Below are 144,179 nucleotides of genomic sequence, written 5' to 3'. Positions count from 1 at the left end.
TTTCTATACCTAGTAAACCTTTGTTAAAGTTTTGAGGTGACAGAAGAGGAGGAATGGCTAGAGATCTAGATCACAGCTGTGCAAATGACTTCCTAACAGCCATCCCTACTTTTGTAACTCCTTCACTCCCAATCATCGGGGAGTTTTTCAGTGGCCAAGTCACTGCACATAGCTAGCATCCAACCATTTCCTGTGCTCTTCCCCTGCTGTTATCCCACCCAAGGGAACTGCAGTTCAGTTCTCACCAACTCCTGGTCTCACGCTCAGATCCAAGAGGTCTATCGTCAGCACTCCTAAATCTATCAAGGTGTTCAGAAGACCTTTTTGGTAAGATTTATGCTTCTTGGAAAGCAGTCCCCCATTTCAGACATATAGCAATAAGCCTCATAATTTGGGGGCTGAGGTGGGAGAATCACATGGCAGGCCAACTTCTGATCACTCCGTGAAAAGCCCCACGTGGTGTCAGGACACAGTTACCTCTAACATGTGCTTCCTGGCTGCTTGGTTAAGTTCAAAATGCTACTAGGGCAAGTCTAGGGGAAGACTTCCAGGGACGCAGGGGAACGTGAAGGCCCTGGGTACCTAGAGGGAGGTGGGGAGAGCGAACTAGTCTGTGATCTGAGCCAAGAGTAAGCACTAAGAAAAGATTTTTCTGGCCCTTCTCTCTGCCCAGTCTCTTGACATCTTACCCCTTGGTGGTGGCTATCTGTTACTTTCTACTCAGCGGCTCTAACTTCAGGGGCACTCACATACACCTGCTGAGGCTGCCAATCACATAGCCCCACCTCCCTGGCTGTGGCGGTGGGCATGTGGCTCAAGCTGGCCAATCAGCACACTCTTTTTCTGTGCACAGTGATTGCTCGTTAGATGCATGTTAAGTCTCCCACTAGAGCTTGGGGAAGAAGTGTGCTCTTGTCTCTGAGCTCTAGCTAAAAAGTTGATGTAAATAAATTGGATTTTGTCTTTACCTGTCGGAGATGGGGGCAGGTGTCTGAGTGTATATATAGGTGTCAGGGCAGCAAAGTGGCTCGATTGGGGCACTCACGCATCTTTAGACTTATAGCCCAGGATTTCTGCCCTCACTGCCACAAGTCACAAGGTCAAACAGTGTCATGCTGTCCATGGTTCCTCTCTTCTCTCCCAGGCTGGATTCCTCAACTCTTTTTCCTCTCACCTCATCCTTCTGTGCACTTCCTCTGACCTGTCCCTGTTGGTCATCTGGGTTTAATGCTTGACTCCAGTAATCCTGAGTCTCCCAAACTTCAGACATACCTATATCACCTTCACATTTTTTTTTTTTTTGCTATAACCACTTACCATCTAGGCTACTAATTACTCAATATATTTCTTTAAACAGATTCACTACTTTTACTTAAGCAGTTTATTTTAAAAGAAAATTTTGTGTCATAATTATAAACTGAAAACCAGAGGCACTTGGCATAAATGCAATGTAAATAAAGACAGACAAGAATACTGTTATGAAGGTTGTGCCTAGGGTTGTACCTTAAAGCCTGCTCTTTTCTTATTAAAAGGGAAGCTGGGAAGAGTTAGCAAAGTATTAAAGACATAATAGCAACCAAACTTAGAGATTCTCTTGTTGGTATGGAGAGATTGAGAAGAGATTGAAATGAGTTAATTTTCTCATTAACTCATTAATGCTGTGTCCATGTACACCTAAAATCACTTGAACTTTGGGAAATGCTAAACTAATCAATAATCAATATTTGTGCCCTTATATTCCATTTCCTTTTGTCCTATGCTCACCTTTCTCCCCCAACTAGACTGTAAGTCCCTCTAATGCAGAGGCCAGACTTGTACTTCTAATAATTCTACCTGAGAATCTATAATCATGGAGCCCTTTATAGGCGCTCCATAAATGCTTGCTGCCCCGGTCAAATCTAGCTGCATCTTCGGCTTGGAACTCTTGGGAGGCAGGGCTCTATGTCTCTGAAGTCTTCAGGAGTACTCCCATGTTCCTGAGAATCTCTAGATGACAGTGACTCAGAGTCTCATAAAACTCCCAGAGAAGAGATGCTTGGAGCTTGCATCTCTGTTAGTTCCTGCTCAGTTCCCCGTGTGCTCAGGCTGTATTCTCCATGTATGTTGCCCTTTAGGACTGTCGTGAGACAGACCTGCTCTGCGGTACTGAGCTCACCGGACACGATCAGACAACCCAGTTTTTTTCCTGGGATGAAACTGATCTGTAGTATGGCTCTTGCACACATGATGACAAATACTGGAATTCAGAATTAGATCTTGAGGTCAATTATCTTTTCCATGAGTATTTCATGGTGAGATCCAAGTTTCAGAGGAGGAGGTATACAAAGACTCCGGAGTCATTTTGTCTCATTAACAGCCTGCAGAAGTCCCAAGTCTCTCCTCACTGTCCTGGCTGGTTTGTTTAGCGGCTGGATTGGGGGTGGGGGAGGGGAGAAAATCGGTCATGAAAACTATCCTTGAGAACACAAATCCTTTTTGTGAAGCAAGAGGACAGAGTGTTGATTTGTCACAGGAACAGGTTTCTAGCCTTCTTGGTCTAGGAATCTAGTTTTGGGGGGTTTGTTTGTTTGTTTAATTAGCTGGATATTTAAGAACAGTGCCCTATATAGCAATAGTTAAGGCCTGTGTAGAATCTCAATGAATCCCCCAACAGAAGTGATTTGTTAGCGGGCACTTGAGATCACCAGCGACAATTCATTTCTGTAGAGTAATGTAAACTAATTATCTACAACGCGGAAGCAAGGACTGTGCCTGCATGATAAATTGCAGAATATTGCATTATAAGAAGAAATATTAATTCACATAACATAACATTAAAATTGATGACAAACTTTTCCCTTTTTTAATTGTTTAATATTTTAATTACTATTGTCTTACAGCAGCTGACATCACATACCTCCAGAGGCACACAAATGTATTTGCCTGAAAGCACATTCTTTGCAAGAAGAAAACAGGGTTATTCAGAAAACGAGTGTCTCTTAGTTCTTTCTTTCATTTCATGGAAATTTATTTTCTCTCCTGGGAAATAAATTTTAATATGGCGGGGGAGAGGATTTTTTCTTAGCATATTAGTATATTTTTAATCAGAGAAAGTCTTAAACTTTTAATAAAATTGAAGGCAGCATAACCATCAAGATAAACACAAAATTCTAAGAATTAACATTTTGACTGGAGGGTTGCACTTTATACTTTCTCTCGATCACAGAGTGTTATTTGCCACCATTTTCTGTCCCTGAGCGCTTAAGATAAAACTGGCAACTTGATGGAGAGATTCCTATCACTTAGTTCTCTCCATAGGTTTAGCAGAAAAATGCCTAATTGAATTATTTATTTCTTTGCTGTTCCAAATGAAATTAACAGTCTAGGTCCAGAATGAGTGGATCTTGACAAGAATGTCAATCAAGCAAGTGGCTCTCAGGTCATTACACTGAGATTGGATGGGGGCAGGGAGGCGGCAGAGGAGGGGGGAGGGGGAGGGGCTTTGCAAGGCACCATGTTGTCAGTTCAAGGGCTGGTTCAACTCATCCCTGGATTTCTCTACAGCTTACAACTTCTGTGGCATCCAAGAACCTTTGGGGATTTGGGCATGAAGACCCATAGCCCCAGATGAGTGGACATGTACTGTAGGACCTTACTCCCTTCCCTCCTAGCCACAGCTTATTGGGACAGAGGTTCTGACCCAAAGGTAATAAATCTCTAGACAGTTCTATGGCATAGTCTGGTGCCAAGAACTCTGGCTAAATTGAGGTGACCAGAGTCCTCTCCTGCGACTATAGGCTGAGAGGCTGATAGTTAGGGTTGTGCAGACAGGTTGAGTAGTGTTATGGGCTGGTGGCCACCTTGGAAGTCAAAGAAGAGAGAGAGAGAGAGAGAGAGAGAGAGAGAAATAGATAAGGCAAGAAAAAGTGGAGATAAGAAACTATGTAGCCCATGGGGGAGGGTTGAAAAGTATTGACTGTTTGGCCCCTGGTAATAAGTTCCCTGAAACCTGGCTGTATTGTCTTTGGACTCCAGGAGCCCTCAGGATACTTGTGATAACCCCATATTTTTATTTGCACTAGCTTGAGTGTCTTGCTGTGCCTTGCTACCAAAATCACCCTGACTAGTACATCCTTGGAGGAAGCACATCGGCTGTTTCTCGACAGTCATCTTCTTTCACCTCTGGATCTTTGCACACACAGCTCTCTCTGCCCGGAGCATCTTTTCTCTGCCTTCCTTTGCTGAATCAACTATTGCCCTTCCCTGTGTCTCACCCAGGAATCCCCCTCTTCCAGAAGGCTTTCTATTTTTAATTTTTTAACATCTTTATTAAAGTATAATTGCTTTACAATGGTGTGTCAGTTTCTGCTTTATAACAAAGTGAATCAGTTATACATATACATATGTCCCCATATCTCTTCCCTCTTGCATCTCCCTCCCTCCCACCCTCCCTATCCCACCCCTCTATGTGGTCACAAAGCACGGAGCTGATCTCCCTGTGCTATGTGGCTGCTTCCCACTAGCTATCTATTTTACGTTTGGTAGTGTATGTATGTCCATGCCACTCTCTCACCCTGTCCCAGCTTACCCTTCCCCCTCCCCGTATCCTCAAGTCCATTCTCTAGTAGGTCTGCATCTTTATTCCCGTCTTGCCCCTAGGTTCTTCTGACCATTTTCTTTTTTTTTTTTTAGATTCCATAGATATGTGTTAGCATATGGTATTTGTTTTTCTCTTTCTGACTTACTTCACTCTGTATGACAGTCTCTAGGTCTATCAACCTCACTACAAATAACTCAGTTTCATTCCTTTTTATGGCTGAGTAATATTCCACTGTATACATGTGCCACATCTTCTTTATCTGACCCACCATGAGCTAGGTGCCTTTCTCCTCTGTTCCCACAGTCCCTCTGCTGTGACCTTCACCACACTGTGCGGTTAACCATCTTACATGTCTGACTGTGAACTCTGTAACATCCATCTCTTAATTTTAAGACCTGAGATGCTGAAAAGGCTCTCTACCATTTTACTTCAAGATTGAAAGTAAAAAAATCAACTCATAATCTTGCATACTCATTCTTTGGCTTGCCCTCCAAAACTCTTGATAATTTGACCCAAATCATATTTCCTGATCTATTTCTCACAATGGAGGCCATATTCTATTCAATAAAACAAACACATCAAGAGCCTGCTTACAATGTGCAAAGCACATGGCTGCTAAGCTAGATGTCTGCTGCGTTTGAATCCTATTCGGTAATGTCCTCACTTTAAGTCTTTTTTACTTGCAGAATTCTCTCTATCATAAATGACTCCTCTCACCCATCTCCAGTTCTCAACAACCTACTTTTCCCTCCAAATCCAGCTCAGAAATGAGTCCCTTACCCAGGTGATCTCTGGTCTGTCCAACTTACTCTCTATCTCCGGCAGAAAGGGAAAGTGCGTTTCAGGGACTCCCTCTGCACCCCAGGCCCACCAGGCGTAAGGCAGTCAGAAGAGTCTGAGCCGGATCTTGCCTCACTCTCCTCATTATAATCATAATCTCTTCAAGGGTCAGAGCCATGCCTCATCCTGGGCACCCTCTCTCCACAACACACACACACACACACACACACACACACACACACACACACACACACACACACAGATTAAAGGCAGGATTTTTACCACTTAAAGCATCCTTGGGCTAGGAGAACCTTAACCTTCCAGGGCATTTTCTTCATCTTATCAGAAAGAAACAAATGATAATAAAATAGCACTTTGTAGTGTAGATTAAGGACAAATCCTCTAAAATTAGTGCCTGGGATGTTCAACCTAATACCCATTCTTTGTTTTTTGTTTCTTTTTTTTCGGTACGCGGGCCTCTCACTGCTGTGGCCTCTCCCGTTGCGGAGCACAGACTCCGGACGCGCAGGCTCAGCGGCCATGGCTCACGGGCCCAGCCGCTCTGCGGCATGTGGGATCCTCCCGGACCGGGGCACGAACCCGCGTCCCCTGCACCGGCAGGCGGACTCTCAACCACTGCGCTACCAGGGAAGCCCCTAATACCCATTCTTGATCCGCAGGCTAGAAGGGTAAGTCCACATCTTCGGAACCATGAGTCTCAGCTCCCTCAGGCTTTTGGTCTCCAAGAGAAGGTTCAGCTGTATTCACTACTGTGTTCACTAGGTGATCTAAGTGGACTGGCCCATCTTAGAAAATATTGGGGTGGCCAAAACGTTTGTTCGGCTTTAAGTACCAATAAAAAACACATTTTTCATTTTCACGAAGAACTTTATGGAAAGCAGATCCACTAACCGAACGAACTTCTTGGCCAACCCAATATTTCGACAGATATTAGAATAAAAAGGGAGTTCTGATCTCCTTGATTACCCAAGGTCTCAGTTACTGGTGTATCACGCCTTCTGACCTATTAAGGTTTTACTGCAGTTAAGAAATACTGGGGAGGAAAGATCCTTTCTTATTCAATTATTATTGAATAATTGCATTAGTGCTATTACTTATGCCCCAAAGAAAGAAGGGGTATCATTATCATCTGCAAAATGAAACCAAAACAACTGCATTAGTGCTATTACTTATGCCCCAAAGAAAGAAGGGGTATCATTATCATCTGCAAAATGAAACCAAAACAATTACAACAACGTTGCTACAAAACACTTATTGAACACTTACTACGTGCCCGATGTTGTTCAGAGAACTTTATCTGTATTAACCGACTTAATCCTTAGAGCGTCCCTAAGAAGTAGGAACTGTCATGGTCCCATTTTGTAGATGAATAAAATGAGACACAGAAAGATTAAATAACTCGCTCAATAACAGACGGCTGATACATGATGGAGCTGGGACTTGAAACCCAGCAAGGTGGGTCCCTAAGCTATTCTTCTCAACTGCTGTGCTCGCTTTACAAAGCAAGTGGGTGAGCTAGGCTGCCCTCCTGCAGTGGCTTTCAACTAAACATTCATCTGCTAATAACTTATCACTTGGCTCTGTTCTCTTGCAAGGTAAGAGTTTCAGAGGTGGATTTTGTTCATCTTATCTGTCCACTCATGATATAAATAATGAAATAAAGCAGGTCAAGGATATTTGACTGGTGGAGAATACAGGGTAGGATCGCAAAAGTCAGTTCCCTTTCCCCCCATCACCATTTGCCCCTTCCCTAGACAGCACAGCTGAATGTCCCAAATTCAGTCACTTCAGCACCACTGTTCTGGCTTTTCTCCATTTGCCGGCCCCCATTCCTTCCGTCTCCACCCTGCTCTGTGCCCTAGGAGGCTGACCTCCGAGGACTGCATCTCCCAGCCTCTCCCTTGACCTTGGCTTCTGGTTGGGTTGGGCTGATATAGGTCACCAGCAGCATGTTGGAAGGTGGAAGCAGGGAGAGGTCAGGGTGTCTATTTCCCTGCTTCCCAATGGGGCAACTCTTTCCCACCTCCTAAGTCCCAGGTCTCATGTAGCTCTGGGGAAACCCCTCCTTTCCCTCACACTCAGCCCTCAGAGGCTAATGGCTTCCCATAGTTGCTCGTTCTGAGTGTTCACCAGAGTCTTTGGTCCCCCTCACCCTGCTCAAGTGTCTGTAACTAGTCATTTCATTAACCTCTTTCCAGTTAATTCTTTGAGCATGCCGTTTATGCCTCTTAGAACAATCTTCTTGATTCTGCCTTATCCAAGTCCTTGTCTTATCCAAGGACTACTTACTGATATTTACCTAATATTTTTTCTTAAAATCAGTTAAATTATTTTATGTTTCAATTATTTTAAAGTAGACACTCAACCCCTATCATAAGTGAAAAACAATGTCCATTTATCCTAAATCAACCACAGCCATCAAAAAAAGCAGGGCAAACAAACCAACATCATTAATCTCTAGCTAGCTACTATTGTAGCTACTAGCTACACAGCTTTGAGCCTGAGCCCTCTCCAATCTTTGGTAAAACTGGAGGTAAACAAGAGTTTAAAAGGTGTTAAAGACATCCTACCACTAAACTGAGATGTCCTGGTTGATACAACCAGAAGGATCGTGAGAGGATTGTTAAGGGAACAACTTTCTCGTGGTGTGAATCTATGGTATTTGATACTCCATCCCAAAGGCAGCTTGTGTCCCAACTTTTGGATAATCCTGCCCCACAGCAACCAGTACCAAGTAGCCACGGACACAGTTTATAACCTCAAATTACGTCTTTGAGGTGAAACTAGAAGATACTAGATGCTACTAGAAGATACTAGAAGATGATACTAGCAGAAGGAAGCGTCATAGCCATTCACACATTTGCATGAAATAATTCCCTCCCTCCACAACCGTGAGGCAGTGCTGACAGCAACCACACGCGTCCAAGAGAAGTTGGGTCTTTCTCTACTCATACTCTTCGCAATGCAAACTGGACAAACAGGAACAAGCAGGTAGGATAAGTGTCAACGTCAGCATGTATGTGTGCGTTCCTGTTAGGTTAGAGGTGCGTCAGGAAGTTAAACCTTACCAAGGCAAACGGTTTAAGGTATGCACACGGTGACGCTTCTTATTGGCTGGTGTGAGTGATACAAACAACATCAATACGTTTCTTTTTCACAGTCTGATAGCCATGAACTATTAATTCCACAGCGTCAGCAGGACAGCGTTCATCAGATATACTCATTCCTCGTCGGTGTTCCAGCTAGGTTGAAAACACTTGTTTCAAGCATGTCCAAGGGCTTTCTTTTGTTACATTCACCCTACCCTGTCGCTCCTGCTGTGTTTTATTAGGCAAATATAAAATTAACAGCACAGCAATAATTATTTCCTAAACTGGTTCCAACACAAATTTCCAATTTGAGGTCAGATGTATTGCCTAATAAAATTTTTACAGCTGCAGTCAAATTGTGGTAGTTAATTCCTGGAAAATACAATTCTTAATTCACCAGAATTAGTTTTAAGTCTTGATTCATCCTCTAAAGACGAATGTGTATTACTGCCGTTTATACAAAATGTTCAAACAGTAATATCCAATATAACAGCTTGCATAATTTCAGCTAATTCTGTTAGAAGTATCTGACCTACTTATACTTTCACTGAACCATACATCATGGTTTTAAGATCATTGGGTCTGATCTTTCTAAATTGCCCTTTCCCGACTGTGTAAGTATTGCTTAATGTTACGCAGCTAAACACGGAATCATGTCAAAGAGGAAAGAATAATTAGAATATCTATGAAGCAGTATTCTATTTATACTCCTACGGCTACTAGTCATTTGTTACTTCCAGACCTATGCCTTAATCACAGACTCTAAGCTACTGTTCTGAACTGCAAAATTCACACACATGTACCTGCAGAATTCAAAACATTTCATCTGCTCAGTTTCTTCCAAACCTTAAAATGTAATTTAAAAATTTAAATAATAAGTTAAGGAAAAATATTAATAACAAACACAGCACCTATTATGTGCTAGGCTCTGTTCTAAGTGTCTTAGATCTGTTAACTTTTTAATCCTTACAACAATCCTGGGAGACATGAGCTTTTATTATTATACGCATTTAACAGATGAGAAAACAGAGTCACAGAGATAGTAAGTAACTTATCACATACCACAAAGTTGCACAACAAGTGGCAGAGCTGGGATTCAAGTGTAGGAAATCTGGCTCTGGAGTCTCTGCTTTTGATCACTTTGTAATATTGCGTGAGGTAAAGAGTCAGACCTAAAACAAACAAATGATCAATATTCACCATAGCTGGTAGGTCCCTATTCTTTTCTTTTGAACTATGTAGTGAAGGCAGCACAAGAGGAATGGGACAAACATGAAACATTTGGAGATATGAAAGATAAATAGGAGAATACTGCATGATTTATTCCATCTAAACATTGTTTCCTAAGTGTCTAAGACACGCCATTTTGGCACCTGGCTGTAGAGTGGTGGAAAGGACCAAATTCTGTACCCTGACAGACCTGAGTTAATTCCTGTTTGGCCACTTTCTAGCTATGTGGGCTGAAGCAAAGCACTGAGTGTTTCTGTAACTTCATCTCCCTCATTTGTAAACGGGGATACATCTGTTTCCTGCCCAGTCCATTGCACCCTACTTTTCATGCACTGATTTCTCTGTTAGTTAGGGTTCTTAAGTTGCAAGCAACAGAAAGCATCCCTGGCTAACTTAAGCAAAACAAATTAGTGGGAGAGTTGTGGAGTAGCCACATTATGAAATGAAAAGCCAAAGAATCAGCTGGAGGAGGACAGAGAGTAGAGTCACTCAGGGTTACAGCGACAACTAAAAGAGATAAAGCATGCCAAGCCCATGGTACTTTGAAGGCGCTCAGTAAAGCTTCATTCTTTCCCTTTCTGTCCTGGGCTTCTTTTCACCACGTTCTTCATCCATTCCAACACATACTGTGCGCCTGCTCTACGCAAAGCACCATGATGAGTATAAAGAATGGGAAAGGGAATAACTCAGTCCCTGCCAAAAAGTCAGCAATGCCCTCACCCACAGTATTATTTTATGATGTTGAGAAATACCCAAATGAATCATTCATCTCTGAAATAAATGGCTAATGTCAAAACATTTACTAATGCAGACAGAGCTGACTGAAATAAATGACTGAATAACCCATTGTTTGAAAATCTACGAGAGTAATATATATTACAATCAGATAAATCAAAATTACAAAAGATTTTCTGCTGCTTTTCAAAATGCTTGCCAGAAGTTGGTCAAATGACAGTAAGAAGGATAATCAGTTTAACAAGTGGTTGCCAGTTACCTCTAGGGAATGAAACTGGGGCGGGGGTGGGGGGGTGGGGAAGGGGGCAGTGGGGAAGGCGGAGGGAGGAGTGGGGGACAGGCAGGAAGACCACTTTTCATTTGATAATCTCCTGGAGGGTTTGCATTTTTTGACTAAATGTATGTGCTTATTTTATAATAACCAAATAACGCGTTTAAAAATAGACTCAGCAGGGCACGTTTGGTTGCTTTAAAAATACCCAGCTTGAGTTAGCCTAGGCAGAAAGGGGGGATTTAGTGGCTCAGGACTGGAGGGAAGGGAGGGAGTGGAGCTAGAACTGGCCCTTCTCTCTTTACCTCTGTATCTCCATCACTACTTCTTGTCTCTGCATTTCTCTTCCTGTGGCTGTTGCCATGAGGCTAGAACTTCTGCTGCTGGCTCTTCCCAGCTCACATCCTCACAGCTTTGTGATTAGAAAGGAAAACAGTTTTTCTCTCTCGTTTCAGTTGGAAAATCCCTAGGGGAGGGCCTAGCGGGCCTGACTAAGGGCTGCTGGCCACCCGTGGCAAGGGGTTGAAGGAGACTCATGGGCTCAGCTTGGGTGAGGTGCTCACTCTTTAACCAATCAGAGACGAGGCAGAGAGGATGCCCCATGTAGCTCTCATTGGACCCACAGAGAGGGAGGTGGAGAGAAGTGGTATCACCAATCCAGTCACTGTGAGTCACTGGGAGCTGGGTGGCCCTCCCGGTATGTGTCCAGCCCTGAAGTCTCTGACCTGGCTCTCTGGACCTGGTCTTTACATCTCTCCCACCAAAACTTCTGGCCTCAAGGGTACCTTAGAAACCAGATCTTCCACCTTGGGCACGTCTTCTTACGAAAAAGAACTTGGGTGTCCGAGTCTTTCATACGCAGTCACAAAGTAAACATTGTGTTCTTATTCTTTGCTTCCCTTCTAAGCCAAGTCCCAGGAGATAAAGGGCAGGACTCTAAGTTCCTTGATTTTTTTCTCATCTTTGCATTCATCCCATAAATATCTATTGAACAACCATTGTGGGCCAGGTTCTGTTGAGCACCCACTGAATGTCAAGTACCAGGGGCATAGAGACAAGGGTGAAATGCGCCTCACAGAGCATGTATTTTGGTGGGGAAGACAAGCAATACACACAGACACACACACACACTCACACATATCTTCAACAATTTCAGATTATGATGAGGGCTGTGGAGAACCTTAAAGCAAGGCGAGAAGTTAAAGGTACGGGGTGGTTGTAAAGAGTATAGTCAAGGGCAACCTTCTGCAGGAAGTGACATTTGAACGCAGACCTGAGTGGATGAAAGAGGGTGTCCTCCAGGCAGATTCAACAGCATGTAAAAAGGCTTTAAGGTGCAATGAGGTTGACATGTTTGGGGAGCAGCAAGGAGGGTGCCCCGGTTGGGGCAGAGGAGGGAAGGGGGCAATGGAGGGGAATGAGGATGGGGACCCTTCGGGGCCAGGTCTCTCTTATGAACGTTATTCTGCATGTAATGAGGAGCCCTGGAGTGGTTCAAGTCAGGGAGTGACACAATTCAATTTATTGTTCTAAAGCGCCTGGTCAGTGGTAGGCGCTTGATAAATATTTGTTAACAATTAAAAAAAAAAAAAAACTCAGACCAAAAAAAAATTTTTAATAGTCTCCTTGGCAGAAGAGGGACTGTCCTACTAATGATGAAAACGCACTGACGTTGGTCCAGTGCTTTATAGCTTACAAAGCTCTTTCACCCTGATGATCTCATCCGACCTCTCGTTTGGACGCATAATATATGACCGTGCGACACCACGGCCCGCAAGCGCTGTGGAGACCAGTCTGCGGCTCTGCGCCAGGTGACACTCACAGCTGTCACTGGCAGGCGTGGGCTGAGGTCTCCGAAGATCTCGCAGGGACACCCACTCCTTAGAATGCTCTCCCAAACCCAAGTGGGGACATTCCCACACCCATCTTCCCGGAACCATCATGAAGGCTGACCTTTGCAAGCCAGAGGCCCGGGGAGACCAGATCAAGAGGAGATTATCTATGCTCTGGGAGATTTCCTTTTTTTTTTCCTTTCTCTTCTACTAAAACATGAGGGTTTCTTTAGTGGTTAAAAAAGAAAAATTATTGAACCTGACCCTCAGGCCTGGGATTAAGGCCATTAGAAACAATGGCAGTGGGGCGCCCCTAAAGGAGCCCCTGATTTAAAGAGCTGGTGTCAAAGCCCTCCGTTACATCATGGGGCCCCTCTCTGAGGCAGGGCTGGACAGTCACCACCCCCAGACTCATGGCGCCTCAGGCCACAGCCTCAGAAATCACCATGTCCTCCGGGTTTCTCAGCCTCAGTTACGGCCATCTTTCCTCTGCTATTCCCCACCCATATGGGGAAAAGAGGACTCTTAACCTTTCTTCCTGGGAGCACTGGGACTGAGGGAGGGAGGGGGAAAGGGGGGAAGGGAGGGAAGGAGAGAGAGGAAAGGGGATGGATACCCCAGGCTCCCTCCCACAATCCAGGCAGGTCAGGGTGCTGGTCTCACATCTCTTACTAACAATCCTTGTGACCTTGGGCAAAGGGTAAACCAGCTGCCCAGTGGGGCTTAGCCAAGTTTGAAGTTCAGAGGGTTCCTGGTTCAAAGGCAGTGGTAAAAGACTGAGGCATTTCGAGCTCAACCCCCTTAAAATGTGGGATGGGAGCCCCAGTCTTCCAAGTGATGATCTCAGAGGCTGCCCTGGCCTCAGAGGCTGGCCTTTACCACTGACATGCCCTTTTTACCCTGGCATTTCACGTTAGACATGGTGCTTAAAATGTCCTTAGTCTCAGTGTATTTTTAAACATTTCTTCGTGCCACTTTCCAGCTACTTCTTACAAGAGTCATAAGATAGGGCCTTTAGAATTTGCGGAATGAATGCCATTGTTGATGGGCTGTTGCAAAATCATCAGCAAAATACATGTGTGCATTCCGGACTCCAAAATACAGTCATAATAGAAAGAAATTAAATCTGCATTTTTCTGTTGTCAATCATGTTTATTAAATTGAAAAAAAAAAGTCTTCTCTCCCGGGCAGTATGAAATGTAGAGGGAAAATGAATTTATTCTCTGTTGGAGAACTGGGCAAAAAAATGTCATTAACAGGTGCAATTATGCATTCTGACGCAAAGTGCTTCAAGCTGACAGTCGGCAAACTTACAGTGGAGCCCCCAGACCACAGGCTGCAAATTCTCTAACAACTTTATTCATACATGCTGGCCTACAGTTCAATCCTACTTCCTTTGAGTATCTCCTGCAACTAAAAGGCCCCATTCTTTGGCTTCCCCTGGCTTTATTCGGAGTGAAAACACCACTTTGTGCCCACGTTGTGTTAAAATAACAGATTTGTGCTCGTTCCTGTAGGTTTCTGATGGGAGGACGGAGGCAGGCTATCTTCACTGCGGATGGTGAGCCGCCTTTTTGAGGAGGTTGGAGAGAAAGGGTCTCCAACAGGGAACCTTTGTCCTGCGATGCAAATGAGCCTCTGCAAATGGTGCAGACAATGCCAGCGCCGGCCCAGCCTCAAACCCATCCATCTGCAGCTATTTTGTTAACCCGATGTTTCGTACATTCTTTCTCTCACACACAATACTTGATGTTGACAGCTGTGAATTTTAAACAACCATTCTGTGTATGTTTTTCTAATTTTGTGTATGCAGATTGTTTCTCCATATTGGGGGGTTGGAAGCCTAGTACCTAAAGGACGTGTTCCTTCCCTTGGAGATTTCATGCTTTTCAAAAGTCTCAGCGATTCTGACTGCTAAACAAAGTAGAAATTCACTGTGCTCACCAGCAGCATTTGGAAGGACCCGGAGCGCAGAAGCACTGTTGAAATGGACAAGGTTGCAGGAGACTGCAAAGCAGAACAGCCTGGAGGCAGGTCTCCAGGGGGACACGCCACTCAGACAGGCTCCAGTGGCCCCTGGAAGCTCAGTCCTCCTTCGTGTCTGCCCTTGCTTATCTGTAAAATGGGCCACAAGAACATTCTCAAAAGGCTGAAAATAAAGACATCCCATATCCAGGCCATCAACTCAGTTTTATTTCTCCTTACATTGTTCTGGCAGCCAATCTCTTTTCTTAGATAGAGTCCAAAGCCATGGATGTGTTTTTAAGCATGAAGGAAAACAAAATGAGCTCCCAGACGGAGAACTGTGTTCACAAGGCACGAGATCGGCAGCATGACTTTTTAAATTTGTGTGTCTATTTATATTTTTGTCTCTTTGATGTGCGGCAGTTCGCAACCAAAACACATAGGCTAGAGACAGAAACTCTGGACATGAAAAAAGGAGGTTGCGAATAGGGCAGTCATAAGGCTCATTATGTCTGCTACCATTGAACTTTGGGATCTGACTCAGAGCTTCCTGGCAGCAAGAGTGAAAGGGGAATGATGACCAATGACAAAGGCTCACTTCACTTGAGCATACAGTTCTTCAGAGGGGAGAAACATTTTCCCAGGTACTTTGTTGTAAAATAAACTTTACCCTCAAGGCTCTTCATAAGGGGGCAATGAAAAAGAAGTTCAACGTCAACTTGAGAGCAGATGCAGTTGTTAAATTCCAGAGCAAGGGTAAAAAAGTAAGGCAAATGGGCACCTGTCTAGTGCCCACTCCAGCTGCCTGGTGGTTCACAGAGCCTGTTGTGAGAAGAATTCAAGGCCACATCGAGGCCGGGCAGAGAAGAGGGCAGATGATTGACCACGTGTGTGCTGTGGAACTCCTCACCTTGGGCTAAACAAATCCGGCACAAATGAGCAGGATTCTGGTGTCCAGCTTGATCCAAAGATAGAACTCTGGGGCCTCGAGGGGTGTATGGCTGTCATGATCCTTAGATGTCCCTGAATAACACTGTTCTCAGCTGGGCCTTCCAGGGGAGCTGGAAGGCTGCCTGGAGTTTCTATCAATGCTTGGAAGACAGAGGAAGCAGGTGGTGGGGTTGACAGCTTAAACTGTAGAAGCCCGACCTGTAATCACATCTAGATTCAAGGCCATACCACCTCCACATGGGCCCGGCCTGGGCCAGATGCTTCTTCTTTAATTATAAAATATTTCTGTAGGACTTTAGGGAACTTTCACTTTCTCTTACTTTTCTGTATTGTGTGAACGTATTATAACACATATTACTTTTACAATCTGAAAGGAGTAGGTCGATCATTTTAAATTAGCCATTTTTACCTTTTCCTTTTTCAGCCTCAGGTTATACCAACACTCAGTAAGGGCTGTCCTTCCACTGCACTAGAACACAAAATTGATGAACAGATCTCATCTAATTGGATGCCCAATATCTGCATCGGTCTAGCTCAGCCCACTCTTGGAGAAAAGCAGATAAGACGACAAACTTGGAGAGTCTGTGATAGCTACAGATGGTTCTCGGCTCCAACAGGGCCACCCAATCACACCCAGGTGCTAGGACCTCCACGTCGACAGGACAGTAGCCAACGTGGGATCCTGAAGGCCTGGGGGCTCCCACACCATCGAGCGAAAAACTAAAAAAAAACCTATTCACGGGACTTCACTAATAATTAAGGCAGGACATACAAGAAGGAAATATCCAAGAACAAAAATTGTTCAAAAACTGGGATGGCTTGGGCAGAAGATGGAAAGTCCAGGTAACTCAGCTAGATCCGTAGATGCCACCTTCTACCTCATAGGGATCTGGGCACACAGACGCCTGTTTCTCTTTCAGTTCTGAGACTCTGCTTTTCTGAAAGTGTCTGAACACATTCCAGAAGACTGTGTAGCAGGAGTGAATTTTTCAAAGCTGTTTTTTGGTTAGCCTTCAGTTAACCAGAAAATGAGATTAATTGTGCATGAACTTCTATTTCCAGGACTCCAACGGACCCAAGGAATATGCAAATCTGGGTAAAAATAAGTCAGGTTATAAGGGAGCTCTCTTGTATTTGTTTTAGAGCGTAGAAGAATGGAAAAACAAGACAGTGAGGGCCCGGGGCCAAAGAAAATGCTATATTTAGAGGCGGAGGGCTTTGTTTGGCCCTGATACCGGTGTAGACGCAGACAGTCAGGAACAAGGGGGCCATTCAATCAATCCACCTGACACCCTCTGTCGCCGGCCCGTGTGTTCTTGCAGGCACCAAGCTCAAAACCGTCCCGAAAGAGGCTGTCGACGGAAAAGAGGTAACAGCTGCTCTGTGGCAATTAACCAACAGTTTCTGTTGCTGAAGGAGATGATTTTGGATGGCGTAAAGAGATTCAAATAAAAATGTCAACATGCCCATTACAGATGAAAGTTTGGAAAACTTAAGTGGTCCTGAATTAATCACTATTTGACAGGAAGGTGCGTAAACGAGTACTAAAAATGGCCCACAAATCTGTTTTCCTGCCTTTTGGGTAATTGTAAAGATGCTGGTTGTGGGGTAGGGGTGGGCAAGGCATTTCTTGGCTGCAGCCTTAATTCATCTTGGAGCAAAGATTTAATGACAACGTTACAAGCCCTTAAAGTAGCATTTATTGAGGGGCTAATGAGAGTCCCTAAGAACTCTGGAAGAAAAAAAAAAAAAAAGCAGCCACCCACACAAGAGGCCTTTGGAAACACCGAAGAGAGGGGAGTTCATTAGGCTTTTTTTTTTTCTTCCCCTTTCTCAACAATGAATATTTCTGCTGCCAAACCTTTAGGAATAGGGTTGGTTTCCTTTCAAGTAATTGATGCACATTTTGCTTCTGCAGGAGTCCAGACGACCACTCCAGCAAGAAGCAGGAAATCACACCGTCGGAGGAAAACTGTGCATTCCTTCCTCCCTGGCTGGGTCGGCCCCTCACAAACATCGGATTTATGTTGCCCTTGCCAAAACGCCTCCGATTTCCATGCCCTCCCATGGCTAAGATAACGAACGCGGCTTGCGGCCTCTGAGAGCTGCACTTATTTAAAACTCTGGCTCCACTGGAACAAAAACGGCTGCTGTCACCCCAAATTGAGCAAATGAGACCCTGTCCCACAGCATAAAGAGTAAGAGAGTTATTGAACATCCCCCGTGGAGATGGCCCCATTCACCCTTGCCCTCTCTTGGCATCTCTCCTTCCCACCCCAATCCCTCCGGAATCTTCTAGGCCCTCTTGCCTCAACTCCTTCTGTCTCGGGGAGCACAGGAAGGGATAGCTGGGGCCAGTCTGCTCCAAATGGATCAAGTTTTCTTAAATCAGGTTTTATCTTTCTTTTTTTTTTTTTTTGGTTTTTTAAAGAAAGATTAGAAGCGGAAAGGAATGCTGTGAGGAAAATGGAAACTGGCAAAGTGTTTTAACTTCAAGTGGTCTTCTGGTCGGTGCTGACGCACAAACGTAAAGCTCTTTTGTAAACGTAAAGTCATAGGAAGTGGGGAAGGAAGGAGGGAAGCTGGAAACCCCCAAATGTAAAACAGGTCTGGTGACTTCTGATGGCTCAGGTCGGAGAGAAGCATTTTGCGGGAGCTCTTAGCCCCACGGAGGCTCAAAAACCATCTACAACATTCAATGAAACTGACACGCAGAAAACACACGTATTTAGAAAATATTTTCGCCGTGGCTTCTGCTTAACCAAAACGTTCTGTTTCTCTCAGGATGGAAAAGAAAGGCTTTTCCAGAAAAGTGCCCCCATTTGGAGAACACACTTATTAAAACGCTATTTCTCACAGCTGCATTAATCTGAGATCTGGGAGATGTTTTCTGTTTGTACAACCCTCCTTATCCATCCCCCCCCCCCCCACCGCCACTTGCGAAGGTTTATGCCCGTGGCACAATCCCAGTGGCTTCATAGCCAGATTGCTAATTCTGAAAGAGCTGTCTGCTTGACATCACCCGCGGAAGGACTCAGACTAATTTGCCCCTCATTGGGGCACGTGCGTATTTCTGAGAACATCTCTTGATACACAGTCACATCCTGAAGGAGACACATCATACACTTTCCCTCCTAAGGTTGACAAAATTCAACCGGCATAATTTAAATGGGTGTTTTTCAGTCGTATATAAGTAGTCTTCAGTTACAAGGGTAAAGCTAGAAGGGGGGCTATCAGCTAACGTCACAGGGGAGAAAACCCACATTGCTCTCTGTCTTCAGATGACTGTTGCTGGGACTGAGGGGTCCAAGGGTGACTACGAATAATCAGATTATTATTAATTAATTATAATTATTAACAGTAATTATATATAGGTGTTATTATCATAGTGGCTTTCACTTATGTACCAAATAACAGAGTAATGCTTTGTATCCATTTTCTCAGTTAAACCAGGCAACGTATTTTCAAGACAGGGATATGATCTTCATGGTATAGATGAGAATTCAAGAGCTCGGAGAGGCGCGATGAAGAGTGGCACCCGCTCACCGCAACTAGAGAAAGCCCACGCGCAGAAACGAAGACCCAACAAGCCAAAAATAAATAAATAAATAAATTTAAAAAAAAAAAGAACTCAGAGAGGTTAAGGAGTGTGCCAAGTCCACACACCTAGTATACAGAAGAGGCTGAATTCGAACCAGAGCTGGCTTGAATCCAAAGCGCGGTTCTTAATCACTATGCCAGTGTGCCCCTTACGCTGCTACCTGCATTCACACTAGCTGACTTTGTAGCCACCCTTTCTCCTTCTATTCACTCTGGCCTGCCCCACACAAACCCCTGTACTCCACAAGGGAGGAAGTTTTGCCTAATGATTAAGGGTACACGGCTTGGGTTTGAAATTGGACTCAGTCAACTGGGTGACCCTGTGCAGATTTTCTAGCCTGGTTTCATCTATAGAATGGGAATATTAAATGTGTCTACCTAATATGGTTGCTGCAAAAATGGAATGATGTATTTAAATGTATTTAAATGTAGGATAGTTTCTGGTGTATAGTAGCCACTCAGTTAATGTAAGGAAAGGAAGGAAGGGGGAGAGAGAGGAAGGAAGGAAGGGAGGGAGAGAGAGAGAGAGAGAAAGAAAGAAAGAGAAAAAGAAAGAAAGAAAGAAAGAAAGAAAGAAAGGAAGGAAGGAAGGAAGGAAGGAAGGAAGGAAGGAAGGAAGGAAGGAAGGAAGGAAGGAAGGAAGAAAGAAAAAGAAAAAGGCAGGAAGGAAGGAAAGAAGGAAGGGAGAAAGGGAAAAGAGAAATGAAAGCAGAAAACCAAAGGGGTGTTCTTCTGCAGAGAGACGCTCTTATCCACAGAGGATGCTGGAGTAGAGAGGAGAGCCTCTCAGGGCCTCAGACAAGCCCAGTGGGCAGCCTCAGGACTTCTCTCAAGTTCACTGACTCTACTTCCTGTGTGTTGGTGCTCTTCTCACCCAGACTCGCCTCCCTGTGATCTCACAAGCCGGCGCCACCAGCTTTCCAGCTTCCTAGCCTCCAGGTCCTGCAGCAATGAAGCCGTATTGTCAGTGCTTTCTCAGTGCTGATCGGGTCACATGACCACCCCTGAGCCAATCACCAAGACCTGAGGATCACCAGTACGGACTGGCTTTCTCTCAGCAAGAGCTTTGCTCCTGCTCAGGGATAGAGTGCCATAGACTGAAAGTGGGGGAAGGAATGACTCCCTAGAGGAAAATTGGGTGCAGTTGCCAGCAAGAGAACGAATGTAGGAGCAGCAAGCTGATGTCTACCGTAAGCAGAACCTGCCTGCTGAGTGCATATCCTCTTCTCGGCATTGCCTGTTTCAGTTTAGTTGGTAGAGTTAAGAACTAGTGTTCTAGGACTAACTGCTTGGCTTTGAATCCTGGCTTCATCATCTACTAGCTGTGTGACCCTCGCAGGTTAATCCACCTCTCTCTGCTTCAATTTCTTCACTTGTAAGTGTGGTTAATAATATTATCTTTCTCCTGGATTGCTAAGGATTATATGTGCACATGTAAAGTGTGCGGCATAATGAGTGCAGACTAAGCACCCAACGAATTTGAGCCATTCCGCACTCAACGGTTATTTACTGGGCACTACGACGTGCTGGACTCTATTTGAGGTACATGGGGTACGTGGGTGAGCAAAACAGAACAGCCACAACAGGGTCCCTGACCTTGTAGGACTGATACTCAAGTGTGGAAAAAGACAATAAATAATAAACAACAAGACAGTCATATGGAATTTAGGTGAAAACAGTATTGAAAAAAGAAAGGTCGGGGTAAAATAAGAACAGCTTAGGAGGGCACAGTATAGTCAGACTTGGAGGGGCTGAATGAGTTGGCCAATAGAATACGGTGGATGGGGTCATTCCAAGCATTGGGGCAGTGCAGAACCCTACGGTGAAAGCATGCCTGGAGTTTCTGAGGAGTGGCAAAGGGACCAGTGTGCCTGGAGAAAACAAGGGAGGGCAAGCGTGGTGGGAGATGACATCAGTGAGGTAAGAGAGGACCAGATCAGGAAAAGTGGGGGAGCCCTGGGAAGACTTTGGATATTTCTAGGAAATGGGAGCCCTCGGAAGGTTTGGGGAGCACAGGAGACCTGCTGTGACTCCCGCAATGCCAGGATGATGGAGTGTTGAAAATAGAGTAGCTCTTCTTCTTATTAAGAAGATGATTGCGGGGCTTCCCTGGTGGCACAGTGGTTGAGAGTCCGCCTGCCGATGCAGGGGACACCGGTTCGTGCCCCGGTCCGGGAAGATCCCACATGCCGTGGAGCGGCTGGGCCCGTGAGCCATGGCTGCTGAGTCTGTGCGTCTAGAGTCTGTGCTCCACAATGGGAGAGGCTACAACAGTGAGAGGCCCGCATACCGCAAAAAAAAAAAAAAAAAAAAGATGATTGCATTTCAGTTCACCAGTTGAAGAAGCAAGTACATTATAAAGCTTACTGGGGAATACTCCCAGAGCAAACACTCTGAGGGGGCTGTCTCGCTCTTTCCTGAAGGATAAGATGGACCTCTGATGCACTTTGGGTGCATTTTCTCTTCTGCGCCTTCCAAAGAAACAGGACCAAGAGATTTGCAGATTCTTGATGTTTCAGCCTCCTTGGATATTTGTAAATTACTCCTCTGAAGAGACCTCCTCCATGCAAGCAAAACATCTGTCAGGAATACTATCGGTGTCTGGGAAAACACAGTCTCCTGAATCAACAGCCGTAGTGAGAGCTTGTTGAAGATTTAAATGGCTTCTGATTTCAGCCTGATAATTCCATTTTAACATGGTGAGCTGGTGGTCCTGACAGCTTCCTGAGCATAGCTTCTGTTATCGGATCATAAGAATTGGCTGATGGAGCCTAAAAGATAAGTCCGAGGAAGCACTTTAAGAGCGTCTCTGGTGATCTTCAGCAGTGAATGGACTGGACTGCCAGAAGGGTGGGGCCGGATGGAAGGTAGATTATATGACAGGTTCTTTTAAGAGAATTGTGCGCAATCTCCTAGTAATCTCATTCTGTCCTTGGTGAGGTTTGGGCTTTCTCTGCTGAGATGAGATGGGAATGTGGCTTCTCTTAAACACCTAGTTAGAAGTGTGGGACAGAGGGATTATAACACATTAGACTTGCAGATGGTTCAGTCCACTGTGTATTTGGGATGGGAGACCTGTGGAGACCATTCAGAGTAGAAAGAAGAGAGAGTCTTATGCAGTTTTCACTCATCCCTTAGAAATGGTTAATAAAGGTCCCCAGCCTTGGGTGCTTAAATTTCTCAACACCACCGTGTGGGTAGAAGCCACAGCCTGAAACAGCCTGTAGGACCCTCCTCATGTCTCCACACCCTTCCCCATCTCTTCTCTGCACAGCAGCTGGAGTGACCTTTAAAAACGTAGTTCAGATCATGTTTACTTTGCTCAAGACACTCAAATGACTCCCATTTCACTAGGAATAAAATTATCACCATGGCCGACAAGGCCCTACGTGACTCCAGTCCTGCCCAGACCTCCAGTCACATCTTGTAGCCCTTGTTCACTCTGCTGTAACCACACCACCCCAGGCACCCTCCTGCCTCAGGACTTTGCACTGGCTGTTCCATCTTCCTGAAATGCTTTTCCTCCAAATATATGAGAGTTCACACCCAACTTCATTTCAGCTTTGCTCAATGGCATCTCCTCAGATGCTCTGAGGGCTCTCTCCTCACCACTCTGTCAAAAATAGAACCTTCTGTCACTCTCTAGTCCCTTGGTTTTTTTCCTTCATTTTATTTCTGACACTATTTTATATACTTATTTGTTGATTCGATTGCCGCCTATCTCCCCTACTACTCCTTAAGACCAAGGACTTTGCCCCCTGATCCGCAGGGTTCAGCACAACATAATAGATACTCAAGAAATATTTGCTGGATGGATGGATAGGTGGATGGATGAAAGGATGAACGGAGGATGGAAAGATCGGTGGATGGATGGATGGATGGAGGATGGATGGATGGGTACATGGGTGAATGGATGGATGAATGAAAGGATTACGCTGTCTCTTCACAGTGAAGGACTTGGTCATTGGTTCCTAAAATTGGACTATTTACAGATTTCCTTTATGAGTTTTGCCATATCTGTACACTGACCTTACTACAATGACTTAATGGCTTTCTTTAAATATGCACACTTTTATTTAAAAAGAAAAACTTTATGCAGTGCCATAAATGGAAAAGAAGGCAAATATGAAAATTAGATAAAAAGCAAGTAAAGCAATGTTATTAAATTCCAGAGAGATTCTGTTGCCTACTGAAGGGTTGAACCTTAGGCCACTGATCTTTGGGAAAGGAGCAGGTTAGCTAGTGTTGGAGGGATGTTAAGAGACATACTAGCACCCAGCTGAGACTTTCTTCCAGATGGAGGTAAAGGGATTAAAGACTAGAAAAGGGAGTCTTTATCGCTATGGAAGTCTCTGTTATTTAATGCTCCACCTAAAATCTTTTCACCCCCCTCCAGCGACATGTGTCCTACGCTTGGAAACACCAAGCCAGGTAACGCTTACTGACACTCTATCGTATCCTGTTTCTTTAACATCTTTTTAACTAAAGGTTTCCATTAATTTGCTTCCTGTTTCTTTGCTTCTTTCTTCTAAAAAGCAGGAGGAAACAAGAAAACACTGCAGCTACCTTACAATTCTGAGTGTAGCTCACCCTGAGTGGATCTTACAGTCTAAGGAGAAAAAAAAAGGATTCAGGCCTTGTATAACAGAAAGTCAGAACTCAGCCACACAGACATTCCCCACGCCCACATATTTGACAGCACAGACAAAACACCCAGATTATCGACCATTTCTTCTTTTCATCCTCATGATCTGAGCTCATGGAGCCGAAACTCAGTTAAAAGCAAGGCTGGGCTAACAGCAAGTGGGCCACGTTGGCTCAGGGGAGTGCTAGCTCAGAGAGCTGGCAAGTCTTTGCCTTACAGACCACTATTATTCCTTCCTGGGTTAGCTTTCAGCACATGCCTTGGTTTCCATGTAAGATGATAAGGCCTCTGTGTTCTTTCACATGTGGACTAAAGACTTCTGAATACTTAGATGAAGAAATCAGGCCCTAATGATGGCAAAATATTTACACACCGATTTAAGCTTGTTCATGAAATTGGGGCAAAGGAACATTTCTATCAGAGAGAGGGGGAAATCAAAGAGATCAGAGCCACGGTGGCATTCCGATGGTATTTATTTAGGTAGTGGAGGCTAAATACTCACCTCCCCCACTTTCCTTTTCTTTTCCCCTGGCTAATTTTGGGAAATCCTCTAGTTGGCAGTATGAAAACCACCAGCATTGTGTTGGGGAGGGTGTGTGTGTGTGTGTGTGTGTGTGTGTGTGTGTGTGTGTGCGCGCGCGCGCGCGTCACGGGGAGAGTCAGATAGTACAACAGCCATCTAAAAAATTTTACAACACACAGCATTTTTTTTAAATTAATTAATTTTTATTTATTTATTTTTGGCTGCGTTGGGTCTCTGTTGCTGCACACGGGCTTTCTCTAGTTGCGGTGAGCGGGGGCTACTCTTCGTTGTGGAGCGTGGGCTTCTCATTGCAGTGGCTTCTCTTGTTGCGGAGCACAGGCTCTAGGTGCGCGAGCTTCAGTAGTTGTGGCACATGGGCTCAGCAGTTGTGGCTCGCGGGCTCTAGAGCACAGGTCAGTAGTTGTGGTGCACGGGCTTAGTTGCTCCGCGGCATGTGGGATCCTCCCGGACCAGGGCTCAAACCTGTGCTCCCTGCATTGGCAGGTGTATTCTTAACCACTGCACCGCCAGGAAAGCCCAACACACAGCATCTTAAAAAGACTTACAAATGCTAAGAATGATATTCATGGAAGCATTTTCTGGGCTCTGGTGGGAGACATTATAGTCAGGCATTATAACAATTTACTATTTGTCAACATTAACTGAGCATGTATTCTGAGCCACCGTGGTCCTAAGTACTCTATACATATTAGCATATGTATTTCCAAAGCCCAGTAATAAATGTGTCATTATTTGCATTTTAAATACAAGTAGAAAACTGAGTCACGCAGTTGATAAGTGGTAGAACCAGAATTCAAATCCAGGTTGTCTGGTAGCCTCTAACTTTCCCAGTTTTAGCCCTGCATGTCCTTTATCCTGGGCACCCTCCCAGTCCCAGGAAAACTGGCACAGTTGGTCATCCCGCCTGTAATACTAACCACTATACTTGACTTCCTCCCATATACAACTTCTTAGACTTAGGACGTAGTCATGTTCTTGCAATTTCCAACACCACTGTCCAACTCAATAAACATTTTCAACCATCAACTGTGATCAGAGCTTTCTGCCAAGTGCAGCAGGGATCCGGAAATAAATAAATGTAAACCCTACTTTTCAGGCCGCTCATAAGTAACATAAGGGGAAGGAAATATATGTTATTTCCTCAAAAAGTCGTGCAATATCTTCTGGCACTGTACCGGTACGAATACCAGATTTCTGTGTTAATGTGTGTATAACACAGATACTGGTTTTCAGCTGGCAGCACAATTATTTCCTCTGACAGGACAACATCTTTGTGAGAACAGTGTGGGTCTGGGGTGCTTGGAGCTGCTCGTCCATGCAAAGAATTCTTGTCAAATATTTTAATGAGAAGAAAAGCATGGCAGTCAAGATGAAAAGCCAAGGTGACCTTGAGCTTGGCAACACACTGCCGATCACCTTGTGGTTTTTTAAGGTCTTTTTGTGACGACGATGATGATTTGTTTACAGAGTTCCTCTCCTGATGCAGGAAAGAAGGAGAAACAGGTTTAGAGACCACCTTACAGAAAGCATCTTTGTCCCGACATTAAACCTTCATTCTAGTGGACATTGGGTACATGGCATCCAAAGCCCTTTTCTCCTTGGAAGAATCCCCATTGGCTATGTCGTAGTAGGAAGTCACGTTGCCCTCGTCATTCCCTGGCAGGCAGGGGGCATGCCTACCCTCAGCCGGCCTGATGTTCCCATGCAGGACTTTGCATCCTGCATGAATGCCACAAAAATGCAGGCACAGTTAGGAATTCCCTCACAGCAGTGATGTGCAGAATCAGTGACAGTGGCCTCCCCAGAAGGTCTCGTTAGAGATACGGGAGGCATCATCCCTCCTATGTGGGTTTTTGAAGTTTTCTCCAGCCTGGTTCTCTTGGTCTCCCTCAGCCAGAGCTGATGCTCAGTGGATCTGCATTAGTGAACCCGTGCCAGAGGTGAAAATGTTGAAGTACTTCTTCTCCCATCAGTAAATAGCCATGGCTCCAAGCTCCCCAACTGTATCCACCTGCTGTCCTGGCTAAGGCCCCTTCCTTGTAACCTGCCCAGCTTTCCCCATCATCCGGAAACCTAGGGGTTAACGCTCAGAACAGCAGGAGGCCACCAGGAACCTGTTCCAGCCCCCTTCTGACTGGACAGTGCCAGACCCTATCGGCTACTATTTTGAGTATCAATTCTATACACCCCGATAAACTTTGACTAAATTCCCCTTTCTACTTAAGATAAGAGAATCCACCTCTGTGTTTGCAACCCCAAGCCCTCACTGATACACACACTTACACACATTTAATTTTATGCAGACTGCATCCAAGGAAAGAAAATCTGGGTTTTGGCAGGTATGGAAAAATGAGGTACAGAAATATACCTTCTGTGAGGGAGTTATGTGAGAGTACTATATGTTGGCATGAAAATGTTAAGAAATGAAATTGAAATTAACATGCATTTAATGCTTACCGGGATGCAAATGTCTTTCACATACTGTACCGCATTACAAAGCACTTTGCTATCCCCTCTGCATTTGAGATACAGGTTAAGGCATGCATGTTTTATATTATCTCTATTTACAGTAAGGAGTGACTCCGATCACGCAGCCAGGATAGGACAACAGGGGTTACCAGAGGAGCCTCCTGATCTCAAATACTTCCTGTTTCATCTGTACCGTGTTGCTTCTCTAGGTGGGCTGTTCCCCATGGCTGAAAAAGTACAGAAGTCCCCTGCCTGCCATGAGCAGAAATTCCACTACTTCTCTTCCCTCTTTGGATTAAGGTATAGTCTCTAAACACGTTTTTCAAGCTATGTTTAAACGACATTAATCCAGAGTACTGCAACAGGAATTACTTTTTAAATTACTTTAAAAAGTACTTTAAAAATTAGCTAGCTGCTATCTGAGAAAGCAGAGCATCGAGGGAATGGGAGCCTCAAAAGGGACACAGGGCCTTTGCACTTGCAATTTACTCTTCCTGGAAACCAAAAGTGGTTCATAAACTCTGATAAAGGTCAGTGGAATTCTACTGTTTTGACTTTTTCTTTTCCCACCTACCACCATCAGTAACACCAGCCCCCTAGCACGGTGGAAGGAAATGGAATAAAGATCAGGGCAAAATGTCAGGGAGAGAGAGAGAGTACAGGTGGAAAATTCTCTCCTGGTGATTTGCATATAAAACCTTTTCCTTCCTTTTTAACTGCAAAACTGTTCAGTCAACAGAACATTCTTGCAGGAGTTTTTGGTCAATTCCTAAAAGTTGGTTTCCTACGATGGACCTAACTAAAGCATAGTTATAGAAATTAACTTCATTTAATCAAGGTAGAGTAGGTGGGTGTGGGGTTATGGGGAGCAAATCATCTAACCTGAAGCAAACCTGATTAAGCTCTGTAGAAGCCCTAAACCCTGAAAATATTACGGTGCTCCCTTGACCTACCATATAGACTTCAAAACTTATAAAACCATAAAATGTGAAACTTATCCAAAACATGTCAGCTGATACAAAAAATAGCTCATTGGAAGAATTTCTTAATGCAAAATTCTGGCTAAGCTCATCAAAACAAAAATTTCTGTGGTGCCTCTGTTTTTCTGGTGCCACAAGCACACGTGTTGTTGGTCTCTCAAGCTCTCGGGCACTCACTGGGAGTCAGAACCCTGACTCCCCGCATACCCCATTTATGAACAGTGCGGTCCTGAGTTAGCCTCAGCTTCCTCAGACACAACATTCGTAATGTTTACCTGCCTCCTGCAGTGAGGTATGTCTATGGCAGCGCTTGCTACACAGTAAAGGGCTATACAATGTAGGCTGTTATTAGTTCTGAGACGTCAGTGAGAAATAGATTACAGGGTTATACTCAATGCTCCTAAGAGCTGGAAAAAGTCTACAACTACAGAAACATGTTGATGCCCTGGGAGCAGTAAAGCAGGGGAAACTGTAAGAGGTTTTTATGATGTTTTGAAATGGGGTCACTTGCAACCTTGACATTTGTTGGTGAGGTTAGGAAAAAGGCATTTTCAGTCTCAGAGAATGTGTGTGACATGAACCCACGATCAGAAGTTACTAGATGATGCCTACCAAAAGATAGGGACAGGAAACAAAGATCTAACCTAATAAGGAGACTAAAGGGGTCCCCTGGGATGATGGTGAAGAAAGACCAGGAAGGCAGTCTAGAGGGCAGCCAGTCCAGACTGAGCAGGAGAATGGAGTGGTGCTGGAGACCACAGGGACGCCTCCTAGAGGAATCCCAAAACTGATGAAATAACAGATGTGTTTAAAAATGTTGAGAAGACAGTCACAGTTTTGATAGCCTGCAGGTGAATTACTGAGAGGTACCTAGAAAACAAGGCTATAAGCAACTCCAGAGAAAACAAACAGTTATACAAGAACGAAATATAATCATAATATAATCGATGGCTCAATCGTGGGTTATGCTGACATTATCAAAATGAGGTAAATGCCAAATATTGAACTAAATACAAATTGTGACAACTCATTGGGAGGAAGGTGGCTGGAAGTGGGCCTGTGTTGCCAGGCGTGTGTGTGTACTGGGGGCAGTGGTAGGGAAATGCATTAAGAGCCAGAGCCTCATATTCTACAGTGGAAAGTTAACAGACAATACCTAGATTTCAAAATAAAGAAAAAGCTCTACAGACGTGATTTAGAAAACATGGAAATATGTGCACAGAGATACATCAGAAAGAAATGAGTCACTTGTAGAGAGTGGGATTGGGGTGAGTGAAAAGGGAACTTGGAGAGGCAAGGGGGAGCTTTATCGAATTTTTTTAGAACTAAGAACATGTATAACTTTAGGGGAAAGTTTTTAATTCAAAAAAAAAGAGGGGAATCTGGGCCAAGATGGCAACAGACAGGATGGAGGTTGGCAGCCCTGAGCCACAGACAAGGAGGAATTAAAGCAGAAAGTCCAGCGGAGGCATTAAGAGCTGCCAGCCCTCCATCTTGACTCTGTCTTTGCCTGGGAATTAATAGCTTACAATGAACATCTCTACCTGGGAAAGGCCTGGCCGGCGCGCAGGGTCGGCACTCCACGAACACGGACGACAGCAATAATGAAGCTGCCAATCCCAGGGGCACGCGGGGGACACATCTGCCACAGCTGGCCTCGCGAACTGTCAGCCCTCTGAAATGCACATCGCCGGGCCCGGGGAGGCTGTCACCTCTCCTCCCCAGTGTGCCCTTGCTGGCGACTGTAACTGCTCATTTCCATAAATTAGATCCCAGTATGTCCAAAATGGATTTTTTTTTTAAAGAAAAAGGTGCTACTCTGAGTTAGGATAAAATTCTTGGAGAGCCCACACACTTGTCAGGAAATGAGTTCTTAATCTGGAGTCTAGGGAAAGAAGTCTTGGCAGGTCCGATGACCTCCCTGAAAATCTATGTCAATTGGCATACGTATGCAGATGTGCATTTATTTTTGTGCAGGCTCCATACTTAACTGTGCCAACTAGACTAAAACTACTGGATACCAGGCCAGGATGAAGTGATGTCACCATTTTAGGGCGTCTCACCTATAGAGACTATGGGGAAAGAGGAAGCACTGCACGGTCTCTAGGCTTCTTGGTTATACCTAGCGTTGTTATTTCAGGTTTCTGTACCTTGCAGGAGTGGATCCGTGCAGCGGGGATGTCAGCCTAATGCAGCAAGAAAGGTGCAAGGCGCCATGGAGAGCTGAACAATGCTTCACTTTCCAACAGGACCCCGGGGTTCATGACACACTCCGCCCCCGCTGCCATGTTGCCTGGCGACCCTTCAGCAGCCTGGGAAAGAGGCAGCCTCTCAGAGCTCCATTTAGGGGTTATGGGTGGAGGCTGAGATTCACCAAGCACAGGAGGCTGTGAGGGGCACAATGGAGCCATTTGTAGTGAGGACCTCACCGCCCGGAACACACAGATGCGCTGAGGAGGCACTGCTGTCAGGGTCAGTCGGCTCTGAGTCCCATTTGTGCCATCTTAGCAAATTGACTTTGGGCTAGTGGTTTAACGCCTGAAGCCTCAGTTCCTGTTAAATAGGAAATCATTTCACCCAATTCTGAGGACCATATAATGATGTTCAAGCGTTCGATGCTGGGGAACTCACTAGCATTCAATAGACAGTTGCTAGTATTCCTGTTTTAAAAACGTGTAAATAAAACAATCAATAAATAAAATGTGTAAATAAACGTCATGGAATCTCACCTTTTACAGTATTTTAAGGAGAGAATAATTTAACATCATATATTTTTTAATTCCAACAGTAATATTTGTGCGTAACTCATGGTTACCTTTCTCGCCTTTAGCCCAGTGGTCCTCAGCTGGTGGGAGGAGAGGAGTTGTGCCGCAGGGGACATTTGGCAGCGTCTGAGATATTTTTGGTCATCACAACTGGGGGCGGATGCTACTGGCATCTAGTGCGTGGAGGCCAGAGATGCTGCTAAATATCTACAATGCCCAGGACGGCTCCCACAGCGAAGACTTTTTCTGCCCCAAATGCCAATAGTACTGAGGCTGGAAAAGTCTGCTCTAGCATTAAATATGAAACTTAAATCAGAAACATATAGTCCAAGGACCCTGCTGAGCATTCCGTTCTTGGAAGAGACAGTGCCTTGATTTTAAGAGCAGTGTTTCCCGCTGCCCAGCCTGTCATTTCTACTCTGATGACACTCAGTGAGAATGAATGACAGCGTCACCGCACCGGTGCAGGATGAGGCTGCCCGACACTGGTGGGTGCCCCATCAGATGGGCAAAAAGAGCCAGCTATTGTTTCGGATTGTTTGTAGAGGCAACAGTGCTTTATTAGTTTCCCTTTTGTCATGAATCTGAACGTTCTGTACTAAATCTATTTTCAAAGGTAAATTAATACCTAAGATATTTTTAAAGCACCAGAGTGCAGTTTTGCAAATATGACTTTTTTTTTTTTTTACCAAATATGACTTTTTAATACCCCACTCCCCCAAACCTCACAGACATCATTCTAGAATTAGGCTGGTTCTGACTGAGTCTGTTGACACTAGTATTAAACAATCATTTTCATATCATGGTTTTTGAACTGTTGACCATCCTTGCAAATTACCATCTTGGAAACCATTGTACACAGACCAAAAGTTCAGTTAAAGGGAGCTAGATTGTCTGTGCAACAAAAACCTGCTTGTTTCTGATGGGGTTTCCAAAATGGAAAGTCTAAATTATAAATATAATAACATTGCCCACACTTTCCTTTCTCTTCTATTATAAATGCATATTCAGATATGTTAATATAAAGATGTACAGTAATACAGAAAGGGCACCCAAAGTGACAGGAGGACTCCACTGGTGGAATGGTGGGTTTCTGTCCAGGCTCCCTGAGCCAGCCATCTTCCAAGCCCCTCATCAGTCTTCTGTGTGAAAGTCTTAGCTAAGAGTCAAGTCTCAACTGATAAGGCCTTGGAGACATAATCATTTTCCATTGACAGCACCTTGCCACCAATTCACAAACATTTTCATATTAATATTGAGCAATTTCCCTACATTCTAATCCATCAAAGTAGGCTATTAATCCTTCCTGTACCATTCTCTATTCAAATGCTAACAATTTTCTTCCCACAAGCTAAAACATTTGTCCGACAGCCTCTCACACAAAGCCCCTGCATTGTTAGCGATGATGGATCAGAGTGTTAATATGAAGGATGCAATGTAAATTATATCACTGATACTGTACATATGTAAAGGAAGAAAATCTTTTTAAAAGATCATTTGTATGCTAAAGATAATGAAAGTGATCCCCTGCTACAGCAACCTTAATTTTCCTTTCTAAGAGAAAAAAAGGTTCAGAGAATATGGAAATCCATCATGATTTATAATGGCACAAATGCCATCGTTTACTTCCCGAAAAAAATATACACCATTTCTTTTAAAGAACTTATTGAAATGACTCAAGAAAACTTGTTAAAATATATCTTAAGAATTGCACACTCCGTGGTTACCAGGAGAAGAATATGGATAGCAGAGCTCAACTTGGGATGGAAAACAGATCGATCCCTCCATTTTGGGGGGTGAGTGGATGGATGATTTATATTCATTATCAAAAGGCATTAAATGATATAGAAATTTGGGAGTGAATACACTTACGTCCCCAACAGGAGAGATGTGAAGTCTAGCATGTGTTAAGAAATGAGATATAAGGGCTTCCCTGGTGGCGCAGTGGTTGGGAATCCGCCTGTCAATGCAGGGGACACAGGTTCGCGCCCTGGTCCGGGAAGATCCCACATGCCGCGGAGCAACTAAGCCCGTGCACCACAACTACTGAGCCTGCGCTCTAGAGCCCGCAAGCCACAACTACTGAGCCCACGTGCCACAACTACTGAAGCCCGTGTGCCTAGAGCCCATGCTCCGCAACAAGAGAAGCCACTGCAATGAGAAGCACGCGCACTGCAACGAAGAGTAGCCCCCGCTTGACACAACTAGAGAAAAGCCCGCGCGCAGTAACGAAGACCCAATGCAGCCAAAAATAAAGAAAATAAATAAAAATTAAAAAAAGAAAAAAAAGAAATGGGATATCAGTGTTGATGCTGTGAAAACACCTGGGCTCCACATCATCGTAAACTTCTGAGGACAAGAGTGGACCATCTACATGGGGTCCTGTCTTCTACTCCCAGACTACCCAGAGAGTCAGAGGTCTTAAATACGAAGGAAAGAAATCATTGCGATGCTTCATTCCCTCATATTTCTCTTCCACCTCCAAGTTCGCTGTTCTTCAGGGTTTTCCTTCCGTGTAAATGGCTGCTTGAAGGCAGATATCCAGAATTCATCCTTGGTATCTTCCTCTCCCTCACCAGCCCCCACCTCCATCCAGTCTCGCCAAGGCTTGTCAATTTTTCCTGCAGAAACAGTCCTTTTCTGATCTGTCTCTCCATGAGCCATCTCCAGGACCTTCATCTGAGACACCGCCATCTTTCACGTGGACTCTGGCTCAGCTGGTCTCCCTACCACCTTCACCTCCTTCCTAACAATGCAGCCCAAAGGATCTTGAGATACAAATTTGATCATGTTACTTTACTGCTTTAAAAAAGGTAAATTAGGGCTTCCCTGGTGGCGCAGTGGTTGAGAGTCCGCCTGCCGATGCAGGGGACACGGGTTCGTGCCCCGGTCCGGGAAGATCCCACATGCCGTGGAGCGGCTGGGCCCGTGAGCCATGGCCGCTGAGCCTGCGCGTCCGGAGCCTGTGCTCCGCAACGGGAGAGGCCGCAACAGTGAGAGGCCCGCGTACCGCAAAACAAACAAACCAACAAAAAAAAACAAAAAAAAGAAATTACCATGTGAAATTTGAGCATCATTAAGAAAAATAACACAGCAGAAAATCTGAATCCCTGTGCTCTAATCTATTTGGAAACTTTTCTCCCCAGTTCTTTGTATGCCTTTTACTTCCTCTGGGATTTAGATAGTTTTGAATCTGAAAAGCTAATGTATGATGGTGGATCTCCTCTTTGTTGAACTCCATTAACCCTCATTATTACTTTTTGAGGATTAAGACTTGCCCCCGAAGGTATTATTATGCTGAGGTGCTATTTTTAAAAAAATTTTATTGGAGTACAGTTGATTTACAATGTTGTGTTAGTTTCAGGCATACAGCCAAGGGGTTCAGTTATACATATACATATATTCATTCTTTTTCAGATTCTTTACCCATATAGGTTATTACAGAATATTGAGTAGAGTTCCCTGTGCTATACAGTAGGTTCTTGTGCATTATCTATTTTATATATAATAGTGTGTGTATGTTAACCCCAATCTCCTAATTTATCCCTCCCGCCCATTTCCCCTTTGGTAACTATAAGTTTGTTTTTGAAATCTGTGAGTCTGTTTCTGTTTTGTAAATAAGTTCATTTGCATCATTTTTAAAAATTAGATTCCACATATAAGTGATATCATATGATATTTGTCTTTCTCTGTCTGACTGACTTCACTTTGTTTGATAATCTCTAGGTCCATCCATGTTGCTGCAAATGGCATTGTTTTGTTCTTTTTTATGGCTGAGTAATATTCCATTGTACCACATCTTCTTCATCATTTCCTCTGTTGTTAGACATTTATGTTGTTTCCATGTCCTGGCTATTGTAAATAGTGCTGCAATGAACATTGGGGTGCGTGTATCTTTTCAAATTATGGTTTTCTCTGGATATATGCCCAGGAGTGAGATTGCTAGATCATATGGAAGTTCTGTTTTTAGTTTTTGAAGGAACCTCCATACTGTTCTCCATAGTGGCTGTACCAATTTACATGCCCACCCACAGTGTAGAAGGGTTCCCTTTTCTCCACACCCTCTCCAGCATTCATTGTTTGTAGACTTTAAAAAAAAATTTTTATTTTATATTGGAGCATGGTTGATTAAAAATGTTGTATTAGTTTCACGTGTACAGCAAAGTGATTCAGTTATAAATATACATGTATCTATTCTTTTTCAAATTCTTTTCCCATTTAGGTTATTACAGAATATTGAGCAGTGTTCCCTGTGCTGTGCAGTAGATCCTTGTTGGTTATCTATTTTAAATATAGCAGTGTGTACACTGATGATGGCCATTCTGACTGGTGTGAGGTGATACCTCATTACAGTTTTGATTTGCATTTCTCTGAGATTATGCTGAGTGAAATAGACAGAGACAGACAAATACCATACGATTTCAATATGTGGAATATAAAAAGTGAATAAGCAAACAAACAAAACAAAAACAACACGTAGATACAGAGAACACTGGTGATGAGAGGGGAAGGGGGTGGAGGAGGGTGAAGTGGGTAAAGGGAGTCAGCGTATGGTAGTGGATGACAACTAAACTTTTAGTGGTGAGCATGCTGTAGTGTAGACAGAGTCAAATTATAATGCTGTCCACATGAAACATATAATGTTATAAATTAGTGTTACAAATCAAGTGGGCAAAAAGTGTAATTCATCTGTCATAATAGCTTTTAATTAATTAATTAATTAATTAATTAATCAGTTTTTGGCTGTGTTGGGTCTCTGTTGCTGTGTGTGGTCTTTCTTCAGTTGCAGCGAGCGGGGGGCTACTCTTCGTTGCAGTGCACGGGCTTCTCATTGTGGTGGCTTCTGTTGCTGCGGAGCACAGGCTCTAGGCGCACGGGCTTCAGTAGTTGTGGCACGTGGGCTCAGTAGTTGTGGCTCGCAGGCTCTAGAGCGCAGGCTCAGTAGTTGTGGCGCATGGGCTTAGTCGCTCCGCAGCCTGTGGGATCTTCCCGGACCAGGGCTCGAACCCATGTCCCCTGTATTGGCAGGCGGATTCTTAACCACTGCACCACCAGGGAAGCCCCTCTCATAATATTTTAATGAGGAAAATATCACCATTTACCCTGGGACACGATTTCAACTGCCGAGTCTAAGAATAAGTACAATATTAAATATCTCAACTTGTACTGTTGTAGTTCAACCTGATTTCAAGTTCTGTTGTTATTCCTAAATATTACTCAATTCTTATCTTAAAAATTCTTAAATTTTTTTTTTTTTCGCTACGTGGGCCTCTCACTGTTGTGGCCTCTCCCGCCGCGGAGCACAGGCTCCAGACGCGCAGGCTCAGCTGCCATGGCTCACGGGCCCAGCCGCCCCGCGGCATGTGGGATCTTCCCGGACCGGGGCACGAACCCGTGTCCCCTGCATCGGCAGGCGGACCCTCAACCACTGCGCCACCAGGGAAGCCCCATCAAAAATTGAGCAGAAGGGAGAGAGGGGAACAGAAGACCAGAGCAAGAGTGACACAGGGGAGGTTCCAAGGGAATGGCTTCTACATGCATGCTCAGAGGATGGGTGAGCCCCAGGTCACTGTTCTCTCTGCTGGCTTCCCAAAGCACCCTGTGACAGGGCATCGAGGAAAGGGCCTGATACAGAACCTAAAGAGCCCTGGGATGTACAGGGGCAGTAAGGAAACTATAATGGGGACTACTGCCTTCGAGGGCATCAGCAATCAGTGTGGGCCACGTTCCTCCATCAGAAGGACTGCCCTGGATCTCCACACACAGTCCACACAAGCAAGAGGAAAGGAAGTTGGCACTTTATCCCAGAGCATCTAGCAGGGGCCTCATGGAACGCCACTCTGAACAGTTCATCTGTCTGAGAGCAAACAGCTCCTCGCTTGTTAACTGCACTCGGGTTCAGCGGTGCTGTCCACACGCAACCAGACGGCGACCCGGAACCTTTCTTCTCCTGGTGCTGAAAGCCAGTGGGTAGATAATTATTCAAGGTCAGATTTTTCCGAGGTGGATGCCAGGGGAAAAAGAAGCCAACCTTAAGGGTGAGTCAATACTTTGCAAACACTTGTTTAAGGATTTCCTAATTACTCTAAGTGGTTCCTCCAGCTCTTGCACTTAAAAGGCTGCTGTTTTGTATGATGTCATCCTTTGCCCATTATCTCTGCAGTCAATTTGCAGTATTAGGAGAGGCAGCTAGAAAATATTTGCAAACATCAACATTCTCCGGTCTTAAAAGATAATCCCCCTTTCAACTCCCTATGAGCGTATCAACGGCACAGTTAGGTTTTCAGATGCCTCTAAACGGTAACACCACCAGCTGGATTGTACAGAAAATCTTTCTTCTGAGGAACTCAAAGAAATTTCTAAGTGGTATCACATCAATCACCGAGCAAGTCCTCAGAGGACTGGCCAGGCAGGTAGTTAGAGGGTAATTAGAAATGCAAAGTGATAAGCCCCTTTAAAATAGCTCCCAGAGGCAGCTCCCACCTGAATAAATCTGGTGTAAGATTTTAGTTTAAGGGTAGCTAGTGCCAGTAGGTTCTGACCCATTGGATGTGGCCTTACTTCACGAATTCTTCACAATAACAATAGTATCATTAGCATCTCCATACTGTAGGTGGGGAAACCGAGGCAGACAGAGGTCAAGCAGCTTATGCAAAGCCATGCAGCTGAAATGACAGCCCCAGAGCTGGAACTTAACCAGATCTGTCTGACTTTTAAAGTTGGCCCTCTCACCCACCACCTGGCTACATAATCTCCTTTCCCTTCCGCAGGACGAGAGATTGTGGGGGTTTTCACAAACACTGCACAGAGGAGCATTCCTCCATAGGCGGAAACCTTGCTAAAGTAGAGGCTTGCGAGGTGAAGAATGCTTTGAGGCCAGACTGCTTTTAAATCGCCGTTCCTCCACTTATTCGCTGGGTGACCCTGGCCAAATTGCTTAACTTCTCTGAGTCTCTGCTTCTTTATTTGTAAAATGGAGATTATAGTGGTTCTTACCTTGGAAGGTTGTTTTGGAGATTAAATAAGATAACACGTTAGATACTTAACATAGTGCCTGGACCCAGTAAGTGCTCCATAAGTATTTGGATAATAATAATGTTATTATTATTACAATATAAATCCTATATATTAGTATAATATATATATTTATTATTATATATTAGTTATATGTGAGTATAATAAAGAAAGATTATTATTAAATACTATTACTATTATTAGGAGATGTCTGGCCGGTGAAAAGAAAGAGGTCATTGTCCCTAAACTCACATTATGCTCTCAGAGGTGCCGCCCAATTAACCCCCAAACTGACACAAGAAGGCTTGGTGGGCACACTCCTGTCTGTCTTTGAGATCTGCTCACCTGATCCTTCACCTCTTCAAAGCTGGGAGAGAAACACTTCTGTACCGCACTTCCTTCAGCCTGGTTCTCCCTCTGCAATCTCTGGACAAGTGTTTACTAAGCAAATCCTCAACTGACTCTACTTTTCAAAGCAAGGAAGCTGTGGTTAATTTCATATGCAAAGAAAGAGCCCAGGGCTCCGCATTAGTATCCTAATATATGAAGAGTGAAATAAACTCCAGACTTGGCCAGCTGGTTCAGGTAAGGGGATAATAGAATAGCAAGCAACACCCAAGCAAAGTAGCTCAAATTGTATAAAGTAAAATTCAGCAATATTTAAAAGCAATTCAGCTCATCTGAAGCTGCTAAACATTCCCAAACTTAGTAATAACTAAAACACAGAGTGTCATGAATGAAATGAAAATGTGACCCAGGGATCTCACCATTTATTCAGAACTCAGAATGTGAAAATTGCCCTCTAACTGAGAGGCTTAAAGTTATTACTTCATTCACTTAAGCATTTTACATAAGGCAGTTCTCTGATGATAAATCACATTGAAATTGATTTCAGTTTAAAAACGAAAAAAAATTCCACATTAACATGTGAAAGCTTAAAGATCTGCAGATCTAAATTATTGGGGTGCTCGTGCTAAAAATGGATGACAAATTGAAAAATAAGCATGTACTCACTTTTGGAAAATAAATCTGGTCCTCAGAACCACCCATTAAGCAAGGAAAAATAAACTGCCTCTCATTTCATTAAGAAAACTCATTTGCATCAACATTTATACTTACATATGTAATAATGCATGGTCCCAGCCTGAATACAAGGTGGTAATTCAATCAAAAAGCTCCGTTGATATGCTATCATAAACAGCAAAAATGGAAACAGAGCCTTGGGAATAAATCACCCTCTTACTATTCAGCTGGGACCACACTGGCCTATTTTACACTACATGCATTGGTGCAGTATTTCACAAACATAAAAAACTGTCTTTTCCTTTTATTCACTGACATGCGGCTGTTTGAACTGGCAGCTTATGGAACTCCAGCAGGTGCAGGATGGATCCCAGTGGTGGAATCAGACAGCAAACGATGAAGACAATAAGGCAATTAAGATTTTTTACATTCAAATAATCCTAATCAAAATTTAAAACACTTGAAAATTTAATCCGAAGCATAAGGTTTGCACACATACATCTCCATTTGGACAGAAGAAATCCTACTGAAAATCAGCATCATTTTCAAAGCAGCAATATTTTCAGTTGCTAATTAGACATCTTCTCTTGGCTGATCCGATCATTCAGAAAATGTGTAAGTGGCATTTTCCAAGGCTTTACAAGGTTATTTCTTAGACAGAGCTGAGTAATCTTGGTGATGTACTTGCTGTTCCCTATGCCTGGAATCCCCCTCCCCTCTATCCCCATGTGGCTGGCTCATTGCCATTGAACTTCAGAGAGACTTCCCTGATTTCCCTCTCCATCACTAACCCTGCTCATTCTATTACATTATCCTGTTTATTTTTAAATTTATTATAGAAAATTTCAAGCATATATAGAAGTAGAGAGAATAATCAAATAAGTCTGCTGTTCTCAGCTTTAATGCCTACCAACACCTAGTCATTGTTTCAATCTTCTCTGCCCACTGTCCACCCCTTCCTCATGCCCGGTCACTTCAAAACATATGGAACAACCACAATGCTATGAGATTAGAAATCAATTACAGGAAAAAAACTATAAAAAACACAAACACATGGAGGCTAAACAATATTGCTACTAAATAACCCAGAGATCACTGAAGAAATCAAAGAGGAAACAAAAAAAAAATACCTAGAAACCAATGACAATGAACAAAACCTATGGGATGCAGCAAAAGCAGTTCTAAGAGGGAAGTTTATAGCAATACAATCCTACCTCAAGAAACAAGAAAAATCTCAAATAAACAACCTAATCTTATACCTAGAGCAACTAGAGAAAGAAGAACAAACAAAACCCAAAGTTAGTAAAGAAAGCATAAAGATCAGAGCAGAAATAAATGATATAGAAATGAAAAAAGAAAACAATAGCAAAGATCAATAAAACTAAAATCTGGTTCTTTGAGAAGATAAACAAAACAGATAAACCTTTAGGCAGACTCATCAAGAAAAAAAGGGAGAGGACTCAAATCAACAAACTTAGAAATGAAAAAGGAGAAGTTACAACTGACACCACAGAAATACAAAGGATCGTAAGAGACTACTACAGACAACTCTATGCCAATAAAATGGACAACCTGGAAGAAATGGACAAATTCTTAGAAGAGTATAAACTTCCAAGACTGAATCAGAAAGAAATAGAAAATATGAACAGACAAATCACAAGTAATGAAATTGAAACTGTGATTAAAAATCTTCCAACAAACAGAAGTCCAGGACCAGATGGCTTCACAGGTGAATTCTATCAAACATTTAGAGAAGAGCTAACACCCATCCTTCTCAAACTCTTCCAAAAAATTGCAGAGGGAGGAACACTCCCAAACTCATTCTATGGGGCCGCCATCATCCTGATACCAAAACCAGACAAAGATATCACAAAAAAAGAAAATTACAGACCAATATCACTGATGAACATAGACACAAAAATCCTCAACAAAATACTAGCAAACTCAATCCAACAACACATTAAAAAGATCACACACCTTGATCAAGTGGGATTTATCCCAGGAATGCAAGGATTCTTCAATATATGCAAATCAATCAATGTGATACACCATATTAACAAACTGAAGAATAAAAACCATATGATCATCTCAATAGATGCAGAAAAAGCTTTTGACAAAATTCAACACCCATTTATGATAAAAACTCTCCAGGAAGTGGGCATAGAGGGAACCTACCTCGACATAATAAAGGCAATATCTGACAAACCCACAGCAAACATTATTCTCAATGGTGAAAAACTGAAAGCATTTCCTCTAAAAGCAGGAACAAGACAAGGTTGCCCACTCTCACCACTATTATTCAACATAGTTTTGGAAGTCCTAGCCATAGCAATCAGAGAAGAAAAAGAAATAAAAGGAATCCAAATTGGCAAAGAAGTAAAACTATCACTGTTTGCAGATGACATGATACTATATATAGAAAATCCTAAAGATGTCACCAGAAAACTACTAGAGCTAACTGATGAATTTAGTAAAGTCACAGGATACAAAATTAATACACAGAAATCTCTTACATTCCTATACTCTAACAACAAAAGATCAGAAAGAGAAATTAATCCCATTCACCATTTCAGCCAGAAGAATGAAATACCTAGGAATAAACCAACCTAAGGAGGCAAAAGACATGTACACAGACAACTATAAGATACTGATGAAAGAAATCAAAGACAACAAAAACAGATGGAGAGATATACCATGTTCTTGGATTGGAAAAATCAATATTGTGAAAATGGTTATACTACCCAAAGTAAACTACATATTCAATGCAATCCCTATCAAATTACCAATGGCATTTTTCACAGAACTAGAACAAAAAGTTTTACAATTTTTATGGAAACACAAAAGACCTCGAATAGCAAAAGCAATCTTGAGGAGAAAAACGGAGCTGGAGGAATCAGGCTCCCTGACTTCAGACTATTCTATAAAGCTACAGTAATCAAGACAATATGGTACTGGCACAAAAACAGAAATATAGATCAATGGTACAGGATAGAAAGCCCAGAGATAAACCCATGCACCTATGGTCACCTAATCTATGACAAAGGAGGCCAGAATATATAATAGACTAAAGACAGCTACTTCAATAAGTGGAGCTGGGAAAACTGGACAGCTAAATGTAAAAGAATGAAATTAGAACACTCTCTAACACCATACACAAAAATAAACTCAAAATGGAATAAAGACCTAAATGTAAGGCCAGACACTATAAAACTCTTAGAGGAAAACGTAGGCAGAACACTCTTTGAACACATAAATCACAGCAAGATCTTTTTTACCCACCTCCTAGAGTAATGAGAATAAAAACAAAAATAAACAAATGGGACCTAATGAAACTTAAAAGCTTTTGCATAGCAAAGGAAACCATAAACAAGGCAAAAAGACATAAACAAGCCCTCAGAGTGGGAGAAAATATTTGCAAACGAAGCAACTGATAAAGGATTAATCTCCAAAATATACAAACAGCTCATGCAGCTCAGTATCAAAAAAAGAAACAACCCAATCAAAAAATGGGCGGAAGACCTAAACATGTCTTCTTTCTCCAAAGAGGACATACAGATGGCCAACAAACTCATGAAAAGATGAGCATTACTAATTATTAGAGAAATGCAAATCAAAACTACAATGAGGTGTCACCTCACACCAGTCAGAATGGCCATCATCAAAAAAATCTACAAACAATAAATGCTGGAGAGGGTGTGGAATAAAGGGAACCCTCTTGCACTGTTGGTGGGAAAGTAAATTGATACAACCACCATGGAGAACAGTATGGGGATTCCTTAAAAAACTAAAAACAGAACTACCATATGACCCAGCAATCCCACTACTGGGCATATACCCAGAGAAAACCATAATTCAAAAGACACATGCACCCCAATGTTCATTGCAGCATTATTTACAATAGCCAGGACATGGAAGCAACCTAAATGTCCATCAACAGAGGAATGGATAAAGCAGAAGTGGTACATATATACAATGGAATATTGCTCAGCCATAAAAAGGAACAAAATTGGGTCATCTGTAGAGACGTGGATGGACTCAGAGACTGTCATACAGAGTGAAGTAAGTCAGAAAGAGGAAAACAAATATCGTATATTAACGCATATATGTGGAATCTGAAAAAATTGGTATAGACGCTCTTATTTACAAAGCAGAAATAGAGACACAGACGTAGAGAACAAATGTATGGACACCAAGGGGGAAGGGGGGGGGTGGGATGAATTGGGAGATTGGGATTGACATATATACACTATTGATACTATGTATAAAACAGATAACTGATGAGAACCTACTGTATAGCACAGGGAACTCTACACAGTGCACTGTGGTAACCTAAATGGGAAGGAAATACAAAAAAGAGGGGATATATGTATACGTATAGCTGATTCACTTTGCTGCACAGTAGAAACTAACACAATATGGTAAATCAACTATACTCCAATAAAAATTAAAAAAAAAAAAAACAACACATGGTTGGGCTTCCCTGGTGGCGCAGTGGTTAAGAGTCCGCCTGCCGATGCAGGGGACATGTGTTCGTGCCCCGGTCCGGGAAGATCCCACATGCCGCGGAGCGGCTGGGCCCGTGAGCCATGGCCGCTGAGCCTGCGCTTCCGGAGCCTGTGCTCCGCAACGGGAGAGGCCACAACAGTGAGAGGCCCGAGTACCGCAAAAAAAAAAAAAAAAACAAAAAAACATGGATGACATCATGTCCTCTCATCTGAAAATATTTTGATGTGTTTCCCTACATAAGACTACGGTAAATAAGTTCCACTTTTATGATGACTCAATGTTAGACAGTTCTTTCTTTTACTGATCTGAAATCCATATTGGCTCAGCGGAGCCAAGCAAGGGCGCCAAGTTTAGAAAGTCCTGAGTTTGGTGCCCATTATCATTTAGGCCATGTCCTAGCCATGCTGTCTAGGGAGGTTACTTCCTCTTTCCTTTCCTCATTTCTAAAATGGGTACCCCCCCCCAATAAAATAAAATAAAATGGGTACCCCAGTCCAAATTAGCATGCAGAAACTCATCTTGAACTCAGTGGTGACAGACCCTCTCTGAGCCAGGCTCTTGCTAACTTTATACACAGCAGATACTCTTCAAGAAACTTTATAAATATTCCCTCACTTAATCTTCATAAAAGCTGTATGGTCGGGACTATTATTATCCCCATTCTATGGATGGAGAAATAAGGCAGAGAGAGTTTAAGTAATTCATCCAAGGTCACACAGCTGTAGAGCTGGGATTCAAACATGATTAGCTCATACTCTTAACTACTCTGCTATGCTACATTTTAGTAGAAATCTTATGATGTAGTGGGCTCCCAGCCACCAGAAATTTAAGCCAAGGCTGGCCATTTTACTAAATGAGACAGGACATGTGAAAACACAAAGTATGGCGTTTACTACATACCAGATGCCCAATCCATGGCAACCAACCTTTCAGCGGATTCCAGCATAGATGCTGGGAGCACTTGAAGTCCCCCAAGGCCCACTGAAACTGCTGCTGCTCTCAGCCTCCTGGAAAGGGGTGAGTATAGCCTTGCACGCTCGAGGTCTAGTCTTTCCAGGAGAAAGCCAACAGCTTGGACAAATACCACAGCACAGAAATGATAACTGCTTACATCGTGAAGCACCTGCCATGCACCAGGTCCTGGTCTAGGCATGTTGCATATATGAACTCGTTCAATCCTCCAACAACCTGACTCGGGTACTATTATCATTTGTGGTTTACAGATAAGAAGACAGAGACTTAAGAAGATTAAGCAACTTGCCCAAGTGACTAATTGGAGGAACTTGGACGAGACCCAATTTTTTATCCAATGAGGCTGAAGTTAACAGACTCAAATCCTAGTGCTGAAGCCACCATCTCATTTCAAATGGAAATAAAGTGGGCCAGGAGGTTATAGGGCTAACAGAGTGAGAAGGCGGAGGAAGTCAGAGACATTCAAGAACGGTGTGTTCTCCTGTCAGTGATGCAGGGAGGGGCCCCCTTGGCCAGGCCCTGAGCCAGCGGTCCTGGGGGCTGCAGCAGCAAAGAGGCCCCGTGCCTATTTTCAAGGAGCTCAGATCCAGACAGGGAGGAAGGAGACATGGCAAACTCTCTCAGAGAGAAGGAGGAAGCAGCTGGTGCCTTTACAGAGTGCAATGGGGCTTTCGTAGGGCACCACCTCTCGGCATTTCAGAGGTCTACTGCACCTCCAATCCACTTTCCTTCTTCTGACTCTATAAGCAGCAAAGAACAAAGTCAATTTTACAAGTGGAGTTCTGAGTGGCCTCAATATTTCGAAGAGGCTCTATTACCGTGGAGAACAAGAAACGCTCAGTTAATTAACTATATCTCCCGTAAACACAGGCACACGCATGCATGTACGCACGTGTGCACACACACACATGCAAGTTTCCATCTCAGGAAAAGGAATCATTAGCACCCATCTTTTTGAGGACCCTTGACGGGATGCTGATGGCCAAGCAGGATGAGCAGAGGTTTATGAGTCTGGACACTTCCACCATCCCCCTGTTTGAGTACCCATTGTGCGTCAAGCACTGGTATTAGGTCTGAAGCTAAAGGTTTAAACTGGAGGCGAGCCCAGGGAGAAGTGAGTGAATGTGTCTATAACCTGCAAGGTCAGTGGAGGCAGAAGTCTGTCCTATTCACTCTTCAGGCCCCCAGGGCCCGCTGTGTCTACTGCCCTGAGTCAGCCAACAGTAAGTGTCTCTTGAACAGATGCATGAAGAGGTACGTGACCTTGGCCAAGGTCAGTTTCTTCCTTGGTAGCGTGAAGCTCCTACAACCACCGAGAGGGATGCCTTGAAGAAGGATCCAGCATCCAATGTACACGAGAGGCCTCCAGGTTCTCAAGGCGGGATCCATTTCCTAGGGAAAGAATCCGCTTTCTGAAACCGTACATATTCACCAGAGCTTCTGCAGAAATAAAGGAATAAACTTCATGGTACGGTTTTTAATTTTTGTTTGTAATTTCTGTCTTGCTTCTAATAAGCAAAGCAAAGCTTCCTCCTTCTCCGACACCCTCCTCGTGGTCTCCCAGAGCATCCCTGAGTTTGTCCAGGGCTCCCCTCTCGCTGCAGCTCAGCCCATAGGCGCGCAGCACGGCTCTCCTTCCTCCTTTCACCTCTTCAGCAGATGCAATAAAAACCTTTCACTGGCTGACATCGAAATGGCAGCGCTGCCTCAACTGCTGGGTAATTCAGGAAGCCTCTTTCTCATTTTAATTGGTTCCCTAATTGGAATGTTTATGGGTTGTGCAACAGCCTGGGATAAAAAGGCCGGGTGAGCAATTACGTGCCTGGCATTCCTATCTGGCAGGAGTTAATAGTTTAATAACAAGAAGGAGAAACATCCCGAAGTTCAGTGGAATGCCATGGTTTTGTTCTCAAGAAATACCTCGATGCAAAACAATCCCCCAAGTCAGAAATGATGTCACGCAGTGCTTACCCAGTAGCAAGCTGGTGCTTTGCGAGTCTCCGGGTCCCTTTTTGATTTAGTGGGACCTGCAGAACGGGGGCTCGCTGGGGCCTGTCAGGTTTATAACTGTGCACTCCTTCACTGGCTGCAGATAAGGGGGAAAGCAGGGCCCCTGATGGGCCTGATTGATTCTCTGGAACGAAGGTTTGTCTTTCCTGGCGGGTTGGATGACTTCATTCTGGTAGATGAGGTCACCTGAGTCAAGGCAATAAAGCGTCTGATATTCACATGAAAGCCAGGGTTCAAAGCAACGTCTGAAGGAAAGTCTCGCGATGCCCCCATCCCCTCCACGCCATCAGGAAACAGCATCTGCGCTAAGACCCTTCTTTCCGTGGTACAATTTTTTCTGGAATGAAACTCGCCGCCCCCCGCCCCAAGCAAACTCTGAAGCCTAGTTGGATGGTTCTAATTTATAAAAATTTGGGAGTGGGTGGGTTGTGCAGAAAAATTGTCCGTAACGACTTGGGCATTTGGCTGAAATGCTGAGTGCCGTTTTCCCAAAGGAAATCATATTCTAATTGTTGCCACATCGTGGCAACTGGGTCCTTGGTTGTTTTAAACAAGCTCACTGGTCTCTTTCGGCTCTGAAAATCCCTGGTATCAATTTTCTGGTAGAGAAACAGCAGACTGGGAACACAGCTTTCATCTAATCCTGTAGATTACAAGTAACTTTTTCATGATGCTACTGTACTGAGATGGTATTATCTAAAGCAGCAACACTAACGGAAGGTTTGGATTTGGGAAAGGACAGAAGCAAATTTTTTTTTTTCAATACAGGAATAAGAAAATATGACCTCTGCCTACGATCACAAATTAGAAATCTTTCCCCAGAGGGCAAAGTCCATTTTTGATTTGAGTTTTGAACTGATCTAATTTGGCCCAGTTTTATGTGCTTTACACACATTGGTTCAGCACTTGGCACTTGGTGGTGGATTTGGGTAATTAGCTAACTTCCCCAAGCACTGGTTTCCTTAAATGTAACACAACACCAAGACGAACACTAAATAAGGAAATCTTGTATTTTGTAGAAATGGAGATGTCATCCATTGCAAGATGCAACGTTATTTTGTGTCTCTCCAAGAAACGAAAAACACTGGTGATGGAACCATATCCCAAAGCTTTCTTATCATTTGGAATTTTTGTTGAAAAAGTATTTTGAAGATTTATCTTGACGTAGACTTTCACCACGTATCACGCTTGGTATTCATACAAAATGGGAGTGGGATATATTGGTTAAGGGAATGACAACCAGGTCATGACCACTGTTTGGCTGGAAGCAGTTGTATGAAGTCATCAAAGGGAAGATGAAACCTGATTCCTGAGATGTTCAAATGGGAAATGATGTGCGTTAGAACTGAGGAGACCCAGGAGCTTGGCACATAGTAAATAGTCAATAAAACACAGTCATTGTAGTATTAATGATTATTCCGGAGAGGAACCGTAATGTAATTGCAAATTTTCTCTTTCCCCACTTTTTATCAGAACGGAGGTTTCAACGAGTTTGATGTCCCCGGACAAAGGCAGCCCTCTCCACGGCTCCACACTCCGCACCCCGCGACCAGCCAGGCTCTCTTCCCATGGTTCCACCCAGTCACCTCATTGAACCACTTAGGTCACATGTCCTTTTCTGAAGCAGGGAAATGGGATGTTTTGATTGGCCAGACCTGGGTCATGTGCCCAGTCTGTTGCCAGGGGTTACAGTTGGCCCTACCTAAGCTACAAAGCCAGGGAGTGGGAAGGAGCGGTTTCCCAAAGAAAGATCAAGGTGGTTTATTACCAGAAAAAGGAGACATAGCTGTGGGACAGTTAAAACCACTTTATTTGACTCAACTCAGGACCCAGGTATCCACAGGTATTTAAGTAGCCACCTTGAGCCCAGACCTCTCCAGGGATTCAGGAAGCCCCTGACACCCTCAAGTCTCTATGAGGAGCTAAACAAAAATTATGAGCAGCTTCACAGGGCTAAATAAGCAACAGAGCTTCTGTAATCAGGAGCCGGAAGCTCCCTACCAGAGATGGAGGTTCCTGACCGCAAAAGGAGCTTTGCATCTCTCCCTGAACATGCCTGCAAGGATGGCAGAACGAGTGCTGAGTTCTCACGAAAGGACACCCACTAAACTCAGCAAGATCACCACCCGCCATGAGAAACAGTAGATTTTTTTCGAACTCATTTGACACAAAACCCTCCTTTTATAGGATCTCATGAAGTTAAGCTTGCATACATCCCATATTGGAAAATGCTAGCCTAAAACAATTGCCCATTTTTCTAAGTTCCTCTGAGCCAACATTTATGGACTATAAATGCCTAGCACATTCCAGGAGCCCTGTTTATGGCTGGGAAAGGGCAGGATTACGGCTCTAGGGGAACCCACCATCCAAAAGACAAGGTGACAGACATTTTGGTGCTGTGATGGACCTGAGAATAACAGACTATGCGCAAGTAGAGAGGCAGGGGTATTCAACAATCCCTGGAAGCACCCTGAAATACTTCAAAGAGGAGATGTGCTTGAAGTGTGGGCATTAAAGGATGAGTAGAGTCTGTCAAGCACAGAGACATTGCAAGCAGAGGGCACAGCACAGCTACCTCTACTCCTGACATAGAGATGTTCCAGAAAATATTAAATGGCATTTGGAACGCTAGAGGAGGCCTCAGACTTGCTTAGGCACTTTTCCCTCAAAGCCCCTATAACCAAAAAAATGTCACTGCAGGAGATGCTACAAGTTCCTGTCCAGGTAGGAAGGTGGCTTGCCAAACGCCACTCCCTCGGTTGCTTCCAAAAGATGCTAATTGAGTTTTGAAAGGTCTCAGGCACCACCCAGAGTAGATCTCAACACCCATAGGGGCAAGTTTGCTCCCCACAATGAACCTATGTGGTGGTTTTAAAATAGGTCTGCACGTTCATTGACACTTTCAAACGGTGGAGTCTAATTTCCTTCTGCTTGAATGTGGGTCAGACTTAATCAAGCGACTTTATTTTAATGAACAGGAAGTGACAAGTGAGGCTAGGTCATAAAAAGCTTACGGCTTCTGCCTAGTTTTCTCTCTCCCCCGCTGCCCCTCTGTTTCTCTTTCTGTCTCTTTTTCTCTGTCCCTCTCTCCCTCCCTCTCTTCTCTCTTTCCCTCGTTATTCTTCTGTTTCTTTGTCTGTGTGTGTGTGTGTGTGTGTGTGTGTGTGTGTGTGTCTGTCTGTCTGCCCGTCTCTATTTGCCCCTCTCTTCCTATCCTTCTCTCCCACTCTGGACACTCACTTTTGGACCCCGCCAACACGTTGTGAGGACGCCCAGGCTACCTGGTGAGGCCATGTGGTGGTACTTTCCCAGAAAGCCCTAGCTCAGGTCTCAGCCAATGCAGTCGTATGTGGAATCACATTGTTTTGTGCATTTAAGCTACCCAGATGCAGCTATACAGCCTGGTAGGTGTGGTGGTCAGAGACGGCGGAGTACAGTATGCCGGATAATCCCCCTATCTTTTTTTTCAAAGCTTATTTGTGTGTTTCTCTTATTCTCTATGCCTCATGGGAAGAGAAACCACAGTAAATGCAAAGAACAGCACATTTCTTTGGCGGCTTTGGGGCCTAAGAGGACTCAGGTGGTAAAAGTTATAAGGTTTCACTTTACACAGAGATTAGAAAGTTTCTAGCAGGTACCATGCAAATTTCACCCATGCTCCAAACACAGCAGTGATTAAAAGTATTTAAAAAGGAGTTGGACACCTTCATGGCTCTCCCAGGCCCTCATCTGCATATTAAATCTGCTCTGCTGAATCTTCTCAACTGGAGGAAGTTTCTCTCTCTGCCAGCTCAGCCACTGCCTGGGAGGATTAATGACAAGGCAGCTCCAGTCTAGGCTGGAGAAATCCTGACCATGTCATCTGCCAGTTTCAGCACCTGGCTCCACACAATGCCAGGTGCTGGGTGAAGTCTGCACAAGGAGTGGGGAAACTATTCAAGACCTTCCAACCCAGCTGCCTTTCCACCGAGGGCCAGGTAAACAGTCCTGGAGGCCACTGCCTGGTGGGGACATGGCAAAGCTGTCAGTTTTCAAGTACAGGTTGGATCTTTCTCCTTGCAGGAGGGTAAACTGGGTATACCTTTTCTGAAGTGCGTTACCAGCCAGGGTTGAAATTAGGCCGGTTTTCTTTTTACCTATCAGTTAAGCAGAAAGCTGAACTAACTGGAAAGGTGATAGGCTAAAGCATTCTGGGAAAGGGAGGTTTTTGTCTTCATCGACGGAGGGTTTCTTGCTTCTCAGGCTCTGTGGAGCTACAGTCGTGAGCCAGGAGATGCAGCCCATTGCTGGACACAGCTTGTAAATAAGTCAACACTGAAATCATTCATTACTGCAGCAATAAGTGTTGCAGAGAAGTATGGGTATTCTAATGAAGGTGGCTAATAGGGGTCGAACCCACGTGGGGAGAGTCACGATTCCCAACCTTGTCTGAGCTTGGGCCAAAAGTCCCTCCCTGAGCTCCGTGGCAACCGTATGAGACTGCTCACTGCTTGGAAGAAAGAAGGTTGCAGCCAGCCAGCTCCCTTTCTTTAAACCAGCATCCCTATCATTCCCCACAGGGCGTCTTCAGCAAGTGCATGAATCCTCTCTCCCACCCGCACCGTGGTCCACACAAATAAAATCCTAAGAATGGCCAATATATTCTGCGCCAAGTCACAATAGCCTGCGAGAAGAAATGCATAAACTCATAGCTTCGAACCTAGGCTATTTAGCATCCCATTAAAAATATTCAAAATATAAATCAAAATTCATGGGAATAAGTAATATTCAATTTCGAATTTATGGCATTTTAAAATAGGATGATTTCCTCAAATGTGCAATAAATTTGGTTTTGTGGAATTGCACTTGCCACCTTATCATGACAGTTGCTTTATCTACACAGCCCACCAAAGCAGAGTCACTTTATAGAATCTAAATTCACAAATCAACTGTCGTCTTCACTTCACTGATTCATTGCTGATGGGCCTTTCACAAGGTAAAAAAAAAAAAAAATCCCTTCTGAGTTGACAAGAGTAATAAATGGGGAGCTGAGCACTGCCCATCCATCCACTGGCCTGCTGACCCGCCTGTAGTGATACATGGCAGAATAAACTCATAAACCAGCCGCATCTTTTGACCTCTCAGAATAAATGGAAACAGAAGAGCGTTTATGATTATCATTGTGTTTAAGGATCATGGTCCGACCAGAGGATGATACAAACTCAAGGAGCATCTTGAAAACAGGAACCCAGGCCAGGCCATTGAGAGTCAAAAATCCAGAAATTTTAGAGAAGTTTTCCCTTTGTCAGTTTTTATGGCCCCTGCTGTCCTGTTGTTTAATCAGGTGAGAGAGTGCTGGTGGAGGACATGTAACAGGGAAAGGGCATCTTTGAGTCTGCAGAGAAAACATTATAGAAACACTAGGAAGAAGGAAAGAAAATGAAGGAAACTGACCAAATTAAAGGATGTGGTCAGATACACTGCAGATATTTTTAGAGCGGCCTGTGTAACAGCTTTTCTGAATGCCAAATTTTAGCCTCAGATAAGCTAAGGAAAACCCCGACATTGCCAGTGTAAGAAATTAGTATGATTGGCAAATACGCAGTGATTAAGTTCTTTCTTAGAAATGTAAACTTGTTTTTTTGTTTTTTTTTTGCGGTACGCGGGCCTCTCACTGTTGTGGCCTCTCCCGTTGCGGAGCACAGGCTCCGGACGCGCAGGCTCAGCGGCCACGGCTCACGGGCCCAGCCGCTCCGCGGCATGTGGGATCTTCCCGGACCGGGGTACGAACCCCCGTCCCCTGCATCAGCAGGCGAACTCCCAACCACTGCGCCACCAGGGAAGCTCGTAAACTTGTTTTTTATGTAGCAAAAGCCAAATCTTTAAAAACATGTCCCCAGTTAATTTAAGCACGGCCCATGCTTTATAAACTGTTTTTTTCAAAAGCACAATTTGTAGAATGGAAATGCATTTTTCAGTTCCTAATTGACAATATTCAAAGCCAAACTCTTAATTGTGTTTGAGAGAAAAAACAAGAAACAGATTCGGGGCATCTCAGTCATGATCCAAGCACATGGATTTCAATTTTCTGAACTCAGCTCTGGGACAGAAATAACATGTATGGATTCAAAATGACTAACAAGATTTTGACTATCAGCATCCAGAAATGGATTTCTGCTTGCTAGAAGTATTCAACAGGAGGGACATATTTAAGCAAGTGCTAATTCTGACCTCATATTTAGCATCTGTACTCAGACATTCTATTGAGAAGTTGAATGTGTTTTAAGGGACTATTTTTAATAGTAAAAATAATGCAACATCGTTATAGAAAGGTTGGAAGAGGAAAAGGTCATCTCCAATGAAATCACCCTACTGCGACTATTATTATCTTGTGTATTCACTTTTACCTTTGCATATGTTCACAAGGACAGCATACATATAATTTTATATTTTTTAAATTTTAATAAGTTTTTGTACTGTTTGCTTTCAGGCTTTTTGTAATTATAATTTTAATGGCTACATAATTATCTATCAAATATATGCACTGTGGTTTAGTTGATCATCATTTATTTTATGATTGTTGGATATTTAGGCAGCTTCTAAATTATAAATAATTCTCTGATTAATAACTTCTTATTTGTGAATAATATACTCATGGACAGTTAAACTTCAAAGGACTAGTTAAATAGCAAATTAAATACAGCTGAGGAGAGAATTAGTGACTCAGAAGATAGATCTGAGAAAGTTTCTCAGAATGGAATGTGGAAGCAGAGAAACACGGATCATATGGAAGAGAGATGAAGAGACAGAAAGGAAGGAATCAGAAGATCCAAATACAACTAATTGGAGTTCCAGAGATGAGTATAGGAAGACTTGGAGAAAACATGATGTGTCAGTTGTACATGAAGGCTGAGGGTTTCCTAGAATTAGTCATGAGACTCCAAATAAAAGAAGCACATTAGGGCTTCCCTGGTGGCGCAGTGGTTGAGAGTCCGCCTGCCGATGCAGGGGACACGGGTTTGTGCCCCGGTCCGGGAAGATCCCACATGCCGCGGAGCGGCTGGGCCCGTGAACCATGGCCGCTGGGCCTGCGCGTCCGGAGCCTGTGCTCCGCAAAGGGAGAGGCCACAACAGTGAGAGGCCCACATACAGCAAAAAAAAAAAAAAAAAAAAAGAAAAGATTTCTGATAATAGATATATGGATGTAGTTAGATATAGACAAAAAAAAATACAAGGATCAATCCCTGTTGATTCATGACTATTTATTGACCTTCTACTATATGCCAGGCACTGCATTAAGACTTCAACATAAATTATCTTATTTAATTCACTAAAACAACTCAGCATGGGAAGTATAAACCAGTCCAATTTTACGGATGGAAAATGAGGACCCAGAGAAAAGAGGTGGCTTACTTGTCTCTACATCATTAACTGCTGGAGTTAATATTTAAACTTGACCTGGCTCCAAAGCCACATGCTCCTTTCACCATCCCACACTGTCTTGAACTGGTTGACAGACACCGTTATTTCTGACAGTGGATTCTGGTCGACTTCAGTGGAAGGCTTTTGTGGATGTGAAACTTCTCTGAGCTGTCATCTTGACTCCTCTTTACTCTTAAGCAAATTGTGTGGAACAAGAGTCAGTCAACTTTTTCCTAAAGGATCAGATAGTAAATAATTCAGGCTTTACAGCCATATAGTCTCTGTTGCAACTTCTCAGCTCTGTTTTTGTAGCATGAATGCAGCCCTAGACAATACCCAAACGAATGGGTGGGGCTGTGTTCCAAGGAAAGTTTCTTAATGAAAACAGGCTGGACTTGGCCTCTGGGCCATAGTTTGTGGACCTCTGATGTAGAGGCTGAAAGAATGGCTTAGGATCTAGGTTGACTGGGTCCAGTCCTGGTTCTACCACCAACTGAATGTGCAACCTTCAGGAAGTTATCTAATTTCACTACGTAAAATTGGGATAGAGTTGTTGTGAGGATCAAATAACTGAATATGGATGTTATTTAGAAACTCATGAAATGAAAAGTATTGTGTGCCTCCACCTTCAAGATTTTTAAAATTAAAACCAACCCAATCCAAAAAATGGGTGGAAGATGTAAATAGACATTTCTCCAAAGAAGACATACAGGTGGCCAAAAAAAGCACATGAAAAGATGCTCAACATCACTAATTATTAGACAAATGTAAATCAAAACTATAATGAGGTATCACCTCACACTGGTCAGAATGGCCATCATCAAAAAAATCTACAAACAATAAATGCTGGAGAGGGTGTGGAGAAAAGGGAACCCTCCTCCAATGTTTTTGGGAATGTAAATTGGTAGAGCCACTATGGAGAACAGTATGGAGGTTTCTTAAAAAACTAAAAATAGAGCTACCATATGATCCAGCAATCCCACTCCTAGGCATCTATCCTAAGAAAACCATAATTTGAAAAGATACATGCACCCCAATGTTCATTGCAGCACTATTTACAATAGCCAGGACATGGAAGCAACATAAATGTCTATCAACAGAGGAATGGATGAAGAAGATGTGGTACAATGGAATGTTACTCAGCCTGAAAAAAGAACAAACTAATGCCATCTGCAGCAACATGGATGGACCTAGAGATTGTCATACTGAGTGAAGTAAGTCAGACACAGAAAGACACATATCATATGATATTGCTTATATGTGGAATCTAAAAAAAGGGTACAAATGAACTTAGTTACAAAACAGAAGTAGAGGCGCAGATGTAGAAAACAAACTTATGGTTACCGGGGGTAAGGGGGGGGTAGGGATAAGTTGGGAGACTTGGATTGACATATACACACTACTATATATAAAATAGATAACTAATAAGGACCTACTGTATAGCACAGGGAACTCTACTTAATACTCTGTAGTGGCCTATATCGGAAAAGAATCTGAAAACAGAGTGCGTATACGTATAACTGATTCACTTTGCTGTACACCTGAAACTAACACAACATTGTAAATCAACTCTACTCCAATAAAAATTAAAAATAAAAAACAAACCAAGATTGAGTTTAGCACTGAATGAACTTCAGTCAAGGCAAGCCTGTGGACTTGAAGATCTCAAAGGAAAGAGCATATTGTTTTGGATCAGATCATACTGAGTTTCTGAAAACACTCTTTACGTACTTAACACAGTACATTTACTGGGTACCAGCTATGTGCCAGGCACGGGACAAGAATGGAAGATGCTAATACCCTGCCGTGCTCTGTGCTAACGTCTGAGATTGAGGGAGCACCCATTTTGGAGATCACTGAAAAAAAACTTTCAGACAAAACAATTATTTTAATTTAGTGCTTTTGTGTTTCAAAACCAATCCACTAAGAAGTGACTCTGAGGTCCTTAAGTACAATTCACGTCTGAATGTGATGCCAATTGAGTTTGGTCATTATAGTTTAACCACCAGGGTATTAATTGAAGCACTAGAAAATACCTCTGGTCAGTTTCATTATCTAATGGCACTTGCGTTTTCTAATGCATCTTAATAAGAGCTGTTGCATATGCATAGACCAGTCTAGATTTTACAAGGAACAGTTTATGCTGATTAAGAAAAATTAAAACTGGCCACGTTCTCCTTAGACTTCAAGTACGGTTATTTTTCCTATTAATTTTTCCAGATATGATGTGTGCTTTAAAATAATGGCTGGATTTCATTGAAAACTATTCATATTGTTTTGTTTATCTATAAAATTAATTGCTATAAAAATTCTCTGCTGGCTTAATTTATATATCTGAATTGAGTTCCCTAGTATTAGTGAGTACAAGAGAGGCATTCCCCTGAATGTTAAATAATTTCTCAAAAAATGGTAGCTTTATACTAGAAATAAGATTTTGTTTTCCTTAACTTGACTTACTTTAAGAATTAAGGGTACCATTTGCTAATTAAATTACTCAGTATTGACTCTAAAACTTTTGGTTTAAAACTTGATTTGATAAAAAGCCATTTGAAACATTAGCTCATGTTGTCCTCAGAGTGTGGGAACACTGATATTCCATGCCCGATACACGATCTGGATTCCACAAGATTTTATTTTTGTCTTAAAACCTACTGAAAGCATATTTTTAAATAAAAAGACTTTAAGCTGTAATCATACCAATGTATTAACTACTGACTGGGTTTGATTCAAATTTATGGGAGAAAAAAAAAAAAAGGAAACAAGAAATAACAAAGTCCTAACCTAATAGAAAGGAATTGTGAAAAGACCACTTTTCTCAAAGCTGGCCCTCGTTCAAGGTACATATGGTCACATAATCTTTTAAAAAGCACAGTTCAAGTCTCGATTTAATTTTGTAATAGCATAAATGGAATTACACTGCTGATGAAGTTCAGCGCTTAAGCTGAAGCGCACATCAGGCTGGATGAGTGACCCTGACTCAGTGTACTTGGCCAGCAAGACAGCCAGGGCACCTCTATGGGTTGCCTTCCCTGAACTGAATCGCAGTCACTGGGCTGGATGGGATCCTTCTTATTAATGGCATACCAGTCACCTTGTAAACACAATCATAATGCAAGGTTAATAACTACTTTACAGGAATGGATTATGTACTCTGTTTCCCCTCTTTGTATTTTTTGGGTACCAGGGATTAGCTAATGGAAAAGCATTGGCTCTCATAGAAGAGTTCCAGGGTGAACTCTGGGTGGAGACGGGGTAAATTTTCTAACGCTCAAATCTGCCTGAGTTCTGTAATTCTCTCAATGTCTATCTTGAAGGCCAGTCTCCATATGGCTACTAAGGAACACAAGGGACCTCCTGATGACCTTCCTTTCTTTTAGAGATGAGGCAACTAAAATATAAGTGCTTACCTTCGGCCATGGCTCATACCCTAGGCAGCTAGAGACTGTTTCTTCTGCTTTCAGCCATGGCCTTTGGGTCAACACCGTCCTTTGGTGTACAAATCACCAACCCAGACTCCCTCCTTCTCTGGCACTGTGAACACATGCTTCAGTAATAGCACGTGTCACAGTGTCTTGGTGTTTCCCCTGTAGACCTGGAACTCTTCAAGGGATTGTGTTTTATTGTCTCTGTATTCTCAACATCTAGAACAGGGTCGATCACATATTTAAAAATGGAACTACGACCAGAGGACTGTCTACACACAAGGACAGACCCTGATGCTTTACATTTATTAACTCACGGAGATTTGTATTTCAGATGAGAAAACTGACTCAACAAAGTTAGATCATCTACCCAGGATCTCATAACCAGTAAGTGGCAAAATGGGATTTGGACCCAAATCTGTCTCCCAGACCCAAGCCCTTTGTATCACACCCAGAAATAATGTAATGTAAGGCAGAAAATGACACATTCCTGCAGGATTTGTATCTGAAGTACCTTGAGACTTGGAAAAGGGATCAGCATCGGTCAGGAAAATTCCTTGGCGTATCTACCCTCCAGGAATTTCAAATAACAGCCGAGTCCAGGAGCTTTCTCCTTGCTGATTTTCCAGTGGGAGTTGGCCCATGGCAGTGCGCTGCACCTTTTTGCCATTAGACCTGAGAGCCATAGGAGATTAGCCCCGGGAGTTTCAGGGGAGGAGCAAGAGAACATTGTGGTCTGCTTAATCAGCAAGCGTGCCAAAGTCCTTTCAGTAAGCCCCAAATAGCTGCGCTAATGCAGGGCAGGCAGCAGCCCATGAGCCACTTAGTGACCGAGCTTTACCCTCACAGTAGTGGGGAAATCCAACCGTGGCTCATGCAGCAAGCTGACTGCCAGAAAGCCACTCGTTGGTCACAGTGCCGTCCCCTGCCTGCCGCCCCGTGCCCTGCTCTCTCCTCAGAAATCACTGAACTGCCCTTCAAAGTCATGAAGCCAATATTTGCTCATTCAACCCCATTTCGGCCAAGTGCATGCTGACTGGCCATGAGCCACGACACCAACTTACATTGTGAAAAAAACTAGATTTGTGGGGATATTTCTGGCCTTTGCGACTGATATCACAAGACGAATGGACACCTTCTCAAAACTTGCTGATGTGTTTTCATCCAGACAAAAGTCTTCTGGTCCAAATGAAGCAGGGTAATTTACAGAGGAACTATTTTTGTGTTTCTGACACTATTACCTTGCCTTTTGTTTTTACAATCAATGCTTGTGTTCACTTTCTTACTCTTGTTAAAAAAATATCCTCTTAGAAATTAAAAGTCATCTCTTTTCTACTTTAAATAAGATAATAAGAGGCAATCACTCACTATGCTTCCCTTGTTGCTTTGATTGCCAGGAAGCTCCAAATCAAAAAATATTTTTTAGTTGCAAACATTTGCCCTTAGCTTAGATTGAGCCACTGTAATCCTAACTCACCGCCCTCTTATTACTCAGCTTTGCTCTTTTTCTGTTCTGTTTACTGTTTCTGTCCTTTTTTTTGGGCGGGGAGGGGGGGGGGCGGAGAAGCTACCTATTTCCTTTTTGAAAGGCAGAGGGGTATAAATAATTGAATCATTCTTAACCGCAATACACACTGCAGATAAATGTAGCCTTTCAGAAATGATCCCTCTTTTCACCCTGCTGCTCTCAAATTCCCGATGGCACATGCTTCATCTGAGCAGAGAATCACTGGCTGATTCTGTACCTTGCATTTGGCCTCCAGCCTAGACCTCAGACACACAAGCTGAATTAGGGCCTTTCTTTGAGTACTCAGGAGGATCAATGTCATTGCCACTGGCAGTTCCCTGGCTCCTCCTGCAGCCTCCTTCCAACAGGTTATGGGATCAAGAAACTTTGATGGTTGTTATTACTTATTATGGTTGACATACAAGCATCTGAGAATAGCATCTATTTTAATGTCTGAATTATTTTTTTCTCAAATTAATGGGCAAGATCCTAAAACTCTCCCTATTACAAAAGACGATTTGATGAATCACAAATAAAACCCCTTTGAGCATAAATGAATAAGGTTTGAGCCACTTCGAGTTATTTTTCTTGTCTGATAAAACCATTATCACGTTTACAGCTTTGACAATGCTGAACCACATTCCTTTGATCATCTTATAAAATTAATTGATCTTGCTTATCTGTTGTTCTATTTTAAATCATTTAATTGAGGATATTAAGAGAAGTAATGGTAACAACTAAGGCATTTATTAAGCACTGATGTTCAAACTTGCAACGTGATTTTCATAATCTGAATTTCTCTATCACCAAATTCTTTTCTTGTGGGAATTTACATATAGAGCACCTCCAGCCACAGATAATTTTCTGTTGCTTAACATTCTAAAGGACAGACATACGCTGTGGCAAATCATTGCAGCTATACCTAATTTTAATTATTCTTTTAAATCAGATAGATACCCTGCAGTGAAATTCTTATAGTTAAATAGAAATTAAAAGTTTCTAAAAACCTTAATTTCAACTTCAAATTTAAATGCAAATGAATGCACGGGTATGGAAAGAATCTCCCTCCAAAATTAGGAGGGAATTCTCTAAAAGCCTAGGTTGATCACAAAACCTTATTTTGGTCCCCAAAAGGCCCTTGGGCCCCAAAGCCACTCCATTTTGCACTGCCTGGCCAATGACACCAACTAGATAAGCCGGAAGACTCAGTTTTCCCAAGTGACAGGTGCCCAAGAGAATTATTTTAGTGTGGGTTCCCCTGGAAATAGACCCTGAGACAAGAATTCACGTGTAAGTTGTAGGGAAGTGGTCTCAGGAAACAGGGCGGTAGAATGGAGGAGTGAGACAGGGGAAGGAAGGCAGCCAGCCAATAAAGGGTGTGTTACTAAGCCAGTCAAACTGGGGCTCCATCCTGCTGGAGAGTACGGAGAACCAGTATAGAACATCCACGGGTCTCAGAGTTACCCTGTCTGACGGGCGAGGGAGCTGAGGTATTTATCCACCACTCCCGTCAGTTATTAACGTGAGCTGCTTCTGAAAAGGGTCAACTCCCTGGCCCTGAAATCCTTGTGTGTGAACTGAGTGGATGCTTTGGCCTGAGAAAGACCCCAGGCAAAGGACATAGGGGCTGAGCATCTCTGAGGGCCCTGAAGTAATAAGCCCCCACAAGCGCCACTAGCATCCACTACAAAGAGCTAGCTTAGAAGTTTCAAACTAGCAGTCCACTGGCTGAACGCAGCCTGCAGGTATGTTTTAGTTGACCCATACTAAGTTTTTTTTAACATTGGAAAGTTTTACCTGAGAATTAGGATTTCTGCATTCTCTTGAAATTTTTGATCTAATTGATCTAGGACAAGAATGGAGACTTTGAAGTGAATTAACTAGCCAATATTTGGTGAGTAAATCATATATACCAAGTATTTACCCTGTGGCAGGCACAAAAGACCCTAAGACTAGGTCCTTATCTTCCAGGAAGTGACAGACCATACCGTGCAACAAAGCTGTATCAAGGCCTTATCTGCAGCTCAAAGAGAAGATGTAGCACAAGCAGGACCAATTCTCAGAGTCTTAGACGACTGCACCAAGCTTCATGCTCCCAGGGACAAGTCTGCCCTCAAGGCTTACCCACATTCTGACAACCGTAGCAAGCATTTATAGAGCACTAGCCGGGCACTCTTTTCAAGTGCAGTGTATGCACTTAGACTCACTGAACTCTCCTATGCGGTAGGAACCGCATTTCACATAAAGAAGTTGATGCTCAGCAAATTTAACTTGCCCAAGGTAGCACAGCAGGAAGCAATCTGAATGCAGTGGGATTTGAATGCAGAGGTTGGCCCTTAAGAATTCGACTGCACTGCCTCCCAAAGCTTACCAGATGCAGTACTAAATTCTCTCTCCTCTCTCAGGTTCCCATTGCTCCCCGCAACTAGAGCAGTCCTTTGTCATCCTGGCATTCTGGGAACCAGCTTCCTGGCTCCCTTGAAGCCTCCTCTGAAATACTGGTCCACTCCAATCTCAAAGCTTTGCTGAATTCCTTACAGCACTTTTAGTCTGAACCCCACAACCTGACCCTGAACCCCATGCGGTCACCTCCTGTTGCTGACAGGGGTTACAGTTCTAGGGGGGTAGGAGAAAAATACGTAACAGTTGTATGAAACCACAACTAGCAAGACTAAAGTCTCCTCCCAAAATAATAAAATACATTAATATATTTTATAGCACACATCCAAGTCAAAGTTTTAAAAGGCATCTGTTTCTGAAACAAATCAGCTTCTTTGCTATTAAAAACTACCCTGGAAGGAGACATTGGCTGTGACCTCAAAGTGCCCTGAGAAAGATATGCCCTCAATTTTTATGCCATAGATCCATAATGAAGTTTTCAAATTTGCTTTTACTGATTCAAAACATTTAATGGCATCTGTTCCTGAAGTCCTGCTGCTTTGTTTTCCTAATCAACAAAATGTTGCCTTTTCACAAATTATCAAGGTACTCAGGACACACTTTTCTGGACTGTCCTACACCCAAAATTCACAGGGACATAATTCTCTCTGCATAATACCCTAGGGCTCCCTGCAGCAAATTCAAAAGTCTTCAGGGGCAGGTAGGTAGTGAGAGCAAGGGAGGTGACCCAGGCACCTTCAGCAAATTGGATGTCACAGGATGGCTCCTCTCATGGGACCATCCACATCTCAGCGCCAGCCAAGTGTTACCCTGCAGGAAGGCGAGTGCCTTTCTACTACTGAGGGAAACCCAGCAATTCATATTGTAATGTAAAAGCTCCCAGATTTTAAACATTGCCAACTAGTTTAATTGTACTTTAAATGCAACACAGGCTGGATTCACACTAGTGTGAGCTGCAGGGACCCAGCCCACAGGCCACCAGAACATGGAGTGTTATCAGCAGACAATCATTATGCGGTTTAAGAGTGTGAACTTGTCGCATACCAGTGATGGCAGAGTTTCCAGTCTTGAAATCTACATGTAAAACAAAGGCTGTGATTGCAGAGGGACATTATCCTTCTCTCGGGGTATTTCATAATTAGCCCTTGTGCATTGTATTTTTCCTTCTCAATATGTAAACACCCAAAGGAGACTTGAGTCTGTCGACTGAGTGATTCTTTTCTTCAACAAAAATTTACAGGCACCTACCACATGCCAGGTACTGCTCCAGACACTGGGGAAACAACAGTTAACAAAAAGACCGAAATTCTCTGCCTTTGTGGGACTTACCTCTTAATTCAGAAGAGGAAGTCCACCACCCCCGGGGGAAAATAGGAGTCAGGGCAGGTCCTGGATACAGACACATTGAAAGGATTGATGTTCCTTGGTGCTGAGCTCATTGTGACCTGGCTTTACCAGCTGCCCAGTCTGCTATCCACTTCTGCATCAAAATCGGGAACCTCACAGTTATTTCTGGAGCCGCATTTTGCCTACACGTAGCTATAACCCAATCCAGATTGCATATCAACCCTAGCACTCTCCCTGCTTCGTCCCTGCCTGTACTTTGGAGCTGTACACAGTAGCTTTGATTGTTTCACTGAAAACAATTTAGCAGATGAAATATCTCCCCGCAAAGAATGATGGTCCCTTAACCTGTCCTTTCAGGCTGAAGTCACCGGGAGATGCTAAAGGAGCATGTGTTTTATTGGACAAGAGTCACATCTGCTACCACAGCGGAAACCCAACCTTAAAGCTCACTGCCTGGCGCCACTTTGAACTCGGTGTGCTGGTGAGATGGCACTGGGGGTAATAGTAAACCTGATAGCTCAGAGCTGAAACACAAGGCTGTACACACAGCAAAATAGCAAAGCGGTTATTTGCTGTGATTATGATCATAACCCAAACACGCGACTCAGACCTTCATTTTGCTCCACAGATGGGCGCATACAGTGTGGGAGTTTTTTAGCTGCTTTTTTGGCTGACAGCGCTAAGACATTTCAATGACACATAGCAAATCAAAGTGACTCTCTCCCCCACCCCAGTTACCATCTTTGCAGAAATAACACAGACTCATGGACACTGCAACAGAACAAGGAGTCAAGGAGTAGTGTATCTACTAAAAGGAATTTGAGAAATTGTTGGTTAAGGCATATCTTCTTTCCTCATGGAAAATACTGGATGTGGACATACTAAGATAAAAAAAATCAGAGTTCAATTTTTAGCTCCATCCGTGCTGCATAAACAGAAGGTCGTTTTACTTGTTTTGTGATGTTGATTTCTTCTCCTTGCCATGGGCTGTCCGTGCATCATTCCCACTGCAGAATACACAGCCTTAGCGAGCATCTCCATGGGGGGGTGGCATTTTATGGCACAAGGAAGCTAAGCTCTCTCCCCAAAGTCACACATGAAACATCTCCTCTGTGCCAAGCAGTGCCCTAAGTGCTGAAACTGAGACAGGACTAACACACGGGTCTAGTGAGGAAGCATGAAGCATCACTATGCCGTGGAGGAGAGACTGAACAAGGTGAGGGGAAGCCCACAGGTGAGTGACACTAACTTCAGGGATGCTGATGACACACCCAGTGCCCTCTGTCTGCAGCAACATCCCATTCTCCTTTTAAAAGAATTACTTATTTTTATTTAGGAGCCATTTAGTTTCACTAATCTAACATGGGTACTTGAAAGAATATTGGGTACTTGAAAGCACAGTGTGTATGTTCTGGGGATTTAGGACATATCAGTTAGGAGTTTTTCAGTTGTTGAGTGGCAGAAAACACAACTCAATCTACTGAACAAAAAATAATAATTTTTAAATACATTCTTATAGTTAAAAAATTGAGATTACTGCCTTCAGGCATGGCTTGATCCAGTGGTTCAAACAATGTCATTAAGACTCAGCTGATTCCACTTTCCTCTGTGCTGGCTTTATTCTCAGGCAGATTTTCACATGTGCTGGTCGTGGGCAACTCCAGGCTCACTCTTCAAAGCTCCAAGCCCTGCAGAAAGAGAGCTTCTTTTCTCCAAGCAGCTTAAAAAAAATTCCCAGGCCTGACTCTCATTGGCCCAAATTGAGTAACACGCCTATCTCTGAACCAGTCACTGGGGCTAGAGGAATGTGATTATTTGATTGGCCAGATCAAAACACAGGCTGAGGGTGGAGTCAACCCCACCCAGACTACCACTTGCTGAGGATACGGGAGGGACAGTTATCCTGGAGGAAAATTGAGATAGTTTGTCGGAGAGGTGATCCGATGAAAGAAACAAAAGACATCCACCAAACTTGGCTAGCTTTTGGAGAGGAAGCTGAGAATATAAGGAACCCTGGGATGGGTGGTAAGGCTGGGGAAAGGTGGGGAGGAAGTTTCCCTGAATTGTTTGTGGTTCTTTCAGGAAAACATGTGGGTCATTTTAATTCAAAAGAATTAACCAGAGTTAGCAATTTCCTGTACTGGTCCTCTGGAAAACGACACCAGCCCAACACCAGGCGCGAGGCATTCGATTCCTGCTGCTAGCACGCTGACAAATTGCCAATATACATGCAGCGAGTGTTGTTAAGTACTTCGCATATTTATGCTGACTTCACGGGAGCAATAGATTCCGTGGCGGAGACACTCTTGCATATTTATTGGAAAGGTGCTTTGCGTGGCGTGCTGTGCTTTGCCTTCTGACCTCTCCGTCTCTATTTCCAAGCTTCGTTTAAGTATTGATTTGAATAAAGTCATAATTGCAACAGAAGCCTTTGTAACTTAACTGGAAGTGATCCACTCCACAGTGTACAATGTACCATTTTATGTCATTCCAGATTGTTCTTAACTCTCTGTCGTCTCTGGGTAACTGATAATATTCTGGATTGCTTGGCTTTCTCCCTTTGCAGATGCCAGATGGAATGATGCAGATTAAGAGGGCAAGAATAATCAGGGTTTACAGCCGGGGAGACGGTGACCCCACACGCTGCACTGGACCCAGATTCGCCTGTGGAATTGCAAGCCCTTCCAAACAGCTCCCCCAGTTCAGTGAGAATGACCTTGGGATCGTTCTTGTCCTCAGTTTCTCCTGTTGGAGAGAAAAGGGGTGGAGGAGTGGATATAGGAGACAAGCCAGAGTCCAGCTGTGTGAAAACCTATGTCAGCTTCAGAGTTTCCCACAGGGCTTGAAATAAACAGCATTTGGACGTGAGTCACCAGCCAGCAGCCCCAGAGATGGGTCTCCTGATGGATTCATCCTCCACCAAACAAAGATGCTCACTGTTCTACGGTCTAAAGATGACGGGCCATTCGTGGGGCAAGAGTCTGGGCATGTGCCCCCAGGCCTGGAAAACCTGTTCCCCCCCCGGGCGTCGGCCCCCTCGTGACCAACCTCACGGGCTGTGAGAAGCCGGGCAGCATGGAATCTCAGTGTGAGGGTCACTGGCGTACAGAGACAGAAGCCACGATCCCGGTCCTCTTCAGAGGAATGGGAACCTGGGATCCTTCAGTATTCCCAGTGGGCAGGCGTGGATAGCAGGGGATGGCAGATAGGCCAGGAGTGACAAGCAGGACAATGAAGAAAGAAAAGAGGCTTGCTTACTGCTTGGAAGTATGCAGTGTTTCCTAGATAGTTCAAGCCACTAAAGGAACAAACAAACAAGATGGGTTTCTGTATAAACTTCTCCCCAGCCCCCCAAATGTTCACCTCTGAGGGTGTTTCCTTCTCTGAGCATTTCTGCTCTTCACGGGCTACATACTCATTTTGCCAGCAAACTGGGCTTCCCTGAGACCAGGTACGGATGCTGCTGGAATCTGCACCTCCTTCCTCCTCCCCCTGCCGCAAGATTCAAATTCTGAAGCTTGACAACCAGGAGTCAGGGTTACATGCCCTCCGGGGCGGGAGGGGCTCTTAGACCTGGCCTTGAACAAGAGTAGCAAATAAATATTCATTCAACCTGTTTTCAGGGAGGACACCCTCTTTGTTGGGACCTGGGTTAGGGCAGGGGATGCTCAGGTTTAGATGTCCTCAAAGTGCTCTTGCCTAGTAGAGAAAGTGACAGATGCGTCGAGTGCCATGAGAACTGTACACCTCAGTACTATTAGGGGTGCCATTTTTTCAGAAGAGGACAGTGGCAGCAGGGGTCCAAGGAAGAGGTGGGCCTGAGTCAGAAGTGCTGGCAGAACAGGTATGAACTAAGCCTTGAGCCACTTGACAAATGAAGATGCTGCGCCAGGAACTGGTCCCAGTGGTTTGCATCCATGAAATCATTTCATCTCTGTAAGCCTATGACCCAGGCCCAGTGATTATCCCAGATGAGGACACTGAGAGACAAGGCCAGTGTAACAGATCAGGACCCTATGGGGCCTTCCCAGGACAGGCCCTCCCCCATATTCTCTGCTTTAGCTCCTCTCTGAAGTATCAAGATAATAGTAATCTGATCCATATTTCCTGAGTTTTTTACAGACGCTAAAACCCCCACCAATAGGAAGATGTTTATTACTTGATGACCCCCAGGCCCCCAGGCCTCCTGGAGCCTAAGGATTGACAATGTTAACCCCTGTGACACTGCCCTGATACCTCACCATCAACCAATCAGAGAATCATGCAGGAGTTGATCACGTATGCAGCCTCAACTCCCTTCCCTCACCTGGTCTTTAAAAATGTTTTGCTGAAACCCATTGGAGAGTTCAGGTGTTTTGAGCACCAGCTGCCTGGACTCCTTGCTTGGCCCTGCAATAAACGCTGCACTTCCCTTCACCACAGCCCGGTGTCGGTAGACTGGCTTTACTGCACGCGGGTGAGCAGACCCAAGTTTGGTTCAGCAACACTAGGACGGGGAGGTCCTGCAGTGAGTACCTCTTTACATGTTACACCCCAGGCACCTTTCCCCACTCTAGTCCTAGCCCTGCACCAAGAGGTTAAATAACTTGCTGACACGGCTGGTAGGTGGCTGAGGCAGGATTTGGATCAAGGCAGTCTGACCTGAGTCTGAGCACACAACCAAGTCCCTGCCCCTCCACAAATGCTTACGAGCTCCTACTAGGAGCCAGGCACTGCTGTCAGCACTGGGTATAACGGTGGAAAAACAGATGCTGTTCCTGTCTACAATGTGGTGAGAGAAACTGTGTGTGTAAAACTATAGCTATGACACACACACTGCAAAGGAGAGGTCCATGGTGCTATGAGGATAATAAGGGGTATCTGAATCAGTCCAGGTAAGGGCAGGGGAAAACTGAGCTGAGAGCAAAGCCTGGGTAGGAATTAATTAGATGTAGAAAGGAGAAGAGTGTTTCAGGGAAAGGGAATAGCGTGTGCAAAGTCCCTGGGGCAGGATGGAGCATAAGCCACCCCCCCGCCAACCCTGGCTGGAATAAAGAGAGTGACCAAGTGGGTAGTTACCTGAAGAGGTGGGCCATGCAAGGCCTTGGAGTTTGGTGTTTATCCTGAGGGTGATGGGGATAGGCTAGCAGAATCTCCAGGAAACAAACAAACAAACAAATGGACACAGAGCCCATGTATTTGGGAATCTGTAAAGGTAGTTTGTCGTGTGTCTGGAACAGAGCAGGTTCCTGAGATAAGGCCAGAGGTGGAGGTTTTGGAGGGGCAAGGGTGCTAGGGGAGGGCGTACTCTACCTGTAGGCTTGGGGAACTCACCAAGAAAGTGGGACAGGGAGGGATTTGACCAAATTTGCAACAGAGTGAAGAAGAGTGGAAGAAGAGGGACCAGAGTCAGGGAGATGGGTAAGGAAGATGTTCCAAAAGTGAAAGGAAGAGTTGGGGAGAGACTGTCCTAAGGCAGAAACTAAGGCTGTGGGTCAGTCACTGGTGACATTAAGGGGGAACAACAGCCAAGATGTGGCCACCAGCTGGAGGTGGAAGGTAAGGATGACCACAGTGATAGTTCTCCAAGCTTTTCTAGCTGGGCCATCCTGCTGAGTATTGTTGGTATCCCATTGTGGCTTTAATCTGTATTTCCTGGATGAGTAATAATATTGAGCACCTTTTCATATGCTTACTGGTTATTCATATGTCTTCTCTTATGAAGTTCCAGCTCAAGTCTTTTGGCCACTTTTTGGTTTGTTTCTGTTTTGTTTTGCCAATTTAAAATTGTATTGTATTTTTCATTATTGTTTCATAGGAGTTCTTTATATATTGTGGATATGAATATATGTTTTGTGAATACTTTCTCCCAGTCTGTGTTTGTGTTTTAATTTTCACAACAGTTTCTTTCAATGAGAAGAGGTTTACATTTTGATTCAAGTTCAATTTATCAAATCTTCTGTTTTATGGTTAGTTCTTCTTGCATCCCATCTAACAAATCTTGGCCGACCCCAAGGTCATAAAGATAGTCTCCTATGTTTTCTTTAAGAAGCCTTATGGTTTCAACTTTCATATTGTGGGCATGGCCTGTGCTGATATCCTGGGAGCGGTGAGAGGGTAAGTGATATGAAAGCTTTGGGATGGTTTTTCTCTTGTAGAATGCCAGCTCATGTCCTGGTTCCATCCACCATAGAGCCAAGGACCTGGTTTCCACTTACTTTCAGATTCCTGCCACTAGTAATCCATTCAGCAATGATGTAAGCACCGTGCCCCTCCACTCCTGACTTCCGGAGGGAAGAAACAGACCCTGCTTCCCAGGGACAAAATGTGCATGCATTTTTGGTTTATGTTTAATCACTTCTGGCTCAGAGTGTGGTGCTGGTGAAATCTTACTTGCTTCATCTTTATAAAATATTTAGTCTTTTAATTATATGAACTGCCAAGATTCGGGGGCAGGCTTTAGTCATTTCCCAACTGAGCTCTCAGCACAATCTCTCTGATGGCCTCTTCCGAGCATCTATCACATGTTTGCAATATCTCCAAACTCATGAATCATATTTAAATGCTTTCCATATCCCATAATTCTCCTTTTACTGCTCTATTCAGTTAATTACACTTGCTCCCTATTCATCTGAGACATGCAGTTTGGGGCTGGGATTTGAAGAGAGAAAAAAAAATGAAAACAAACTTCATCATGAAAGTTCCTTCATATTTGGGAGGTTTAATCCAGGTTTGTGTTTCAGCTTGCACTTTGAATTCCTTCTCTAACTACTTCTAAGTAACTCCATCTGCCGCTGGGTTGCTTCCCATCTTTAAACCCACTGGTTGAAATCCCTTTGTACAAGGATCGCCTTCATATTTAATATGTTTCTCACATATCATCATCCTCTCACCCACTCATGTCAACCACTTTCAGGCCATATCGCTCAGTTTCTACAAAGAACTGAGTACATAAAAATGTGCACCAGCACAGCCAGCTGGTGAGTAACAATGCTACTTAAAACAACAACAACAACTCAAAATAAAAAGTATTTGCAAATGTGTGTGAATGTGTGTGTAATTGGGGAGAATAAAGGCATGAGTCTAATGCTATTAAAGCTGATGAGACAGAAGCAGAAATATTCACCCAATGCTGGTAATCAGCCCATAAACCTGATATTTCATTAAACAAATAATGAAATATTTAAATGGAGTATAATCTATAAAAATATTGAATCACTATGTTGTTCGCTTGAAACTAATGAAATATTGTAAATCAACTAAAATAAGCTGAATTTTAAAAGTAATACTAAAATTAAACTAAAGCGAAAGCTTTATCAGTTTATAGAAATTCCGAGTAGGGATACGAGGCAAAATAATGAAAGCTGATGTCCCCCATAGGGTCTCTGATGCTCAAGTGATCACTCCCTGCTCTCCCTCTGACTCATCTCCCACTACTTTCCCTGCACTCTGCTTTAACCACACTGAACTCCTTTCTTTTCTTCAGACACATTCCACATATTCCCACCACAGGGCCTTTGTACCTGCAGTTTCCTCTCCTTGGAATGCTCTTCCTGAAGCTAGCTCCCTTACTTCCTTCTGCCTGTATTCCAAAAATTGATGAGATCTTCTTGGGCTTTCTTATCTAAAATTTCAACAACCATTACTCCAATGCTTCATTCCCATTCCGCTGCCCTAATGCCTTTCTTTGCCTTAGCACTTGTGACCATTGAGCACAGTATCTTTTTAACATATTTTTTCTTATTTATCATCTTTTCTCTCACTAAAATGAAACTCTGTGAGCAGGGATTTTTGTTTCATTTTGTTCAGTGCCATAGCTATAAATGAGGCCACACAGTTGGTGCTCAATAGATATTAGTTAGACGAACAAGCAAATGGAATCGCAAAAATAGATAATTCTCAATGCAGGGAACAGACTAGCGTGCAGCTGTGGGAGAATCATGAAATGTAAATGTGGAAACCAAAGAATGTCAAAGAAAGCAAAGTTGGTAAGACAAACTGCTGGTTACCAACTCATTGTGTATCTCTTCTTCCTTTCCGTAGAAAATCTGAGGGGAAAGACAGCATAACAGCCAATGAAAATCTCCATTCCCCAGCCTCCCTTGCAGATAGGATCAGTCTCATGACTAAGTTCTAGAAACAAAAAGTAAGTGGATACTGTTGGGTGAAGTTTCTCAGATACTTCTTAAAAACTTACTGACTCAACTGGTAGGGGCTCTCTTGCCTTCCCCTCTTTCTCCTCCTTCTTTCATAAAACACAGATGTGATGGTTGGAGCAGCAGGGGCCATTATGTGATGCTGAGGCAACCTTGAGCATGGATATAGCATGCTAGAGATGGCCAAAGACATGGGGTAGAGAAGCTTGGGCATGAATTGTCACTGCTGCTTCAACACTGGGCTGTCTTCCTCAGGACTTCATTTTATGGGAGAAAAATGAATGCCTGTCTGGTCCAACTTATTGTATTTGAGGGTCTGTATTACTAGTAGTTGAATGATATTACTAAGTCAAACTATTGGGCAAAATCAAAATGCTTTGATTTTGTTGAACATTCTGTAGTCATCATGGAAAAATGTCTGTCTATGTTGGCCATGATTTAACAAACCACATTGTTACCTGATTATGAAGCATCTTCTACTCTGATGCCTGACTATTATAACATCCTCTTTCAAAGCCAACCTACTGCAATGGAGTTATACCTAATTCACCCTAGTTTCAAAAACAAGTTATCATACAAACTTGCACTTGTGTTGAAAATGGCAGCACCCTACAATCATCAGAGATGACTCTGAAGTAGCTCTCATTTCCCAAGGTAAGGACTTGATCAAAGGGAGCTTGAATCAAATCATACTAATAGCTCCTTAAGGTGGTTTGAATATTTGAAAGTTAGCCACTTTCTTCCAAATTCAGAAGTTTTGGACTATGCTTTTTTAGAGAAAACCAAACTTACTTGTTTAGTATCCACCTTTTACACATATTTCAGGGAACTGCTCTTTCCCCATCCACTACATATGCATTGTTAGGTGAATATCACAGTCTTAGTAAAATGTAACAGATGATTGGTCCAAGCTGGAGCATCTGACCCAGTGTGGGCCAGTCAGAGCTCTTCTCTAGGATTTTGGAAGTGGAACCAAGATTGGCAGAAACTGAACACGTGTAAACCTGGGAGCTCTTGTTAGTCATGTTTCACCACTCAGAATGAGAAACAGAGAAATCCACAATGCAGACAAAGAAGATATTGAAGCAGAAAGACATAAAGTGTGTGTGTGTGTGTGTGTGTGTGTGTGTATGTGTGTGTGTGTGTGTGTGAGAGCGACACAGAGAGAGAGACAGAGAGACAGAGAGACAGAGAGAGATTGGGTGGGGATGGGAGAAAGAAGGGAGGGAGAAGAAAACTAATAAACCAACAAACTTCCTTGGTCCCCCCCCAGGGCAATTTGATGCCCAGTCCCAGCCCATTCCCAGCTCTTGATTTTCTTGACTTTTACTAAATTCCTGAGGCTTCCTCTAATAATTCACTCTTTTTCACATAAACTCGCTGAAGTCCATTTCTGTAACTTGTAACCAAAACTTAACTACCGCATAAAGCTCCAAATACTCTTTCAGAATTTGAGGAACAGTTGGTGATTTGTGTGTAGTTTCTTAAATGACACTTTTAAGACTTGTATGGTTTAACTTTTATATTTAGGTGTTGATCCATTTTGAGTTAATTTTCCTATGTGGAATGAAGTGAGGGTTCAACTTCATTCTTTTGTAGGTAGATATCCAATTGTCTCAGCGTCATTTGTTGAAGAGACTACTCTTTCCCCATTGAATGGTCCTGGCCCCCTTGTCAAAGATCAGTTAGCTGTAGATGTAATTGAGACCCTTTCTTGTCTTGGCTCTGGTGACTTTAAGCTCACTCTGGTCTCTCTATCTCCTTTGCAGGCTCAACATCTCCCCAGCCATAAAGGCTCAGTCCTATGCATATTTCCCTTATCATGCCATGCTTGCTCCCTGCGTACGTCTGGCTTTAATTACCATCCGTTTGCAGGTGACTCATAAATGTGGATTTTTTTGCTCAGCCCTTCCCGCCGAGCTTCAAACCTGCACATCTGCTAACCTGCATGTGTCTACTTGGATGTCACAAAGTCATCCCAAAGTTCACACGTCCAGAACCAAAGTATGGATCTTTCTCCCCCAAAGCTGGTTTTCCTCTGACGTTCCTTGTCTCAGTGAATGGCACCATCTGTTCTCCTGTTATGAAAGCCAAGAACCTCCTCCCTAACCTCCCATGACTGATCTACCAGCAAAGCCTGTGAATCTTATCTCCCAAATCCATCTAGTTCTCTCCCTCTCCACAAGAACCACAGAATATTTGAGGCCTATGTGGAAAAAAAAAAAAAAACATTATTGAGGAACACAATTTTTTTAAACAAATGAAGTGACAAATCATGTCCATGGATGGGAAAGTTAATATTGCATAGATGTCAATACTTCCCAATTAGAGGTTTAATTCAGTTCCAATCAAATTAATTATTCATTTGCACAATCAAAAATGTTTATTTGTTAAGTACTAAGTGTTTATTGGTAAGCACCAAATGACAGGGGAATTTAAAAATTCATCTGCAAATTAAATGGGCAAGACTATGGAAGAAGTTGTGAAAAAGAAGAATAATAAACTGACAAATATGAAAACATATTATAAAACTACAATTATTAAACCAGTATGTTGTCAATGTAAGAATAGACAAAGAAATCAATGGAACAGGACACGGAATTTTAGAATTTCAAATTTTCAAGAAAAAGGAATGCAATCAGCAGTTTTAGAAAAATTGGTTTTCTAGTTAGAGAAATAAAATGTGTTTCCTATCTTATACTATATAAATTCTGAATCAATACAGAGTTACATAAAAAAATGAAAGGATAAGTATCTGAGTAGGATATGAAATAGGTATATTTTTAGGGTAGAAAAGACATTTCTAAGCATAAATGCAAATGAAAATACCACGAAGGACATGAGTGGTGAGCTTGAATGCATAAAAATGGAAAAAAAATAATGATATTTTAAATATAATTAAAATAAAAATGTAGATATCGAATTACATTAGAATACAAAATATATACAAAGGGTTAATATATTTAAACTCTAAAGATGATTTACAAGTCAGTAAGCAAAAATGAAAACCCTAGTAAACAAATGGATAAAAAATCCAAACAGCTGAGTCACAAGAGAAGAAATACCAACAACTGATAAACTAATGATAGGTGTTTAACATCACTAATAATTTTTAAAATACAAATCAAAACAATGACTACTCCCCTCATCAAATTCAAAGAGTCAGGTAAAAGGAAAAATTATAATAGACACATTACTACACTGCTGGTGATAATTTAAATGAATGCACTGTTACTGGAGTTTAATTTGGCAAAATGTATCAATAGTCTTGAATATGTTCTCTGCTTTGAACTAGTAACTCCACTTCTAGGAATTTTCTCCAGCCTAAGAAAATGATCTGAGATGTACCCAAATGTGTCTAGATAAAGCTGTTTATTACAGTGGTTCCTTTAATAGAGGCCACAAGTCGAAAACAGCAAGCAGGTTTTAAAATCTCTAAATGCATTAGGTATGCATATATGATGGAATACTCTGAAGGCACTGAATACACTGTTTTAAAAGAATATTTAATGAAATGGAGAAAAAGAGTTAGAAAAGTATACAGGATTAAAGTGTGGGAAGGAATACAACAAAATGTCATCAATATTTTTTCCTGGAAGGTAAGATTACAGGTGACTTGTATTTACCTGCTATCCATTTTAGCATGGTTTTAGTTTTCTAAAAATTTATTTTTGTTTATTAAAAAAACTTTTTTTAACATAAATGCCTTATCATTGTAAATTACTCTAGTAATGAGTTAATATATGGAGTCCTCTTTTCCCTACAATCCCTACGTGCTTCCCCAGGAGTAATTACTATTAAAGGTTGGTATATATACTTCCAGACATTTTTCTATATATTTACATATATAAAAGTACATGGTAACTAATTTTACAAAGAGAAAAATGAAGTTACTTAATACAAGCAAAACAAAACAAAAACAATTGGCTGGATATTTTAGTAAATTATCCAATAATTAAAACTTAAAGAATGAAGACTTCCTTGATTTCGGAGTAAAATCATTCACTTCAATTTTTAAATGCCCAGGGGGGAAAAAACAATGTCTGGGAACAATTTTAAAAGTTGGGGTGGTGGGCAAGTTCCGTTAACGAATAAATTAGCTTATATAAAACAGAAGCAAACTATCTCCTGTCCCTTCTTTTTTTTTTTATGTTAGAAAATGTTAAACCAGTCCCTGATCTTTCACTAACATTTTTAAGTGAGTGCATTTTTGGAGAGTAAAAGTCATGTGTGAAATACAAATAAATACAAGGGGAAAGACCCCCAGCACAATAGGAGGCAGAACAATCCACGTGGAATGTCCCTGTTGCCCAGCCAGCTCCCTTCTGCTCCCTCCATGCTGGCGGTGGGCAGCAAGGTGAGGGTGAGGATATTAAACGGTTCTAATCCCATTCTGCTTTATGACTAGCTCAAGAAATGACCTCTAGCGAGATCTGGCCCTTGTTCTATCCAGCAAGTAGATTTTTCTTACAGAAAATAAATTAAAAAGGTGTGACCTTGCTGAAGGCTGGCTGAGAAAATGAGGTACATCTTGTCACGGCCAGAGGAACCTATTTGTTCAATTTGAAAGGCTGCCGCTTTGCTCCGATTAGAAGTTAAGATAAAGGCTGGGGATGAAAAGAGGAGAAACATTTCTAAGCGAGGAAATTAAAGAGCTACATTGGAGACCCTTTCAGCACTACAGTTGGCTTTTTGTGTGGGGTTTATCAGGTCCTATCAGCCACACCTTGTCCCTGTGCTCCAAGCTGTCTCTCCTCCGAGCACACAAAAGCCTGCCATGTAGGGAGCCCCTGAGAAGCCCTCTCCCCGACAGGTATCCGCAGCACTAACGCCCTCCACTGCACGCCGCAGCAGCAGAAAGTGACCCACCTAAATCTTCTTCACTGAATGTAAAAAGACTCAAAGTCATTTCATTGCTTGCACTGAAGGGACCCAGTCAGGAAGCTTCTTACCTTCCCCGCCAATAAATGTATCACATCTAGGAGAATGTCCCCAAATTTACTCAAATAAATGGGCATCGAAATGCCGTTGTGCCCATAAAAGTCTCAAGCCAACGAAAATTTCCACCCAAAGCCCCTGAAGCGAAGAAACCTTCTTTCAACTTCTCTCTTCGTTTTATAGACATTTTTTATGCTCCAGAATCTCTTTCAACTTTTAAAGTAATAGCTCATACAGGAAAAGAAGCAGCAAGAAAAAATGCTGGGCTTTTCCACATGCTCTAAATTTACATCCAACATCTATTCCCTGGTTCTCTTGGCCTACTGAGGGTCCAAAGGATATCTGGAGAGGCCAGACTTCTCCACCTAGAATTCACTCACCTTGATCATATGAGACCAATTCACCTTTCTAGCTTTATCACCCTTTATTCCTTCCCGCATTCCAGTCTCAAATATATTTTCCTCTTCCTACCTCTGTATCTTTGCTGGAGCTCTTGCTGCTTCTGGAATTTCTTTCCTCGCTGTATATTTTTTTCCAGTGCCAGCTATCTACATGGTCGTGTGTCTTTATTTGCAGACCATCTACCTGTTTGGGGAGTGTGTCAGTTTGCCAAGCTTACCAAAACAAAGTACCACAGATCGGGTGGCTTACACAACAGAAATGTACTTCCTCACAGTTCTGGAGGTTGGAAGTCCAAGATCAAGGTATCAGGCCTGACGGGGACACCGGAAAAAACAAACACCAGACTGTCACCTTGATCCAACAAGTGCCCGGCATGTTGTAAAAATTCAAAAATGGAACAGTAGGGAGTTCCCGGTGGTCCAGTGGTTAGGACTCGCGCTTTCACTGCTGTGGCCCGGGTTCAATCCCTGGTCCAGAGACTGAGGTCCCGCCAGCCGAGTGGTATGGCCAAAAAAAAAAAAAAGAAAAAAAAAAAAAGGAAAATAAAGGAAACCATAGCATAAGAGGCCAGAGAACAAGAAAGGGCATTAAGAAGGATGAGAAGGATGTTACCCACATCAAGAAGCTAGAGGCTCACTCCCTGGTAAAACGGGGTGCAGGAGTGGCTCACCTACCCAGTCCTTATGATGACAATGTGGTGGCCGGGGTCCCTTGGGAGACCTGGTCGTCGGCTGAAGCTGGCCTCGAGCTCCCATCGAGGCAAACGCACCATGAAGCCCGTGAGTTGCCACGGCTCACTTCTCTACCTCCGTGACCCGTGGCTGCACGCACTGCTTCTCCACATCACCAAGAACAGGAGGCTAAGCCAGAGCCCTCACCAAGCCTTGTGGGAGTTTAGAAGTTCGAGGGGCTCAGGGGCAGAGATAGGGGGGTCAGTCATCACGTCACCCACAGCCTCTCACTAGCTCCACGGCTCTACTTCCCCCCAGCCCTCCTCAGGCTACACTTCCCCCCACCAGATCTTACCCAGAGCCCCTCCGCCTCCTTCAAGGGCCCTCCAGAGCCTCAATTTCTAGCCCAAGCACTTCAAGTGTTTTCACTACGAGGAAAATAGAGGTGAGATCTGGTGAACAACAACTTCTCCATTTCTTTATCTGGGGACTACGTGAGAATGCCTGGTCTACAGAGAACAAAGTGGGGGTGGGGCGGGTGTGCGTTATAAGGAATCTCTGAGTCAAGTCCTCTAGCTGGATTTGTCCTTCACTCTGTTTCTTTAGATGCCACCACACAGGAGGGAGACTTTGCTTTTTGGTTTGAGTCGGACCTTTTACTGCTGGGGTTTTGGGGTACCACGACCCAAAATGAGAGGTTCAGAAGGTAGATCCAACACTCTCTTGCTCCCCGCCCCCCGGCAAAACACCTCACCTATGACCCACTTCTCCCTTCAGGATCACGTCTCTAAGGTGACAGTGGGGTCACCCTGACCCACCCAGAGCTGACACTCATTCAACACGTGGTTGGGCCTTAAACAGAACATTTCAGGTACTTTCACAGTCTCTCTTGGCCCATCAAAATGTGAACCAGATTTATTCATCTCGATAATGGAGTCAATACGCTAACACTTCATCAGCTACACTCACACAGAGAACTTCTCTGAGCAAAGGAGGGAGATTTCTTTGCACTGATCTAAAGAGTGATTCAAAGGCAGCTGACTTCTGTTTTCCATTTTCAGTATCCCTTGTTGAAATCACGTTGTAAATGACCAAAAACCTTGCAGAGGGAAGAATGATGAAGTGAAAGAAGGGAAAAGTTAGGGAGACACAGGCAGGAAGCTCCCTCTTTTTGAGGACCTACTATGTGACAGGTACTAAGGTAACTGGTCCCTAGAATGAAAGAAGCTCCTAGAAAATGTGTTGACTGCCTTTTTCCATCTGAGTTTTCATTAAGTGATTTTTTCAGTTCTATAACTTTGGTTTGCTCTAAAAGGACCTTTGCAACAGTTTCTGTCACGCTTCTTCTTTCTTAAGCTTTCTTTTGAGACCCAATTTTGTATGTTCTAATTGCAAACTCCAGTTCAAGTTCCTAAAACACTCTCTTATAATTATCACCTAACAAATGCAGTGATTCCACAAAGCCCAAACGTGTCTCATTAATTCTCACAACTAAAATACTTTCATTTTTCTTGGACTCTAAGCAAAACGGACCATAAGCAAAGTGTTTGCTAAAATGACAGGTGGAATTCCATCCAATTAAGACATAAATATTTTTCCAGAGGCTAAGCTCACTGCAAAATAATAATCTTCACTCAACACATCTTTACATGTCTTTGGCAAAACACCTGTCTAAAACTGTTAACACTAAATATTTTGGGAGCTCTGTACTTCAAAGACGTCCCTGAAAACGTCAAGCATTGTTAAAATGTTGAAGTAATTTTGGTTAAATGCTTCTGTGACAACTGTCTGGCTTGATTTGTTTTAGCTGAATACATTCTGAATATTGCTTGGAAACTGTGAATTGGTCATTTGCCAAAAGATGAGACTTGGGCTGAAGTCAAAAGAATTACATGCATCAAAGAAATGAAAAAAATGGGGGGAATCTTTGGGTATCTTCAAAATGCAATTTATCTTCTGGGCTGGAAGCTTCAAAAGAACATTCTTACCTATTGATAGCATTTGCAGTAAAACTACTGCAAAACTAGTGTATACAGTAGAAGTCATTCTGATTCTTTTTTTAAATTAACTTTTATTGGAGTATAGTTGATTTACAATGTTGTTAGTTTCTGCTGTACAGCAAAGTGAATCAGATATGCATATACATATATCCATTCTTTTTTAGATTCTTTTCCCATATAGGTCATTACAGAGTACTGAGTAGAGTTCCCCGTGCTGTCCAGTAGGTCCCTTATTAGTTATCTATTTTATATATAGTAGTGTGTATATGGTTCTTGACCAAATTCATACATATAGAGTCACACCTGTAGCTCCTCATGCAGAGAACAAAAAGCATATTTTAAAGTACCTTGACAAAATCAGTGATTAAGCAATACAAAATTGAGATGTTTGCCTAGGAACTTTTAGTTTGTTGGTTACCATACTTAGAGTTCTTGGAATCACAGAAGAAATATTAAAAGTAGTAAAAACATCAGTGAACATCTAGTCCAACAATCTAGCCCTTCTGCCCCTACTCCCTCCATTTTTGGATAGGTAAATTGAGGCTCAAAGACCTAAAGCCAACCACAGCTGGTTAACAGAAGTGCTTACTGCAAAGAGCTTAAAAGTTTGAACTGATGGGTACGGGTAGTTAGGGAGACATTTATGAAACATATCAACATATGGTAAAAGTGGAATAAAAATGTTGAAAAGGTATACTGAGGTCAATAAGAAGAACTAAGGTTAACTGGGTAATTATTAATTAATTGGGCCAGGCATTGTGATAAGCACTTTACATACATCATCTCATTTAATTCTTGCATAAGAATGCCCACTTGTCACATGCCACCTCCCAGATGTGTGAAGATGTGGGCTCCTGTCTGGTCATATGAATTAAGAGTAGGACATGGGTAATTCCCATTGAGGAAAATCTGAGAGCTGGTACCGGAAGTGGGTGAAAATCAACGCCAAGCAGGCAAAATGAACACGTACACACACCACCCCCGATCTCTTAGACACTGGCCGTCAGGGAGAGAGAGCAGGGACTAGAGGGGGGACTAGAGAGGGTACCTCGAGCGAGTACACAGGAGCTGAAACAGTCAGGGGTGGGAAGCTGAGAGATGTAGGTTTCAAACTTCAGTTACTACAGAATTGCCAAAGGAGTTTTGTTAGAAAAGCAGATTCCTGTACTCCGCTCCCAGAAATTCAGCAGACCTGGGGTATGAGGATTCGCATTTTAAACTGCTCCCCTAAATGTAATGTAGGTCAAGACCTGTGAACTCTATGTCAAGAGACGTTGGTTTAGATCCTAGGAAGGTAGACCAATTATTAAGTATTAAACGAGTTTCACTAAATCCAAAATAATCGCCAGAGGGAGTCTTTAAAACAAGCAAAGCAGACCTTGGCAATTGCTCTCGTTTTCTCCTTCAGTAACCGCACCTCTCACTACCTCTTGGGCAGTGCCAGGTGCTTACTAAAGGCTCTGGGAGATGAGGCTCTTCATCAAGGCGACTTGCTGAAGGCTGGTTTGTCTGCCAGTAACACAAAGACAGATGGGATTTACAAACAGCTTTGAATGCCCGATCAGAAAACCCTGTAGCTTATTATCAAATGTATGAGTCTGATAATGGGAATATAGTATTTTAATGAAATAAGAGGGGTTCTAAAATCTTTTTTAAAAGAGAGAGAAGAAAAGGAAAAGAAAGAGAACACCGACACAATTAGGAAAATATTTAAAGAGTAGAAAAGTAGAAACAATGCACTGGAATTTGAATCCTTCCCTCTTCCCCCCTCTCCTCCTTCCCCCTCCCCCCTCCCCTTTCCTCCTCTTCTTTCTTTTCTCTTTTTGTCTTTCCTCTTTGTTAAATGCACCATTGGTAGATATCCAAGCACAGAGCCACAAATCTTTTTAAAGTGTTCCCCACAAGGGTGACAGGGCAGGAATCTCAGGGAAGGTCAACCCAACCTGAGTCCTAGGAGAGCCTACTCCTTGAAACTTGAAACTTGCCAAGTGCTATCACTTCAAGGCACACAGACCTAAGAGGATTAAGGTAAGTATCCCTCCTAAAAGCTTGAAAAAACAAAGATTAGTTTTTAGCATCACAAAGAAACATATATTTATATAGGTTCTGAATGAAAGGAAATATGTTAAGACTTTTGGAGTCGGGGTGGAGGTGAGGAGAAACACTGTGGATGGAAAAGATAAATCATCCCCAAGCAAGAGAGAGAACTTTGCTACATAATTATCCACGGTATATGAAGAAATAGATCGAAATTGAGATTTATGCAAAAGTATTATAATAAGACATGTACTGCAAAACCTTAGTTAGCTTAATTTACTAAGTGAGCATTTGTGATTCGACCAAACTGTGGACTTTTTGTTTCTTTCCACTGTATAAGAAGGGTGGTGAGGGTTATTAGGATAATTAATAGTTACGTCAACAGAGCAAGAAGGACTTGTTCACCTTCGAGAAAAAATACACTTCTTTTCATAACTTCAAAAATACCTTACTATATAATCATGATGGAGTAAATCACTTACATTCTTTTAATCCTCAGTTTCCAAAGTAGTTTGACTCAAACAGTAATTAAAAAAAAATTTGGGGGGAGGTTGCAAAGCCATTGAAAAGTCTAAAGGAATCCACAAACCTCAGGAAAATGCACATATATGCAAAATTGTGCATATCAGCCTTCTGCATTGGAAATAGGTTCCCTTCATATAGTCATCAATAAGATCAATTTTTGTCAAAATTTTGTCTTTCATTTTTTTCCCAGATGAAAATGAATGGCTGCTTCCCCCTCCTTCAGAAGGAAACAGATACAGATTACACAAATAAAACAAAAAGTAAACTTTAATTTTGCTTGAAAGTAAATTTCCACTGGAAGGTTCTTTTGTTTGGATTGACTGCGAGGGTAAATCTGTGGATGGGTCTTCGACACAGCCATTCATTGACATCTGACTCATTTCATTTCTTGTTCATTCTGTGAGGGACACAGGCTGACAATACCGAGGCACAGTCATGAACAGTGACAAACAGTGTCAGAATTCCTGTCGCTCCTGTGGCCGGGTAAGGGTGAGGCTAGTCAGAGAAACATCAGAATTCCCCAAGACTTAAAGTGGAATGCGTTTTACATCAGTCCCTTTGTCAAGTCAGAGAGGTCATCTGTGCCAGGACCTGCCTCGTTGACAATAGCTACAGCAGCAGAAGGTTACGTATTTCAATGTTAAGGCTCCCTGAGCATAAGAAAATTTCAAAAAGCCCTTATAGCCTTCCAGGTGTCCATCAATCTCCATCTGCCCCCAAACTGACGAGGATTTGCCACCATCAAGTGTACTCGTGAGGTCATTCCAACTAGCACTGACCAGGTGCTCCCTCATAAGTCCTCCATTCCCAGATCACATGTTAAAAGTTTCCCTCTTAGAGCTGATGAGTACATTGCATGTGGGCAATGTCCCCTCGCCCACTTGAACTGTGAGTAAAGTAACGGCATATTCTACAGCAGATTTCATCTTAAAATTGAAGAAACGGGTAAATTCTCCACCACCAGTCCTCTCACCCAGAGTAGAAGTATGACGCCTAAAGGGTTCAGAGCTTTTTTGCAACAGCTTCCGTAACAAGAATGGCAAGACCTTGAATTAAGAGATTTATCTTGTTCATTTGATCTTTTAAAAAAATCTGCCAAGGGGCTTCCCTGGTGGCGCAGTGGTTGAGAGTCCGCCTGCCGATGCAGGGGACGCGGGTTCGTGCCCCGGTCCAGGAAGATCCCACATGCCGCGGAGCAGCTGGGCCCGTGAGCCATGGCCGCTGAGCCTGCGCGTTCAGAGCCTGTGCTCCGCAACGGGAGAGGTCACAGTGAGAGGCCTGCGTACCGCAAAAAAAAAAAAAAAAAAAAAAAAAATCTGCCAAGAATGCCAAGACTTAAAGAAATTCTTCCAAATTGTTTTGAGAAAGGGCACGTTTCTTCTTCCCAATGGTAATCAAGTGCATGAAGATTTACCCCTGGAAACTAGGGAACTTCAGGATTTTGGAGAAAGCCTTCAGTCTGTTTCCACTTTCTGACGAGCCCCCTGGAAAGGTGGTGAACAGAATCTAGCTCTAATATCACGGAGACTCTTCCCTGTGGTCGACCAGATGCCTGTCAGCATTGTTGGCCGACTGTTTTGACACTAGTGGAATCCTGTGAAAAACAGCAGCAAGTTAGGATAAGGTACAGAACTTCTTTATTCACCAAGTAGCAAAACCAGATGAGACGTCAGCTTTGCAGGTGTACAGTGTCTTAGGTCAGATTTCCCCCTAAACCGTCCCTGGCACGGGGACATGAATGCAAGCAGTTTATTTTGGAGGTGATCCCAGGAAGCACCTGTAGGGGAGTGGGGAAAGGAGTCAGGGAATGGAAAGAAGACATTAAAGGGTGTATCATCAAGCTGGTTACTGCTGCGGGCCACTCGGGTGCGGTCCTGCTGGCAAATCCTGGGAGAGAGTGGAGAACTGCTTCAGAATTGTCCCCAGTGAGGGATATTTAAGCATCAACCCCCATTCATCACTGGTTGGGGGTTGTTCCCCTGGAGACACTAACTTCTCCAGCATTTTGATCCTGCCTGGTGCATGGGCTGAGCCTACTCCAGCATCCAGAAAATATTTTCAGCTTGAGAGTGGGAGGTGTTTACAGCAAGAAGCCATCAGAATTCAGGAGATGGTGAGTCATGATACGGGCCAAGGAGATATGAGAAGGGCATGGACAGGGTCTGCTACACACAGATACTGTGAGTTTTCTTCCAGGTGACATTTGCACCATTTCCAAGAGGCTGTTGCAATTTCTAGAAACAGGTTCACCAGCAATGAGTTTTCCTTGTTGACACCATCCTCTATATAATGGACAAAAACAAGACTGTAAAGAGGACATTGCTAATCTCCTCCAGTCGTTTGATGAAGGGACACAGAGTAGCTGGGAATTCCTCCATGTTCTGCTTCAAAATAGTGGAAAATGGATCAGTGATTCTGGAATGGGTGATGTCACTTGACTAAGGCAGTTCTACCATTTTATTCTTCCTCCCAAACCATACCCTAGCTCAACCATTTCCAAGACACGTGGCTTCAACAAGGTTGCCGCAATTATGTCGATTATTTCATTGATGCTGGAATAAGCAATCTCATAGGATGCTTTGAAACAAGGCAGGTTTTGGATGGAAATAATGCAAGTTTAGGTAAAGTTCCAGTATTTTCAGAACAAGTCTACTTTCCACTTCACACCATTCGGCCTAGAGAATTTTCAAGATGGACAGAGGGAAAATACTCCTTTAATTTGTTGGCTTCATGCTTCCAGTGGTCCAAACCTCACTGCACAAGAAGTACGGCTTTTTACTATGTCCTGTCACAACAAGTGCTGCAAGTAAACTGGTCTCATCATATTTTCTTTTCTTTAACATTTTCCAGTTTAGGTGTGGCCTGACTGCATCAGGCCACACCTAAACTGGAAACAATGTGTATGTATCAAAATGTTGGAAGATCTTAATTCCTATTGATGGGGGAATAATCTCAGGTTACTCTGATCATGTGAATGATTGTTTAGCACACATCTTCCATCCGCCTTATTGCATTCTGGGCAGAGCACACTCCCCTACCCCACTGATCTTGGGCTCGGCCATGTAACTCACTTTGGCAAATAGAAGTTCGGACGTGACACTAGCAGAAACCTTATGTGTCTTGTGTATCCTGGTTAGGCTCTTTTGTTTCTGCCATTCTCTGTAAGAAAAAGACATTCTGGGTAGCCACTGGTCCAAAGAGGATATATGGAGGACACCTGAGTCTGACCTTGGAACTTGGAGTCATGAGCCTGAAGTCCAGCCTAGTCCAATCAAGTTGCAACCAATGCCCAAAGAATGAAATAATGCTGTTTGCAGCAATACGGATGGACCTGGAGATTACCATACTAAGTGAAGTAAGTCAGATAAAGACAAATATCATATGATATCACTTATATGCAGAATCTAAAAAAAAAAATGATGCAAATGAACTAATTTACAAAACAGAAACAGACTCACAGACTTCGAAAACAAACTTATGGTTACCAAATGGGAAAGGTGGGAGGGGAATGACAAATTAGGAGTTTGGGATTGACATATAAACACTGCTATATTTAAAATAAATAACCAACAAGGGCCTACTATATAGCACAGGGAACTCTGCTCAATATTCTGTAATAACCTAAATGGGAAAAGAATCTGAAAAAGAATAGATATGTGTATAACTGAATCACTTTGCGGTACACCTGAAACTAACACAACATTGTCAATGAACCATAGTCCAATATAAAATAAAAATTAAAAAAAAATCACAGAGATAATGTCTATAAAAAAAGAAAGGCATTAATACAGCACGTGTGCAAAATCTTTTTACAGATTTGCAAAAAATGCACAGACCAATGGGTGACAAATAAATGCTTGTTATTTTAAGACACCGATTTTGGGAGTGGTTTGTTATGCAGCATTATTGAAGCAATAACTGACTCACATATTACTGTCTTGTATAAACTAGCATCCTTTAATCCCTCACACTTGCTCAGAGTGAAAAATATCTTGATACAGCTGGATTTAAAACTTTTTTTCCCCAAAAAGTCCATTTTTCAAAAGTAACAAGTGTACTCAAGAAAATATAGCATTTTTAGTGTGTTTTATTCTAACTTCAACCCCAAATTATATGATCTGTGAGAACGGGCCTGTCGTTCTACTCTTCATTTTGGTCATTGGCACTAATTAACAATCCATTACAGTGGCATTCCCCCAGCTGATGCCTTTTGATGTGAACTTTTTCAAGTTCCATTCCCTTGTCGTATAACCTTACAACTCCTCACTCTGCCACAGTTTAATTTGTAATCAAAATTATGAACTAATGAAATAACACGTCTTGTTTTAATAGGATGGTTTCCTTGTTTGTTTTCAAAATTACACCAATTTGCCATTTTACCAAATTCACATCTTTTTTTTTTTTTTCTAATGAAAGCTACATCTTCACTATCACAATTTGAAATGAGAGGCCTCCTGGACTTGTTGCCTACAATTAAACCACAACAAAAGGAAGCTGAAGTCATTTCACTTTTCATAAGGCTGTAATTATTCTTTAACTATTGGAATATGACATCCCTTAGGAGCTAATTATCGAAAAGCTCTCATCACACATAGGAGATACACAAACAAATCCTTCAAGCACAAAGTAAATGTTCAACATTAAAGAGCTGCATCCAGGAAGTCATACCAATCAGTTGGTCCAGCTAATTACTAATCTGATTTTTGGAGTAGTTGCATTAGATAATTATGACGACTATTCATAACATGAAAAGCGCAGCCTTTGACTGACTTTAATAAAGATCTAGCTGCAAGAAAAAATGTACTTAAGAACCATAACATAAAATTTGCATTGCAACGGAACCAAGTGTGGTAGACATTTTTTAATAGAAAACATTTCACTTATCGCATGATAGATATATTTGATATATCTTTTTGTGGATGTCACATTGAAAGGCAAAGCGAGCTATTATATTGATATGATTTCATATGAACCATGCAGTACTGCTTAAAGCCCAATTCATACTTTAAAATGTGTATTGTAAAATGCTTTTCTGAATCATTTAAGATTCACACTAGATAAATACAGCATATTAAAGGTTATGCTCTGGATCATATTCTAAAGGAATCAAAGTCAGAGTTATATACATAATGTGGTGACTCCTCCAATCAACCTTTTTTTTTTTAATTTTGTTTTTATTTTTGGCTGCATTGGGTCTTTGTTGCTGTGTGCAGGCTTTCTCTAGTTGCGGCGAGCAGGAGCTACTCTTCCATGTGGTGCGCGGGCTTCTCATTGCGGCAGCTTCTCTTGTTGCGGAGCACTGGCTCTAGGCGTGCGGGCTTCAGTAGTTGCAGCATGCGGGCTCAGTAGTTGTAGCACATGGGCCCTAGAGCACGCAGGCTTCAGTAGTTGCAGCGTGTAGGATCCGTAGTTGCGGCGCATGGGCTCTAGGGTGTGCGGGCTTCAGTAGTTGTGGCTTGCGGGCTCTAGAAGGCAGGCCCAGTAGTTGTGGCACACAGGCTTAGTTGCTCCGCAGCACGTGGGATCTTCCCGGGGCCAGGGACTGAACCTGCGGCCCCTGCATTGGCAGGTGGATTCTTAACCACTGCGCCACCAGGGAAGTCCCACTCCACTCATTCTTAAATGTATTTCTATATCAGGATATACAACTTCTTCTCAATTTTTAAATGGTTATAAAACAAACACTCTCATATGCTGTTGATGGAAATGCTTATTGGTACAACTTTTTCAGACAGAAATTGGTCAATAACTATTAAAACTAAAATGTCGGGGCTTCCCTGGTGGCGCAGTGGTTGAGAGTCTGCCTGCCGATGCGGGGGACACGGGTTCATGCCCCGGTCTGGGAGGATCCCACATGCCGCGGAGTGGCTGGGTCCGTGAGCCATGGCCGCTGAGCCTGCGCGTCCGGAGCCTGTGCTCCGCAACGGGAGAGGTCACAACAGTGAGAGGCCCGCGTACTGCAAAAAACAAAAACAATAACAAAACAACAACAAAAACTAAAATGTCTATACCCTTTTGACCTAGCCATGTACCTTCTAAGATTTTTATCTTGTAGACAGACTTGTATTAGCACTCAAAAATAATGTATAAGGATGTTCATTACAGCATTGGAAGAGTAAAAAAAAAAGAAAGAATAAATAAAATAATCTAAATGCCAATTAATAGAGGACTGCTTTCTGATAAATCCATACAACAGGATACTAGGCAGCTACTGAAGACACAGAGAGACAAGAGACCTATATGCACAGCTATACAAAGATGTTCAAGATCTATTAAAAATGCGTGAAAAGATATAATATATATGGTGTAATCCCATTTTTGTACCCTAACAAGGTAAGCATATACATCCCAGATAAATGTCCATACAAATATTTTCCATCACTATGTTTGTTTATGCATGTGTATGTGTGAGTAAGAGTAGATAGATGGAGAGATAGAGAGATCTCTGCTTCCTCTCTATTTCCACTGTCACTGTCCAGTTCAGGCCATGGTCACCTCTCCCTGATAAGGTCAACAGTCTCCTCATTGTCATCCTGCTGCCTGCCTTGGGTACCTCAGGTCTCTCATACACCCAGGGACCCAAATGATCCATCTAAAGTACAAGTGGGTCCATGCCACTCCTTTGTTTAATGCTGCTCGGTGCTTCCCCCCCTCCTACCAGATGAACCCAACGCCCTCAGGCTCTAAGTTCATTGAGGGCAGGGACTGAGCACAAGACCTGGCACGCAACAGATGGGCACTGATTTGAATTAAATAGAAGAGAGAGGAATGTGAGAGTAACTATACTTGGGCATGTAGAGTGGGGAGGTCTTCATTTGGTTCCTGGTCATGTAAACTTTTTAAATATCATCAAAATATTATATATTAAGGTTAGAAAATTTGTCAAATACACAAGTTAGTCAAATGCATACTGTAATTCACAAAACACTCATTCATGTAATAAATATTTATTAACCACCTCTTGTGTGCTGGGTACAGTGAATTACAATGGGCTGCAAGGATTAGGTAGACAAGGACTCCTTGCAAAGAAGTCTGCAGGGGCATTTTACAATACAAGGCCCAAACAAAGGGAAACAATTATGGCCTTAAAAAAACCAAAAAACAAAAAAGACCAGGTAACGTATGTCTGAGCCTACCAAAACAGGCTTCAGGGAGGAGGTGAGGGTACATTTGGGTAAGGTTTACACTTGGGTAAGATTTAAGCACAGAGATGAGAAAGGGCTCCCAGTTTGAGAAAAGGCTCTAATCAAAAGTTTTCCCTGAGGTAGGAAAACTCACCTGGGTATGGATAGCAGCAAGGATGTGGATGTGGCTTGAGAACAGGGATGTGTTTGTTTTCTATTGCTATGTTAAAAATTACCACCAAGTTACCAGCTTAAAATAACAATCATTTATCACCCCACAGCTTCTGTGGGTCAGAAGTCAGGGCTCAGTCTCGCTGGATTCTCTGCTCAGCATCTCCCAGGGCTGAAACCAAGGGGTTCCTCTGGGGAGCTCCTCTTCCAACCTCATGTGGTTGTTGGCAGGGCTCAGCTCCTTGCTGTTGTGTGACTCAGGTCCCTTCCTCATGGACCCCTCCGTAGCCCCTCTCACAACACAGCAGCTTGCCTCTTCAGGGCCAGCAGGAGAATCTCTCTGTCTTCCAGAAGGATCGGTCCCTCTTTTTAAAGGCTCACGTAATTTGGTCAGGCCCACCTAGGATAACTCTCATTTGATTAACTCCAAGTCAACTGATTAGTAACTTAATCACATTCACAAGTTTCTCCCATACTCAAGGGGAGAGGATTATACAGGGCACATATATCGGGATTGGAGGCAGGAGTAGGAACCTTGGCAGCTGAATTAGAATATTTACTACCACAGGGAATTCCCTGGTGGCCCAGTGGTTAAGAATCCGCCTTACAATGCAGGTGACGTGGGTTCGATCCCTGGTCAGGGAACTAAGATCCCACATGCCGTGGGGCAACTGAGTCCACGCGCCACAACTACTGAGCTCGCATGCCTCAACTAGAGCCCGTGTGCCACAAACTACAGAGCTCACGCGCCCTGGAGGCTGCGTGCCACAACTAGAGAAGAGAAAACCCACACGCCACAACTAGAGAGAAGCCTGCACACCACAACAAAAGATCTCACATGCCTCAACGAAGATCCCGCATGCTGCAACCTAGACCCGACGCAGCCAAAAATAAATAAAATCAATAAATGAATAATAAATAAATCTTTAAAAAAAAAGGAATATTTCCTGACACAAGGGGTGATAAAGGGATTCGAAGGGCATTAGTTCTGGGGAGTAAAAGTGTCAGATGATGAAGGAACTTGATTGCAAGACAAGGAGTTTGGAGACTGAGAATTTTTAAGTTGGATAGTAGCATAATGAGAAGTAGAGCAGAAAAAGGCAGTTTTTTTTTTTTTATCAGAACTCTGTAAAGAACTTGATAAAGTTATTTTACTGGCATGTTAAAAACGGAAAAGTTTTAGAGCAAGGATGGGAACTCAGTTGCATTAATTCTGATCAAGTGGTAGTGGCTGCCTGGAGGGCTGTGTTGGGAGGGTTGGGGCCATTTCTGGGCTTCGCGGCAGCAGTGCTGGGATCGATTGGCAATGTCTGTTAGGGTGAGGGTGGAGACGAGCCATAGCTCTGGAGCTGAGGGTTGGCTACCCTGGCACTTGAGAGAACAGTTTCAGACCTTGTATGTCTGCAAAGGAAAACAGCAAGTCTATTTTCCAGGATTCTGTGGTTTGATCTAGCATCCTACAAAGCAAATGCAAAATAGCAAACATTAGGAAGCTCTTCAAGCCTTCTCCAAATGTCAGGAGCTAGAGCAAAATACGAATAAATTAATCCACTGGGAGCTTTTGCTATTCCTTCCTCTCTCTCAGTGGAAAAAAAAAAAAAAACAGCTCCAAAATTTAGGAATTTCTAGCAATCTCTTTAAACACCAGAAAATAGGTCTGCCAGGCAAAGAATTAAAATGCCCTTGCTTTGGACTTTGATGATGCATTCCAAGGCTGCATGGAGACATGTGTAAGGAGAGTGATGAGAAAGTTAATCCTCTAATGATAGGTCTGAGGCCCAGAGGGGAGCTTCATCACAGGGTCATGTGTGGATGCAGAGGGGAGGATGTCAGCTTGGCAGGACACGCACTTACCTGCCCTCCACCGCTCAGGCTCTCCAGCCATCTCTCACATGCCTAGGAGCAGCCTTACGTCTTCCAACTCAGCAGCAAAAATCCCAAGAGACTGATGTTGTTTCCTATAAGTCCAAAAGCTGTACCCTGGGAACTTGTTGCTACTCAAGAGAGTGCTTAAGAAAAAGTGGCTTCAGAGCTGGAAGCCCTGGGGGGCGTCTGGCTCTAATTTTTAGTGGGTATGGTAGATTAGATTACTGTTTGATGGATAGTCTCTCTGGGTCCCATTTCCCTATGTCCTTGGAAGGAGCATTCTGCCCCTCCTCCCCATGTTGGGCTTGACCATGTGCCTTGCATTGGTCAAAGAGACGTTAGTGGTTTTGATAGAGTTAGAGGTTCAAACTGCGTTTGAGACATCGGGTTCGCCCTGCCATCACGATGAGAAAAAACATATCGAGACTAGCCCCTGGTCCAACAGGATGAAAGGCATATGGAGCGGACCTGAACCCAACGGCAGCTTGGAGTTAAGCCTGTAGTAGCCCAGATGACGTCATGAAAGCTAACAGATGGGTGAGCAGGAATAACAGATGAGTTTTGGAGTGGCTTGTTACAAAGTTATTGTGACAACAGTTGACGGGTGCAGTAAGTACTGAGGCCTTGGGGAAGTTCCTTTTCCTCTACCTCGGTTTCTTCGTACAGTAAAAGGATACAGTGATGGTGCCTCCTTATAGGGCTGCTGTGAGCATCAACAGAGACAAGGCATTTAAGTGGCTTCCTGTAGCGACTAATGCAGAAGAAGCACCTAACAAGCATAGTTTGTCACCATAGTTAAGAGAATGAACTCTGGATCCAATTTTGGGGGTTCAAATCCTGGCACTATGTGTGTACTATAGAATGGGGTGGTGGGGAGAGTCAAGTGTGAGAGTAATTTCAAAACCAAGGCCATGTCTACACTAGCAAAAGTTCTAAATCTGGACCTCCTCGTTCAGTTATATATTCTTGCCACCATACGTCACAAAGGCCCTACTATAGGCAAGATCTTGGGACAACTCCCGGGCACACACACTTACATGGTCTCTAATCTTAGAAGTGTTCCAAGACATGGGAGAGGCAGGGGTGAGGTTCCAGGGGCAGAGAAGAGGTGCCTGAGGAGGGGCTACAGACCCAGGGCGCACGCAGCACCAGTTCCGGGGCTGGGCTGCAAGAGGCAAGTTGCTCTTCCTGAGGCTGTGGACTGAGGAGTTGAGGACCACTGAAGTTTGCAAGAAGCCCCAGAAACTCTCATTCCAGGGAGATAAATATCCAGCACCAATGCTGGTGGCTTAAAGCTCCAGGTCAAGAATTCCGACTCAGAAGGAAACAGGCTCCCCAGGAGAACACTCAGGGACAAGCCAGACGGTAGTCTGAGCTGGGTGCTAGGCACAACTCCAAGGCTGGACATTCAGACTTAGAAGCAGCCCAGTGAGCAAGTAAGAGCTTTGACTCTGCCAGACTGCCTTAAGTTCAAATCCTGGTTCCAGCACTTGCAAGCTGTGTGACCTGGGGCAAGTTACGTAACATCTCTGAACCTTAGTTTCCTAAGCGATGTTAGGAAAATAGAGTTATTACTAGAACTCATCTTCTTGGGCCCTTATGAGGATTAAAATCATTAAATATATAAAATCCTCAGAATGGACTACAGTACTGCCTATTATTATTATTATTATCATTATTATTACAGGCTCAAAACCCCATGTCTGAATCATGTGAGCCAGAGATACGTGTTTTATAATTCAGAATTTTTCAGATTTTAGAAAAGAAATATGACACACATATAAAAATTATAGAAAAGAAATATGGTGCAGATAAAACGATTTTAGAGAAGAAATATGGTACATATAGAAAATCACAGCAGGATCTGGGGCTGTATTCTGTAACCAAATACATGAATATTTATGTAGTGAAATATGTGAATATTTAGATCAAATAAGAACTAGAAATAGCTTCATGGCAGTTCAGGTCAGATTTTGCTACCATATAAGATTTTTTAAAAAGCAAAACAAACAAATGATACCAAAAGCAAAACTCTTTGAACTTCTAGAGCTCCAAGGATTTGGGAAATGCAGAAAAGAGATTGTGGCTTTTACCACTGGAAGTTATGGAGGCTGCGTAAGTGTGTCAGGCCAGGAGTAGGGGGCAGAGAATGGTCTCCACCCAAGCTGGTCGTGAAAGGCTGTATAGGAGGCAGGCTTGGAGCTGCGAGCCTCAAGGATTAGCAGCGTCTCAAAGGCGAGACTGGGCAGCAACACAGGAATCCAAGCCCAGGGTGTATTACTCAGAACTTGTCAAGAGGTAAACTGAGGCTGCATTGTGAATAGCGTTGAATACCAGGACAAGAATATGGGCTTTACGTAGTGAGCAGGAGATGATTTCATTGGGATTGAATCTGGCGTTTCAGACAATTTCTGCCCCTGGTACGGAGCCTGGCAGCTCTTTTAGAGATTGATGGTCTCAAGTTACACCCCCGTTCAGGTGGCGAGCATGCTCTAGAATGCCCTTTCGTTCACCTTTGAAGTCTTACTCAGCAATACCACCCACTCTGGGACACACTTTGCCTGTCACCACGGTGACAGACACTGCCAGCTCCCCACCCATATCACCTTGGCACTCATACAGAAGGATGCTCAGTGAGACCACCGGCAAATCTTTACCAAGGGCTCTTTCTGGCTGCTGGTGTACCCTGAGCTTGTGCACAGAGTAAACTGGAAATGCAAAGAGTTAAGACCTTGAGAAGCAGCCCTTAACAGTGATGGACAGGACACTGAGGATACATACCCCAATTTCCTCACCCTCAGGTCAGGATAACACGGAAGCCTGATTGCCACTGCCTCTTAGAATTCTCCCAGGAAAATGGGGCCCCGATGTCCTTGGCAATAACCTTCAAGGCACCCCGTGTTGGCTTCCTGCCCTTTCTGTCTGACTCCTTACCCTGTATCCACATTTCTTGGCATCACCTTCCAAATAAACTAGTTGCACTTGAGTCTTTGTCTCAGGGTCTGCTTCTGGGGCAACTTAAACCGAGTCACCACGGTTATAGGAGTGGCCTCTATGCTGGACTGACTCATCCATGCCTTGCTTCATGGTTTCCACTAGGAGAGGTTAAGCATCTCAAGGAGAGGAACTTTTCATTTGCCTGTGAATCCCCATGGTGCACTTAGAGGGTAGACATCAAACAATGTTGACTGTGGATTGACTTGGAAAATTAGGTAAGTTCCAATTACTTGCAAGTGGCTAAAGGCCAGCAACGACTTCAAGGGACAAAGTTTAGCTTCTGGGTTTTATTCACTGGTTCTCCCACTCACTAGCTTGGTGATCTGCAGCAAGTCCCTTAATCTAAGACTTAGTCTCTATCTATGAAATGAAGATGAGAAACTTGGCCCCTTAGAGCTACTGTGAGAATTAAATAAGATCATGTATGAAGCACCAAGCTTATTTCCTGACTTTCCGAGTTAGTCATAGCTTTAGACCCATCCTGTTCCCACATATCTTTCCTATACATAACCAATTCCTCAGAGTCATGGCCTTGAGGTTCTTTTACCTGCATACCGAAGTGGGTTCAAGTCCCCATGCATATGATCTAGTGCATTCTACCCCCTAAACAGAAAATTTCCATCTTTAAATGAAGACTTTGGGGCAGCGTTTCCATCTTTCATCAGCAGCCTCTGATATAGACACATGCATACACATACATACAAACATGAATGTATTCTTTACAACGCACCTTCTCAGCTGCTTCTGCAATTGCCACAAGGACACCAACTCAACACTCTGCTGTTTAACCAAGATAACATTTATGTCACCAAGAGTAAAAAGATTCCTAAGATTGGACCCTAAGAATTAGATCTTCTCGCTCTGTTATCATCATCAAACATTTCGCAAGGTGTCATGACACACACAGCCCTAGGCTAGGTCCTTGGATGCCTGGAATAATCCAAGGAAAGGTGGTACCTGTAAGGCCAGCAGGTCCGGGGAAGGGCCCAGGGAGCCAGACGGAACCCCCGCCAAAGTGGTTGATGCAACCAACACCTGACATTGCCACACCACTCGGCCCCGGTCTTCCCGCTCCCCGAGGGGCGGAACCAACAGCTCTGAGGCTGATGCAACCGACACCTGACATTGCCACAACACCCGAGAGATCACCAAAAAAGGGCTGCTTCACACAGCAAGCACCTCCCCTGTGTCCACCCCTATAAATTTTGTTCGCGCCCGCACTCGGGCGCGACTTCTCTGGCCCCTTTCCCTCGGACCAGTGAACCTCGCCCGGGAGCGTTCCCAAATAAAGCTTGTTTAAGCTCTCCTCCGTTTTTGGTGCCGTACCTTACAGTACCCATGAAGCTTACCAATGGAGATTGTAAACACCACTTAAATGACATCCCACAGTCAAGCAACATATAGTATCTACCCGTGTAGTGTGTGTGTGTGTGTGTGTGTGTGCTCGCGCACGTGTGCGTGAGCGCATGCACGCATGTGGAGATGCACGCTTGTGCAGGCGCAGGCGTAGATCTTACCTGTCTTGCTTTCCTAGTCCTCCTGCATGCAAATGTGGAGCCAGAAGACAGTTGAGATGAAGTACTAAGAGTCAGCATTCTGGTTTCTAGTCCTAAAAAGAGTAGAGAGCCGGATAGCCCTGAACAGCTCCCTTTCTGGACCTCAGTTTCTCTACCTGTAGGAGAAAGTGAAAGTGAATGTTTTCTAGGACTCTATAATAAAGACCTTGAGTTTAGAAAGTTAAATTCGAGAAAAATCTGAAGGCAGGAAGATTCCACCACGTGATTCCATATTTTTTTTCCTTTTGAAAACACCCAACTGAAAACTGATTTGTTAAAAAAAAAAAAAATACTCTGTGCTATTACACCCACCATGCCTTCTTTATGAACTGGAGTAAAGAGGAGGGATTTATTTGAAAGTCAATAGACTATTTACAGTTCTACTGTAGGTGCTAGTTTAAATTCAACATTTTGAATGGGGTAGAAACAATCACGTCGGAATTTGACCAAGGATACATTCATATGTCAGTTTAATGCTCCAGCTGTTTAATCAAAATATGAATAAAAGGGCTAAAGCCCAACAAGCAAAAATATCATAGTTGTGGGATTCAGCGATTGCTTCCCCATTGTCAACCAATTACTGTGTAATTTCTCCCTGTGACTGAATAAGTAACTGTTAGCAAATAATGAAAAGGCAATTACAGCGACACTTTGTTCCTATTACTCCCTTCATATTATTCCGGCTATAATTATTGTCAGAGCTGGAGGTTTACTGTACCATGGAAGCAGCACCAGGAAAGGAAATGGAATGGGCTGGTGCATGGAAAATTGCAAATGTCACAGCTACCTTCATCGCCACTGTTGGACTTCTGAGATTAAAAAATCAGAGGAAAAAGCTCTCCATGTGGGTTATACAAATTCTCTACCTCAAGCTGTTGTTGTGACGGGGGAAGTGGAGATGGAGGTGAGGGTGGGGGGCAGGCAGGGAATCAGGCACGATGTTTGTTCTTTTTTCCTGTGTGTAATTCCCAAAGGACAGTGCATTTTCACCACAGTCTGCCTGAATCCAACCCGTGGACTCTTCTTTTAGCCTTTGCTTCTCATTAATTGTCTCCATGCTGGTTCATAATGGGGAGTGGCATATAAATGATGCATTTTATGGGGTTTGATCTTTCTTCAGAGAGGAAATATGCCACATATGGACAGATGTCTGAAAGAAAAGGATGACTGTTCCCTCTTTGTGCAGTTGCTGGGACCAATTTTTAGAAGGCGATTTTCACTGATCAATATACCTTCCATTTTGACTTTATTTTTATTAACCAGAAACTGTAAACATAAGACCAAAGGGATGGAGGTATGGCTCTCATATTTTTATCTCTTATTTATTTAGTGAACATATCCTGACTACCTACCATGTGCAAGGGACTGGACTAGGATCTGAGGAATCAAAGAAGAGTGAGACACAGTCCCTGACCAGAAAAGACTCCATCCTGAGGTATTTTCACACCCAAATAAATGTCTCTCTGCATGAAAAGCAACTTAGCATAGTTGAAAGTGTGTAGAACTACATGTTTGAAGATCTAGATTCTAATTTCAGCTCTACAACTTACTAGCTGGTTTACCTTGATGTATCAGTTAGCTACTGCTGTGTAACAAACTATCTTCCAAACTATGTGGCTTAAGGCAACAATCATAAATAATTAAACTCATGAATCTGCAGGTCAGTGGGAGGCTCTGCTCCAGGTAGGGCTTGGCCAGGGCATCTTATTTGGGGAAGCTTTGCTCCAGATGTCTCTTACTTTCCTCCTTGGAATAGCTGGCCAGCCTGGATTGTCCTTATTGTAACATCCAAAAAGCAAGAAAGCAAGCAGAAACATGCAGGCAAGCACACCAAGCACTTTCAAAACTCTGCTTTAGCCATGTCTGCTAACATCCTATGAACCAAAGCAAATTACATGGTCAAACACAGAATCAGTGGTTGAGGAAATATATTCTGCCTCTCAATGGGAAGAATTTTAAAGATAGATGGCAAAGAGGATGAATACAGTTAGAGGTGAAGAGCTGGGGGAATTCACACAATCAGCTGGGCTTGGGTAAAACTCCATGCCTCAATTTCTTTGTCTGTAAAATGGGGGCTCAGTTTACCTGCTTTAAAAGACCATTGGAAGAACCAAAAGAAACAAAGAGCATTAATATGCTCTGACAACTATAAAGAACTATGGCTATATAATTTATCATCGCTCTTATTACTTTCTACTTATTTTTATACCACAAATATTTTATGATATTTTTCTAGATCAAATTAGAGATTCTTTATAAACTTCAAATTTAAGTTCAGCCATCAGATATTCTTTCATTCATCAGAGGTATTAAAAATGGAAAATGGAAATTAGTTATAGAGTCTATTCATTTTTGTTTTACTTGTAGAACAGGTCACTTCTCCAAGACCCTGATCTGAGGGCAGACAGAATCTCAAAGCTTTTGTTCTTGCTTCCTGTGGCAGGCAGTCAAGAGATTCCCCTGTGTTTCAGGTAGAAAAAAAAAAAATATATATATATATATAGGCTATCAAGCTGCTTTGGCAACTACTACCCTTGGGTTATTTTTGTAGCTAAAGGAAAGCAGGTTATGAGGGATTGGTTGGTCATAAATAAATAAGCAAGGATATACATTTACAAGGACAAGAGAAAGGCAGATTAGTAATACTAAAGACAAAGGTGCAATAATAATAATAAAAACCCTCAGAAAGTCAGATCTGGGTTTGAATCCTTGCTCTGCCACTCAATAACTGGCTTATTTAGTTTCTTGGAGCTTCTGTTTCCTTCTTTGTAAATTGAGGACAGAAGATCTAACTCACCGTGTTCTTGTGAGGACTAAATGAGCTATAAAATATGTTAAATCTCCCTAAATAAATATATACAGTTGACCCTTGAACAATATGGGTTTGAACTGTGCCGGTCCACTTATATGTGAATTTTTTTCCACTAAATATGTACTACAGTACAACTGACCTTTGAACAACATGGGTTTCAACTATGCAGGTCCACATACACAACAAAGTACACAGATTTTTTTTCAATGAATACATACTACAGTACCACATGATCCATGGTTGGCTGAATCCATAGATGCAGAACCATGGTATCTGTATTGGAGGGCCAACTGTAATGTTATACGTGAATTTTTGAATATGTGTAGGGTTGCCACCCCTAATACCTGTATTGTTCGAGGGTCAACTGTAATTCCAACCAATGTCCTTGTAGGATTTTCTACTTCATTTGTATCTAAGGGAGGGAGCACCACCCATGGATAGGGAAAGTACAGATTATTTGGTAAAAGGAGAAACTGACTCATAGCATAGAGAAAAAGTTGGATTATACATCACACCATAGACAAAAACATAAGCACTAGATAAACTGGATGAATTAAAGACTGAACTGATGAACAGTAAAACTTAAGAAATATAGTAAGCAGATAAGATAAATGTGCTTGTGACTTTGGAGTAGATAATGATTTGTAGTCAAAACCCCAAAGAACAAATGATATAGTGGGGGGAGAAAAAGATGCGAAACTAAAAGGATACGAAAGGTGTTTCCCAGTAGAGAAAACAAGAAGAGCTAACATATTTACAAAGTTCATGTGCACTGATAGTCAGAGAAAGGCAAATTAGAACAAGATTGTGATGTGGCACTTTACACCCTTCAAACTGGAAAAAAGAATTAGACAATCACATAATATTAAGTGATGGTGAGGATGTTAGGAAACAGGAACTCTCCTTCATGTCCTGCTGGCGGGGGGTTAACTGCTACAGGTATTTTGCAGAGGAATGAATCTGGCAGTAGTTAGTGAGAGTAAACATGCACAGGTCCTAAGATCCCAGGACACCCTCTTCTCTGGGGTGTCTACCCCAGAGACTTTCTCCCAAAGTTTCACAGGAAGATGTGAATGAGGCCTGCTTTTGAAGCACTGTTCAAACTGGCAGAGTTGGAAGTTCAGAGGGGTCCATCAGAGGCGAACGGAGGAGCAAAATGGTCCACAGTCCCTTATCTGCAATTCTTAAAAGCTCTGAAAATATGAAATTTTTTCAAAACTTTGGCACAAACTTATTTGGAGGCAGAACTTGACCTGAACTGACATGAGGCCCCTTAGAGTCTCTTCATATTCCACTTAGTGTAAATATTCATACATTTTGATATAGAAATATATTAATGAGTTTGATAACAGCGTGGTGCCCAGGGCTCGCAGAATGAGATTGGTAGTCCAATGCCACCTAATTTTAGCACAGATACAGAATGTGTTCCAGGAGATGCACATATCAGTGTATGGAGGGGCGGATTAGAAGAGCCTCAACTAAATTCACCAGCAAGGATGCATGTACGTGGAGTTGGAGATCTGGAGTCAGGATAGGACACAGAACGGGAAAATAAAAAATGAAATGTAATAGAGGAAATAGAATAGAATAGAAAAAATAAAATAAAGGTACACCTAGCGGGAACTGGAGGAAAAAAATAAAATAAGGACAATAGATCATTGTGGACCAACAGTTCAGCTGGGAAGGGGGATTTCTATAGCAGTTTCTATCTATATTATATGCTGTTTCATTTTTGCAGAAGTCCCATTCTCCAACATGATAACTTATGAATTTTTTTAAACCTCTGTCCTCCCCATAGGTTGGGCACTTAGAATTTGGGGCTTGAAAGTTATGTGTTAACTGGAAGTCTGCTGCAGCCAAATAGGGCCGCCTGGAGAGAATCCTGATACTAGGGATGTGTTTTCTCCCCATGGGCAGCCCATGCGAACTATTATCCAGCCAAAAGAGTACTGGGTTTATGAGTAGACTTGCCTTCAACTCCCAGCTCTCTCTGCTGTGCAACCGTGGGCAAGTCATTTTGCCTTTCTGAGCTTCAGAACTCCCTACCTGTTCCTTTCTCTTTCTCTCTCCTGGGGGACCCCCTGTAATGGAGCCATTCTGGGTTTCTTGCAGGTGACCAAAAACACAGCACCCCACTCCAATTTCTCTGCTAGGAGAAATCCCCAATTACCTTTCGAATTAGTGCAAACCTCACTTCTGCTATGAAGTCGGTCCCCCTCTGTTCCTACTGCATGCTACTGTATGTAAGATAGACCTCACTTGGGACATTTTCCAAATACTCTTTTGTTTATCTGAATGCATGACTGTTTTGTTCATAAGAGTATGACATCTGGAGGGCAGGAACCATACCTTACTCATCTCTATAACCCTGAGGTTCAGGACAGTATCTAACACATAGTAGGTTCTCACTTTGGTGAACAAGGCAGACACGTTCTTGCCTTCAGGCAGCCTGAATCTAATGGGAGAAAGCAGATTCTGAGCAGGCAGTTGTGAATGTGATGGGCTTTTCAGAAAGGGAGCTTGGGGTGGGGGGCGGCTTATAACTGTGGCAAAATGGGACCCAGCTATGAAAATACAGCTATTTACATAGGCATCTAAAATAACACCTCCCTTCCCCAATTTTCTCCTTCCTTGATTCACCATAGACTACAGAGTTTCCATCTTCCAGGTCAAAAATTGACCCAGGGAACTGATCACCCTGGCTTTCCAAGCTACATAAATCTAGAGGTCGAGAGTGGGAGCAGAGCAGGTCACACATGCCCAGGAGAAAGGGAGCCCCAAGTTCCGTTCAGACTAGAAATACCCTGAACCTTCCCTACCCCAAATCAGCTGTCATTAGGCTCTTCCCAACACTTCCTGTAATTTCTCCCTAGTTCCCAAGAGAACATGCCACATAACATAAAATAATACTACTACATCTAAAGGTAAAAGGAAAGACATCATTACCAGATTAATACATCGTGAAAAAATTCACATTTCTGATAGATAAGTTAACAGTGCATTGGTGATTAAATTAATTGCACGTGGCGAACAGAAAGATAGCTCTTTAATGCATGTTAAATATTAACAATTTGAGATAATAGGAGTCTACAGGTCTCCTCTTTACAGCTTCCTTTGTCAATGAGATGTACTTTTGGGCCGAAGGATGAGACAGTTTGGAATGTGCTAGCCTCACCCAACGAAGGCCAGCGCTGCCCCTCACCACACCGGAGCCACCAGCAATCAGCTTAATCATAACTGACCGGAACCAAATGGATTCAGGCAGCCGTGCAGACTACTGAGTTAAAAAGTTTTATATATCAAGAGTCTGAATGCCAACTAAATCAAAACCTTTCAAGGCAAATCAAAGGGCCAGCAGCCTTCTCCCTGCTTCTGTCAAAAGCTTTGTTTCGCCATTTCCTCCCAGGGCTGTCACGAGGTGGCCTCTTCTGTGGTTCAGTTCAGCCTCATCTGGAGGCATCCTTACATGTCCCATTATCCTCAGAAAGTCAGCCCATCACCTTTACGTGAAGAGCACCAAGGGGTGGCTTGTGGGGTAGGCGGGGAACAAGAAGAAGCAAAACAAACTGATTGATTGCAAACCCAGCTATGATGTCAGCATGAATTAATGTTTCCCATAGGCATGCTAATCAGCTCCATGACATAATAATGGCTTCTATTACACCGGTGGGACTTCAAAGTTTTTCCAAAGATAACATAACACAACACTTGAAGCCCCAGGAAACTTCCACCGCACTTTTAGATGTTTTATAAAGTTACCAATCTTTTCATTGCTCGGGAAACAAAAAAAAGCTGAAAGGAAACAGAATATTGAATTTGGGATGAATCAGGGTTGGAAAGTGATTTCATTACAAATTCCAAATGTTCAAAGAGATAGTGGCAATTAAAAAGCTACAAGAGGTCGCTATTCAAAAGCAGCTCTGTGCAAACTTTTCTCAGGCAGGCAGATGGGCACAATTCCCAATTCGGAAAAAAAATTCTAAGTCTGTATGAAAGGTATTTGTTCAAATGAACAAATGAACCCACAAAAAGTGTGTAAGACAGGAAAGCACGGAGATCAAGGTTTGTGTCTCTGTTCTGACCTCTCCTAGATATTTGTCTTTGGGCCAATTATTTAATATTTCTGAGACTCAATTCCTCCTGTATAAAATGGAAATAATGATACCTACCTCACAGTAGAGTTGGGAGGTCTAAATCAGGGACTGTATTCACAGCACTGCATCAAGGTGGACAGCCAGTAAATGCTATTATTATTATGCTTATCAATAAACATTTGATACCTCTCTCATTTACTCAACAATGATATGTGATTACTACTGCTAATAACTAATATCCAGCATTTACATAAGACTTCATACACACGTCACCCTTCTAAGTGCACACAAGCCGATGAGCTAGATACTATTGTGCCTAATTTACAGATGCTGCAGTTGAGGCACAGAGAGGTGTAAGTTACCTGCCTGAGATAGCACAGATGAGATATAACATCTGGATTTCAAACCCATGCCATCTGGCTCCATTCTGTATTCTCAGCTACGACCTTCTCTATACATGTGCACACAAGAGGACACACATGTACACTCACACACATACACACACACACTTGTGCACCGCCTGGAACACATCCTGCAGGTGTCTAACCACCCACCGTGATGATTACAGACCCGGTTTCTGCAGTTTGACCTGCCTGGGTGTGAGGCCCAGCTACTCCCCTTACTCAGTGTGACCTTGCGTAAGTCACTTAACCTTTCTGAGACTCAGTCCTCGATCTGTGCAATGGGAATATTCATAGAACCCATGAGAGGATACCTGGGAAGAGCGTAGCATGGTGCCTGAACTTGACAAACACCTTGATAAATTTAGCTATCATCATTTTTTTTGTTGTTGGCTACGCCACTCGGCTTGTGGAATCTTAGTTCCCTGACCAGGGATCGAACCTGGGCCCGGCAGTGGAAGCATGGAGCCCTAACCACTGGACTACTGGGAATTCCCAGCTATCATCATTATTATAAACAAATATTGTTTATAATATTTCTCTCTCTTTCTGTGTCTCTCTGTCTCCATCTCTGTCCCTGTCTCTCTGTCTCTCTCTCTCTCACACACACACACACACATACACAGACACACAGTCCAGTGTCAATCACAGGAATATCTGGATGGAGCTTCCAGAAAGGGACGCACCAGGCACAGGTATTTGTGCTAACAGGGATCCCCTTGGAGCATCTGAAAGTTACAGAGTGAGGAGGGAGGCAGGAAGAGAGGCTGCTGCTCTGTCTCCCAACCGGACGTCCCCTCCTCTCTCAGATCCTCTCCCTGGCCCCATCTGGCAGCTGCCTACCCCCTGGAGTGTGAGCATATCCGAGGGATCACCCACTGTCAGATTCCCGCCGTGAGGTACAGCCCGCCACTCAGGCCCTGCTTAGAGGGCAAGGCTTCCATAGCCTAGAGGTCCCCGGAGATATGGAGGGGGGCCAATGTGGGTGCCATGTCACCCCTGCAGGCCCACTAACTTCACATTTTTTTTTTCAGTATTTTTTAGTATTTTACTTTAAATTGTTTTAGTGTTATCAAACGCTACTTTTTTTTTTTTTTTTTTTGGCAGTACGCGGGCCTCTCACTGTTGTGGCCTCTCCCGTTGCGGAGCACAGGCTCCGGACGCGCAGGCTCCGCGGCCATGGCTCACGGGCCCAGCCGCTCCGCAGCATGTGGGAGCTTCACGGACCGGGGCACGAACCCGCGTCCCCTGCATCGGCAGGCGGACTCTTAAACACTGCGTCACCAGGGAAGCCCTCAAACGCTATTATTTTTTATTTGTTTATTTTTACAATATATCCTCATAGCTTATTTATTTTATACCTAATAGCTTGTACCTCTTAATCTCCTCCCCCATCTTGCCCCTCCCCCCCCCCACTGTAACCACTAGTTTGTCCTCTATATCTGTTGACTTGACATTTTTGGATGGGTTCCTACTAGATAAGGAAGCCTCAAGGGCTGCTTACTTGCATGGCCTCCTCTCAGCACCCTGGCTGTCAGATCTTCATGTTAATTTGGGGAGGAACAATGAGCACCTGGCTTCTTGTCTTGATAAAATGTGCAGTCCAAAGTGAAGGTGGCCCCACCGCCCACTGGTGTTCCTGTCGCCCTGTCGGCTCCATACAGCAGCCGGAGTCCTAGACCTGAGGAAGGACACGAGGGAAGCAGCCGCGTAGCACAGGGAGATCAGCTCGGTGCTTTGTGACCACCTAGAGGGGTGGGATAGGGAGGGTGGGAGGGAGACACAAGAGGGAGGAGATATGGGGGTATATGTATATGCATAGCTGATTCACTTTGTTATACAGCAGGAACTAACACACCACTGTAAAGCAATTATACTCCAATAAAGATGTTAAAAAAAAGAAAAGAAAAGAAAAGAAATAAAGGAGAGGAACAGAAACTAAATGAGAGGACAAAGCAAAGAGGTGAGTAGAAAAGATAGAGCTGCTTCTGGGAGAAAACGCCCTAAGTGTCTCTAACTGTGACCTTGGCTGTTACCCATTTAACTTAGTTTATTTGAGCCTATTCCTTTGAATGAAACCAAGTATCAGCTACAATTTTGCCTCAGAATTTGCCGGTATCTTCAAGAAAAGAATCCTGATGGACCCAGTTTTCTTTTTGCTTCTGACAATTTTTTAATGTGTACGTGTATTTCCCTTGATTCATTTACTTTCTTCCAATTTTTTAGAAAGGGCAGAATTGGGGAGAAAAAATGGATAAATTAAAAACAAAAAACTCTTATGACTTTCCTAAGCTTAGAGGTAACCAGTTGCTGAAGCCGAACTAAATTTGGTACCTGAGGCATTCGTGCAACAGATTATTATCAAACACTGTGTCTAGCTGGGGACCCAGTGGTCACACAGCCCCTGTCCTCAGGTTGCTTATGCTCTAGAGGAGAAATGAAATGCAAAACAGAGTGGTGAGTGCAGTGGTAGACACATCTGGGGACACACCTGCTTGGCCTTCCTTCTGATCTCAGCCAGGGCTGGGTGGACAGTGCCTGGCAGATTGCTACCAACCTGAGGGACACACAGCTTCGTTTTCTGGGTGACCCCAACATGGCAGAAGCCCTGGAGAGCTTGGTCATCCCGTGCAGCTGCACAGCTGGGAAGGGCAGGGAAATTAGCAGCTCCCAGGGCAACACTCAGCCAGTGGCAACTGACCCAGGGGATAAATGCTTCAGTTCCCATCCTCCAGGCACTCATGCTGGAGTCATTCCAAACACTCCCCAGGAGGACCCAGTGGAATCGAGCTCCTGTTGACGACAGCAGCAATTTCAACAATGCCCCCTAATATTGCTTTTCTTCCCTCCCGGTTTCACTCTCCCGGCTCCCTCATCCCTCTACCCTGGGGTCACTTTCCAAATACACTACCTACACCCAAGTCTTTGTCTCAAGGGTTGCTTTCAGGGGAACTCGAGTCAAACAGGGTGATCTAGGAGTTCACTCTAAGGGCATCAAACCTAGTCACAGGGCATGGAGGAAGGCATCCTGGTGATGTGTAAACGGGACACTGGATGTTGAGTGCAAATAGAGATTCAGGGAGAGGGAAGAGGTGGGAAAGTAACCCATGCAGAAAACACAGGTAGGAGCCAGAAAAAAGCATGACATGTTTGTGGGACTGCGATTAGTTTAGACAGAAAGTCCACCCGCATTGCATAAATACGTTTATGGAATCAGATGGAAGGATTCTTCCCTGTCCTTGATGGCAAACCCAAGAGCTACCTCTTTGACATCCCAAATAATCATACGAGCTACGGCAAATGATTTTTTTAAACACAGCATATTTGTCTGTTGTAAAAGATACACGAGAAAGCCTTTTGTATGGCAGGTGGACGCCTTTGGATTGCTGGGGCAGAGAAAGCAAGCAAAGACCACAGCAAATCAGGGAGAACCTCTCTGAGCCTTAGTTTCTTCATCTGTAAAATGAGCCCATATGTCTCAGGCAGAACTGAGTAACTGGTCTCCAAGGTGTCACAGTACAGATAGTACAACCAATCCAGTCTGAAAGAAGAAATACGTTTGGCCAAACCTTTTTGGACCAATATGATAGACGATCTCCATCCAGCCATCTCTTTGAAACCCATTCGTAAACAGATTCCACCAAGGAAGATATTCTGATTTAACACAGCAGGGCTAGGAAGGGGCATGGGGGTAAAAGGCAGAGGGGTTGGAAGTATAATTGTACATTTTGACATTAAATGAATTACATGGAAATTATATGCAAATCATTATGTAAATGTGGCATATGTTGTTTTCAAGTTAACAGCTTGGACACTTTTAATAATTACAGCATTTTTCAGGGTGAATTAAGAGCCCCAATAAACTATATTTAGAATCCACTTCAAGTGAACAGGATTTAATGGCCTTTGTTTTTCATTTTAAGTGGCTCAGGTTAAGAGAGAAACTTGAAATTCTCTCTCTTCGCCCTATAAAGGCCACTATATATTATACAATATTCTTTTGATGACAGTGACGATCTATGACAATTAATAAGCACATTACTGCCGAAAGCCTTTGAAAATATGGACTTTTCAAGAGAGCACTGCTTTATCTTATTTTTTCCTTTTATACCTTGTGAATGGACATAAAAGATTAAAATGAAATATCCTTCTCTCTATTGCATTATCCTTCCATAATCTAAGAAAAAGAAACCATCACATCACATCACGTCATGAGATGTCCTGCCAGAGATGCCATTGTTCTCTCAGAGAGTGCAGGTGACTGCAACACCTCTCACTTATTTCTTCACCTAAAAAAGAGATACTAGATTTGCTCATCTTTCTTCTTCACTTTTGCAAAACCTCCTCAAAATGTTTATTTTCTGAGAAAACTCAGCCATGTCTCATGCAGGGTAGGTACAGCTAGTTCAACTTCCTTTGCAGACCTCTGTTTCTAGGAATATTTTGGACTAGATAACCTGAAGAATCTCTGATCACAAAATCTCTAGAACTACTGGGTGACATATAATTAACATCCTTTCAAATGCAGCAAAACTGAGCTCACAAAAAGAAAAAAAATCAGCGAAATTCCCAAAGGCTTAAAACAAAAAAGGATTTGAAGTCTTTTTTTTTTTTTTTTTTTTTTTTTGCGGTACGCGGGCCTCTCACTGTTGTGGCCTCTCCCGTTGCGGAGCACAGGCTCCGGATGCGCAGGCTCAGCAGCCATGGCTCACGGGCCCAGCCGCTCCGCGGCACGTGGGATCTTCCCGGACCGGGGCACGAACCCGCGTCCCCTGCATCGGCAGGCGGACTCTCAACCCCTGCGCCACCAGGGAAGCTCTCTCTCTCTTTTATTGTGTATCAATATTATTAGTCTTTCCATCTTCAGAGGGAAAGTACTTAAGTGACTAGAAAAAAGGAATACCTCTGAGCCTGTGTAATGGCAAACTGAAGGAGTACAAGGGAAGTAAAAAATTCCAAGTATTTGGTCAACAGGACCTCAAAATGATGCATTCGGTTTTCCACTTTCCATCTGTATCCAAAATACCGCATATTTATGCAGATATTTACCATTTACAAAGGAAGAGCTCAGGAAGGAGGTTCTTTTTTTTTTTTTTTTTTTACTGCTGGAGTCCATCACTAGAAGGAGAACAGGAAAGAAAAATAGAGGAAAAAAATTGGAGAAGGGTTGGGGTCAGAATCTGCCAGTTATCTGATGTATTGTCTATACAATTAATTTCAACATTTTTTCCCCCAAAGTGTCTAAACTGACTGGATGTTTGAGTATCTCACAAGCACTGCCACAGAATATTTTGCAAATAACCTGTACTCTCACACCTGAGCCTTGAGATGCTGGTAATGAAGTGGGTGGGGTATAGTCCCCTATCCTTTCAGAAGTTTATCCTACTTCCCTAGCATCCACGTTCAAGCTAAAGTTAAGAGCCAGGTAGACATGAGTTCAAATTCCTGCCCCACTAATTATAACCGCATACCCTTGGACCAGTCTTTTTAAACTCCCTGGGTCACAATACCCTCATCTATAATACAGATGCGCAAAATAAAAGTTAACTTTGAGTAAGTGCTTCTTAAGTGCTAGATATCGTGCTTGGAGGCTTAATCAGTTTCTGCATTATTTATAGAGGTGTCACTACTGTCATCCCTAGGAATTTGCAGGGGACTGGTTCCAGGACCCCACTCGAATACCAAAATTCACGGATGCTCAAGTTCCTTATATAAAATGGCATAGTATTTGCATATAGCCTATGCACATCCCTTCAACAGACTTGTTATCTCCAGATTACTTATGACACCTAACACAATGTAATGCTATGTAGTTGTAAACACATGTAAATGCTATGTAAATAGTTGCTGGTACATGGCAAATTCAAGTTTTGCTTTTTGGAACTTTCTGGAAATTTTTTTTTTTTTTTTTTTTTGGCTGCGTTGGGTCTTCGGCACTGTGCACGGGTTTTCTCTAGTTGCGGCGAGCGGGGGCTACTCTTTATTGCGGTGCGCGGGCCTCTCATAGTGGTGGCTTCTCTTGTTGTGGACAATGGGTTCTAGGTGCGTGGGCTTCAGTAGTTGTGGCTCACGGGCTCTAGAGCACAGGCTTACTAGTTGTGGTGCACGGGCTTAGTTGCTCCGCGGCATGTGGGATCCTCCCAGACCAGGGCTCGAACCCGTGTCCCCTGCATTAACAGGCGGATTCTTAACCACTGTGCCACTAGGGAAGCCCTTGGAAATTTTTTTAAAAAACAGTTTTGATCCAGGGTTAGTTGAATCCATGGATGAGAAACCTGCAGATACAGAACCTGTGGATACAGGAGAATGGCTGGATTTATAGATGTTCTCTCATTAAGCCTTACAGCCCTTTGAACCAAGGAGTGTTATTTCATTTTACAGATGAAGAATCAGGGTCAGAGAGACCTGTTCAGGCCTTAGGGAGGGGCAGCCCTGGGATGCCAGTGTGGTGGTCACATGATCAGCTCATGGTCCCCAGGAGAGGTGACTCTAAAAGTCAGACTGGATGACCCAAACTGATCACCTTTGTGTGCCATTAGCAGCCAGCACTGCGGAGCAGAATTTGGTCCTATTTAGAGAGGTGGTAGATTTCTTCACATAAGCTCCCATCTGTAGGACACTGGTACTTTTAATATCTATATTTACAATGGTGTTGAGGATAGGCACCAGGCCTTACATATAGAACACCTACCATTGCCAACAAATCTCCATGACTATTGAAGAAATGAAGCCAAGAATGAAACTCCAACACTCTCACAAATACTTGTCCATGAAACAAAGATTAAGTACCCAACTGGTCACCAGGCAAAGAGCAGTGAAGTTCCAACATAGCAATAAGACCCAGCCAGGCATGTCACTGGCCTCGGTGGTTTTTCTGCACATGGGGTACAGAAAAGTGAAATTCAGGTTCCGCTATAACAGCCCCAGGACTATGTGTGGCCCCTGGCAGATTCCCACGACCAAAGCAAGAAGACAAATGGTAGAATAAGAGATTCCCAGAGCTCGGTGTGCAAATTCCCAGAACATTTTTATGAAACTATCAGAAGAACGCCATATTTTTGCAAGAGAGTATCTTGACAAATGAGAACATTCCATTTAGGATTCAACTATTTATCTCCAAAGAGAGAATTTACAGAAGAGTGAATATATGCTCTCCATATTTATGTGTGTTTGAATTATGTATTATGTGTATTGAATTTTGTCATAATTTAGCATCAAAGGCCCAATCTTGACAATGGTCCATATAATATCTAGAAAGGCAGCAACCATTTTGTAACCATGAGGACAAAAACTACATATTTAGAATGGGAGAGTGGAGAAGTAGAAAGAACTGGGTCCATGATGGTCACGTAAGCAACTTTATCAACCTTGGACTGCCTATCTTTGGATTCTGGTGTACAGGAAAATAAATTCCTATGTGTTGAAGTCAGTATTAGTTGGGTTACCTGTCATTTGCAACTGAGCACATCCCCAACTGATACACATCTTTATAGTTATAAGGCTTCAGTAGCATTAGGTAAATGAGAAGCATTTTGGAAGCAGGAGCAGTCTACGTGAATATTAATTACAGTTATGGTAATGCTAGTGGTAATGCTATGGCTAAGGGGGGATATGGGGAGAAAAAAATGGAGAAACAAGGATTCAGATAATTTCAACTTGGGATGACTATCTGTGACCACCAAGGTTCTCAATAGCCAATGAAGAAGTTCTGGAATTAGATTTGCAGGGACTATTCAATTTTCAAATTTACCACATTTGTAAATTAAGGAAGTCGATATTCTTATTTTACCAGCTTTCCCAATTTTCTTAAAGTCTCTTAAAATCATTTAAGATGAAAAGCTTTCTAAAATGTATGCTTAGCCAACAAGGACCTACCATATAGCACAGGGAACTCTGCTCAATACTCTGTAATAACCTAAATGGGAAAAGAATTTGAAAAAGAATAGATACATGTATATGTATAACTGAATCACTCTTCTGTACATCTGAAACTAATACAACATTGTTAATCAACTGTACTTCAATATAAAATTAAAAAATTTTTTAAAGATATTCCCAGATAAACAGACAAACAAAAGGTATGGTTAGCAAAAATCTTTCTTGTGAGTCTATTTCCCTTTTGTTGACTTATTTCTTCCTGAAAATTTTTCCAAAAAATACCATATTCTGCAAGTTAAGAATACTTGTTTTATATATGAATATTTCTAAATAAAATACAACTAGAATGTTCTCTGTTTCATATTCTCTATGTATTAATGTTTATTCCTTTGGTATCAAAAAATGAATAAGTGTAGCAATGGGTCAGAAAAATGGAGAAATTCTGAAAAGGCGGGAGCAGCTGTGGCATAGTTTTTTAATCTCCTCAATTTCCAGGATAAAAATAGAGAAACTAGATGAAAAAATCAAAGACCTGTAAACAATATTGGTAATTACACTGTGCATCAAGTATTCCCAAGAACCCCCCCAAAACTAATGCGTGGGGATACACCACTAAAATTCTAATGTGTGTGTTTTTTCCACACCACCAAGCAATTCTGGGACACCAGTTGGGTGTCCTACGATTCAACTCAGTTCTGACACTGTCTACCTGGAGATACCTGTCAGATGCCACAGCTTAAGGGCTCAGTCCTACAAGACTGACACCGCCGAACTTCAGAAGCCAATCATTAGTCCAGACTGTTACCTGTGCTTTTGACCAACCTGCTATAGATTAGAGGTTCCAATGACCCCCCTTCTTGGGTTTGATTAATTTGCTAGAGTGGCTCACTGAACTCAGAGAAACATTTTGCTTGCTGGATTGCCAGTTTTTTCATAAAAGGATATAACACAGGAACAAACAGATGGAAGAGATACATAGTGCAAGGTATACGGGGAGGGAAGCAGAGCTTCCACGCTCCCTCTAAGCATGTCACTCTCCCCAAATCTCCATGCGTTCACCAACCTGAAGCTCTCTGAACCCCATCTTTTTGACTTTTTATGGAGGCTTTATTATACAGGCAAATTAATAAATCACTGACCCCTCTCCCCTCCCTGGAGGTCAGGGGGAGTGAGATTGAAAGTGCCAACCCTCTAATCAAGTGGTTGGTCCCCCTGGCAACGAGCCCCCATCCCTTGGTGCTTTCTAAAAGTCACTTCATTAATGGAAACTCAGGTGTGGTTGAGAGGGATAACTTATGAATATCAAGACACCTTTATCACTTAAGAAATCCCAGGATAGGAGCTTTGTGCTGGAAACAGTGATGAAGACCAAATATACATTTCTCATTTTCAGTCACAATATCATAACCACCAATGGCACTAGGCCTGTGCAGGAAGAAACAGAGGGAAGCAACAGAGCATCCGATGAACCTGGAAACAGAAGAATCTCAAAATACCAACAGTGTTCACTAGCAAGCAAGGAAGACCAATATGAGAATAGTAGCTCAAACTGGAAGAGGTTTTGCCCAGTCTAACTGTGGGTGAATAGGAGGGGTTCACACTAAGCAGTGAAGAAACTGCAGAAACTTTGCTCCTTTCAACATCCAAAACTAGTATGCCAGGACTCCCTTTCAGTAGAGGACCCTCATACTGAGGAAAACTGGCAGAAACAGATTCATAAATAAGTAGGAGTCAACACACACAAAGGAAGGAGAAGGTCCAGATAAATGTGAAGGAGGGAAACAGGGTCAAGAAAAGTCATCATACTTAATACTATATAAAAACACCAGGAAAGGGAATTCTCTGAAGTTATAAAGGCTACCCGAAACTAAACTTCTTTCCAAAAGATCAGAAAAACAATTCTGTATAAAAATGATTGACAGATATGTACCAAAGATAAATCTCATACAAAATTATCTTAAAAAGAGTAAAAGGGGCAGAAAAACATTCCTGCAGACAATGAAAGCTTGCCAGAAATATATGCTCACAAAACCAATCAAAACTATAAACTTCTGTTTTAAAATGAGCTAAAAGACAATAAGAAAATATGCACAAAAGAACAGTATTGATCAGAATTTGAAAAACTTGGAGATGAGACAACAGGAATAAGAAGAGAAATTTAAAATTATTTTCAGAAATGAAAATTAAACTAGAAGGGACACAAGTATGAATAAATATGACAGATTATGCCCTAAGATAAATAGATCAAAAATATTAAAAATATAAATGAAAGTAAGGAAGAACTAAAAAGGGTTTGAAATAAAGTGACAAGTATTTAAGATAGGCAAAGACTATCCAACAAAGGAATAAGAAGAATACTTTCGAACAAATACTACTATTACACTGTAATTCAGAAAAACTTTACTGAGGAAAAAAAGATTTGAAACTATACGTTGAAAGAATACACTCCATAACTGAGACTATTGACCCAAAGCTACCAACATTAAGACATACTCTAGTAAATAATGGAACATAGAAAGAAAAAAGAAAAGATGGAATGAAGGGAGGAAGGAATGGGAAAATCCTTCAGACAATTAGGGAAAAGAACAAGTGATTTATAAGGGAAAGAAAATGAGAAAGTTCAATGACAACATTTTATGTCAGAAGAAAATGGAGTGAAATATTTAAGAAATTCAAGGAAAGAAAACATGAGTCAAGAATTTTATATTTAATAATAGTACCTTTAAAGTGCAAAGGGCACAGGCAAATGTTATCAACATACAAGATCTCAAAGAATATTGTTTCCACGCGCCTTTCCCATGGAAGTTTCTATAACGCGAGCTTCAGACAACCAGCTTGAGAGGCATAAACACAAGGACTGTTTGTAAGCTTTAACATATAGTTACGTGTGGAACTAAGACTAAATGAGGGTTCCAGGGAAAGAGCGTATAATTTGTAAGGGCTCTCATGCCCGGGCATTGTAGCTATCTATAGTACAACTATAAAACAGGAAGAATGAAAAGACCACATGGAAAAAAATTTTAACTTTTCTCAATAGTTATATTGGTGGTACAGTGTTAGTATTGTCCTGAAACTGTTGTGTAATTTGGGATAAAGTAAATGAGTAATATGGGATGTTCTGATTTTTATCACTCCCTGTGTCCCTGAGAACCAAGGTTCTCAGTGTGGGGAAAAGGGGGTGTACAGATGTATTACAGAAGAGGCTAAGTTAACTTAAAAAATCAATAAAAAATAATAAAAAAATAACTGGGGTCTTGAATTTGAAGTGCATCATTAGTATAAACTCGTGAGCTCTGTTGATGAGTTCTAAAGATGACTGTCCCTAGCACGAAGATTATGATCTTGAAATACATTTCCAACTAACTGAAGAAACCAGGGCTTCTTGGAGAAATGGCTGATTTTATGTCTGGGGCAGGAGTGTAAGAGGTGAGCCAGGAACACCTTGTCATACCAGATACCCAGAAAACTTTCAAGGACTTGGGTCATGTGAAAAGGACTCAAGAGCCAATTTTGAAGAGACCAACAACAGGACAATTTAAGCTGCAAAAACAAACAAACAAATGCAATTGATTGAATCCCATCAAATATGTTTAAATTCTTGAGATCATAATGACATTTTACAAATAAACATTTTAGAAGAGTTTTTAGTTTACAGAGAAATTGTGGAGATAGTCCAGAGAGTTTCCATATGTCCCACACCCACTTTCCCCTATTAACATCTTACATGAGTATATTTGTTACAATTAATGAACTGATATTGATACATTATTTTAAACTGAGGTCCACTAACATGAACTATCTCTCCATTTATTTGAATGGTCTCTGATTTTTTTTCATTAGTATTTTATAGTTTCCCACATATGGATCCTTCATATGTTTTGTTAGATTTATACCTAAGTATTTCTTTTTCCTTTCCCTTCATTTCCTTTCCCATTTTTTCTTTTCCTTTTCTTTTATTGCCCCTCCCTTCTCTTCCCCTCCACTTCCCTTTCCTTTCTTCCTTCCTTCCCTCCTTTCTTTCTTTCTGGTGCTCAATTGTTTCCTCTTTTTTGATGACAATTCATAATGATATTTTTAAAGACACCGGTTAGTCACCTTTGGAATGTAGGCGGCCAATTCATTATCTTGGAAACTCATAAATACAGGGGGAAAACTAAGCCTTTATCCAACCTTTCTTATATAAACTGTGCCACTGGGCAGCCAAATACAGATGAGAGCAAGCATCTCTTTACATTCATGTTGCTATTAAATGGGAAAAATTATAGAGTTAAAATACTATCATTTTATAAACTCAAATGAATGAAAGGATCCAAGCATTGCATGTCTAAGGCTGCTAATATCATGAAATAGACACACACCCTCATGTGCTTTCCACGGAAAGAACACACCACCAACTATATTCTTTCTAAACAGATCACACATGAGTCCAAGACAGCCTCTGGGTTCCCTTGCAGGAAAGATAGCAGAAGAGGAGCATGCTAAATGGCACCCTGAATTTGCAGTCAGCACAATCCAGACTGTGGGAAACTCTCAAGTCAAATGTCCCAAGTTTTTTCAACAGAAGTAGTTAAAGAATAGAAAAGGATGGACAGAAAACCTATAGATTGAGAGAAACTTTAAAAACATAAAATGTCTTTTAAAATGCGCAAGACTACAGTGCCTAGGGATGTCCACTTAATAAAACCATAAAGAAATGCAAGGAAGTGACACAAAAGTCAGAGTTGTGGGGAGGAAAGATGCTGTGATTAGAATGGAACACATAAGAGGTCTTCCAGGGTGACTGGCAAAGTCCTATTTCTTGATCTGGGTAGCGACTGCAAGGATGTTTCTCTTATAATAACTCTTTAAACTATACATTTTTTGGTGTTTTTTTTTTTTCCTCTGTCTTATTTTACTTTAAAGCAGTTAACCAAAAATAAAGGAAGCAGAAAGAAAATGGAGTATTCTAGTCTTCAAGAAAAGCTCAAGTAGTGATAAGCAAGTTACATCCACTTACGAGTCCTGAGTAATAAGTTAAACATTTTCACTTCACATAGGAGCCAACAGTATCGGATTAGGCTCATATAGCCCTCTACAAAGTACATATATGCTGTTGCTATTCTGAAATCCTAAATAGATCCTTTGTGACGCTTCACTGTAATGATTATTCAAAGAAATTAGCAAGTGGAGGGAAAAAGAAAGAGAAAGAAATTAATGCATAGAAGAAGCCCAAATTTGGCATTCTCTCCTTTTGTTTTTGCAAAGATGACTCTGAGAGATTTTTTAAAAATCCAGCGAAATTGCAAACATCTCCACTACAGATGATCAAAGCCCTTCCTATGGGATACTACTTCATAACTGAATCATGCAAACTGCCGGGAAGTTTATACCCAACCTACATTTTCTGTGATGTTAACCTATTATTCCTGGCCCCCTTGTGTACTTATATTATTCTCAAAGATATCTTTAAATAGTCCCTTACCTTCCATCTTACCAGTCAAACAAACATGTACAGGAGAAGGGGAATGCATAAATAGTCTCTGCTCATCTATTTGCAGTTCAAAAGATTGGCCCACAAAGGGGAAAAAAGAGAGTCGAAATTTTCTCTTTAGAAGTGTTTAGACATTCACAGGAGCCAAGACAAAAACATTCATTGCAGAGGGAAGAGGCAGCAGCTTTTTCTATGTTATGGGCAATGACTATACTGCTGGTGTTTTAAGACTGGTCATAATTTTGCAAACTCTTACAGATGCATAATAACTGGCATCTTTTCAGAGATGGGAAAATCCGTATTCTAAATTCTGGTATATGATAATCTCTTTTTTAAAAAAATATTTATTTTATTTATTTATTTTTAATTTTTTTCAGCTGTGTCGGTCTTAGTTGCGGCCCACAGGATCTTCCTTGAGGCATGCAGGATCTTTCATTGCAGCACGCGGGCTTCTCTCTAGTTGTGGTGGTGTGCGGGTTTTCTCTTCTCTAGTTGAGGCACTCGAGCTTAGTAGTTGTGGTGCGTGGGCTTAGCTGCCCTGCGGCATGTGGGAACCTAGTTCCCTAACCAGGGATTGAAACCGAGTCCCTTGCATTGGAAGGCGGATTCTTTACCACTGGACCACCAGGGAAGTCTCCTCTGGTGTATGATAATCTCTTAAAATGGATTCATCTTTTGGGTTTGGATTTAACTTAGACCTTAGCTAATGCCTCCCATTCTACAGATGGGGAAAACTGAGGCCTTGAGAAATGAATGGACTCTCCCAAGGTCAAACAGCAAGATAGTCAGAATTGGGATTTGAATTCAGAGTTCTTGACGTGACTTGTTTCTATAGTGTCTAAGCAAAGGTGAAATAAGAGATATTTATCAAGTAACCTGGGAATGGGGTATGAGTTGGGGAGGAGTTTAGAATTTCACTAGTAAGGGCTGCCCTTGGGTCATGTGATCCCCTCGGTATCAGGGACTGAAAAGAGACAGCCCTTTTGGGCTCTCGGAAGGAGTGGGTAAGCCTAGGAAACACATGTTCAGAAAGGACTGAAGGATCTACCTTTTGGTAATTGAGTCCCCTGAAAGTCAGGGACCATAGTACCTGTGGGATACACACACTCAGTGTCACCATGGGACAAATGAAGACAAAGGATGGAGAGGCTCTATCCCCAGGTAAAAGTATAGCCCTGGGACAGAAATAGTGTCACAGCCAATTCCATTTTCAGGACCAACCTGGGAAGAATTGTGAATCCCTTAAGATCTTAGGTGGATGTTGACAGAGCTTGGGGTCAGCCGGCTGCCATTTGGAATTATCTGGACGACTAGAAGAGAGTATTTCACCAGTCTCCTCTGGTGGCTGAAGGAGTTTTGGGTAACATGTACTACATAATTATGTTAGATTCTGAGACCACAAACTGAAAAAATTTCACCTCTGTCAATAGTGTACAATCTTCCTTCCACTCCAGGGCATCCAGAAAGTTAAATGTTATCAGTGGGAAAATTGCACATATTAAAATCTTTCCAACTTTGATGTTGTTCCAAAGGAAACGACATCATTTATTTCCCTGTACTTTGGAAGGAGCCAAAATCCCTCCAGGTTAGAACCAAACAGCTGCAATTAGCCAACTAATCTGGACAAATGAGAGAGGGTCTGTGTGCCCACATTACCCAAATAATTGGAACTTTGTAGTCCTGGACCCCCAAATAACATCGATCTACGTATGAATCTTTGTGGTCATTCTACTAAAGAAGACAATGTATTACACTCTATAATTTGGGGAGATGGTCTCTTTTTTCTTATTTTTTGACGTTAGATCGATTGGAAACCCATGGTGTGAGAATTCCACATGGGTAAGGGAGAAAGAGGTCCAGTTAAATAGGAAATTCTAACAAGCTGCTTGAGTGAGCACTGAGGCATGCCGGGATATTACATGTCCACAAAGAAAATATTAATTTTAAGCTCAAAGAAAAGAATAAAAATGGGAATTTAATGGATGGGGGAGAATAAGAAAAAAGTGTCAGGATATTTATATAAACTGTCACGCCTGTGTTTTCGTGAAGGCTCTTGCCCTCTAAGCAGTCAATCAACACTCTCTCTGATCACAGACTTCGCTCTGATTGAGTGGGAAGATGTCAGCCAGGGAGAAAAACATGTGGAAAATCTGCGAACCATGTGTGTCATTCCTGATGTCAACATGGAAGGAAATATGGGAGAGACCTAACATTTGTGCATTTCCACTCCAGCTCCAAGGATGCTAAAGGGCACTGTTGGCTTTTAAAAGTATGTACTCCTGGGCTTCCCTGGTGGCGCAGTGGTTGAGAGTCCGCTTGCCGATGCAGGGGACACGGGTTCGTGCCCCGGTCCGGGAGGATCCCACATGCCACGGAGCGGCTGGGCCCGTGAGCCATGGCCGCTGAGCCTGCGCATCTGGAGCCTGTGCTCCGCGACGGGAGAGGCCACAACAGTGAGAGGCCCACGTACCGCAAAAAAAAAAAAAAAAAAAAAGTATGTACTCCTTATCACCATTGTTCTTGTTGTTGTTTTCATGATAATGGTAATGATGATGAAAATACACACCATTCCACGTTAGCCCAACATAAATAAAACAAGACCACCTGGTGCCTGGGGACTAATGGATCACCAGCAACGTGTGCGCAAGTAACTGTTTGGGAGTTTAACTTTGTGTTTCTTGGCGATGGAGAGCTGAAGACAGGCTCTCTCTTGGAAACACTGGGAATTTTTTTTTCGAGTCTTATCTCAAAACCTCTTTCCTGACAGGGTATAGAATTCAAGACAGCTTCAGACTAAGAGGTCAGGGAGAGCACCCGTCGCAGTTTTGTTTAGGGAATCATGTGTTGGCACGTGTGTTGGGGTACCAGAGAGAACAGCGAGCTGGTTGAAGCAGTATCAGCACTTAATCTGGGTGACACTGGAAAAGCCACTGAAACTTCTGAGCCCTGGTTTCCTGCAGAGTGAGAAGTTTGGCCTAGAGCAGCACTTCTCATAACATAATATGCATACAAATCACCTGGAGATCACGTCAAAATGCAGATCCTGGTTCGAGAAGTCTGGGAAGGGATCTGTGATTCTGCATTCCTAATAAGCTCCCTGATAATGCTGGCCAGGGACCACTCTTTCAGCGGCAAGGGCTTAGATGATATTTACAGCAGACGTCTGCTGCTTCTGCCTATCCAGCATCCAAGGATTAGAGCATCTTTGTTCTCTAATCAATTACCCGATTTTCTTTTGGAGAACCACACACACTCTCTCCCTCTCAATTAGGGCACACAGATGGGACTAATGTTGACCCCAACCCTAGCTCTTGGCATGGGCCTGTGTCTTAGGCCTAAACAATCAGGGCGCTTCATCTCTGTGACTGGTTCATACATGGGCATAGGACCCATGGCAGGTTCACATAACCTGGGCATATACCCATGGCTGAGCTTTTGCTGCTGCAGCTACCGTGAAAGTGATGCTGTCTTACTTGGGGTCACTTAACTATAACTAGGATATTAGTCAGAGACTCCAAGAAGCCACTTTATCACATCGTGGTAAACCCTGCCTGAAAATACTTAATAGAGAAGAGAGCAAAGCTGAGAGACCCAATGGCATCATTTGAACTCCTAGATATAGCCATGACTGCAGACGAGATCCCCGGCTTCTTTAGTTATACAAGCTAGTCATAAATGTAATGGCTATAGACATGGTAACACTTACAAATTGCAGCTTCATTATCGGTATTTTCTCCATCACTTTCTTAATACAGACCAGAGCAACATTTCTGTGAAGAGCCAGATAGTAAATATTTTAGGCCTACGGAACATACAGTCTCTGCAGGAACTACCCAATTCTGTGGCTGTAGCACAAAAGCAGCCATAGGTAATATATAAACAAATGAGCGTGGCTATGTTCCAACAAATTTATTTACTAAAATAGACATCCAGCCCACAAGCTCTAGTTTGCCAACCCTGGTCTAAGACAATTAACAAAGCCTTGATTTGTAGTATCTGCCAGTTTCCATGGCATAAATACCTGCACCATGGCTGGTGGCAAGCTACCAATGTAATGTCACTGCATGCAGAACTGGGAAAGGATGAAGCACCAGGTCACCATTATATAGTCTCTCATAGAGATACGGTAGAGATAACCTCAATAACAAAGGTAATAGTAAAATGTGGTAACCCTCTATGACCTTTTTGAACAGTTCAAAAGTGAAACAGAGAAATCAGGGTCCAAAGATATCACAACAGTAGATCAAAGTTTGGAAAGGGATTAACGGCATCTTCACGAACTGCAGTTTAAAATTCCAATGTATTAAACAAGTGCTTTTTGAAATGGTAATGCCTTGTACCTGAGTAGAAAAGACAATTAAGATAATGTGTTAATTTTCCCCTTGAATCTGACAGTAATATTTTGATCCTGTTAATTATCCAGAGAACAGTAAATGTATATAATAGGATAGCTCTGTGCAGAGCTGACATGCTTTCCCTGGTTAAGTAGGCACACTTATCCTATAATTAGCTGCTTGGAATGCAATTTCCATTCCTCCCTGAATACACCCACTAAAAAATAAACCAGTGTGGCGGTTCAGCGCTGATCCAGCCTGGTTTTCCCCCTGGGAAAGTGGCCAATGATTATTTACTAAAACTTATCCTCCTTTCAAAACTATCAGAAAATAGCAGTCTGGTTGCTAATGATTTCTGGCAGGTGAGGGTTAATCAATGCCTTCAGATCACCAAAAGACCATGTCATTACAGCCCCAGCATGCTTGCTTTCTCCAAGGGATAAACTTATTGATGTCACTAGCCGAGCATTTTAATGAGAGTTCATTTCAAAAGAGCGACCTTTTAAGTGGGCAAGTCAGTCCACGAGGCGGAGAAATATGGACCCCAAATTATTTTCATAAACTGGCAAATAGGGTTTTTTTAGCTAATAGTATGAGGTTCAGAATGATACTTTCTTTGGAAAGGAAATTGTGGCTGGTTTAATCGTGCATCTTACAAGATGTTTTATACATGTATTTATTCTTTTAAAACAACACACTCCAACACCTCTCCAGGAAGGCTGATAAAGGAGGTGAGTTCTTCCACTAGGATGGTAGCATGTAGGCTGTTACACGATGGTAACCTACAGCTACCCATTGTATTTAACATGTTCTGTAAAAGCACAAACCATTTCTATCTTGTTTTATTCCTATTACATGTCTGTGTATCCAATCTCCTCCAGTATTTTCAACAAGCGTGTTAGGGTGGAAATAACACTGGGTCTGCGGTCAGAACATCCAGGTTCAGGTTCTAGCTCGTTCTATTTCTAATCGCGGGACCTTGAAAAAGACACACAATTTCTCCGGGCGTCAGGTGTCCACATCTGTGAAGAGGATCATTGGGCCATCAAGGAAATACTTTCTAAAACACTGTACAGGGGTAAGGAATTGCTATTTTTGCCTTTGGATCCCTACGGAGAGGGTCTAGTTTATAACAGATGCTTTCAGATCTGCAGAATAAATAAATGCATGAAGGGATGCACGCATCCCTTCGTTTAATAGTCTTCAGACTTCAGATGAGGCTGGGTAGTAGATAGTTTGAGATCATGCACTCGGGGGAGCCTGGCTGCCTGGGTTTGAATCCCAGCTCTGCTACTGACTCAATGGCTGTGTGACCTTGGGTGAAATTACTTCATCTCTCAGGGCCTCAGTTCCTCATCAGCAAAATGGGAGGGTGGTAATAGCTCTTCACTGGATTGTTACAAAGGTAAAATGAGTTCATATAAGTTAGTTTCTTGGAGCAATGCCTATATAAGTATGAACTATTATACTTTCATCATGATGTAGAAAATTTACCAAACAATATACTGTTCCACACTCAGCACTTAATATTTCAGACCTATTTTTCCTGGGAATATGACACTAATAAGAAAATGTAGCTTCTCCTCTGAAGTTTTGCCTGGACAGTCAGGCCTTCATGGATGTATCACCAACCTCTTGGTGGTCATCTGCTCTCCTTTTTCTTCTCTCTGTGGCTTGGATCTGCTCATGGGATCCACTGCAAGGAGCACAGGCAAGCCTGGGGCTTAGCTAAGACCAAGGGATTAGGGTTGCGCTGTCTTGATGAATAATGACAACAGTTGAAGTTCAAGTTAAGCAAGCTTTGTCGAGGTTGGGAATAATAGGATCACTGTTTCACAGACCAAACAGTTTAGCTGTTTGTTTTACTTTAATGCCCAAACATGGGCTTGCCCCATGTTCCTGAAGAAGTCCAGCCACTCTCCTGGGGCCCTTTCTTCAATCAAAGCCAAAGGTCCACCTCTTGGGCCTGTGGTTGATGGCCCACCCTCTCCCCTGAGGAAGCCTTAGGGGTATCTTTAGCCCCTCCTCCAGGGCCCTGTGCCCATAGGGAAGGAACCCATCATTGACACGCCTATGATGTCACGCTCGCGTGTCCATTCATCCAGCATTCATTCATTCCCCCTTCATCTGCAACATGCCTGCATTCAAACAGCCCTTCACTCCAGCTTTTGGTCCTTCCATCGCTCATTCATTCACACATTCACTGGATACCTTCTGTGTACCTAGCACCACTCCAGGCCATGGGAATACAAGAGTGAACTAGAAAAAGTGCCTGTCCATGTCAAATACACATTGTAACAAGCTCCCAGATGATGCCCATGTGGCTGGACCACAGACTACGCTTTGGGTAACAAGGCACCAGATAGCAGGGTGCTGAATGCCGCACCCTCAAAATGAAAATGGCTTTTCTCAGACGCATGCATCTCTCAGGTGGTAATCGGTGCAGTAATCGGATCGAAAATTATCAGGCACGGGGAACATTCCCAGTCGCCCGAGTTCACCCTGCCTATTCTTAAACTCTCCTCCCAGGGAGGGACTATAGAAGGATGCTTTTTCTTGACCCATATTTCTTACTGTAAAACTAATTTGTGATAGAGGACCCAGATGAGGGCATACTTTTAGGACAGAGGGATGTAGCAAGTACTCCTAAAATCACACCCTTCCAGCAGCTCTTTATTCTGCCTCTCAGTGAATATTTATTTTCTCCCGACCCTGCGCCAGGCATTGTACAATCTAGGAATTTAATGGTGAAGAAGGCAATTCAAACCTCTGTTCCCACAGACCACGGGGAAGCCTGACCTAGCCTGGGGGCTCAGGAAAGCTTTCCTCATGAAAGCAACCCTTGTACTGAGACCTGAATGCTAAGAAGGGTTTAACCAGGCAAAGGGCAGCGTCTGCACAGAGGGCAGAGGATGTGCAAAGGCCCAGTGTGGGAGGAAAGGGAATGTGTTTGAGAAACTGAAAGGCAAGAATGGAGAAGACAGCAGGGATGTGAAGATGGGACTGGAGATGCGACTGGAGAGGGTCAAACCAGGCAGATCTTCTTAGGCCCCATTAACGCCTAGGGGTTTCATCCAAAGAGCAATGAGAAGCCCTTAGAAGATTTAGAATAGGCCAGACAAACATAATAAGTCACTCTGGCTGTTGTGATTTCAAAGGCCTGGAGGGGACCAGACTAGCTCTAGGGGGTCACTGGGGGCTCCTGCAGTGGTCTGGGCAAAGAACTATGGAGCTGGGGCTAGAGATGACACCTGGAATCAAGAAAAGACCTGAGGAAGGGCTGCCCTTGCCCTCAGGCCCATCCTGGGCTGCACCTCCCCCGGTACCCTCTGCCCAGATCAGCTATGCTCCATCCCATCTTCTCCCTTTCAAGGCAGAGACCGGCGCCTTTCACCCTAGCAATTCTCCCTGGAGTCTAGTCCAGCACTTGGCTCAGCCCTAAGGAACAAGCGATCCAGATAATGAGATAAAACACAGAAATGAAACTGTTCGAGAAACTGCAAAGCAATGAATGAAATGATTGCTGGGTTAGTATAAATCGAATGTGCAAGGGCTGAAAATCCACAGAGTAAAGATGTGATTCAGAGGTGCTGAATTATTAACTGGAAACACATAGGGACTCTTATATAAGAGGCCCTATAATCCCCAGGAAGCAAACTGGTCTCCCCTAAGCCAAATATGGCCCAGAGGCCTCTTTTGTTAGGCCTGCACGGTGCTCACTAATATAATGATTTTTTAAAAAAAATTTTAGAGTTGAAATTAGATGCCAGTGTTTAAGAAGAAAATAAAACATTGAGAGATTTTTATATTAAAAACCTGAATTTCCAAATCCTACTGGGTTAGGGAGAGCCAAGCTATACCCATCTGGGGCTGCACAACAGGATTTTCCCTCAGCCTGGGCATGTGTCCTGCTTTCCAGTTGCCACAATCTCCACTGCTCCCTACTGCCTCACAACACAGAGGCTGGTGTCATTTGCTATATGTCATCACACCTGTGCTGTTTTGTTCTTAGAGCAAACAGAACTGTGACCTACTTCTCAGCCCCTTGTCTCTATCCTTGGTTGAAAGATGAAAGCTAGACAGAGACGGTAATGTGTTTCAGCAAAAAAAATCAAAGCAAGTAGGTTTTGATGGGAAAGGGAAGAATTTTTTAAGTATCATTTCATATGCAAAGAAAGTATATCAGTCTTATTTTCTCGTTTTGGAACCCTGCCTGCACTTGGGTTTGGGACTGCTGATCCAATCCAACTCTCTTATTGTATAGATGCACACATGGAGTCCAGAGAGGTGCAGCAACCTGCCAAGGATCACACAGCGTTAGAGAGCAGGTTGGGACTAGAACCAGTAGGTGGAGGGTACAAATCAGCAGATGGGAGGAGGGGGGGAAAAGGAAAGGGAAAGTGACTGACAGGTGGGAATAACTGAAGGACTACCTGGGCAGAGGGGGGTTAAGTGCCTGAGTTAGTGAGTGGAGGGGCAGGAAAAGCTGGAAAAGAGGGATGGGAGAGAGGAGGGTTCTCAAAAGTCCTGAATCCAAGGTTCTCTCTGGGGAATTAAGACAAAGGTGATGGAGAATGACCAGTGTTACTTTGGCAGCAGCAGGAAATACAGTAAGTCCAGCAAGGGTGCCCCTGCAGTAACCATGGTAAAAAAAACAAGGAGAACCTGCCCAAAATGGTATTTACCAGCACAGACCCCCGAAAGTGGATGGGGATGATGAGGAAACTTGATCTAGCTCAAGTCTAACGGGCATGGCCTGGGAAGCCCAGACTCTCTGCCTTTTGCCTCTTTGGGGGTCAGCACTGTCTGTTCACCCTGGGACTCGGGTTGGAACGGACAGAACTGCTGGGACCTCAGTTAAGTTTGTTCTCTCTTGTTCTTGGTCAGGCAGACTCCTAAAGGGACACTTAAGACATCTAAAGACCAATATTCCTTTTAAAGCAGCGAACTGGTTGGAACAGCCTCCAATGTCATGCAAAACGTGACTTTCTTCACTACCTGGGTAATTTTTAAGTCGAGACATGATCATAAATAATGGAGACAGAGGACCATCTGTCACTCATGAGTTTCTCAATTGAGTTATTATGTTTGAAATTTCAGTTTGACAGAGACTAAAACACACAAGCTAAGGGCAACAAGCAAAAGAACCTATAAGAGGTATATGCACCCAAATGTTTACTGCAGCATTATTCACAATAGGAGACATGGAAGCAACCTAAATGTCCATGGAAGGATGAACGGACAAAGAAAATGTGGTGTATACATGCAATGGAATATTATTCAGTCTTAAAAAGGATGGAAATCTTGCCATTTGCAGCAATGTGGATGAACCTGAAGGACATTATGCTAAGTAAGCCCAGACCACCCATAACAGTTAACTAACCCTCTCAACTTGTCTTCATAATCCTAACAGCCTATCAAAATGCAAGCGTGGTATTTGTATTCAAACTACTGCATGATTCTCAAATTATATCATCCTGCTTATAGTTTAAGTTCTAAAGGCGTCAAATAATTTAAGGGATGCTTTCATTACAAAGTGGCATTTGTTTGCAAGTCTCAAATCCCAAAAGATCATTCTTCCCAGAGCCTCCAACTAGGGTACATAGTATAGTATTTATGATTACGACCATAGCTCTGGGTTATCAAGAAAGGTTAAAACCCAAGAAAAACAAACAGAAAGAAAACAAAAAGAAAAGAAAGGAATGTGTGACTATCAAAACCTATTGAGAAAAAAATTCCCAGCTCTTAAATCTAAGAGCTAAGGTCATCTCGTCTAAGGTCGAGGTATCTGGAAATTTCACTCATGTGAAACATCTTACTCCCACTGATGCCAGATTAAGGAGGTCTTCTTTACATTATTGCAGATGAATAAAGCACTGTTTCATTGTTTCTCAAAGCATTTGTAAGAGTGTGGTGACAGAGGAAATGTCTGCATTTGAAAGGAAGTCTTAAGGGGTTGTGAAATCTCAGGAAGGTTCTTAAATGACCTAACCAGATGTTTTGAAGTCTGATACACCCTTAACCCAAACTGAAATTCATAAAAAAGTCAAAAGCAATAGAGTCAAATTGATTCCAAAATGCCTTTTCTAACAAATTTAACTGTTTACACCAAATGACTTTACTAGGGCCTCATTCCAACTGGGAGAGAGTATACAGTCATGGAAACAATGGGATTCATCATAAAGTTTGAAGAGGAAATGAAATTAAAAATTCGGGTAAGTCCTTAGTGCTGGCTAAATTAACAATCCACATTTCTGAGGCTGTATGGAATCATGGTTAAGAGCCAGAGCCTATAGCCAGACTGCATTTTGATAAGCTGTTAGGACTATGACTAGCTCCACCACTAGACTCCTAGCTCTGTCACTTGCTAGCTGGGTGACTTTGAGAAAGTTACTTGACCCCTCTGAGCCTCAGTTTTCTCAACTGTAAAATGGGAATAAAAATGGTACCCACTTCACTGGGATGTTGTATGGATTAGATGAGATAGTAACGTGCCCAGAGCATAGTAAATGATCAGTAAATTTTACCTATTGGAATTATTTTATTTTTTTAATATTAGCAATATTATGTAGACAATGAAATGACAGGGAAACTGGGTTTTTTAATATTTAAATGTAAGACATTTAAATATTAAAAAATATTATTTCAAGGAGGAGGAAGAGAAATAAGGTTGTCTACACCTCTCCACCCAAGAAATAAAAATCCTGAGGTAAAATGTGGTTCCTTTAGTTGGTTTGTTTATTTTGTGGATGGGGAGTTACTTAAATTTGAACGGGTTTGGTTTGGTACACACCCTTTGAGACATGCACCAAAAATGTATACGCAGAGTCACACAAAATAGTACTGAGTTGCGTCCACTCCAGGTCTAGCCCAGGGTTAAGAGGACCGTACAAAGTCTAAAGAACACCAGGCTGGGGTCTGGAGAACTGACTTGCCAGGTTAGTGTGATACTAACAAGACTGCTATCTTGAAGGGTGACCCTGAAGAATCAAGTCAATTCTGCTCTCTGGATTTCAACTTCCTAGTCCACAAAATGAGTGGGTTGAACTAAATGACCAATAAGGTTTCTTTAGGCTGTAACTGCTTACATGAAGCTGTGGTCTCTGTTCCAGGGAGAGACTTGGCTCTGGACTTGACCTCTGGCAGCACTACGGTTCTGGTCCAAAGCCAGCCACACACTCCATCTACACTGGATGCCTCCTCAATTCCCGCTGTTGGTCTTGAGGGACCCAGGCAAGAGGATGTGAATGGACAGTCCAAACCCATGGCCCCTCTGGGAGAAATCACTCAAGTACGTGCCCTGCTGCTTCCAACTCAAGTCACAATCCCCGGCACACGCAAAGCCCTGCTTATCCCACTGGAGAGGAGGGTGGGAACCACTTTATTTAAAGCAGAGCTGAAGACATAAATATTCGAGAAGCAATAGCTCCTTATTTTGGAGGACTCTGGAATGAAAGTCCAAGGTAGAAAAACAACACAACAACTGCTAGCATTTCCATTCTGAATAGACAATATATGCCAGGAGCTCTGAAATAAAGATAGTGTGATTCGTTTATTATTCCTTCTCTTTAAAACCTGCATTAATTCTGATTTCTATTTAAATAAGAATGATTAAATTTTATCAGCTGAGATGGAAATATTGTGATAAACACTGGCTCGTGGCCAAACTAATCTCCCAAGCCCACAGCTTACGGCCATTGTCTTGTATAGATATTTGAATGGCAATGGGCTTTTATCAGTATTTCTAAAGGCACTCATTTAATTATGTGGTTGTAAGGATTTTCAAAACCCAAAAGAATACCATCAATACATATTCATTTCTCGGATCAATTCAACATTAACATCAGAAAATACTGTTATTTAAAGGATGCTAGTACTTGGTTTTGCTTTTGCAAAAACTGAGGCATCCAGTTCTGGTTGCAATGGTGTCTTTTAAAACGTTCCCTCGAACTGAAACTAGGAAAATGCAATGCACAGTGAGGTAAGGCTGGAATTTAGAATTATAGGGATTAGAAGGAGGACTCCACAAAGTATTCTTTAACAAAGAATACTTCATAGAGGTTGGACTGTAGCAAGGAAAAAAAACAATCCCTGAACTAGGAAATTTGTACACATGTGCGGATCTTGTCAATCAAATGTAATATATTTGAAAGCCTCAGGAAAAAAAGATTCAAGCGCAGGGGCTGTCTAGGTGTTTCCTGCCCCAAATTTCCATACCCAGAAACTTGAGCGATCTAGATTTCATCACCATAGGGGATACTGCGTTTCTTCAAGAACTGATGAAAAGATACAAAAATACACCTGACATGTTTAGCATTCATGTTTCCTCCAAAGTAGGTCTTTATTTTTCAACATTATGATGCATCTGTTTGGGAAGCAAACACTCACACTCTACCTTAAGCTTGGGATTTCTTCTTGTATCAGGTTGGCTGAATGGGACAACTCCATTCATTGGAACTGCGACCCACATGGTTTGTGTCTGCAAACTCAACACCTACTACCCTTTTTCTCATGTGTCTTTCAATCTGACCAAACCACCAGGCAACTCCTCCCGTGCTGATCATTTGAGGGGAGCCAGGTAGAGACAGGGACTAGATAGGGAGGGGAGGAGAGAGAAGGGGAATGGAAAACGAGCCAGTTGTCAATCTTGTTAAGACGGATCTACTTTGGGTTACCAACTGCCCTGGTCTGAGGGGTTTCCTGGGATGAAGAACTTTGAGTGCTAAAACCAGGACAGTCTAGGGAAGGCGGTTGGTCCCCCTACACTATTTATCTTTTGGCTTAAGCTTCCAGGTCAAGCATTCTAAAGGTTCAAACAAGCTGGGAAAGAGGAGATATTTAGATTTGGTTGAAGATTACTGAGAGGACCACCTGTCACAACACAAATGCTGACTAAAATTCGTAGAGGACATGTATTTTATAGAATCGGGGAGGTAAAGAGGACTTTTAAAAACAATTTCCCTGGGCTTCCCTGGTGGTGCAGTGGTTGAGAGTCTGCCTGCCGATGCAGGGACACGGGTTCGTGACCCGGTCTGGGAAGATCCCACATGCCGCGGAGCGGCTGGGCCCGTGAGCCATGGCCGCTGAGCCTGCGCGTCCGGAGCCTGTGCTCCGCAGCGGGAGAGGCCACAACAGTGAGAGGCCCACGTACTGCAAAAAAAAAAAACCAAAACAATTTCCCTCAGAGCATGCTCAGTAGAACACTAATTCCATGGGATGGAATTTTAGTGAAAAATGGTTTAGAGATCAAATAATGCTACTTAAAAAGGTTCCTTTATTGCAGGACTTATCAGAGCCTTGAATAAGCTAACATTCATTGTTCATTAACATGTTTGACCACAGAATCCTCTTTCCCAAGGAGCATCTTAGGATAGCAGTATTTGGAAGATCCTACTTTAGGAAGCACCACTCTAGGCCAAAGTCCTCATTTTAAAGATGGAGAATAATACTCCGGTTTGTCTAGTTACAGGCAAGGCTGGTGCTACAGCAGTTTTTCAGAGTTTAATGTGCACAAGAATCACCTGGGCCTCTTGTTAACCTGCACGTTCTGATTCCACAGGTCTAAGGTGGGGTCTGAGATTCTGCATCTTTCACAAGCTCTCAGGTGATGTTCACGCTGCTGGTCCATGGACCACACTTTCAATAGAGAAGCAAGTCTCCTAAGTTTATGCTTGTCCCACTGCCTTGTAGCCCCTTTGTGAGTGGAACTAACTAATTCTCCTATCAAAGCAGCACCCTTGCCTTATTCTGGTTTCATTTGCTGAGTTGATATCTCCACTTCTTCAAAGCTACTCCCTGTAGTGATAGGACACATCGAGATTAAGGAAGTATTTCCTGGACCCTAAAATAAATTTTCTTTTTGCTCTATTATAAATTAGAAACAGATAAAGCTTGTCACTAAGAATTTGGAGGCTCTATACAGAAATTTAGATCAAAAGTTATTTGAAATCATTGTTTAACTGAGTCAAATCAACAAAGGACACTTTCCATGACCATTTCCAGGTATTTTTTAATTGTTCTTGGAAAAACATGGTATGCATCTAATGAAAATGTGCCCAGTAATTGTGCAACTAACTGGCTATTGCCATAATATGAATAGACAGTGACTAGCAGATGCTCACTCAGCATGCAGATTTTATGCTACAAGGAAAACGTACCCACCCCGATACTTCAAAAGCTTTTGTACCTGCATGTGTACAATCCTCACATTATCGCATCATATTGTTGATGTTGCCAGGAAAAGTCAGCTTATTGAGATGGTATCTATATAACAGCCATATGCCTTGTCAATTTAGGGCAGGGGAGGGATGGGTAAGGAGGAATGATCCAAAAGGAAGAAAAATGACTTGCTTATTGACGAAATTTTTACTTTGCAACAAATAGTTGTGACATAGTTCAAAGGACAGATGATGTCTGTATCTTCATGACACTGAAGCCAACCACAGGTAAACAGAGCATGCTGGGTGGTAAGCGGTTAGAATACTATTCCTGTTTACAGGCCAGTCTCTCCCCACAAAAAGCTGATCTCAGACATTTCACCCAACCTGGCCAGTCACCCCAGAGATCTCAGCCAGAAGGGACTGAACTTCCCAGGATCCAGATGACTGAAGGGAGAAGGGAAGGCTGATTCTACTGCCTGGAGACTCAGCCTCTGGACACAGGAAGCAGATTCTAAGTCCAGACTGAAGGCTGGGGAGCCTTCACCTAACTTTTAGTTCCCATGCAGAGCGGGACCTCAAAGTCCCCACATTCAAGCTCTATCTTTGCTGCCCACTAGCTAATGCATCATTTTTGGTCTCCTCCCTGTGAAGTGGGAAATAGCAGTCACTGTCTCACAGAGTTAGGAAGGTTAACTGAGAAAACTGCATATATTACTTTGCATGTATTACAGGGCAGATGTTGACAAAGCTGAGCTATAGTTTTTTGGTTTAGGTTTTTTTTTTCTTTAATTACAGTAAGAAACTTGAGATCTACCTTCTTAAAAAATTTTTTTAGATTTATTTTATTTATTTATTTATTTTTGGCTGCGTTGGGTCTTCGTTGTTGCGCACGGGTTTTCTCTAGTTGTGGTGAGCGGGGGCTACTCTTTGTTGCGGTGCGTGGGCTTCTCATTGCGGTGGCTTCTCTTGTTGAGGAGCATGGGCTCTAGGCGCGTGGGCTTCAGTAGTTGTGGCCCACGGGCTTCGTTGCTCCGCGGCATGTGGGATCTTCCCGGACCAGAGCTTGAACCCGTGTCCCCTGCATTGGCAGGCGGATTCTTAACCACTGCGCCACCAGGGAAGCCCCCTTCTTAAGGTTTTAATACAGAATTGTTCACTGAGTTATGTTTTGACAGTCAAACTTACATCCCATTTTGCTGGTTGCATACATTCTGATCATACATTTGTTCACACATTGCATGGGTTCCTACTGAGCACGAGCCTTGTGAAACACTGGGAAGTCAAGGTGAAGAAGACACTAGCCCTGCCCTCAAGGATCTCTTGTGGGTTCTTAGGGAGGTTGACACTGAAATCAACAATTATGATACAGCAGGATGACTTGCATTGGGAGGAAACGGGGTGGTGGGTGTGGGGGAGCATCTCACCAACCCCTGCAGGGGAGCAGTGGGGAGGAGTCACGGAAGAGTGAGGAAAGATGTCCCAGAGGAGGAAGCTCTCTGATCCCTCCTCTGTCTCCTTGGCTGGCTCTTATTCCAATGCCTGAAGCTATGCACAGATCCCAGCCCGCTCCCTTCTCTTCTCAACCTCGCGCTCCGAAATGATATCATCTCTTGTTCCACGTCTATGCTGCTGACCATCAGGTCTGCATTTCCTACCTTGACTTTTCTCCCACGGCTCAGATGTGATGATCAGATGTGATGAGCTGGGTTCTCCAGAAAGGAGTAATGCCTATGAAAGATAAAAGTGGATGCGTTATTTAGTCATTGCTGTGTAACAAATTACCCCATAGTTACTGTGGGTCAAGAATATGGCGCAAGTTAACTAGGTACTTCTGACTCAAGGTCTCTCACGAGGCTGCAATCAGTGTCAGCTGAAACTCTGCTCTTATCTAAAGGCTCAAATGGAGAAGGATTTGCTTCCAAGATCACTTATATGGTTATTGACAGAATTCAGTTCCTTGAAGGCTATTGATCTGAGGCCCTCAGGTGACTATTGGCTGGAGTCTACCCTAAATTTCTTGCCTTTCCATAGGGTAGCTCACAATATGGCAGCCTGCTTCATCAGAGTGAGCAACTGGGGGAGAGAGCAAGAGAGCCCTAGGGAGACCGAAGTCACAGAAATGGCTTCCCATTGTTTTTTGGCTGATTTCCATTTATTAAAAGTGAGTCATTAGGTCCAGCCAATAGCCAAGGAGAGGAGATTACACAAGGGCGTGAATGCTGGGAGGCTGGGAATCATTGGGAACCATCTTAGAAGGGAGACTGGTACAAAGGAGGAAGCAAGATTGGACCACAATGCAGAGCTGATACCAGTGAAAGGAAAAGTGGGGAGGAAGCAGGATTAGGAAGAAAGAGTCTCAGAACATAATGTTCATCCGATAAACTCTTAACCAATTCAACAGGAAGCTCCAGAACAATGGTTGCCGTTGGTGGAGTTCTGCATGGGGCAAAAATGGCCAAGACCTAGAGACTGCCTAGGAAGAGCATGGTCTTGGCTGAAAGCTGAGGTGGATTCTGAAGGCCAACAAATAGAGGCTTGAGGTAACTGCCTTCTTTGTAGCTGAATGGCAAGTTCTTTCTGGAAGGGAGATGTGAGTGGCACACCTTCGAGGCCCCCATCTCCACTGCATGTAGATCAATGTTTTGTACAATCTAGGCACTCATCAAATGCTTCCACCAAATTATCAAGTGCATAACTTACTAATGATGCTTATTTAAAATATCAATTATTTATTATTTGTGCAAGAGGAATATTCATAATCACACTGAGACAGTAGCCAACTGATGAACCAGTGATGCAGTCAACTAACAGGGCTGTCTAACCCTTTGCTGCATCTTCAAAAGCTGAGTTCTTTCCTGCTTCCTCCAAATGACCTTGGCTTTGTGCATACAGCCTTAGAAAAGAGGCCTATGTGGACCAAGGTAGTTCTAGATCAATGGGTTTCTCTGACTCTTGGTTTTACAAGCTTTCCACTGAGAACAGAAATGCCCCAAAGTGCTGATGGTTGGATTGTGATCATGCAGCCCACCTGTGGGAAGGACTTCACACACCATTAAACACCAGGAGAACATATATTATTAAATCTGTCCTCCTCCATCAGGTCTTCTCCACTAAAGGTTTGCTAAATAAAGGTACCATTTAGCCAAACCAATCTCCACATGCCATATCCGGGGGCACCCTCTCTAGTGAAGTGTAACTACGTTGTAATATTTCGTGAATATCTGTTTAATGTTAGTTGCTCTTCTAGACTATAAGCTCCACGAGGGTAAGCACAATGCTTTGGATGTGCAACATTCAGTACGGGTCTGGCAAAAATGCAGGGACTCGACGAATGAATGAATAGTGAGATGCATGGCTCTTTGATCTGTTTTGGGAATCTAGATTTTCGTGCATCAAACTTGGTCTGGGAAGGAGGTGCCCTTGTATTCCCGTGCTCCTTGTGAGGCCAGACAGAAGAAAGCTCATCTAACTCCAGGGCTCTGGAACAATGTGCCCAGTTTGGTCAAGTTAATGGTCAGGTTACATTCTGTTGCAATTTTGCATGTTGAAAAGCTTTCTAAAATATATTAATCTAGCTATCCTGTCAACCAATATTCATTAAGCACCTACTGTATACCCATCTAAGCAATTTATGGCTGTTGGCTGACCGTCTCTTTTTACCTACTTATCCATTTATTCTCCTTCTCACTTTTATGTACTTTATCCATCCATATATCAATTCATTTATTTATGCACACTTTACCTTATTCCAATATGTATTGGAGGTGGTTTATAGAGATCCATATAATATACCACTATAATATAAATTATGAGTAGGTGAAAAGGAAAAGGAAAAAGCATAAACTCATTATGTATGGACTGAATCACTAATCATTCAAACTCTTACTGGCAAAAAAAAGTGATGAAATCTCATGAAGAACCTAGGGGTAAGGCAGGAATAAAGACGCAGACCTCCTAGAGAACGGACTTGAGGTTATGGGGAGGGGGAAGGGTGAGCTGTGACAGGGCGGGAGAGGGTCATGGACATGTACACACTAACAAACGTAGTAAGGTAGATAGCTAGTGGGAAGCAGCCGCATGGCACAGGGATATTGGCTTGGTACTTTGTGACAGCCTGGAGGGGTGGGAGGGAGGGAGACACAAGAGGGAAGACATATGGGAACATATGTATATGTATAACTGATTCACTTTGTTATAAAGCAGAAACTAACACACCATTGTAAAGCAATTATACCCCAATAAAGATGTTAAAAAAAAAAAAGTGATGGACTGGACTCTATGGATCACAGCAGGTGCTCAGGTGTAAGATACTGGGGCAGATCTACCATAAAAAATTCTTTGTGGAGCGTTTTCTTCATTTAACCATTGGAATAAATCTTTCTCATGCTTGTGTGTGTTTTAAAGGGCTTTGAAGATTTCAGGTAGCTCATTCATTCATTCTTTTTTGTTGTTCTTGTGTTTACTAAGCACTTACTAAGTGCTGGGCACCGTGCTAAGTATCATGGTCTAAGAAAAAGGGTGCTGAGTGCATGTGTTTTTACTGTTAGGCTCCAGGTCTGAGAGTTATAAGTCCTGAGTTCTCTCATGGCTCTGGGGTTGCTTTATTGTGTGACTTGGCTGAGTCTATCCCAGTCTCTGGACCTTGATGTCTTCATGTGAAAATGATGGACTAAGTGAATATTCTTAACTAGATCTAAAATTAACTAATATAGGACAGGCTGGATTGAAGCAAATCAATTCAGCAATTCTTTTGATCCCATCCCATTCCTCAGCATAGCTCGAGAAAACTGACTCCTGATCAATGATTCCTGGAAGCTGTATTTTTAGCATTTTATCCTCAGCTGGCATACACATCACATGGAAGTGTTCCAAAACCCCAAAGTGATGTTACTTAATGAACCTTTCAAAATACTGTGACCTAAAGAATAGGTGCTTCTATCATGGAAGTGAACTCTCAGAATACACAAGGATTTAAATGCCAACATCCTATATTAAAAAAAAAAAAAAATAACCAGCGCTAACGGAGCTTTGCCGACCGGCACTCATCTAAACGTGTGATAATGCATCATCTCATTTAGTTCTGGCAAAGCCCTATGAGACAAGTTTTCATTATTGCCCCCATTTTACTGATAAGGAAACTATGGAGCAAGAAGGTTAAGCATTGGGCTTCCCTGGTGGCGCAGTGGTTGAGAGTCTGCCTGCCGATGCAGGGGACACGGGTTCGTGCCCCGGTCCGGAAAGATCCCACATGCGCGGAGCGGCTGGGCCCGTGAGCCATGGCCACTAAGCCTGCGCGTCCGGAGCCTGTGCTCCGCAACGGGAGAGGCCACAGTGAGAGACCCGTGTACCACACACACAAAAAAAAAGAAGGTTAAGCATGATAACTTATGTCGCAGACCTGAGATGTGAGCCCAGGGAGTTGGACTCCAGATCCAGGCTCTTCCCTCTCACTTGACCACACATCTTTCCATCCAAAGACTCATACCTGTAGCCCTTAGGTGCTCTGTTAGATTGTGGCTTACTTTTTAAAAATGCCTTATTACCTATAATCTGTTTCTGATGCTTCTAGCTAAGAAAATAATCTCAATGTAAGCAAATATGAGAGATTCTTTTCAGAACGGATTTCCAACTCCAATAACGTGATTTTGATTCTCAACAATAAAGTGCATAAAGATACTTTTACTCGAAACCTAGAGCTGGCAAACTTTTTCTGTGAAAGGCAAATGGTAAATCTTTTAGGCCCTAGAGGCCATAAGCTCCTCAAATCTGCTATTAGAGTGAGAAAGCGGCCAATATTTAAACACGTGATCATGGCCATATTCCAATAAAACTTTATTTATGGATACTAAGTTTTGAATTTAACGTAATTTTTATGTGTCACGAAGTACTCTTTTTCTGATTTTTTTACAACCATTGAAAAACGTGAAAACCATTCCTACCTTGGAGGATGAACAAAAACAGGCAGGGAGCTGGATCCAGCCCATTGGCTACTGTTTGCCAATCCCTGCTCTGAACTGCTCACTGACATCTGATTCAACCTTTGGGAACAAACAAGGCTTTTCTTAAAAGAAAAATAAAACCACTAGACACTCGGTTTTCTAATTTCTTTGCAATATGAATCTCTGTTTTCTTGGTCAAAATGTGTCCTATTTTCCTAGAGATTTAAAATTCTACATCAATAAATATTTAACCGTCAAGAAAGTTAAATTCCCCTTCTACTTTGGCTGTCAATAAGTGGAGCTCAGGACCGTTGTCTATACTTGTTACAAAATTCAAGACAAAGTAAAATATATATTCCCAAATATCTACAAATGCACACATGAAATATAGGTGTATTTTAAAGAATAACCTAACAGAAAGTACTTTAAATTTCACAGCCGCTGCTAATGCAGGCAGCTAATCCTATTTACATTCATATTAGCCTTGGTATCTTTTTCCCTAAGATTTACCTATTTGTATGCCTGCATGAGTTAAACTGCCTTTTGCATGATATCAGTACTTTTGTAATTTAAATCTATAAAAGGCAATTTCTTTTAAATATACTTCCTAACAGTGGGTGAAAGAGGCACCAAAGTTATTTGAGGGCTGTACACCTCGGTGAACATGTGTGCTGAACTCCAGGCAATATGCAGAATGTGGGAATTAATCTTATACTGTAGGAACGGAATAGAAAATGAAATCAAAGCTGAGAAAGAAACAGCCTTTGAAAAGGACCACTTTGCCGTTATCGAAGGAAATGGTGTGTTTTAGAATTGGTATTTAGACAGGTGAAACTTTCTCCCTTTCTGTAAGAGTGGTGAAGACTGTTTGCTTTCTTCATTGTGATATTTTTACATCCCAAATAACTTTAGCCACCTGGTAAGCAAGTTTTACGATTTAATGTTGGTGTTGGCTGATAAACAGAACATGGTTGACAATTTGGTGACCAGGGTCAATTTTAAGGTGTCCACTGTGACTCCCCATGGAACATGGAAGCAGTGTAAGCGGGTACGTATTGAGGGGCTAGGGGTGAGACTCCAAAGATACGGAACAAAGTGTATCCAGCTGGAGCTACATTTTTTTCTTCATATAATTCCTATGAAATGTTCACCCTCACCATCTCCAGTTGACATAAATGAGATGCAAGTAGGTTAATGTATAATCTTGCCCCAAAGAAATAGTTTCTTCCAATATGTAGGGCACACACATCAACATGCTTCTTTTCTAAGCAGGGCTGGGATTTTTTTAGCAAAATTCACTGGGGTTGGGAGGGCGGGAGGTGAAATCCGAGCGGAGGGACTTCCAGATGCATGCCCTCACTTCTGGTTACACTGAGCACGTCCTCCCAGGAGAACTGGCCCTCGGGTTCACTTCCTCTGACGCTGGTCAGGGCATGTCTCCCAGAGCTCACCAGGTCATGGGCTTGAAGGAACCCATACCAAATTTCAGTCTCATGTAGAAAGTCTTCCCACAATGAAGCCAGGAAAAGACACAGTTCCAAACTGCGCATCCAAGGTAGTGGGGCTGGTCAGACTTGGGGCCTGAGACCTGCACAGAATTAGCCCCAAGCTTCAGATGCACCTCGGGAACGGAATGTCCCTCCATTTAATCCTAAACTTCGTGCTGTTCGCCCTTCTCCAACTGTAATGTCTACAGAACACCATGTATCTGGATGGAAATGGGGCATTTTGTTCACTACCCAGATAATTACACAAAGCTTCAGCCACTGGTTCATGACTCCTAAGAACCCTCACGCACACAAGTACACACACACACACACACACACACACACACACACTCAACCAAAATCCACCACCCTGAAAGAAGCCATTATAAATGTTTCATGTGAAACTTTCAAAACCCATCAGACTCACCAGAGTTTTCAAATTAACTCCCTTATTGCCCAAGGGATCGCTCTGAAAGAGATTTCTCCAGCCTCAAATCTCCTGAAGAAAATTCTGAATTTGAAACAGAATGCAAATAATGCGTTTTGACTCCCTAATCAACAAATGGGATCAACTTGAATTGATTAAGAACCTTTGAAATTAGCTGTCTTTAATTCTCTCCATGGCCTGCTGCTGGTACTCTGAAGATAGGAGGGGAGTGTGTGTTGGAAAGTTTGGTCTCATTTTTTTTCAGAGCTCATATAATGGTCTTTTCTTAAAAAAAGAAAACACGTTTTAAAAATTTTAATGGTGACACAACTCTAAGAATGCAAGCATTCACCTGGTGCAATTATATGGCTTTTCATGAAGTACATTTCCAATAGTTGGCTGCATGAAACCTGCACAACTTTACTGAAACAAACAAAAATCATAAAATCTGAAATGAATGTATAAATAATATGCAACTGTCTAGACAGTATAGGTCACTTGCAAAGAGAGCAGGTAGGGAAAAAATTGTCCATCAGTCAGACAACCATAACTGATTCTGATGCTAAATAATGGTGGAGATATTCAGCATTCTCTCTATGTGAAAGGCTTCGCTGAGCATTCTCCTCTTCCCAAGCCAGTGGCCTTCTGCTTATCTAGTGCTTTATGCAGTCTGGAAAACGCACTTACTATTTAAACATTAAAATTAATGCCCAAAGAACAGCAGTTGAGCAAGGCGGGGGGAGGGGTTGCCACTGACCTGTGTGATTGGCCTTTGGTAAAGCAAAAATAGCCCTTCTAGATCAACAATATGAGATTTCCATACCCACAGAATCTTAAACAGATGTAGTTATGGAAACTTTAGGCTAGCAAAAGACCCAAACACACACACTCAAATTTCATGGAACTTTTTTACTCTCCAGTAATAATGTGTAAGAATAGATTCAGGTCCTTAAATAGTGTACTTTTAAAAAATTTATAATAATCTGTGTACATAGCAAAAAAAAAAAAGGCTTGAAACTCAACCAAATGCGTTAAATAATGATTGCGGGTTTTTAGCATCCTGGAATGTGATAATCTCAGCAGTCACAGAGCAGGGCGATGGCTGCTACCATCACTGCCCTCCCCAACTATGAACACAGGTGAGGTTCATCAGCTTGTGCCTGGGGTGGGCGTTACCAACCAGCTGGCTTGGCAGCCCCACGGGCCCACACTCGCTTTGCGAGAGGAACCCAAAGTGAGGCTACCATGAATTAGGCCTAATGCCTGCAGGAGGAAAGACCCCTGCTCACCTTGCCAGGGAGAAAGTGGGTGGGCAGACAGGTGTCGGCCCTGCTCTGAGCTGAGCAACCATACTGGCCAAATGGGTCAAACCCTTAGGGAAGACGATGATAATAAAATAAGAAGAAGAGTAACAGCCGCCATTTATGGAGCGCTTACTAAATGTCAGACCCTGAGCAATCGTAAAGGCGTGAGTCTGGAGGACTGTCTCATTCAACCCTCACCGCAATCCTAGGGAGCTGCTCTGATCTATTATCCTCATTTGACGTCGGAGAAACTTGAGGCTCAGAGCAAATAACTTGCCTGAAGCCAAACACGAATAAGTGGCTGAGTGCAAGTTTGATTCCAGGTTCCTTTTTTTTTGCGATACGCGGGCCTCTCACTGTTGTGGCCTCTCCCGTTGCGGAGCACAGGCTCCGGACGCGCAGGCTCAGCGGCCATGGCTCACGGGCCCAGCCGCTCCACGGCATGTGGGATCTTCCCGGACCGGGGCACGAACCCGTGTCCCCTGCATCGGCAGGCGGACTCTCAACCACTGCGCCACCAGGGAAGCCCTCCAAGTTCCTTTAAAGCGAAGCTCACCTCTTTCCCCGCGTGACCTTTTGCCTCTCCGGCTGCCCCCCCTCGGGGCCGACTTTGCCAGGAGATGCTGCGGGCACCGCGCCCCTGGGGCCCACAGCACAAGAACGTCCGCTTCTTGCAAGAAGCAAGATGCATACTTTCACTATGTGGGCATAAAGGCAAATATTTCTATTCTACGCAAGCAGTCGTAAAATCTCATTTTCTTTTCTTTTTTTTAATTAAAAAGGGGCCACGAACCGCAATGTTGGCGCTTGAGCAGAAGAGACTCCCCCGGCCTTCCGCTTCGCATACCTGGCCAAGCTGAAGAGAAGGGCGGTGGCCGCTCCGGAGGGATTCTGGTCCCGAAGCCGCGGAAGGGAGGGCGACGCTGCGTCTGCAAAGCCCGGCAAGTGGGCGCGGTTGGGCTCCGGTGCCCTCGCTCCGCTCTGGGACTCCTCCGAGGCCTGCAGGGACGCGGCGGCCTGCTGCGCCCTGGCCTGGAGCGACCTCTCGAAGCGTCGGGGACCCTCCTTCCGCTGGCGGCCGCCTCACGCAACGCGACTCGGAAGCGTCCATGCAGCAGCCGCTCTGACTTCCGGGTCGCGGCCGCCGGCGCCCCGTGAGCCCGGGCCTCTGCTCGCTGGTGTATGAGACGCCCTTCGACGCCCAGGTCAGCCCCCACCAGGCCTGCTGCCGCTACCTGCAGCCCTGCTGGGCCGACTTCCTGGACCGGATCGCAGATGTGGGCTTCGTGGGCCGCTGGTGGCTGCCGGGGTCCCAGATGCGCGACTGCGACCTCAAGGCCCACGAGTTCCTGCACCTGCCGGCACATGTGCGCGCAGTCGGGCCCCACCAGCTGTACCCAGAGGCCAACGAGCGGCTCTTCGATGAGGAGAAGCCCAAGCCCGTGGTGCTCACCGCCTATCACGTGGTCCAGGCACTGTGGGAGGAGCAGGTCTTAAAGCAGGAGAAGAAGGACCAGGTCGCCCTGAGCCAGGCTGACCCGCTGGTGCCATTGGAGGTCGCGAGATGAAACCCAGTCCGGCCTGGGTCCGGACCGGGCTCTGAACCCCGGCAGACGGCTGGCCTGGGACTGTGCAGTTGGTGTGTGCAAGCCTCAGATGCAGAGTGATAGAAATAAATTACGTGTAGTGTTCTCTCCCTGGGATTTCACAAAATTGGGGGCCTCTGTCTGACCTGTTCCTTGTGAGCTGAAGCTAATTCATAGAGCCTTCTTGGTCTGGGGGTTGGGGAGAGCAGAGCGACATGCCATGTCATGTTAATCACTGCCAGAGTTGGTAAGGAGCCTCCGACAGAAATAAGCCTTTTTCACTGGGCTTTACGGTTCCCCTGACTGAGGTATCACAGTTGTTAGGTGACTCCCAGACTCTCCTAAGAAACTTCAACTTTTCATTTTAGATTTTGAACTGAGGGCTTTCCTGGTGGCACAGTGGTTGAGAGTCCGCCTGCCGAAGCAGGGGACGCGGGTTCGTGCCCCAGTCCGGGAGGATCCCACATGCTGCGGAGCGGCTGGCCCGTGAGCCATGGCCGCTGAGCCTGCGCGTCCGGAGCCTGTGCTCCGCAACGGGAGAGGCCACAACAGTGAGAGGCCCGCGTACCGCAAAAAAAAAAAAAAGAATCCGCCTGCTAATGCAGGGGGCACGGGTTTGATCCCTGGTCTGGGAAGATCCCACATGCCGCGGAGCAACTAAGTCTGTGCGCCACAACTACTGAGCTTGTGCTCTAGAGCCCTCGAGCCACAACTACTGAGCCCGCGTGCCTAGAGCCTGTGCTCCTCAACAAGAGAAGCCACCGCAATGAGAAGCCTGTGCACCGCAAAGAAGAGTAGCCCCCGCTTGCCTCAACTAGAGAAAGCCGCACACAGCAAGGAAGACCCAACACAGCCAAAAATAAAAACAAATAAATACATTTAAAAAAAACCAACAACAACAAAAGAACTGCCAGTGGACATTCTGGAACACCGATCTCAGTCATCTACCTTTTGGTTTTAAATTTGTCAGACGCCCTTGCTCAGCCCTTCTCACTAGGAGCAGTGGCGGCTGGCCCTGGTCACCTGAGGCCTCCCTCTGCCATCTCTCTCTTCCAGCAGGTCGGTCCTGAGACCAGGGCCATTTCATCCTCCCATCCCTTCCTCCTGGGCTGCCAGTGTTATTTATTTTCCATGCCTTTGATACATTTCCCTCTTGTTTTGACCAAGCAAACAGCACACATCTGCTGCCACCAGGAGGTGTCAATAGTTCATACTGCTCAATTTGTATGCCCCAAATCCACTGTAGGGATGATTTTTGCCATGCCTGTATCTCAAGTTTCAATTTCAAAGTATTATGCTGCGTTCTTGGCATTAAAAATTCATAGGTTGAATTAAAGATTTATTTTTAAGGGGGGTACCTTATTATAAGGCAAATCACGTTCTTTTCATTTTAGACATATTGGCTATTACGATTTCATCTTTTTTGCTAAAAGCTCAATTACATCAATATCGCTCGAGACCCTCCAAACACTGAGCTGAAAGCCAGGCTTCTCAGCAGCCAAGTGCCTATTGCCCTGGAAGGATTAACTTTTCTAAGAACGAATCCCATCCGCCTGATGCAGAGTTATCTCCCTAATAAAAAGCTGATCGAGTTACACCTCTGCTTAAAATCTCTGCCAGCTTCCTGTTGCTTACAGAATGCCGTTTAAACTCCTTCTTCTGTCTTACAAAGGCTTCCACAAGATTGGGCCCAGCCTGCCTTTCACTGTTCCTGCGGCACATTCCACTCTTCTTCACATGGAAGGAGACCAGGACATGCCAGAATGTCCTGGTCTCCCTCACCCTTCAACCTTCAACCAAGACCTCAGTTCAATGTGCTTCTATAATTCAGTTTACCTGGCCATATGGTAAAATATCTATTACGTCCATCCCTCCCCCCAGACTGATTTCCCAAAGATAGGAACTGAGCATTATTCCTATCTGTAACCCCAGGTTCAGCACAGGGCCAAGCACACTGCAGAAACATTAGTAGGTGAATGAATAAATGATTGAGTTGAATGAATGAATTCAACGGCCCAAGAACTCATATGCAACAGAACATGACAACAAAATCAACAACATCAGTGTTTCCAGTCTTACATTTAGTAAGTATAGAGAAAACTAGTATATACAGGGAATCAATTCCCTACCTTTACTAAGTCTTCTAAGACAGGCTGTGACTACAGTAAGTGCTCAGGAAATAATGCAAATGGTCCAAGGCTTTGGTGAAGATCAGAGCTTCCGAGTTGTGTGTGCTGGGTAGAGGGCAGGTGCTTGGGAGAGGGAGAAAAATGTCTCGAAATGGGTGAGAGCCACCTGGGCTGGTGTGAGACAACACAAGAGGCCCTTCTTAGCAAGAAAGGGCCGCAGACTTTCAGTTGTTAAGGATGAAGAAAGTGACAAGGACAGGAACCTCTGGTGAAGGGGTAGGCATGATGGAAAGGGGGATTTCTAGAAAAAGTCAACCATGGCTCTCCTGACTTAAAAGCAATGGGAGGGCTCCCCTGGTGGCGCAGTGGTTGAGAGTCCGCCTGCCGATGCAGGGGACACGGGTTCGTGCCCCGGTCTGGGAAGATCCCACATGCTGCGGAGCGGCTGGGCCCATGAGCCATGGCCACTGAGCCTGCGCATCCGGAGCCTGTGCTCCGCAACGGGAGAGGACACAACAGTGAGAGGCCCGCGTACCGCAAAAAAAAAAAAAAAAGCAATGGGAGTGGCTCCTTTGAAGGATGAAGATGCTTTTTACTCAGGGACTCAATTCTGAAGAAAGTTTTCAAAGTGCTGTTTTGAACTGTGAGACGAAAGGGCAAGGATAAAATACGTGGAAAGTGGACAGCTATTCCCTAATGCTGCTGGTCCCTTTCTCCCCTTCACTCGCTCCCCAGAGGAGAAGGAGCTACCTGCCTAGTTGGCCTGAGCTTGGCTCGGCTGGTCCTGGCTCTGTCTCAGGGCTGTCTGCCTGGAGGGGGCATCTCCTCTTGCTTCTGCATGCACAGGATGAGTTACCTTGGACCTGGCATCTCCTTTCTGGAGGCAGGTAGGAAGGCCATTTCTACCGGTCTGAACTCATGAGATTTCTCAGATGGGAGACAGTGACCCTATCTGCCGTTGACCAAGGAAGTGTCTTCTTTACAAAGGGGCCGTCCTAATACCTTGTCTTGGAGGAGGGAGTGAGAAGCAAGATGTGGAAACCCAATTACTGGGCCACAGATTCCAGCCACATGTTCTAATTGAGTGAGGCCAGCAATAAAGACGACATTTCGATCTTCATCTATCTGATGCTTGTAGATATTTCCTGATTAATTCTGAAATTTGAGGGGAAAGGATTTCATTTCGCCACTTCTGAAAACCCAGCACACTGCTTATGTTCTTTTAGCTCTGAATTAAGTGATGGGCCCCTGGACCGCTCTCTGCAGGAACCCAGGGAAAGAGCTCTTTCTTCAGCTGACACTTCTGATTTAAGGCGTCTGCCTCATTTGATCTCATTTGGGGTCTCCATTTACAGTTCCAGGGGAGACCCCTGAGTTTCGCAATAGCTGGAGGTGTCAGCCAGACCGAGGGGTGACAACAACCACCTAACCAGAATGAAACACACAACCTTTGTGAGCTATAAGCTGAACCGAATCCAATTGCTCATCATACTCAACCTGAAATACCTCGGAGACATTGTAGGTTTGGTTCCAGGCCACAGCAATAAATCAAATATCGCAATAAAGTGAGTCACACGAATGTTTTGGTTTCCTAGGGCCTGTAAAAGTTATGTTTACGCTATACTGCAGTCTATTAAGTGCTCAATAGTGTTCTGTACAAAAACAGTGTAGATACCTT

At 43.2% G+C, this 144,179-nt stretch overlaps 1 pseudogene across 1 annotated transcript; it reads left to right on the top strand.

Annotated features, from left to right (window-relative positions):
* Positions 1-44,943: 44,943 nt before the first annotated feature.
* On the top strand, positions 44,944-140,354 carry LOC309977063 (mitochondrial import inner membrane translocase subunit Tim29-like; annotated as a pseudogene). The gene is made up of 3 exons: positions 44,944-45,035; positions 45,493-45,689; positions 139,602-140,354. The product of its transcript is annotated as a mitochondrial import inner membrane translocase subunit Tim29-like (transcript).
* The last annotated feature ends 3,825 nt before the right edge of the window (positions 140,355-144,179 follow it).

Source organism: Leucopleurus acutus, assembly GCF_964270905.1.
Source record: "Leucopleurus acutus genome assembly, chromosome: 20".
In the NCBI taxonomy this organism is placed as follows: Eukaryota; Metazoa; Chordata; class Mammalia; order Artiodactyla; family Delphinidae; genus Leucopleurus; species Leucopleurus acutus.
This window is presented reverse-complemented; position numbering and strand designations above follow the sequence as displayed.